At 45.1% G+C, this 144,179-nt stretch overlaps 1 protein-coding gene across 3 annotated transcripts; it reads right to left on the bottom strand.

Annotated features, from left to right (window-relative positions):
* Positions 1–40,049: 40,049 nt before the first annotated feature.
* ADD2 (adducin 2) lies at positions 40,050–85,875 on the bottom strand. Of its 3 annotated transcripts, none has more exons than XM_021699101.1 (14): positions 77,306–77,491; positions 75,410–75,548; positions 67,893–68,044; positions 67,392–67,472; positions 64,600–64,749; positions 63,214–63,357; positions 60,982–61,080; positions 56,474–56,650; positions 51,730–51,987; positions 50,519–50,638; positions 49,551–49,640; positions 47,463–47,610; positions 46,001–46,126; positions 40,050–40,357 (listed from the first exon to the last, which is right to left on the bottom strand). In XM_021699101.1, the coding sequence occupies exons 1-14, from the start codon at positions 77,489–77,491 to the stop codon at positions 40,050–40,052; spliced, it is 2,178 nt and encodes a 725-aa protein (XP_021554776.1). The 3 variants fall into 3 exon arrangements, with proteins under 3 accessions (XP_021554776.1, XP_021554777.1, XP_021554778.1); XM_021699102.1 differs by having other exon boundaries at positions 40,050–40,354; XM_021699103.1 differs by lacking the exons at positions 40,050–40,357; positions 46,001–46,126; positions 47,463–47,610 and adding an exon at positions 85,862–85,875 and having other exon boundaries at positions 49,464–49,640; positions 77,306–77,525.
* Between the last annotated feature and the right edge of the window lie 58,304 nt (positions 85,876–144,179).

Genomic DNA, 144,179 nt, shown 5'->3' with positions numbered 1-144,179 from the left:
ACATTATTCTGTATGTAGAAAATCCAAAAAGAATTGACAAAAAAACCCCTCCTGGAACTAAGTGATTATAGCAAGGTTGCAGGATACAAGTATATGTAACACAAAAATAATATAATAAAAAAGTCAATTACTTTCCTAGATATTAGCAATGAATATGTGGAATTAGAAATTTAAAACACAATGCCATTTACATTGGCACCCCCCCCCCATTAAATAGTTTGGTAGAAATCTAACAAAATACATACATGATCTATATGAGGAAAACTACAAAACTCTGATGAATGAAATCAAAGAATAACTAGATAAATGAAGAGATATTCCACATTTATAGATATGAAGAGTCAATATTGTTAAGAGGTTAGTTCTTCCAAAATTCATCTAAAGATTCAAGGCAATTCCAATCAAAATTCCAGCAAGTTATTTTGTGGATATTGAAAAACTGATTCTAAAGTTTTTATGGAGAGGCAAAAGACCCAGAATAGCCAATACAATATTGAAGAAGAACAAAGTTGGAGGACTGACACTATCCGACATTCAGCTACAGCAAACAAGACAGTGTGGTATTGGCAAAAGAAAAGGCAAATAGATAAGTAGAATAGAAGAGCCCAGAAATAGATCCCCATAAATATAGTCGACTGATCTTTAACAAAAAAGAAAAAGCAATACAATGGAGCAAAGATAGTGTCTTCAACAAATGGTGCTGGAACAACTGAACATCCATATGCAAAACAACAACAACAACAACAAAAAACCCTAGACACAGACCTTATACCCGTCACAAAAATTAACTCAAAATGGATCATAGGCCTAAACATAAAATGCAAAACTATAAAACTCTTAGAAGATGATGGAAGAAAACCTGGTTAACCTTGGGTATGGTGAGGACCTTCTGGATACAACACCAAAGGCCTGGTCCCTGAAATAAACAGCTGATAAGCAGGATTTTATTAAAATTAAAAACTTCTGTGCTGCTAAAGACAATGTCAAGAGAATGAGAAGATAAACCACAGACTTGGAGAAAGTATTTGCAAAAGATATATCTGATAAGGGAATGTTATCCAAAATATACAAAGAACTCTTAATACTTAACCATAAGAAAACAAACAACCCAATTGTAAAAAATGGGACAAAGACCTTAACAGACACCTCAAAGAAGATATACTGATGGCAGATAAGCATATGACAAGACGCCCCACATCCTGTGTCATCAGGGAAATGCAAATTAAAACAACAATGAGATACTAGTATACATCTTAGAATGACCAAAATCTGGAACATGGACAACCCCAAATGCTGACAATGATGTGGAGCAACAAGAACTCTCATATATTGCTGGTGAGAATGCAAAGAAGAACAGCCACTTTGAAAGACAGTTTGGCGGTATCTTATAAAACTAAACATACTCTTACCATATGATCCAGCAATCACACTCCTTGGTATTTACCCAGGGGTGTTGAAAACCTACATCCACACAAAAACCTGCCCACAGATGTTTATAGCAGCTTTATTCCTAATTGCCAAAACTTGGAAGCAACCAAGAAGCCCTTCAGTAGGTAAATGAACATACAGACAATAGAATATTCAGTGCTAAAAAATAATGAGCTATCAAGCCATGAAAAGACATAGAGAAAACTTAAATGCATATTACTAAATGAAAGAAACCAACTGGAAGAGGCTACATACTATATGATTCCAACTATACGAAATTCTAGAGAAGGCAAAACTATGGAGACAGTAAAAAGGTAAGTTGTCAGAAGTGGGGGAGGGGAGATGAGGGAGGGAAGAATAGATGGAGCACAGAAGATTTTCAAGGTAGTGAAAATCCTCTGTATGATGTTATAATGATGGGGTCACGTTATTATATATATTTGTCCAAACCCATAGAATGTACAACACCAAGAGTGAACCCCAAGGTGAACAATGGGCTTTAGGTGATCACAATGTGTCAATGTAGGGTCATCACTTGTAATGAATGTACACTATAGTGAGTGATGCTAATAATAGAGGGATGCTAGGCATGTATGGGGGTAGGATTATACAGGGAATCTCTGTGCCTTCCTCTCAATTTTACTGCAAACCTAAAACTTCTCTAAAAAATATAAAAAATCTTTAAAAAAAGAACAAATAGGTGCATATAAAGTTGATGTAAACTCAAATGTATTAATAATTATACTAAACATAAATCAATCAAATATGCTATGTAAAAACTAAGATTTTTAAACTGAAAATGAAATCAAAAGCCAGTTGGGAAAAAAAAAGCAGAGCCTGAGACCAAGGCTCATGTATGATTGTTCATCTGGGAGTGTAGACCTGGGATTGGGATAGGAGCAAGGGAAGGATAAGGAAATGAAACAGGGAAAGAAGGAGAGTCAAAACAAGGATGTGTTATCAAATTGACTTACTGCTCCAGGATGCTCCGTCCCAATGGACAGTCTGAACTTTATGACATGCAGCTCAGTGTCTTGCTCCTAGGAAAAGAAATGGGGAAGTATTTAACCACTTGCTCCCCTCAGCCTTGGTCGAGGATTGACCCAAAGGATATTAACTACTTCTTACTCTGGCTGATCAGGCAGGGTCCCAGTGGTATCCTACACTGAGAGAAGAACTAAGGTCTAGAGGATTCCAAGTAGTGCCCAAGAGTTGTCCAAGAGATCGTCCAAACATGGCACCTAGATGTTTTCTTCTATGATTTTAAAATTTCTTTAAGGATTAGTAGTGTAATCAGGCTTTCTACCTCCTATTTAGTCCGCTTTGGTAACTTACATATTCCTTTGAAAATCAGCCCATTTCATTAAGATCCTCAAGCCAGCTAGCATAGTTTTTTCTCTTTCTTTCTCTCTCCCTCTCTCTCTCTCTTTTTTTTTACTAACCTTTTAGGTGTTGTCTAATTTGTTTTTGTTTTAAAGAAACCAGATTAGATTGAATTACCAATGATACTTTACTGTTTTTCAATGAATTAATTTCTGCTTTCATTGTATTAATACTTTTTAATAGCTTTACATTTATTTATTAAAAAACACTTTCCTTCTTAGTCTAAAATAGTCAAACACATAGAAGCAGAGACTAGAATGGGGGCTAGGAGGAGAGGGAATTGGGGAGGTGATGATCAAAGGGTACAAAGCTTCAGTTATGCAAGATATTAGCAGAGCTATTGTTAATAGTGATAGATATGTTAATTAGCTTGATTGTGGTGATCATTTCACAACAGATACGTAAATCAAAGCATCAAGTTGCATATTCTGAATATATACAATTTTTATTTGTTAATTATACTTCAATAAAGTTGGGAAAAAAAGAATATACAGTGAAGGTTGTCAGATAGAGGTGGGTGAATAAAGAGATGAAACCACCCTCTCTAATTACACAGGAAACAAACAACAACAACAAAACTTTCCTTCTTGAGATGAATATTTAATTCATTATTTTCATTATTCCTTTTGAAAAATAATAACATTCTAGAATATGATTTTTTTTTTTTAGTATGGCTTTGTCGCAAGCCAGAAGTTTTGAAACCTGATGTTATTATTATGGTTATTTTCAAAACACTATTTAATTACATGTTTTATTTCCTTTATTACCCAAGGGCTATTTAGAAGAATATTGCTTAATTTCCTGGTATTTGGATTCTATTATTTAATATTTTTCTTAGTAATTCTTTGTTTTGCTGGATTATGGTCAAAGAGAGTTTACATCTAAGAATTTATTGGAATTTCTTTTATGACTTAATATATTACTTTACTTTATAAATGTCCAATGGCTATTTTATAGTAATATGAGTTAGGTTTTTGTAGACTATAAATGTTGAAAAGCTTGTTGATTATATTATTTAATTCCTTCATTTGTGGGTCCACTTGATTAATCAAAGTGCATAAAAGAAATGATAAATGTTACCATTTGGATTACAGTCCTATTAATTTCTTCTTGATTTCTAAGATTTTTACTTTTAATATTTAGATGCTATTTTATGCAGAACATAAATATTCATGAGCCTTATATCTTCTTTGTGACTTGCACCTTGTATTGATAAAATATTCTATATTATTCTTTGATATCAATATTGCCATCCTTACTTTAGTTTTTGCTTTGCTTTGTTTTCATATCTTTGTCATCCTTTTAGAGCAGAGCTTTATGGGTCACTTTATTTTAGGCCTGCCTTTTGTAAACAATATACATTACTCCGATTTCTGTGGAGGAAATAGAAACCATCTTCTGTCTTTCATGTGGAGAGGGAGTTAAGGCAGAAAGTTGGGTGCTTATTGCTTAAAGCACTTATTGCTTTAGGGGAACCTGGAGGAGTGAAGGTTGGTGGCCTCCACTGGGTTATGGAGTCCAACTTCCTACAAAGGGGTCAGGAAGCTGCCGCTGCTGCCACCCACAGCCCCAGGGCACCGGCCTCCCCGTCCTGACAGTCTTTCCTGGGGGTTAAATCCTGGTGGGACTTCCTATTAGCTGAATGTAGGCCACCCACCTGGGCTCTAGTCACCAGGTGTCTAGGGGGACAGTATTTGGCTTTTTAGCTCAGTTGAGAAAGACTGGCCTCACTTCCCTCTCCCTGAACCTAGGAAGATGTCAGAGGCTGGCATTTCCCACACTGAAGCGTCTATTGTACATGCCCCTCATGGTGAAAGATGAGAGACTTAGTCCATCTCCCTCTTTCTTCTCCTTAGTCTGATCACCAAGCATGCATTGACTGTCTTCTATGAATCAGAAGTTGTGGGCACAACATACAGATATCAAAGAGCCAATTTCTGCCTTCAAGAAATGTAGTCTAATGTGGAGAGTTAGGTCCTTAGGGGCCCTGTTTTAATACCATGAGACACATGCTAGAAACATGTGTCCAGGGGCACCTGGGTGGCTCAATTGGTTACGCATCTGCCTTCAGCTCAGGTCCTGATCCTGGGATCCTGGGATCAAGCCCCGCATTGGACTCTCTGCTCTGCGGGAAGCCTGCTTCTCCTTCTCCCACTCCCCCCGCTTGTGTTCCCTCTCTCGCTGTCTCTCTCTCTCTGTCAAATAAATAAATAAAATCTTAAAAAAAAAAAAGAAAGAAAGAAACATGTATGTCCACAGGGATCAAAGCAGTGGGAAGGAATGCTTAGCCCAGTCTGCATGGGAGAGGACTAAAGACTGACCTGATTTCAAGGGAGGAGTATTTTCTGGGGGGTGGGAGGCACAAGACCCTGAAATGTGGAACCCCACAGTGCAGGTGAAACAGAAACACTTTGCCGTAACCAGGACATGAAATGCAAGCTGGGGCCAGCACAGCTGAGGCTGGAAATGTCAACGGAGCACCTCATGCTAAAGAGGGGTGACCCAAGAGAATATGGATCATCCCCACCTCAACAACTTGGGGCCTAGTGACTCTCTCTTTCTGGGATTTGTTGAGTCTTTGGACCCACAGACCTTCTCACTCTGCTGGAGCCTGGAGACAGGGGTGGCGGGGAGATGGCAGAGCTGCTATAAGGGTGGCCACAGGACAGTTGCACCCCTGTCGTTGGGCTCAGCAAAAAAGGAGGGTTCCCCACAGTTCAGTAGACACCAGAGGAGGTGGCTAGGCTTGAGCAATCTTTTAGGTGAGAAAATCCCAGCGGCATTTTCTGAGGAACAACCACCCCAGTCAGGGAAATGCATGGGGGAGGTCTTATTGGCCCAAGAGAGGACAGCATTTGGGTGTCTGACCCTCAGAGACCACCAGGGGCTTGTCAGTGTTACCTAGAAAAAGTAACACCATCCACAGAGGGACCACTAGAGGGACCTCTTCCTTGTCTCCCCTCAGAGCTGAGGCTTGGGACCAGATGGGAGGCACCTGAGAGTTGACCCCCCCCTCCCCACCCCCCAACTCCAAGCTGCTGGGACCACAGCTGTAGCCTGGAGTTTTCAGTATTGGAGTGAGACTGTTTCAATAATTAAAAGTGGTAAAAAAGAAAAGAAAGAAAGAAGAAAGAGGAAAGAAAGAAAGAAAGAAAGAAAGAAAGAAAGAAAGAAAGAAAGAAAGAGAAAGAAAGAAAGAAAAGAAAAGAAAAACTAAGAAAAAGAAAGAAAGAAAGTTCTGGAGTCTTGACGAGCTGTCCATAGGGGAGCTGCTACCGAGTGGGAAAGGGCAGTGGGGCATAGTACACAGTTGGAGGCTAATTGAGGACGCGGAGGAGGGAGATGGTGGCTACACAGCGCGGAACACGGCAATAATTCCTAAAGTTCTCCCTGGAATCTGTTTCTCCTCCTCCTCCTCCACCACCCCCGAAATCTTTTTCCGCTCCGTGTTTTCTCACCCAAAGCAAATCTACCCCGGCCATCGGCTCCTCCCCACCCACCAAACCTGTCCTGTCAGGGCCTGACCTCAGCAGCTGAATCATCCCCGCCGCACCGCCCGGGCCAGGCCCGCGTCCCTCTTCCGGCCCCAACCCACCCGCAGCTCCGTCACCTTCCCTGAGGGGAGCTGCTTTCTCTTCCGCCTCCTGAATTGGACTCCCCCACAGCAAGAAATCAGGCTTCCTGAGGAAATCTCAGTTCACCCAGGAGCCTGACCATTAAGTGTTGCTCAGTTATCTGAGCCAGCCGGTCCTGCCTTTCCCCAGGGCGCTCGGCCGTGCCCTGGAAGGAACTGCGGCCTTCGGCCCTGGGCCCCCGACCACACGCCGCATTCCCAGCTTCCCTTCCCCGGACGCGGCCGCCAGGAGCTCATCTGAATTCTGGCACATCGCCGCTCTGACGTAGAGCCTTCTAGGGCTGGCAGGCGGTCTGCCACCTAGCTGGTCTCTGTGGCTTGGTGCCCACGGGTAATTATTAAGGCAGGGCCTCGCACACCCTCGCAACCTCCGGTGCTGCCTGCCTCCGGGAGCAGCGTCCGGCCACGGGCTGGCCGCATGTGGTACAGCAGGTGGTCTGCTTGATCCCTAGTCCCTCCATGACCTCCTGCCCTGCCGGGGCCAGACAGGGCCTCTGAACATGTCCAGGCATGTCTGCCACTGACCTCCTCATCCAGGAAAGATCCCAGGATCCGCAGAAATTGTGTATTTATATACTAATTCCCAGCCTGTGCCTTCTGACAGACTTTCTTAGGCCCTCTCAGCCTTGCTTACATAAAGCCACACTTCTCCACTTCACCCATCGGGGCCCTAAAAATCCATGCCCTCCCCTCATGGTTCTAATTCTGATTTCAGAATTTCCCTCTTCTTGAAGGACTTAACCAAGGTTTGCACAACCCCCGTCGGGCCAACCTCCGCTCTGCACCATGAGCATAACAACTGGATGGTCATCGTGAAAGCTCATTCTGGTCAGAGTTCTAGGGGGGTAAAAAACCCACACAAACCACCAAATATGACCTGAACATTCTAGGCTGCCTTGCAGACCATTGCTATGGTGTCATATCCAAATAAACACAAATCCCACCAAAAAAAAGGTAAGTAACGCAGGCATTTACTAAAGTTTTCTTCTAGATCCGGAAGAGAGGATTATTTAGCATACCATACAAAATATCCTCTGAAATCTTTCTAAAAATTCTTCTCCTGCCCAAACTTTGAGTTCTCTTCAGTTTCTTATGGCAAGTGCTCCAGATCTAAATCTCTCTGGTTTTTCCTCCGTTTCTCTGTCCCTTCATCCCTGTCTTTCTGCCTTGCTCCCTCTTTTCCAATCTCCCTCTGTCCTGTGTTTCATCACATCCACTTGCGTGGCCAACAAGATGAAACCGTCCTCCCTGACGTGGCAAATCCTAGTGCGATTTTACAACCATGATATCATCATCGATTCGGTCAAGATACATTTCCAGCACCGCCGGGATCCTTCCTGTTCACCTTTCAGAGCCACGCCCATTCCCTCCCAGACCCCTCTTAAGCTCCCAGCCACCACTGATCTGTCCTCCATTTCTGTGTCACTTCCAGACCGTTAAAAAATGGAATTATACAGTATGTAACTTTTGGGGATTGGTTTCTTTCACTTCGCATAATTCTCTGGAGATTCAACCAGGTTGGTGCATGTATGTGTGATGAAGTTTTAGAATATAAGTGAGGTCCGGAGCCGACAACCAAGGAAGAATTCTTGAGACGTCTTTGGTGCAAAATGGTGGTTTATTAAAGCACGGGGACAGGACCTGTGGGCAGAAAGAGCTGCTCTCCCGGGGTTGTGAGGGGTGGCTGATTATATACCATGGGCTTGGGGGTGGTAAGGAAAAAGAGAGGTTTGCAAAAGAACTTTCATACGCTAAAGAAGACTCACAGGTTATCGGAGGCCTTGCCATTGTCAAGTTAAGGTTGTTTACCCCCCTAGTAAGGCATTAACATTAAGGTAGTTGGGAACTTCCTGGAAGAAAGTCACACATGTCCCACCCAGGAGTGGGGCGTCGGGGGAGGTTGCAGGGTGTCAGCTTATGCATTGTCTTCAGCCAGCCTTCTGTTCCCTCATCATCTGTATTAATAATTCGTTTTCATTATTGAGTAGTTGTCTCAGTCTGTTTGGGCCGCTATCATAAAATACCACAGACTGTTCAGCTTAGAAACAACAGAAACTTACTTCTCCACAGTTCTGGGGGCTGGAAGTCCAGGACCGAGTGCCAGCAATGGTCTTGTTCCCATGAGGGTCCACTTCGTGGTTATAGCCACAGTGCTTTCGGGCTGTGTTCTCACACAGTGGAAGGGGCTAAGCATCTCTCTGGAGCCTCTTTTATGAAACTAATCACCCTCCTGACTTGAGCACCCCCCCCCAAAGACCCCACCTACTTACTAATCCTTATCTCTTTGGGAGTTAGGACTTTATGAATCTGGGGGGGACACCACCATTCATACCAGAGCGGTAATATCCCATGGTAAGGACACGCTGCAATTTACCTGTTCAACACTTGAAACACATCTGGGTTGTTTCCAGTTTGGGGCTATTACAAATAAAGCAGCTATAAATATTTGTGTGTCAGTTTTTGTATGAACAGAAGTCATCGTTTCTCTGGGATAAATACCCCGGAGTGCAATTGTTGGGTCATATGGTAGTTGCATGTTTAATTTTTAAAGAAACTGCCAAACATTTTCCCAGAGTGTGGCCATATCATTTTCCATTCCCATCAGCAGTGTGTCCAGTTTCTCAGCATCCTCGCCAGCATTTGGTGGTGTTACCATTTTTAAAAAGATTTTCACCATGTGATAGGTATGTAGTGATATCTCATTGTGGTTTGAATTTGCATTTCCGGGATGGCTAACGATACTGAGCATCTTTTTGTGTGCTTATTTACCTTTTGTACATCCTCTTCAATGAAATGTTTCTCCATGTCTTTTGACCATTTTCTAACTGAATTTTTGCTTTTTTTTACTGTTCGGTTTTGAGAGTTCTTTATTTTAGATACTTGTCTTTTGTCAGATATGTGGTTTAAAAATATTTTCTCCCACCCTGTAGCTTGTCTTTTCATCCATTTGACAGAGTGTTTCATAGAGGAAGCATTTTTAATTTTGGTAAAGTCAAATTTATCAACTTTTCCTTTTAAGGGTTGTGTTTTTGGGGTCAAATCTAAGAATTTGCCTTGGCCTAGATCTCAAAGATTTTCTCCTGTGTTTTTTTTTTTTTTCCTAAAAGCTTTACAGTTTTAGATTTTAGATTTAAGCTCATGATCCAGTTTTGAGTTAATTTTTATGCAAGAGGTGAGATTTAGATAAAGGTTCTTTTTGTTTTTCTTATATCCAATTATTCCAGCATCATTTGTTAAAAAGGCAATTCTTGAATTGCTTTTTTCTCTTTGTCAGAAATGAACTGGGCAAATTCATGTGGATCTATTTCTGTGTCCTCTGTTCTGTTTCATTGATCTATGTGTCTAGCCCTTCATCAGTACCAATACTGTCTTGGTTACTGTAACTACGGAAGTCTCAAAATTGGGTAGACAAATTCCTCCCACTTTCTCCTTTTGTTTTCCCCAAAATTGCTTGAGCTATTCTAGTTCCTTTGCCTTTCCATACAAATTTTAGAGTAATCTTGTCTATATTTTTTAAACTCCTGCTGAGATTTTGATAGGAATCATGTTAAGCTAGTATATCAATTTGGAAAGAATCGACATCTTTACTATGTTGAGTGTTTTAATCCATAAACACATTATGTCCCTCCTACTATTTTAGATCTTCTTTCATTTCTTTCATCAGTATGGTGTACTGTTCAGCACAGAAGTCTTGCGCAGGTTTTGTTTGATTTATATCTAAGTATTTCTTTTCTTTTTAGTGATTCTCAATGGTAGTGCATTTTTAATTTCAGTGTCCATGTGTTCATTGCTGGTATATAGAAATAAAATCTTTATATGTTTTTCTTATACCCTATGATCTTGCTGGATTCACTTATTAGTTCCAGAAAGGTTTAACAATTTTTTTTTTTTAATATTCCTTGAGATTTTCTATGTGGACAATCATGTCATCTGCAAACAGGGTCACATTTATTTTCTCTTTTCCAATTTGTATGCTTTTATTATTCCTTTTTAAATTCTGTTGCACCAGCTAGAACTTTGAGAACATGTTAACCAATAGTGTAACAGACAGACATCCTTGCCCTGTTCCCAATTTTTGTGGGAAGACATTTGGTCTTTAGTTAGGATGTGTGTTGGTCTGGATTTCTTTGGGCTTATCCTGTTTGGGATTCACTTAGTTTCTTGAATCTATAGGTTTATGTGTCACCAAATTTGGGGACTTTTCAGCCTTTATTTCTTCAACTGCTTTTTCAGTCCTGCCATCTTCCTTCTCTGCTTCCAAGATTCTAATAATATGGATGTTACACCTTTTGTTATAGTTCCACAGGTCCCTGAGGTTCTGCTCATTTTTTTTCAATTCATTTTCTCTCTTTTATTCACATTTGCCGATTTCTATTGTTTTATGTTCCAGATCACTGATTCTTTCCTCTGTCCTTCCATTCTGCTATTAGGACCATCCACTGGGGATTTTATTTCAGTTATTGTATTTTCAGTTCTACAATTTCCACCTGACTCTTTGTATCTTCTATTTCTTTGCTATGTCTTTGTCTTTTTTCATATGTTTGAAGCATATTCATAATTGCTTATTGGGACATTTTTTTTTATTGTGGGGGCTTTAAAATCTTTGTCAAATAATCCCACCATCTCTGAAGTCTTGATGTTGACATAGGTTGATTTTTAAAAAAAATCAATTTGAGATCTTCTTCCTGGTTCTTAAAAAATCAGATGAGTGATTCTCAATTAAAACCTTTTTTATACTGTGTTTTTTATATTTTTATATATATTTTATATTTTTATATTGTGTTTTTTTTATATTGTGTTTTGAAACTCTGGGTCTTTTTTAGATCTTCTGTTTTAGCTGATTTTTCTCTGACATCACTGTGGAGGTTCCTTGGGTTCAAGGTTCCCAGCTTGTCTACCTTCTTCTCTATACCTTTCAGAGTCTTTTTTACATTGGTTTTCCATATAATATTCAGGGTTTCTAGTTGTACTTAGCAGGAGGAATATGGAAAAGTGCATCTACTCTATCTTCCCAGAAGCAGAAGTCAGGCAGGAATTTTAAAACTTTAAATGTAATTTATCTGTTCCTGTCATACATGGAAGCAAAACAGTAAGATATTTCTTTTATGCAAACTGTTCTAGAGGCTATGTGGCAGGGGGATTTGAACATGACCCCAAATGGAATCTAATAAATTGAAAAGTTATTGAAAAGAGATAATAGTTGGATGGGTGGAGAGAAAGAACAAATTCTAGGAATATTTAGGAGATAACACTGACATAGGTGATTATTGGAAAGTGGGGAATGAAAGAAAGGAAGGAGTTTAGACTGTTGGGTTTAGAGCTTGGGATTTTTTTTTTTTTTTTTTGAGAGCGAGAGAGAGAGCACGTGCACAAGATGGGGAAAGGCAGAGAGAGATGGAAAGAGAGAATCTTAAGCAGACCCCATTCCCAACAGGGAGCCTGCAATGGGGCTGGATGCAGGGCTCCATCTCATGACCCTGCGATCATGACCTAGGCCGAAATCAAGAGTCGGATGCTTAACAGACTGAGTCACCCAGGCATTCTTATAGCTTGGGATTTTAAAAAGTGAATATATTATAAGATTGGCAACACAGGAGGAGGGGCAGGTCTGGGGAAGGGGAAAAGGAAGATGGATTTTAGATGTATTGGGTTTGAGAGGCTTACAGATCCTCCAAGTGGAGATACCTATCAATCAGTTATACCCACCAGTGTGAGGAAGTCCACAGAGAAGCCAAGCCTGGTGCTATTTGTTTGAGGGGCCTCAGCACAACACGGTAGTAAAATGATGGGAGAGGGAGATCATGTGGTGAGAAGGGAGAGGGAAGTGCAACATGCCAAGAAGGGGACCCTGAAGAGGAGCAATTAGAGGCAGGAGGAGAGAGGAGCGTTGTCTTGGAAACAAGAAGGAAACTTTGAAGACAGAAGTGATCAGTGCATCAAATTCTGCAGGAAAGGGCACAATGGGAGAAGGACAGAGCTTCTTGATTTAGCCTTCCAGAAGGCTAGTCACCTTTTCCAGAGCAGCTGCAGCAAGGTGCGTGGCAGGAGCCTGAATACAGAGGAGTAAGTGGAGAAAGCGAGGGAGGAGGGACAGCAAGTGTAGACTCCCTTCTCAAAGGGAAGGAGAAGCTAGGAAAGGAGCTAGCTGGTGGCGTCTTGTACTCATTTTTTAAGGTAGTAAAGACTTCAGCATTTTTATAGGATGAAGGGAAAGAGCCAGTAGAGAGGAGGGCCTGAACATGTGGGAAAGGGAGGAGCAGGCTAGTGGACCAAGGTCCCAAAGGCAAGGAGCAAACAACAAATCAGGAATGTAGCAGAAAGGTTGGCTTTGGGCCCAAGTCCAGACACCTGGTGCTCTGAGTCTGGAGGGATGGAGGTAGAGGTGGTGGGTGGGTTGGGGGGGGGTGGTATTTGAATAAATTTGTAGGTAGGAAAAAATAAAAGGAAGTTGTTTACTGGTGCCCCCCCCCCAATTATCCTGATAAAGTGGGTGGTAGGTCCTCTGCCGGCATAATAGTGAGGGGGTGGATGGAACAGGGAGCTGGGAGACAGTTCTGAGGACTTGGAAAGAGAGAAGATGCTGACCGTGGACACAATAAAGGGTCATCAGCTAGGTCTGAAGACTCAGCTCAGGATGGACACATGGAAAAAGAAAGAAATGAGTAAGACATTTTAGTGATGGTCTCTCAATGCAGAAAAAAAATGTGAATGTGAAAGTTGGTCTGTAGGACATCTATTTGCAAATACCACTGGTGGCAGGCTTGTATAGCTTGTGCTGTGTAATTATTGCAAAAGAAAGAAAGGAATTCCATGAATTGCATGTATTTCGCTGTTTGGGCATAGAACCAACTGAGGTCAGGTAATAATAAGCAGTCCTGCTACCAGCCTTATTCATCTCACCATCTCTTCTGCCGCCCAGACAATGCTCCTCTTTATGCTACATGGAGACCCAGCCGCTGTGACTGTAGGAACCCCCGCCAACTCAGCACTTGGCTTGGTGACCCGAGGGTTTGCAGGCCACAGCATCAGAGACCGCTGGTGCCACGGACACATCCGCTGTCTTGCTCCCCACACGATAGCCATTGAAAACCCCAGGGTGGGGACGCAGTGCAGAACCCCTATTCAGTCTGTGCAGAGCCCCCAGGAGAACGGGACTGACGTCAGCTCAGGAGGTGAAAGGCCCAGAGAAGGCAGGCTGTGTTCCGGGACATGACCACTTCTGGGTAGAGAAGATGTATGGCCCTCTTTCTGCTGCAGCATGGCTAAGGCTGGTGGGGCCATGAAGATAAGCTTTCTGAGGAGGTCATGCATTATTCAGGAGGTTGCCAGGAAAGCCCGAGATGACAGAGGGAGAGGGAAACAAATGGTATATTTTCAAGCTGGAGGCTCTGCTGTGTGACCAAATCCTATTTAGAGGAAGCCCTGAGACTGGTCATCCAAATAAACCCAGGAATGAAAGGAGCCCAGGGTGGTCTGCCTTTCCCCAGGCAGCGCGCAGTGTCCTCTATTGATCCTAAATTGGCTTGTCTCATTGCTTCCTTCCACTAACGAAGGAACAAGAACAGGCATTTATTTAACACCTGCTGTGGACATGTTCTTGAACAGGCCTTCCTTAATCTGCACGACACCCGTGAAGCAGATGCAAGCTTCCCTTCCACCGGGGGGCGAGTGGGGAGTCTGGCGGGCTAGGGAGATTACCTGTAGCCACACACATCTGAGGGGTGAGGCTGTGATTCCAACAGGCTTTGTGACACGGAATCCCAGGAACACTCTTCCCATTATACACAAAGAAATCCATAAAGTAATGTGTTTGGTGTTTCCTTCTGCTCCGAGTGCCTATTTAGACATCATAAAGATTTGCAGCTCAAGACTGAATGACCTCAGAGAACAAGCCGGTGTTTGCCCAGTGGCCTGGGGAGTGGGAGAGATGTTTTCCATTTTGGCAGGTTTGGGACTGGGCACAGCTCATTGTCTTTGAACAATGAGATTGTTTGAACTTTATGGTGGTGCTCACCGCCTATAGCACCCCCTTTTACACTTGTTCCTGCCCTGAGTCCGGTCGGACCTAGCAGAAGGGGCCTCAGTCACTACTCAGTCATGTATACAGGCGGGAGGGGAAGGGGTGGTCTTTCCTGAATCAGGAAGTCAGGACGCATGGACTGACCAGGCCTGTTTCTAACTTACACATATGCACGAATCAAAGGAATAACAACTAAGGACAACCTGCTCGTGTGCACATTTAATCGATGACTTTTATGGAAGGATTCACAATTCTGGGACATCTGACTGGATGCACAGCACTGAGAATAAGGGTGCACTCGAGACATGTGGCCGGGAGGAAGCAGTTTTCTCTGAGCCGTGTAATGAAAACCCCGGCACATGGGGAGGCCCCCGCCGGCTTTTCAGATGGACTTCCTGCGCCTGCCGCAGTTGGGAGATGGAAGTCTAAAATCACTTTCTATTAATGACCATGAGTGGATGGCGCGTTCGAAGTTTCTCTTCAGAAATGGTGCTCATTTTCTCAAAGAGTGAGTCTCTGTGAAGCCCCTGGATCTCCTTCCCTCACCTCCAGGGCTGCGTGCTGGTCCCTCGGGCACCTGGTCTCCAGAGGCCACTGTGGGGCCCCGGAGTCACCGTGCCCTGCAGCCTGTGACCCCCACCAAGGCTCCGGGCTGCTGGATGCTGCTTGGGACCCCCCACGGCCTGGATGTTCCTCAACCAGCCTCCTCCCCGCCAGCGAAGACTTTCACACCTGCACCTGTCATGGTGCTTTGCTTTCTTCCCTGCTTCTTTCCTCCTTGGGTAAAGTCCTTCCCAACCCTTTCCAGTGATGGGAATAATCCCTTAGCCTAGTCATCCATTGTAAATCGCTGCTCCGAATGCCCATGTCTTCAGGCTCTGCACAGAGCCTTTTTTCCACTTCCTACCTTGAATAGCTCACTCTCTGGGAAAGCTGGGGCCTGGTGTCTCGCCCCCCACCCCCACCCCGTGTAGCCTGGGAGGTTGAAAATCCCATCTCCAACATGACACCTGAGAAGTGCTAGGTTCATGGCTCATGCGGCATCTTGGTGGGTGGACCTGAGAACAGTTTCCCAGGGGCATGTGCCCCCAATGTGGTCCAGGGAGGTGGGCAGGAGCGTTCGCTGACCCAAAGAGGCCCAGGCCTTGGGACAAGGAGGGTAAAGGTCATATGACCCTGACAATCGATAGCCTCACTTCAGTAGCAGGTACAGCTGGGGAGCAGGGGCATGTCAAGGCCTCATGGACAAGCTGCCCCGCAGCAGAAGCCAGTGAGGCTAGAGGACGGCCAAGGACCATTCCCACACTTCCCCTTCAAGGTCACAACCATGTCATCTGCAAATAGAGTCTTACTTCTTCCTGTCCAAGCTGGATGCATTTTATTGATTTTTTTTTTTCTTGTCTTATTGCCCTTGCTAGAGCTTCCAGGACACTCTCGAATAGAAATGGGGAGAACAGACATCCTTGCCTTCTTCCTGATCTCAGTGGGAAAGCTTTCAGTCTTTCTTCATTAAATATGTTGTTAGCTGTGGAATTTTCGAAGATGCTCTTTACCAGATTGAGGAAGTTCCTGTCTGTTCCTAGATTGTTGAATGTTTTTATCATGAAGAGTGTTGGATTTTGTCAAATGCTTTGTCTGCATCTATTGAGACAATCATGTGGGTTCCCCCCTTTATTCTATTAATCTGGTGTATTACATTGATTGGTTTGTTGAACTTACCTTTCATTCCTGGAATAAATCCACTTTATACGCTGCCTGGCTCCCGTGCAGCTGAAATCCCTTATCCCAGTTAGGCCGCCCTTGCTGAGCATCAGCTGGAGGTCAAGATGCCCACGAAACTCCCCCTTCCTTAGTTAACTAAAAGGAGAGGATCCTCCTGCGGGAGGAGCCAGGTGTGAGCAATACATGGCTGGCCACATTCTGAGTTCATCCTCCTCTTCTGGCATGAAACTTCTTTGGGGACTATTCTAGTAACTCAGGCTGACATCACTTCCGGGAGCCAGGCGGTAAAGCTCGGGCTGTGCTGCAGCCTCCAGGTTTGCCACTGAAGCACATGTCCGGGGAGACAGATGGAGTGCTGAGCCCGATACTCTGCAGGGCTCACTCCCAACAGCCAGCCTGGCCTCTGGGCATGGGACGGGGTTCCACCGTCTTCTCTCTGAAACTGGCCCAGCCTGCCTGTGAGCCACTGCCCCCCTCCAGACAGGGCAGAGCATAAATAGTTTGCCTTGGGCTCACCAACATGGAATGCCTGGGGGGGGGTTGGTCCTTGCTTTGGGCCCCCCTGTGCTACTTGTTCTCAGAGAATAGAAGGCCCAGGGAAGGAGCCCTTCCCTCCTCACAGAGCTTGAGCGTTTCCCAGGTTTGAGTCTACCAAATCCTGTGGTCCCAAACCTGGGTCCCGAACCACCATGATAAAAAGACAACCCCCCCCCCCCTTTTCAGACATTGGCTGTGGGGAATGGACTTACAGCTCAGGAGTTACCATGAAACGTCCATTTTGCCCATCCATCAAATGGTGTGAACCACTCCCTTGAATATCACATTTTCTAGAACAGAAGTTAGAAGACAGGGAGGAGACAGGTTTGTCTGCTGAGAAGTGATAACTTGCCAGAGAGTTCCAGGGAAATGGGTACAGAGAGTCCTGGAACCGTTTACAGAATTCTAAATCCAGCTCCAGTGTGGTGCTTACCTTAGGTAAGTCATAGATTGGCTTAGGGCATCTGTTTTTTACATTTTGGAAAAGGGCTTGATGATACCTACTCCTTGGATGTGCACCGAAGTATTTAATTAATGTTTGCAAATCACTTTGAGATGCAGTTGTAGGGCCCAGAGCCAAAGACAAAGCCGGCTTGTTTAGATTGGCAGTAAAAAAGTTAAGCACTCTTTACTAATTAACACCCTATTAGTATAACAGCAATATCCATGTAGAGTTACTCAAGATTATGTTTATTTTCATCACTTCGCTTAGGTTGGTTTCCAAGCTAAGTAAACTGGAACTTACCTGATGGTGTGAAGTAATGAATTTACTGAAACCTCCCTTCAAGCCAAACTCAACCGACCAAGAAATATGCTAAGATGGGTTGGTGCCAGGAAATGCCAGTCAAACAGGTGCCTGTTGGGGAACTGTGATAACCAGAAACCCTGGGCAAATGTTTCCCAAACCAAAGCTCCCCTGGACTCCCGCGTACACTTCCTGGAAAGTGTGGGCACTGTGAGAGTGCCCTCTGCTGGCATCAAGAAGTATTTTCAGCGATTTGCATGCCAACTTGCAGGAGTCTCCGGGAGGAGGATTGGAGAAACTTTGAAAAGTTCAAGGAACCTTATTAGGCCCGCCTCCATTTTTATAATGGCAATAAAATCCCACATAACCATTTTGACAAAGTCAAACACACAAATGCAGGCCCTGTTATAGAGTATACCTGGAGAAGTTTAGAAGGGCTGTTGGAGGCCGAGGGGAAGTTGATGAGGAGGGAGGGAGGGGGCCGTGCAGGGGTGATACCTGCAGCAGATGAGAGAGGATGGGACCTGGTCCACAGGTGAGGGGGTGGTTCTCCGCTGGGATCATGGGCTGTTCACCCTGTAACAGGAGGGGGGCAGAGTGTAGAGCTGGGTAGGTGGCGGGTGTCACAGCTGGAGTCGGTGGAAGGTTTCTTTTGAATTTATCAGGGAAATGGGAAGCAAATTCACCAGCTGAGAGTGAGTTTTCAGGAGGAAGAGGGAAGAGTATGAAACAGTCATCTAGGAGAAGGACAAAATGATCACACCAGGGGTGGGGGGGGGCCACAGTAGGACTGTCCAGCTGCAGTAAAGGAAATGCTATCATGAATTTCAAGTGCAATCCGTGGAGAGGCCACTTCTGCTTAGGACGTAAAAAGCGACAGTTGTCACCCATCCTAACCTACTGCACAATCACAGTTTTTCTAGAAACCATCAGAGAGCTGAGATCACAAGGCAGCAAACTTTTCAGCCCTTTTGCCAAGAGGTCAATTGTAGGAAGCCTAGCATTTTCCCTCAGGCGCCAAACTATAGGCCTCTTCTCTAAATATATTGAACTTACTTCCAGGGGCCAAATAGGACTCCAGGCAGGATCCCAGTGCCAGTGAGTAAAGCCCAACAAATAAATAATGAAAGTGAATCTAGGGGCGCCTGGGTGGCTCAGTCGGTTGAGCATCTGACTCTTGATTTTGGTTCAGGTCATGATCTTAGGGTTGTGGGATCAGGCTCTATGTCGGGCTCCGCACTGAGCGTGAGGCCTGCTTAAGATTCTCTCTCTCTGCCCCGCCCCACCCTCTCCCTCTCTCTAAAACAAATAAAATAAAATAAAATAAAAAAGGAGTCTAGAGGAAATGGAATGAATGCAAGTTAGAAGAAAACTTCTTTTTTAAAGCTATCATTAATACTCCTGGAGAACAGGGGAGATGACATCAATGAAGCAAGAATTATCTGTCAAAAACCCCTGAATAATAGCAACCAAAAAAACTCTTGAAAATTAAAATAGGAGGGGGTCGCCTGGGTGGCTCAGTCGTTAAGCATCTGCCTTCAGCTCAGGTCATGATCCCTGAGTCCTGGGATCGAGCCCTGCGTCGGGCTCCCTAGTCGGCGGGAAGCCTGCTTCTCCCTCTCCCACTCCCCCTGCTTGTGTTCCCTCTCTCGCTGTGTCTCTCTCTGTCAAATAAATAAATAAAATATTAAAAAAAAAAAAGAAAATTAAAATAGGAGGGCAAAAACGATACACTCAGTAGAAGAACCAGAAGCTAAGTGGGAAGAAATTTCCTGGAAAATGGAGCAAAAGGAACAAAGAAATAGAAATTAAGAGAAGTGACATAAGAAATTAGAGGTTAAGTATAAAAGATCCAAAATCTGACCAAGAAGAATGTCAAAAGAGAACAGAGGAGGCTAAGGGGACTAGGTCATCAAAAATAGTTTAAGAATATTCCCCAGAACTGAAGAACATGACTTTCCAGATTCAAAGGGCCCAGTGAGAGCCTGCAAATGGATTAAAAATAAATCTACGTGAAGGGGCATCATTGTGAAATTTCAGAACAAAGACAAGATCCTATATGCTTCCAGACAGGAAAACTAGATCCCATATAAAAGAATTCAAATGGCTTTGTACTTCTCAGTAGCAACACTGGCAATGAGAGGCCAGTGGAGAAATGCCCCCCCGACTTATAAAAAAAATTCCAGCCTAAAAAATCATTTCCGACTTAGAATTCTAGAGTCACTTAACTGTTATGGAACTGGGATTGGATCACCCGACGGAAGAACCAAGTGGCACTCGGAGATCTTGGAGGATGGGAGGTTTATTTAACACTGGCGGGCTCAGAGTATGATCTCCAAAGGTCTGAGCCCCAAGCACAAGCAAAGGGGGGTAATTTATACACTTCTACTTCCACATACTTGGCACTTCTGGCACGCGTGGGAAACGTTTTGGCATGCGCGGGAAGCGGAGCAGGGAGAAGAACCTGGAAGAGCCCCCAGGGCAGGGACTAGGACTCCCTTGCTGGCTCGGTTGGCCATCTTAGGACACAGATTTTTCCTCTTCAAACAATCAAGGAAATGTGGGGACAGACATAATAAAGACATCTTTGGGTTCAAAAACTACCTCCCGTGTACCCCCTTCTCAGGAGGCCATTGGAAGTAAAGCAAGAAAGAGAAGAACGTGGGATAAAGAGGATTAATTTCAACGCAGAGAAGAAATCACTAGAAATAGGTGAAGGGGGATGCCAAAGTGACAGCTGTAGATCAGGTGATAGGGCAGGTTTATTGTCCAGACTGGAGCAGGCTCACTCAAAAAAGGGCAGGCGTGATGAGCATGGCCATACCCTCGACCGTCTTTTTAACCTGATCAGGCTTCTGGAGCATGTATTCCATTCCAACAAGTTATTAAACTAAAAAGAGGAAGACATGAAGGAAACAGAAAATTCAACCCAAAAAGAAAGGCAAAAATAAGTTCAGGGATGACAGCAAAAAGAAGTCAGTCCCAGGAAGACAGCTAGGCAGCAGCCTACAGACCAAAAACCGGCCCTGATGGGAGAAAACAGGTCTTCATGAGGGGTGGTTCCAAGAGCAAAAGAAAAAAAAAAAAAAAGAAGAAAGAAAGAAACAATTGAATTGCTTGATGGTTGTTGACCTTGTAGAAAAATGTTCTGAGAGACTTTTGGGAGTTGTAGGGTGAATTGACAATCAAGTACAAAAAATTCAGTAAATTAAAAAAGCAAGGCAATTATGAACTACAGATAAAACAAGAATTAAGAAAGGAAATGTAATCGGAGTGCACTACAATGCTCTGAGGTGAATAATATTTGTCTTAGGCAGACAATGTAAACAGTGACTATTGATCTAAAAACTGTAATCTACAAGGGGAGGAGGAGGAACAGGAAACAGAGGGATGCGGATGGAGGTGTCAGAGAACGAGATCCTCATCTACCATAAGAGGAAGTCAGTGGACTGCATCTAGAATTGATAAAGTAAAAGACAACTCTGTATACTTGTTATTTAGAAACATGGGGATGAGTAAACCCGGGGAAGCAGCAGTTGATAGCAGTGGCCTCCAGGAGGGGACCGTGTGCGGAGTGCGGAGAGCTGGAACAGGGAATCCTATTTTGTTCTAAATATGTTAGTTCTGGAGCGCCTGGGTGGCTCAGTCAGTTAAGCGTCTGCCTTCAGCTCAGGTTATGATTTCAGGGTCCTGGGATCGAGTCCCCACGTTGGGCTTCCTGCTCAGCAGGGAGTCTGCTTCTCCCTCTGCCTCTGTGCTTACACACACACTCTCTCTCTCTCTCAAATAAACAGAATCTTGAAAAAAAAAATGTTAGTTCAGTTTGCCATTTGAAACTGTGCACTGCTAAATAATTAGTTTTTAAATGGATTAATTTCTCCAAGCACCTTTGCTTGCCAGTCTCATGGCGGCCTCCGAACAGTTCTTTCTAACAGGCTCACCTTCCCTTTGAAAGACAAGGACACCCCCTCCCTTAGAGCAGTGTCCTGCTCCCCACCCTGAGCCTGGCACGGAATCTACTCAGAGATAATTAACGGAGTGAATGAACTGCTCTCCTAACCTCAGAACAATCCTTAAAGCGCCGTGGGAGCTGAAGGGGTCCTCGTGTGTCTGGCCCCATCACCTCCCGGTGCAGAATCCCTGACAGGAGCCCGCATTTGCTCTCCCGTCACGTGGTCAGTTCGCTACTCAGGGAGGAGCGTATAGTCAGTTCCGAGGGCTGCAGTCACAAAGGACCCCAAGCTGGGTGGCATTAAACAACAGAAATGTATTCTCTCACAGTTCTGGAGGCCAGAAGTACGACATCGAGGTGTGGGCAGGGCCATGCTCCTTCCAAGGGCCTGAGGGGAGGGTCCTTCCCCAGCTCTTCCGGCTTCCGGTCGCCCCAGGAGTTCCCTGGCTTGTGAGAGCCTGGCTCCCATCTCTGCCTGTGCTCACGTGGCCGGCTTCCGTCTGTGCTGGGGGTCTTCACGTGGCTTCTCCCCTCATAGCTTCACATCTGTTTTATAAAAACACAGTTATATTGCATAAAAGGCCCAACCCTACTCCAATACGACTTCATCTTAACTAACTGCATCCGCAACAACCCTATTTCCAAATGAGGTCGGACTCTGAGGCGGTTAAGACTTGAACGTACGTTTGGGGAGGAGACACAGTACAACTCATAACAGCGTGGAAAACAGAATTTCTATTTTCTAAAGCTGGCGGGGCACGTTTACCGCCAGGCTGCCTGGTTGCGCCTCTGCCGGAGCTGACGGCCCGGCTCCACCCAGCTGCCACCCCAGAAAGACAGTTCTTCCAGCTTGCTGAGGGGAAATCTTTTAATATTATTTCAGTGTGAGTTTGCATTTTAAGAGAGGCCCTTAAAAACCAAAGATTCCTTTGAGAGCTAAATAAATGGAATAACTGATTAAATGAGAGACAGATTTTCAAACTTGGTGAAAGGCAGTGGGGCAGATATTTGAGAAAGTGTCCTTCCGGGAACCCCGCCATCACACTTTGTGAGTTTCTACCCTCCACTCATGAGCGCAGACGTGAGGGCAGGCATTTGGGGACGGAAAGGCTCGCCCTCATCTGAGAAGGTAGAACTTCCCTTCTGCTTCCCCACACCCTGGGGCTCCAATAGTGCCTGGGTGGGGGGGTGGGGGGTCGGGGAGAGCAGGTGGCAACAGAACGCTCCCCTGAGGTTCACCTTTTCCTGTCGTTTGTGGCCTGTTCCTCTCCAGCTGCTGCACTGACCCAACCAGGCCCCTAACAACATGAAGATGAAGACAGGAGCCCAGGGTCACAGGTCTCTTTCTCGCCATGGAAGAGCAAGAGTGCTGGTCACAGCCTTCAGGATGACACAATCTTTTGGGCTGGAACGTGCTGTCTCTTCTTTTTTAAACTGAGACCAAAGCCTCTGTGGGGATGGACAGGCTGTCAGGTCATGCTAGCCCTGTGGTGTTTATTTTAAAAGCCACAAGAATAAATCTGATTCATGTCTTTAATGATTCAGTCTTCCTCGTAATTGTGAGGGAGGAGAAGTTTTTCTCCACTTCCCCCTCCTCGCTCCCCTTCTCGCCTTGAGCTGTCCTAAGTTGCGCCAGTCCTCCTAAAAGCAACAGCCCACGCCTGTGTGTTAACCGTGTCACCCTAGTTTGCACTATTAGAGAGCAAAGCAGAAAGAGGGACACAGAAGCACCAAGCCTTTTGTACAAAGAAGGCGATTCTGGGGGGTGGGAGGGCTTCCAGTTAGCCCACCACTCACTCTGCTCAGAACTGATGTGGACAGTGGGCTTTCGTGTCAGGAGCCCCATCTGCTAGCTGGGAGGAGGATCTAGAGGTGGAGGCCCAGGAACCGTGGTGAGCCCAGGGCCCGGGGGCTGGCCACATGGACCAGACGGAGGGAAACCATTATGTTCTTCCACCAAAACAAATTTCAAAGGCAGTGATAAGACAAAAATGCTGGGTAATGACATGCCTGAGCTTTCTTTCATCTAAGCATCTGGAATCTCTTGAAAGCATTAATTACATCTTCCTCCCTTCGGATAGAGGAGGAACCATGGGGTTGTCACCGTGGTAGGACATCTCAGCTCACTGGGAAAGCTGAGAGCCCTGGATGGAAGCCTCCAGGAGATGGGGTTCCAGCCTCGGCCCTGTCTACATGCGATTCTCAGGCAAATTCCTTGACTGGAGTCTTGGTTTCATTATGTGACAAATGGGAGAAACAGTAATGATCATAATAATCATAATAACCTCTGGTGTGAAACCCTTTTGTGAAGCACTTGCTGGTGCCCGATACTGCGTGAGAGCTATACCTGCTTATCTCAGGAGGCTGGTACCACCATGGAGCCCATTTTGTGGATGAGAACATCAAGGCCTGAAGAGAATGACTGGCTTTGGAAGTAAGTAGAGATGTGGGTGTGGGAATGCAGGTCAGCTGACTGCAAAGCCAGGGCTGATAGGAGAATAAGAAAGTCTAATGAGACAGTATGTGGCAGAGTGTTCAGGCAAGTTCCACTCTGCACGGAAGTGAAAGGAGTTTCGGGACCAGAGTTCCAGGCCGGGCCTGCCATCCCGCCTCCCACCGCAGGCCACGGGCTATTGTATCACTGGGTTCTTTCCTGGGGTTGGTACTTGTGCAAGACTTAGTCAGATCTCCAGTGGCTTGATTATGTAGGAGGAACAGCATAGAATGTCCTAGATTAAAATGTTATTTTGTTCCTTTCAAAACCCCACAGGGCTTCTGAATCCTTTGGTCCAGAAAAGCCAAAGCGTTCTAGCCTTAATTAGTTCTGCAAAAGCAATCGTCAAAGAGAAGATAATTGAAAATAGCATTCTGGGTGTTGCTTTGTACCCCTTCCCAAAGCTTGAGAAACATTGTTGGATGGAGGGAAAAAAAATTGGGGTGGGATGTGAAGTGTCTCTTCTCCTTTCCGTAATGAAAAGATGGGCTGATTTTGTAGTTAATGACGGTGCACTCCAGATCAGTGACATCAGATTCCACAGCACCAGGGCTCCGATTCGATTCTCGCCTGAGTGCCTGTGAATAACCAGGCCGGAGAAAACTCCCCAGGACCAGCCACGCCCCCCAAGGGCCTGTTCTGCATCGTTCCTCCCCCCGACACAAGCTCACTGGGCACGGTGCCGGGCGCTGCAGTTCCGCGGGGCGCAGGATGGGGAGACCCCCGTGCAGGTGGCGAGCCCCAGGGGTCCGCACTTGGCGCCAGTAGGCAGACAGCCCGGGTGGAGAGTAGGCGAGGCAGGCAGAGGAGCGAACACGGGACGGCTGGGACACAGGATGGTGTCCGAGAGGCCAGCAGGCGAGGCTGGCGGCGCGCTTAGGGCCAGATCCAAAAGGTCTCCTGCTAAGTCGCGTGAAGTAAGTGGTGTGGCCCACGGGGACCCGGCGGCCTTGAAGATCTGAAGCAAGGATGTGAACAAGGGATGGAATCGTGTGTGGGCGGGCGCCCCCTGGAGGCCGCGAGGCAGTGCAGCGAGCCGGAGGAGTGGGGGGGGCCCCTTCCCCCCAACGCCGGGGGACAGACCTCAACCAACTCACTGGAGACAAGACACATGTGTTATTTTTAACCTTGGTCCAACTTTCTGCAAAAGAAACTGCTGCCTGTTGAATCAAGTGTGTCGTTACTGAGAATTTAAGGCACGAAGCAAGATTTCCTCAAAAGCAAGTCGTTTCATGATTGCTGTAAGGGTCCCCGCACACACTTGGAAAGACGAAATCAAACATTCATCAAGGATTGTTCATTCCTTTTAAAAAATATTGTTGCTGCTGCCGTACTTCACTTAGGGGTTCACTTGGTGACAGTCATGACCACAGCGAACACTTCCAGAACATTTGCTCCATGTCTTGCTGTGCTCATGTTTGCAAGGACCCAGTATCTCCAGCTTACTGGTCAGGACGCTCAGTAACCACGCAGCTAGTAGGTGGCGGAGCTGGGACCTGAACTGCAGCAGCCTGGCTCCGGAGCCCTCTCTCGGCCACTGATCTGTCATCTCATCACTCGACATGCCCAACAGAGGCCAGCATTCAGTGGCACGGCCCACGGAGCTGCAGGGGCTCCTTTGGCTGGGGGATGCATGCAAGGTTTTGTGTTTATGGGTACTTTTCTGGAGAGAGGGTCTTTGCTTTTGGCACTTGCTGGGTCTCAGTCACGGAGCAGCAGTGTGGCTTGGGGTAAGCCGCATCACCTCTGTCTCTGTTCCCTCATCTGTAGGGTGACGAGACGGCCGGAAACCCTGGGACCTCCATGACTTCCTCCAGCTCTGATATCTGTTGCTCTGACTTAGTTTGAGAAATATCTGAGCCCCTACCATAATGCATGATCCGGCTGCTTTGCTGGGCCTGGGGCTCCGGGGAAAGGTAAGACCAGCCCATGCCTCCAAGAAGCTTGTGTCCCCCCACGGGCAAACAGCCATTAGATCCAGTCTCCCGTGCTGACAGGTGGGGGCCGGGGGAGGAAAATCAGAGGGGCTAGCACCCTGGTCGAACATGAAGGCAGAGCCCCCTCTTGGAACGCTGGTGGCCACGGAGCCTGAGAGTGCTGGAGATCTCTGCCCCAGGCTGCCGTGAGTGGAGTCCCGCGTGTGAGGCCAGTGGGCTCCCGACTGGGCCCTCGGGACAAAGATCCTGCCATCCCTGCCTGACTCCCAGTGATCTGCCCCTGAGCACTGGCTCACTTCCTCCTGTCAGCTTTTCAGTCTTAGTTCTTTCTCCAAAATCTCATTTTGGGATCCTCTCATCCATCAGCCTGAGCCATGCACCCTCAGGGTCACACCCGGGCTCATCAGGACCCCTGGTCCAGACTCTGCCCTTTGGTGCTCATCCATCAGCCTCCACCAGCCCTTCCTCACCCTCGCAGAGGCCCTCCGCTTCCCTCCCTGTCCTGTCCCTCTGCCCTTCACCTCCCTGGGCTCTCTTGACAACAAACGAGATGCCTTTGACCCCCTGGTCGGTTCAGTTCCCTGCCAGGCCAACCACCACGGCAGCTCCCCTGACCGTATGGGTCCCAGCAGCTGTGAGCCAGGAGCAAGGGCGCCGCCCAGGACGGGTCTGCAGGGCGGTCACTCAATGCCCACAGCCGCCTGCCGGGCGGGGGTGGGGTCTGCCTAGGGAGCACGCTCCCCCACTTACCCTCAATGGTCTCTGCTCTCCGCACACATCTAGCCTCCCCTCTGGCTGCCCCCTGACTCCCAGCAGATCACCTTGCCTCCTGCTTCAGAAGGAACGAGTAACTGTCACCCCAAAGAAACTCGCTCACCCATCTGCACTCACCCTGCATGTGTCCCTCCTCGGCAGGGGCTCCTGTGGTAGTTTTTCTCAATACGTTTATTTTACGTATATCTATAACTTGATTAAAAAGATGGCATGCTGTAGGTGTTCTCCTGGAGCTTACTTTTTTCACTTAATAGGCATTGCTAAGACGCATCCATGTTGTTGCACGGACCTGCAGTTCATTCGTTTTAACTGCTCTGAAATGTTCCATGTGTGAAAATGCCACACAGGCATGATAAAACAGGATTCAGGATGGTGCTTACTTTCAGTGGGGCGAGGCCAAGGGCAGGATGGGGAAGGACTACGTTGTAAGCTATTGTCAGTAGGCTAGTTCTTACGTTGGGTGATAGTTTCACAATTGTTTCTTATAATATTAATTTTAATAAATAAATATCTCCAATATATATGTACCTAAGATGAGAATGTGCTATGAACTAAGACATACAATTAATAATATTACATAATTACTGTGACATAATCTTTTATAAGTATATTAACTATAATCCTTGTATATGCTATTATGTATATGTATGTATACATAATATGTAATATATAATATGTAACATGTATGCTATATGCTTATAAATAAAACATGTTCTATATACCATTGTTATGTATTATACAATAAATAACATACTATATTATTTTATAGGACATAGTTAATCTTTAGTAACATAAAAACTATATTATCATAAATAATGATAATAAATTAAAGCACCCCCCACCCCTGTGATGCTGCCCCAGCTGTCACCGTTCTTCCTTTCCTTTTCAGAATCAAAGGTCTGCACAGCGTTGCCATCCTCCCTATCTGCATTTCCCTATCTGGAACCTTCCTCCTCATTCCATCCCATTCTGGCTTCTGATCATCCCTCTGAAGCAGGTCTTGCCAAGGTCACCAATGGCCTCCATGTCACTGAATTCAATGGCACATTCAGGCCTGCCTGTCACCAGCTTCTGTCACTGCTAACGACTCCCACTTTCTCAGCATGTTCTTCCCCTGGAGCCCACGGGCCACACTCTTTTGCTTCCCTCCTACCACACCAGCTGCTCCTTCTCAGCCTCCTTTACCAGGTCACCCTTCTCCGCCATGGCTTGGGGCCTCCTCAAAACCTCATCTAAGGCTCTTTTCTTACTCTCTCTCTTCATCCATTTCCTTGTCCTCATCTGTCCCCCAAGCTGGGTCATTGGTCATTGGTGATATCTCCAGCCAGACGTCTCCTTTGAGCTCTAGATTCAAACATCTGGCAGCTCTACTTGGCTATCTTAGCACTCTGCAACACAGCATGCCAACACAAAGCTCATGCCGTCCTCCAGCCCGATCCTTCTCCAGTTCTCCCTGTCTCAGCATGGGCAAATGACCCAGCTGGGCCAGTGATGGCCACCCCCAGCTCTAGAAAGTGGCCCCAGAATGGGCACCTCAGCATGGGCTGAGTGGGACCAGACCAATCAGAGCCCTTCCCCAGGATTTTTCTGTGCATCTCAAGGAGCATACTCCCTTGGATTATGAAACTGATGGGATATGAGATGGTGGGTCCTGGAGAAAACCTGTCTGCAGCAGAGATAATGATGAGTCTAGGCAAAAGTTGAGTCCCAGGGTTTTAAGGGCTGGGTCCAGTCCCCACGGCTCCTGCCCCTATTCCTGCACTACTTCCTTTGGTTTGTTGAGCACCTCTCTATCTATCCAGTAAACCAAACTTTTTGTTTATGCTAGTTCTGTTAAGATCGAGGGGGCACTTACAGAATGAAGAGGCCAAGACCTTATAAGTTCTCCCTGCGTCTTGATCATTAAGGTAGACTAACCCTTTTAACCTAGGTCTATTGGCTGGCAAGAATGAGCAGACTTCTAAGGGAGTGTGGCTGGTGTCCTGGGCCCAGCAAAGCCCTAGGAGCTGGTGGGGGCTGAGGCTGGATGCTCCACTGGACCCAGTTCCCCCAGCCTCTGTTCCCTTTTGGGAACAAGTGGCTGCCTCAAAGCTTGATCCCTGCGGGGATTGGGCCAATGTTGGAGAACCACTCATCTGTAGACAAGCATCCCTCAGACCATGTGGGATCCATTTCCACAGCCATGCAAGCCTTGGTGACAGTCACAATGGCAGAAATGGGTTCATGTTACTCTCTGGTTATCTTCCTAGTATTTGAATGCCACACTTCAGACCCAATCCCCCAAGCCTGGGTGTTAGGACAATTCTAGAGGCAGCTGGGGGAGGCCTCAAGAGGGGAATGCTGGTCTCTCTGTCAAAATGGTCCCATGTAGACTGAACGATGAATGGGAAGAAATTAGGAGACATGATGACATGTCTCCTAGGCTGAGCTGTGGGTCATGGGTGATGTTTATAGATGACACAGGGAGGCTGCAGGCCCAAGCTGGTGGCCAGGTCAGCAGATGCCACTCCTGCTGGGGGCACCAATGAGCATGGAGAGGCAGAGGCCGGGGTTAGCGGCCGCCAGTGTTCTCCCAGAAGGAGCCTGTGTTTGCGAGATGCCTGAAGGATAAGATGAAGGTGCCTCCCTACGCGTCACCAGGAAGTAATCACCCGAAAATGCAATCTGTGGAAAATAAGCTATAATCCTGAGCCGGATCACCTCTGGGTGATCTGATAAAGTCAGGTTTCTGGCCCTACAAAGGGGAGAGGCAGATGGGTAGTGAACTCACCAACAATCCAGTGCTGTTTCCTGTCTGTATTCACCACGTTTCAGTAGCCGAGAGCGAGAGGGAGGCAATGGGAGTGCTTTCGACGCCAGGAGAGGGTTCCTGTCTCACTGCATTTGGGAGTCACCGGAAGGAGCTCATGCAGTGTTTAGATCCAGGCAAGGCTAAAGACAGCTTGGTTTCTTTCAGCCCTCATTAGCCTGGTAAACCAAGCAGCCACCTTAGGCCAGATCTTGTCAAGTATTCTTTGTCTTCCCTTGTTAAAACACTTCTCACCCAAGCCCGTGGTGAGTATTCATTTTACGGTTAATGGGAATATGGATATTGTATTGCCTTCCTGGCCCTTCCCTAGGACTCTGGGCAGCGATACTGGCCTTAGATCTGAGCAAGAGGGGCCCGGGCCCCGAGTCCGGCACTACAGAGGGTCCTGCCCTGACACTTTGTCTAGCCGCACCCTCCGTGGGGGTGGAGCCAGCAGGGCCAAGGCGACGAGCCCGCCTGGTGCTACCCCATGCTCTTGCTATCCAGGACCCCAGAATGCCCTGCCCTAGTGTCTGCACACGTTCTTTACAGAGTTCATATCCCCCAAGGACTCACAGTGTGGCCAGAGGGCATCTGTTTGCTTGGGGGGTTATGGACAGAGCCTGGACATGAGGTCCAGGTGTCCACACGTGTGTCTACAAGGCCACCTTGTGGCAAGGGATGGATCCAGCTTTGGAAAAGAAGGGTAACAGGCCTCAGGCTAATAGAGACTGGGGGAGTAGCTCACTACCATTTTCCTCTGCAGAATTCCAATTCTGAGAGTTCTAAATTTGAACCTGGCCTTCGACCTCATTATGAGTGTATATTTGTAAAGGTAGGAGAATAGAACATATTTAACTTAAAATGTTTAGCTTGATTTAAAACTTTCCAGTGTTTATAGTAGGAGAGCTTCCACGTATACTCTGGGCCTGCACTTCCTAAAGGCCAGAGTGCTTATGTTGGTCAGGGGTGACCTTTGTGATGGGCTGAGGCGGTAGAGGCAAAGATCCACCTCGAGAGAGGAGAGACTCCTGCTGGCTAAGGCAGGATCTTTTGAGCAGATAAAACAATGGAAGCTGAGATAATCAATTTTAAATTCATTTAGAACGAAGCCAAGGGTGAGTAAGAGAGAGAGAGGGAGAGTCTGTGCATGTGTTTGTGTGCATGTGCATGCATTAATTATAAGAATAGTAGAAGCTGACCTTTAGAATCCCGAAGGAGTGAAAATTTTATGGTATCCTTCACTGTACAATCAAAAATTAAAACAATTTTAACTCACCCAAAACTAGTCCCCCCAATTCTGATTTTCCATACTGATTATTTCCTCATTTTGCAGAAGAGGGAACAGAAGTTTAGAGATGTTAAGGGGCTTATCCAAGGGCACAGGATCAGGATTCAGCCCAAGCACTATCGTTCGTGGCCTCTAGGTCACGAGAAAACAGACCTCAGTGAGCTGGGGTCAGTGGGCAGGCTCCCCAAAAGATGGGCACTCTGGGAACCAGGCAGAGTACTGGATGTTAGGAAAGTGTTAAGGGCTGCTCAGAAATCAGGTTCTTAAGTCTTAGATAAGTCAGGAGGCTCACTGCTCATCCTTGACCCTTTTGCTGGTGACAAAGAGGCCGAGTTCTATGACAGAACTGCTAGGGTCTATCTGCCAGAAAATGGGAGTACCGCTGGGCAGGTTGCTGCAAAGTGGAAGCAGAGAAAGGAAATGTCGCCTCCTGGTGGTCATCTTTAGTAGCGGCAGTAAGAGGTATTTGTCTTAGCTTTGGGGTGGGTGGTTAAGACGAGGAAGCTTTCTTGTGCCCTCCTGGATGATCATTTTCAGGTGTCTTAAACGTCATTCTTTCATGTATTTTACCCATTTTGGGGGTGCTTTAGGCAGGATGGTAAATATGGTCTCTGTTACTCCATCTTAGCTGGATTCCTATTGATTTTTTTATTGTTATTTTTCTGTTCAGTGATTTGGAAGCTATGTCTTAATGAAAATTATCTTTACATTTTTATAAATCATCTCTATGTTTACAACTTTATATGTAAGTGAACCATTATTCCTATAGTAACAATTTGAAAAATGAACTGATCTATTACATCCCTCTCATCAGTTATGGTAAGTGTAGCATCGTCTACCTCTCTGCTGACCCAAATGTGTGTGTGTATACCAGTAACTACTTCTTAAACAATTGCCTTAGGTTTGTTGAATTAATAATGAAAAACTATAGACCTAGCTGTAAATTTATGTGCTTTAGTTGCTCACTACCATTTTTTAATTCTCCATTCTTGAGTTATTTACTTATATTGATTTCCCAATCAACCAGATACTTGATTGGCTAATTTTTTTCAAGTGGTGGGCTTGGGATTCTTACATATCTAAACATATCTTTATGTTCTCCCCATTCATCAACAATATGGAACCTGCCATTGACTGTCTATGCCTCATTTTAAAATATGGCATTGTTTTTCATCACCAGTAAATGTTTTCTTGATTTGAAGTACTCCCTTTTCATGACTGGCTGGTGTTTTCTGATAAATGGATATTAACAGAGATTTTCTTAACCTCCCTGCTGCTTCTTGCAGTAACTCTGCTCCATTGAGGAGCAGGTCTTCCAACCTCTCAGACGGGTCTCCTGCTTTTGAACTATTAAATCTTTACCACATTATTTTTCTCCGTGCTTATTCTTGACAGAGTGAGCTCTCAGATTAAATGTGGTTCCTGTCAGAGATGTGTGGATCCATGTCCAAAGTCCCAAAGGAAGAGAAGAGGAAAGATTTCTATTTCCAATGGTTACGTTTTGTTCGATTAGAGAGTAGTCGTGTGGTGGCAGCAGCATCCCCAAGGACTTGGCTGAAAGTCCCCATCGGCATATTAGGATAGCCAGCGCGAAGCATCCCCCTCCCTGCCTCCTGACTTAGAGCTTGCGAGCCCGGTTCCACAGCGTGAACCCCGGCACCTCGCCAACGCTCTCAGGTCGGGCCTGGAGCCCACCGGCCTCCCCCCATGTCCCGGCCCCGCCTCACTGCCGCCCCAGCCTTTCTGCTTCCTGGCCAGGCGGTGCTCCTTCCATGCGCAGGGAACTGCGGGTCGCGGGGCCCTAGGCCTTCTCTCCCACGAAGCATACTCTGAAGAAAGCCCTCAGCAGTTCTGGAAGGTAGAGGGCGTTCTGCTCCCGTGTTTGTGGGACCCGGTTCTGCAGTGGGCCTTTCGGAGGTGTGGAGGAAGAGCTCCCCTTGAGGGTTTGCACCGCCACCTTCCACAGCAGCAAGCTCTGTGGGGTGGTGTCAGCACGCTGACCGTGCTCCTTGGCGGGAGCCAAGCTCACCGCAGAGACATTAGAGCTGTCGTGGTGTGGGGGGGGGGGGCGGGGGTGTCCCCGTGGTGATCTCAGGAGAGAAGACACTGACGGCCTTGGGGCAGGGCTGGCCTGGGTCCGCAGGAGCCCGTGGGAGCCTCTGGGTACCTGGGTGTAGAGGCAGCACTGGGGACACAGGCCCCCCAGGAAGCAGCAGGCCCAGAAGTAATGATGGAGACTGTTTTGGGGGGATTTGCTCAGGACAAAAGCAAATTGGGAAGAGCAAGGCCTTGCTTAGCTAGAAGACCTCAGTTTGAATTTGGGCTTCAGCACATACTAACCTGTGGCCCATGAAAACCTCATTTCAGAGCCGGTTTCCTCATCTATAAAGTGGGTAATAATAGGACCTCCCTTTGGGTTTTATGGGGTTCAAATGAGGTGCTATGTGTGAGACACAATGCCTGACCTATGTGTGCAGATGCTCAACGACTCCTGGGCTCCTTATTTGAGTAAAGAGGAGCAATGGGCTTTTTCCTCTTCTTTTTCTTCCCTACTATCTTCATTCCCCTTTCACGCTCTGGCGGGACCTCTTAGCTCTCCCCAGCCTGCTGATTCTGGCCTGACACCTCCTTCCAGTCCAGCCGGTGAATCTGCTTCCCCGTGGGGACCATCCACATTTGTTTTTACAATCCCCCTCCCCTCCCCCAACCCATCTAAACTGCTCTCCCTCCATGAGCTGTTTGCAAATCCACAGGGCTTTTCCCTTCTCAGAGGTCTACAGCATTCTGTCACCTCCCTCCCCATCAGAACTCAATTAGTCATATGTTAGCTTTCCATGTGTGAGGAATGGTTTCAAAGGTAAGAGTTTCCTGTGTGGTTGGAGGTTTCCATACAAGGACCCCCCTCTCTGGCTTCTGCTCCCCTGGGAGCAGGGAGAGCTGGGTGGCCGACAGAGATGGGTCACACACCAGGAAGCCAAGCACGGTAGATTTACTAGGGTAATATCCGTAGGGGAGATAACAGCACATACATACAGAAATCCACGGGCAGAGATACCACCCGGCACCACAAACACCAAAGCAGCAGGGGAGTGGGGGGCCTCAGGAAGTGGCTTTGGAAAGTTCTCTTGAAAATCCAAGGGCAGCTTTGGTGCTCAGAGATTCAAACAGAAAACTATACAAAACCAACCCATAAATATATATATATATTATATATGTGTGTGTGTATATATATATATATATAAATTTGCAAAATAAAAGCCCAAGAAACTAATCATCAATCTGCACATCAGTGGCTCAAAAAGTGTTAGCGTAGAGAAAGGCAAAACCGTTTGTGGGGATGATGCATGATCCAGGGGGCTGGCATTTCCGTAGCAGAAAGAGTATTTACATGGAACCCCTATTTGAGACTTCACAATACTAGGAAAAGCTATACACAGACAATGCATGTACAGGGAAGACGATTGTCAGACACAGACATTTCACTGAAACCATCCACAGCTTTAGAGGACACGGCACTCTCTATCTAGACCCCTGCATACCCAGCCAGGTGAGCCCAGGCCTCGGACCCTCTCCCCACGCGAGTCTTCCTGGGAGAGGGAGGAACACAGCGCCAGACTCGGCAGCTGGAGCATGGATGGCAGGAATTTAAAGGTGGACTAGACCATGGAGATCAAGCTGTCACCCAGAAGGCAGGCCCAATAGGCACAAGGTGGGCCTGAAGTGTGGGGGCAGGGATCCCCAAAATATAGTCTCATTTTATAAGAGCTTTGATGTATTTAAATTGGCCCCTCCGTCCTTGGCCAACGGTCTTCCTCCTTCTGATTCATTTAAAAAGGGAAGATCTAAAAGTTGTATGAGATGATCTGTTGGAGGGGAGAAGAGTTTGGGAGTTTTCTACAGTTCTTCTCCCACCACCCCAAACCCCCACGTTTTCTCTAAGCTACTTAGAGGTTGGGGACTTGCCACATTGCAGATGGCCTCATCCTGCTCCTCGGGAACAGTGGGTGGGAAGAGAGCTGAGGAGCCACCACACCAGGAAAGCTAGGGAGGCTCGGCCTCTGGCCACACCTGCATCCCCTGTGTCAGTGACTATAACCATTTCTCCTCCATCTTCAGGCCCAATTCCTCATAGCGATGACCCAACTTTTGGGGTCATCTTGAAGGCAAATGGCACCAAACACCGATTTGGCAAAACCCAAGTACAAACCAATACAAACCATCACTTCTGTATTTTTAAGAAAACCCTCAACTGGAGATTCTAATTGTTCCTAAAAAGAGAAGCCTATCTACATAAAATGAGGAAAGAAGATTTCTCCACTAAAGAAGGACACCGCACCTGAAATGCCCACATTGATTCCTGGGTGAGGGTGGCTTCTCACGGCGAGACGCTCAAGAGGGTTGAGTGTGCCCTGGTTATGGGGCTCCACGTGTGCTCTTTTATTTCTGGCAAAAAGTAAGCCACATCCAAGTGGGTAGGTTGGCTAGACAGGGCATTGGGAAGTCATCACTCTACCGTGTCTGCATTCTCATACTGAGACACAAGTGAAACTGCAACAGATAAATAACTGATGAGCGTATTTCTTCAGAGTCTCTTCAGGCCTCTGGCTTTTCATATTCAATTGTCCCTTTTGGAACAGATGGGGAACAACTGTGGGGTGCCTTGTCCTTTCTGTGGGAATTGGAGAGCATGGGTTTACCTCCTCCCTAATTTCTTCTCAGACCCTCTCAACGTTATTGTCTTTGAGTTTGCTTAGACTCAAGTGGTAAGAGAAGATATAAGAACTGTTGCCTCTACGCTCAGAGAGTCAACAGCAGCTCTAGCAACCACTTCAAGGGCTTCTGCTGACCTGCGTAAGGAAAAGGAGTAAGGACTTGAGCAAAAGATGGCCTCCACAGGCTGATGGTAGGCTATGTGTCTATCTACCCCTATGCATATGTCCCTCGAAAAATCCAAACTTCTTTTTGATCTTTTCGGCTTTCAGAAGGGAATCATGCTGTTGGGGGAATGGTTCTTTCAAATCCATGGTAATCAGAGAAGTGGCCTGTTAAGGACAGCGGTAGCCCTGTTATGACGGTGCTAAATGACATCTGAATGACTGCCTTGCCACATTCAGTGCATCAGACGCTGGGAGAAGATTCAAGGCAGTATACATAAATTCATAGTATGAGAGCAATGCTTTCCAGTGGGGTTCTTATAGACCAGGGTCCTCATCCAAATCCCTGCAAGTCCCTTAAGAAGAACTTTTCTATCTGCAGAGGAAGAACCCCATTTTCATTACAGGACTGCTGAGGGAAACTATCTTTTTAAAAGATTTATTTATTTGAGAGAGAGAGAGAGCACAAGTGGGAGGGGCAGAGGGAGAGGAAGAGAGAATCTCAAGCCAACTCTGCGCTGAGCGTGGAACCCAATCCAGAACCCTGAGATCATGACGTGAGCCGAAACCAAGAGTCAGATGCTTAACCGACTGCGCCACCCAGGCGCCCCTTGGGGGAGGTTATTTTTATGTGTGTAACCTAGCCGAAGTTGGACAGTTACTTGGGTCACTACAGGCCAGGAAGCTCTCATGGAGCACAGATCTGTGCTAGAGGCTTGCCCTTGACAAAGGTTTTTGCAAAGTTTGAGAAAGGTCACATGGTGTGGACGGTTCTCCCACATCACTTCTGGGTGCCAGCCACTAGTGCACGGAAAGTCACTGGAACCAAGTTGTCCCTCTGTAACTGTCTCTCCTTCTGCCTCCCATCCCGCCCCATGGAAAGAGCCTCCAAATGGCCCCCCTGCCCAGCTCAGCCATCCGTCACACTGCAGACTGGCTCACATGTTCTCATCCCTTTCTGCGGCATATCCAAGTACAGCGGCTTCACTAGAAATGACCCTCCAACCTACCACTCTGAGCTCTCCATAGAGACATCTTCTCCAGACAGACACTGGTCAAAATTCTCAGCCAACTTTTATCCAGATCCAAAGAAAACGCCCCATCCTCTCCCTAAAAGCCTATGGCTTTTTTGGACAGCACGTCTCTTGCAACAGCATCCAGTGCACCACCTTGAACCTGGTGCTAAGCGTACCACTGCCGACAGGTACGGGAGAGCAAGAAATGGGCAGAGGGCCTCACAGCTCCCGCAGCGGTTCTGCAGCGAGACGAAACAGACCTGGAAACGGCACCAAGCATTAGCTCTTTGAATGCTTCCCTCTCCTTGTTGAAAATCTTTCCTAAGATGCCTTATCCAAAGACCGTTAGGGAAGCCAAATTCTGTGCCGGAAGCATGCTATTTGCTCTAAGGAAAACGTGGTGTAAGGCAGGCCACCAGGCATGTTTCAGTGCTGACATTTCAGAAGGGCCTCATTAGATCTCCTGGGCTTTCACCGTACTCCTCTCCAGGTCATTCTCCAGCCACCAAACGGATTTTTGTAAAATTCAAGCTTGATCGTGACACCCTGATGTAAGCCATCAGCAGGTCCAAACCCCCTTCAGGATAAAATCTAGTTGCACACTTCTATAGGTTTCTCTCTGACCCAGCCCTGCTCACCTATGAAACAAAGCCCCTGCCCCCCTTACACGTTATGTTCTGGCGTTTCTGCATGACTCAGTGGGCCTGTTGTGGAGTTTTGTGCTTCCGTGCCTTTGCACACGCTCTTCCCTCAGCACGAATATCCCACCGACACTTGTCTTCCTGGAGAATTCCTCTTTGTCTGAAAACCTAACTCAATCATCACATCTTTCAGGAAAGTTTCTCTGGTCCAGAAGACAATAAATCATTACTTCCTTATGTCCCCTCTGCCCCCTTGCCCTTTCCGTAACTCGTCTACAAGCCTCCTATACTTAAAAACTTCTGTGGGCAGGGACTATGTTCTGCCTTCAGACTTGACCCATGACCCAAGCTCATGGGGTTTTTTGTTGTGGTTGTTTTGTTCGAATGCATGAGGATGAACAAATGGATAAATATAAGGTGGACCCATGGCATAAATCCCAAGGATGATCCTCCAGCAAGACTCTGGCATTTTCACCTAAATGAGGCCTCACTGTTGTAAAGGGAATAAAGAGAGTTTGTTGAATGCGAAGAGTCAATCAACATCATCTCTGAGCTACAACCACTCAAGCATAAAAAGCTGCGTCAATGGTAATCCACTCCACTCTTCTCTTAACATTGCTGGCTGTTGATGATCCTAGCCACAATGAGTGGTTTCTTTTAATGACGACATAATGCCTGGTGCTTTGTGGGTGCTTAACAAATATTGTGAGGGATGAAGGAATGAATGTGAAATCTATTTTTTCAAAGAAGGCATCAAAGGATTGGCTCTTAAAGGCATTTCCCACAACATGGACTTTTTGTGAGGCATTGGATGCCCCTGACCATTGGGTTGCCCATCACAAGGCCCATCAGAAAGTAGAGCAGAGTGGGGGCTGGGGTAGCAGTTAGGAATCTGCTCTAGAGAGATGCAGTACTGGGTTCTCTTTAGTCATGTGTCAGCTTCTTTTCTTCTCAAGAAATAGCCCCACCCCCCAAATACTGTGGCCTAACCAGAAGGCTCCTGCCTCTCCTTTGTCAGAGGTCCACATTGGCCTCGCCACAATCCACATTTATCAGGAGCTTAACGTGCACTCATGAGGGAGAACACAGGTAGTTTCCTGCCTTCATTTCAAATGCTGACATTACACAGTGGAGACCAATCACAGAAATGGGTCCTGGACTAAATTAGCCCCCGGCCTTGGGGATTTCAAGTTTTCTAATCATCGTAACTGTTAAGAACAAAGGCTCTGGACTCTGACTCAGGGGTCAAATCCAGGCTCTGGATCTTTCTAGCCAAGTCATCTGGAGCAAGTCGATTGTCCTTTTGGGGCTCAGTTTTCTTACCGATAAAATGGGAATATCTTACCCACATCACAAGATTATCATGACAGTCAAAGGGTGTAACACATGGAAAGCCTGCACAGTGTCTATATATAGAAAGTAAGTGCTCAAAAGTGGAAAACTGTGATTAAGAACTTTCAAAAGTACTTTCACAATAATCAGGACAAAAAGGAAAAATACTCTTTGAAGACACTGTGCTATAAAGAGAATGGATTGTCTATTTTTTAGGAGCCAACAATGCTCATTATTTGATGTCCCGTGGAAGAATATGAAAAGATAGTGCTGGCATTTACAACAGCAGCTGTGGCTCTTACTAGGCCCCAAGGTGGACAGATAGTGGCGGGGCAAGGACACTCAAGTTGATTTTTCTGATAGCTGATCCAAGGAATGAATCTCAAGGGCTCATCTCATTCTCCTCTGCTGGACCCAGAGTGACTGAGTCAGAATCCAAAGGAGCCAAAGTCAAGGTGCCAAGAATAAGATGCCAGTTCCAGTCTGTGAGCCAGTGCTTCCAGGTTTGAAGGAAGGTCAGGGGACACCTGACCACCACATAGGAGTGAAATGGGTACAGCCACATTGCTCCATGTATCATGCAAAGCTAGAAAGGCATAGCATTTCCTGTGTTGTTTTGATCCTCCTTGTACAACCCAAAGCCAACAGAGGATCTAAATTTCCCCAAATTTCTGCCCTGAGCATGAGACAACTTTTCTCTAAGCTAAATTTGGTTTGTTTTGAAGCGCCTGAGATGCACAATTCAAATGGGCCAAGTTCCTGGCTTCTTGTATTGATTAAATGATTCCCAATCCTGTGGCTGACTGGGCTTGCCCTTATGTCTGCCCGCTCTTACAATTCTTCATCCATCCGTCATTCAGGAGGTTCCATGAAGAAAGCTCAGGGTTAGTGGTTGGGGAAGCACAAGCTAAGCCATCAGACCTTGGGAACAAAGATAAACTTCTGGTGTAGGGGACAGGGCAATTTATCTGGTTACTGAGAGCAGCAGGGCGGGGACCCTATGGAAAAGAGAGATTTCTAAACTGTGACAGCTCCATTAGCAGGAGATTGGATTCCTGCAAGGAAAAGGACCTTGCTCAGGGGAAGTCTGAACCTGTCTGATTTGATCTGAGATTGTGAGGGCTTGCAGCCCACTCAGGCCTTCTGCCCTGGGCTCAGATCGGTGGACAGCATCCTCACAAAGGTGGCCCACAACTAGGCAGTGTTATGTAGTGGAAAGAGCACTGGACTGGGGGCCAGGAGACCCCAATTCTAGTGCAGGCTCTGCCACTAACTAGCTGTGTGACCTTGGGAAAGTCACCTGATTTCTCTGGGGCAATTGTAAAATGAGGGGTTGGTTGGGTAATCTCTAAGTTCCCCCTCAGAGTGTGATCCAGGGTCCTATTCTATCCCTCTTTGGCCCTGTGCTTCCAGGGACAGAGATGGGAGAAGGGAAGGGGTGGAGGGAGAGGGTGCAGATGGGAGCCCAAGGGTGCTACCAATCAGGACTCCACTTTCTCCTTCTTTTTGCTCTTTTTCAGGAAGGATGGGGTTCGGAATTTCTTCTTCTTTTTGGAGGGAGACTTGGAAGGTGAGCCCTCTGGGGACATGGGGCCGCTGGTGACCGACTCGGTTTTGTCCTTAGAGGTATCAACATCCGTGTCGGCATTGGTGGTCATCTGGCTTAAGCCTTTGCTGAGAATTTCCTCTGTGGTCTGCTCGTCCTCCCTCCCGTTGACCACCACTCCTTCTGGCTGTGTTGTTTCAGGCTCTGTGGTGGCTTTGCTTGTTTCTGTCTTCTTAGCACCTTCTAGAAAAAGATCAAGAGATATGACCCTTAAGATTTCCATCAGGTGAAAGTTTCCATATGGGGTTAACAGAACCATTTCTAGGCAATTCTATAAAAGAAACCTAGAGCAACAGGAGGGACAGACTGACATCGTAGGGGGAAAGGGTTAGGCAGGGTTCTCACCCAAACCCTGTACCCCCTTCCACACAGCCTGCTTTGGGAACAGGCCCTTGGCAAGTCTGTTACTCTGGGGTCTTGTCTACAAATGTAAACAGGTAATGATGTCCAAACGTGGCAGGGGGCCCAGCTAGGGCCCAGTTGAGAGCTTTTGTAGGACTAAATGAGGGGACAGACCCAGGTGAGGAGAGAGGCTATAGGAAGGAGGAGACCAGTAACACATACAACTCAGTGGAAGAATCTAAGAACTGTTGTAACCAGTTCAGTTTCACCAGTAAAAATATGGAAATTAAAGTTTTTTAAAGCTTTTATTTAAACTCCAGTTAGTTAACATGGAAATTACATGTTTTTATACCCATTTCATTTCCTATACCAGAGAGGAACTTTTGGAAAAATGGGGAATATCTCCCCAGTAGGCAGAGAGGGGAAGACAGAGGGAGAATGGAATTCCTTGAGTGATATGGACCCCATGTTTCCAAGATAAAAGGATTAACCAAAGGGGAAGATGGCTGGTTGGCCCGTTCTAGTGGTCACCTGAAGGGAACGTGTTTGGACTGCTGCCATATTCAAAGCCACAGCTGCTCAGACCAGAAACTAAGCTCCCCTACTGCCCTTTTTCCTCCTTCCCACTCTCTCCCCACCTCGCTTCCACTCAAGCTTTGAAATGCCTGGATGGGGAGGGAGGAGGGGAAATTATAAAACCACAGACTCTGAAAAGTAGAAAGGAATTTACAGATCATCTAGCTCAGCTCCTCCCCATTTTACAGAAATGAAAACTAAGTAGTGAAAGTGAGCAGATCTCAATCTCCTGACATCCAGTTTTTTGTTCTTTTCACTATGTGAAACAGAGAGGAGTGTGTGAATGTATGAGAACATGTTTGTATGTGTGAATTTGTAAGTGTGTGAATGTGGAGTGAGCTGTGTGAATAAGCATGGGAGTGTGGTGTATGAGTGTGTGGGTGGAGTGTATGAGTTGTGTTGAGTTTGTGTGTGGCCATATGAGTTTGTGAATTAGTGTGTGGGTGTGGTATGTGAGTGTTGGTGTGTGTGAGTGAGTTGTGTGAGTTGTGTGAGATCTCACACCACAAGAAGGCACTGGGCATGCTCCCCTCTATAGGAATGTGAGTAATGGGTGAAGTATGACTGGTCTGACTTACAGATGGAATGGGCAGGGAAAGAAGTTTTAGGAAAAAACTAGGGTTCTTGACAGGGGTAAAGACTGGAGAAATGTATGGTTACATGGAACATGGGACAGAGGGGTGTAAATTTGGGGAGAGTTAGAATGGGCTAGTTTGACTATGGGCAAACTCTGGTCTTTCCTAACTTCTGAAATTCTCTGGGCAAGTCAATGTCCTCTTCCAGACGACTCTTGAGGACTGTCTCTCTTTTAGTACCCAACACCTTGACCCCAGCTCCCATCCTTCTACTGCTTGGCCCATGTCCTATCATCATCCAGCTACTAAGTTCTCTAATGCCCTTTACTCCAATGGCCCACACTCCCCTCCCCTCCCACCATGTGTCCCCATGGTCATCACCTGGCAATAGTCTTGAAATCAATACACTCGTCTAAACACAACCTTCTTTCTGTCCATTCTCCTCTCCTCACATCACCTGCTAGTTGGCCTCATCAACACTCTGGTATGGCTCAAGCCTCTCCTGACATTTGACAATGATCTTGCCCTTCTCTAAATCTATTGCCAATATATCCATTTTACACTTTCATGTGTCATTTACCTTTTTTTTAAGAGGACATAGTTGGGTGTGGTCCCCTCCCACAATGAATCTGGTCTGGCTCCGTGGTTCATAGTAACCAACAGAATGATGAGAAACTGCCACCGAGCCAGCCTTAGGCTGAAGACTTAAGAAGGCCTAGAAGTTCCTGCTTTCAAAGTTTGGGGAGCCCTGAGCCACTATGTAATGAAGTCTGACTACCTTGATGGAAACATACATGGAGAGGCCCTACAACCACATAGACAGAGACAGAGAGACAGAGACCCAGCCATCCCAGTGTCCCAGCTGACCCCAGCCTTCCAGCTGTCCCTGCCAAGGCACCTGACATAAGAGCGCCATCTTGGAAGTTCCAGTTTAGTCAAGCTCCCAGATGACTGCAGCTGCAGCTGACTTGAATGGAACAGAACCATCCAGCTGAGGCTAGTCAACCCACAGAAAAACTAATTTCCATAAAACCAGCTCTTATTATACACCATGATTTAATAATTATCTACTGCTGCATAACAACCTCCACCCCCAAGTTTAGTGGCTTAAAACAGCAAGCCTGTATTCTCTCTCACAATCCCAAGAACATAGTACATAACGAGAACTAATAGATGGAAGCACAAGGCCCTTTTGTATTCATTTGCTCATTTTATCCCAATAACAATGCTATGACTTAGGATAGGGCAAGGATTCATGTTAGGCAGCCCCCCATTCTGCAGGGTTTTTAAGTGACTTATTTGAGATGGCGAAATCAGTAAGTGACAGCGATGATCTTCTGATGCTGAATGCAGGGCTATTTCTTGGCAGGCACGGCCAGTGCTCCTGAGAGGTTACTGGCGGATGGAGTCAGCAGGGGCAGGGATCAGGAGCTTGTCAAAGAGAAGGCGATGACAGAGATGACCAGATGTGGAGGAAGAGGGTTTGAAAGTGTCTCCTTCAGGGAGGCTGATGGGGTAGGAGACAGATGAGGAGGGACATGGAGGTGACCCCACACCAGAGCATTTGAACTTTTTTTTTTTTAAAGATTTTTTATTTATTTATTTGAGAGAGAGAATGAGAGAGAGAGCATGAGAGGGGGGAGGGTCAGAGGGAGAAGCAGACTCCCCGCCGAGCAGGGAGCCCGATGCGGGACTCGATCCCGGGACTCCAGGATCATGACCTGAGCCGAAGGCAGTCGCTTAACCAACTGAGCCACCCAGGCGCCCACACCAGAGCATTTGAGAGCATGGTGACACACAGTGAAAAGCCAGCCCTGATTCAGCGGGTGAGCTACATGTGAAAATGCACACGTTGATGGGCGTGGGAGGGTCAGCTCTGTCTGCCCTGAGGAGCTGGGAAAGCCATCAGGTAGCATGGCCATGGCCACCCTGCCCTGCTCCACACTGGTCACCCAAGGCAGCTACAACTCTGGCCTCATCATGCAGGCTCAGCTCTGTCTAAACTACAAGAAGAGTCTTCAGGGAGGATCTTGATTTTTCTAATAATTCAACCAGGTGTGCTCCTCCATGAGGGCACAGATTTGGACCAGATTGGGCAGAAATCATGCTACCAGTGGCAATGATGTCAGGGGTGGGTAAGCAGTTATCCTACCTGTCATACACCCCTCCTTCCACTCTCTGTCCCTCTGAACAGCAGAGGTTGCTCCAAGGGCTCCCAGGAGCTGAAATGCAATTACTACCCCTTGTCCCACTGCTGCCATAAGCTGCCTCTCCAGCTTGGATTTCTCTCCTGTGGCTGGTGTGCATGCCCTGAGGGATGCTGAAGACATGGTCAGGTCAGGTGCTCTAGGCATCTCTATAAGGCAGTTGATCCTAGGGCCATTCAAGCTCTGGGCCCCAGCCCTAGAAGAGGTCATGGGCTCCTTGAAGGGGCCATTAGGAATAGAGGTGCAGATGTGCTAGTGAGGGCCATAAGCATTCCCCCACAGGGAGTGCCCAGGAGCTGGCCCCACTGTCCTTTCACTGTGCGGACTTGCTGCTTCTGGGTGGTATGCCCCATGTGAGGATGAGTGTGTGTGTGTGTGTGTGCATGAGTCCATCCTATGTGTGTATATCCTAGAGGGAAGCCTAGCCCATGCATAGCACATGTGGAGTTGGTCATGAACTTTATAGCCAGGAATCCTCCCCAAGTCAGGGTTGCCAAAGAAAAAGCTGGGGAGAAACACATTTCTTTTTGAAGAAGTCCTCCCTCCCCCATTGCAAGTGTTGGAGGGAGTTAGTAAACAGCCTCTCTATACTTACTACAGAGACAAGTATTCAGAATCGGAGGAAACTCCTTTGATGAAGGCACAAATGGGAAGAGAAAGGAAGACATTGTGGAGACAGGTTGATAACACCAGGATGAGACACAATGAACACAAACAGTTAGGGGACATCCACTTGGAGCTCTGGCCACAAGCAGATGGGTTTCCTCTGGCAACACTGGGACTGCACACAAGGCAGCAATTTGCCTACGGAGGGAGCTCAGAGGATGGAGGATTCTAGCAGCATCCACACATGTGGTCATTCTTTCCAGAACAGGGAAAATCTCAGGGCCCCAGGGGAGGAGTGTTCATGCCCTAGGGTGATTCCAGGAGCTCAATAAAGACACTTTTATGATGTAGGTGGTATAGACCATAATAGCAGTATTATCCACCATATGTATATTATTAATTATAATCACAAACAGATCTTACATTTATTTTTTTTTAAAAGATGTTATTTATTTATTCATGACAGACAGAGAGAGAGAGAGAGAGAGGCAGAGGGAGAAGCAGGCTCCCAAGGAGTAGGGAGCCTGATGCGGGACTCGATCCCAGAATCAGGGATCATGACCTGAGCTGAAGGCAGACGCTTAACCATCTGAGCCACCCAGGTGCCCCAGATCTTACATTTAAATGTTTTTATTCTTTCTTTTATTTCTTTCATGTTTTGTATTTCATTCTTTATGTTCTCATCTACAGCTTCCCTTCTATGTGTAAGAACCTTAAAAGGGGAAAATATTGGTAGTCCCATTTGACAGACAAGGAAACTGAGGCACAAAGATGATCTGATTTTCTAAAATTAGCAGTTGAGTTATTATTAGTTAGCAGTTGAATTGGGCCTAGACCTTAGTTCTCTAAACTAGTATCTAATGAAGTGGTTCTCAGCCTGGGCTACACATTAGATTTACCTGGAGAGATCTTAAAACTCCACTGTACTCTTCTCTACCCGATCCCAGAGCATTTAACTGAGAACCACTGGGGATGCTGTGGTGGGACCCAGGCCAGTGTTAGGATTTTTAAAGCTCCCCAGGTAATTCCAATGTATTGAGATTCCAAAGGTTGAGAATAACGTCATCAGCCTTACCTGAGAGCTTGTTGGAAATATACAGTCTCAGGTCCCGCCCCAGACCTACTGCATCAGAATCTTCATTTTAACAAGATCCCAGCGATCTCTACACATATTAAAGTCTGAGCACTGGGCTGGTGCATCTAGAAAGACCCATCAGCCAACCTAGTCTGAATGAGAGGTGAGAAGGCTGTGCGTCAATCATTAACTTATTCATTATTGCTTAGACAGGGACTTAAATTGTAAGATGTGTTGTCACAGCTTGTGGATGAAATAAGCTTAAATTTGCAAACCCCTATTTCAGATTCCCTAGAAATGGCAGAACAGAAAGCTTTTTGGGTAGCAGGCAAGATCTGCTGAAAGGCAGGGTCCCTGGAGTTTGCACATGTGCCCTGCCTTCCATGCAGACCCCTTTCTAAGCTGTGGAGGACCTCCTCCCTTCCAGCTGCTCAGTTCCACTCACCGTCTAAAGACTTGGAGGGAGAGACCGCGGGGCTCTTTGTCTCTGACTTCGCTGGACTCTGTGCTGGAGAAGCTGGTGCAGACCTTACAGGTGAGCCAGGCTCCTCTGCAGTGGTTTCTTTCTCTCCTGAAAATACAGAAAACCACCTCAGGATAGGGGTCAAACAGAGGAAAGGTGGGCAGAGAGAGAACATTAAAAAAAAAAAAATGCTTTCTTCCAGCTGGTCCTCGTTTCTCCTAGCTGAAGTTAGCTGCTCCCCTGAAACTTTTTTAAATTTCTGCTACATCCGGGGGGAGGCAAATGGGAGGAGTCAGAGTCATATTCTGTTTCCTACATCCAGGCACATCTGCCAGTGGAATGTTAGCCCTGATGTGGAGCCCAAGACTGCAGGCATCCCACCCATGATTTGTTTGCATGTAGCTAATTTATTGTTTATCTAATTTTCATGTTCAGCCCAAATATCTCTAGGGATATAAAGCACCACATTCTCTATCTACTTTTTCAACTGTCCCATTAGAACTGCAAGCAAGCTAGCAAGGGTTCTTCTAGGGCCTGCTTGTGCCCAGGAAGATGGCTGACTCTGGGTGGGGGGGAGGGGTGTCATGGACGATATCGACTCTGCCCTGAGGGAATGAAAGCCTAGCCCAGTGGACAAAACCAGGAGCTGAATTCTTCAGTGTCTCAGACCCCAAGTGCTCTTGAAACAAAGAGAAGGGCCAGCTCAAAGTGGGGAGGGGGGGTGGAGAGGGACAGAGAGGGCTTTTTTAGCTGGAAGGGGGGCTTGAGATGGAAGTTCTCGGATCAGGCTAGCCTAGAAGGGAAACCGTGCCAGGAAGGGACAAAGGCATGAATGAGAGCATACAAGCTATCATGAATATGCATATCTGGGAGTCAACATGGAGAGATGGGCTTGACTGAAGATTTTGAAATAAAAAAGGAATAAGGAAAAGACCAGAGGTAGCTGGTGGGAGTTTTCGTTGCCAGGCTAAAAGGTTTATACTGGATCTGATAGATTAATAGTAATTATCACTATTATAATTCTCTTGTCACAGCTAATGTTCATCTGACCTAAGCCATACTTACAGGCCCTATTCTAAGCACTCTATACAGATTAACTCTTTTAAACCCAGGTGAGAGGCTCAGACAAGGTCATGGCAGCACGGCATCACCATTAGGCACTGAGCCATGAGGACCATTACGTAAGTAATAGCATTATGCTGGTAAGAATGTGACTTGGTTGATGGGGCAGGAAGGGCAAACTGAGAATATGACAGAGGAGAGAGAGAAGTGAAGGCTGAACATGAAGGTGAGGCAAGGCTAGACAGAGCCCTGAGGGCCCTGCCAGGTGGGGGGGGGCGTGGGTCCCAGGGCCACTGGCGGGAGTGAGTCTTGCTGGTTGCTCTGCTGCCCCTCTGGGTGCCCCCAGCTCTCCCTTCACCCTGGGCGACCCGGGGTTATTTACCGTCAAGTTCTAGTTTCTTCCTCTCCACCTCCTTCTTGTATTCCTCCAGCTCCTGGTCAGTGAGTTGGCTGAAGGGGTTGGGCACGGTCTCCTCTGAGTCGTCTTTGGTATCTGCATCGCCCTTGGACATCAGCTGGCTCTCTGTAGACTGAAAGTTAACCACAGAGTGTGTGTTGCTCTCTGAATGCCGCAGCTGGGGCCCAGGCCCGAGCTTCCTTTCAGACTCATGTGGCTGCCAGTGGTCTTGCTAGGGACAGCATGGCATGCAGCTCCTTGGAAACAGCTCAGGGCCTTGGGGTAGGGGTTGTTCATTCCTTCCCATGGCTACCTCACCCCCAGACCTGGGTTCTTTGCAACTGCCTGGATAAATGCAGGGAGTCCACCCTCTGCCCCAGAAATAAAATCGAAGGATGCTCCCAAGCAGAAGGAAGACACACGTTTATTGCAACCCCTCCTGTGGATGCTTGCAAGCCATCACTACGTAAATACAGTCAACAGCCCAAAGTCAGTTAGCCAAAAGCCAGCAAGCAAAGCATTGGCTCAAGCCCGCTTTATGCCAGCCATTCCCCACCATGCCCTCCTCCCACCCCCAACAGTTGCACAAGCCACAGCACACAGCAGGAAGTCAAATGCAAAACACACAATGGCTTCAGTGTTCTCAGTCCAAACTGTTAGTCCTGTTTTGCACATAGTCATAAATTACAAGGGGCCAAGGTCCTGAATCTCGGCTCTTCAACCTGCCTGTACTGCAGGTTCCTGGGGGACATTGGCAAAAATCCCTGGGAGAATTTGTGGAGCCCCTGGCTCTGGGGAGCTCACCACCTGGACCTTGTGTGAGCTTCAGAAATCCTTTGACCCCTCTAGCCCATGACAGAGTCTAAAATTCAGACCCCATAGCCCTTTTTCCTAATTTGGCATCCTCATCTTGACCTTTGAGAATGCACTGCTCTGAAGCTGAGGAGGAGACAAAGAGCATGAAACTCAGGGGAGGTGAGCCCAGAGCAGTTGGCCCACACCACGCACTCTAGGCCGCCTTTCCTGGCCCCCCAGATCCTCTGATGATGGGCCCATGGGCATCTTCTGAAAGAGAAGCAGCATTGGCCTATCTTAAGGAATCAGTGTTCAAAAGAGAATCCAAGACCAGGATCCCAAGAAGAGGGACTCCAAGGAGAACACTTGGTATAAATGGCAGAGTTTTTAACAGTTTTGCTCACTGTACTGAACTTCTGCCACCCCCACCCCAGGATCATGGGGTATTTCTGTTCTTGGCCCTGTGGCACTTTCGGTGTTCCTCATCCTGGCTATTGGCGGTGGGTGACAATGTGGTACAGTGACATAACCTTCATACTTCCCTGCATGGGCACCCACCTTGTGGGCTGCAGCCTGATCTAAATGATCTTAGTTCACTCTGCAGAGAGGAACAGTTCCTGTATCTCGCCCCTTCTTACCGCTAAGGAATATGCCATGCCCGTTGCTACTTGCCATAAGTAGCAGTGATTTTCAACACAAGCCAGAATTCTGATTTTTACCCCTTTTGCTAAGCACTAGACAAACACTGTCCTATCTCAAGCATGGAAACAACTTTATACTTTGTAACTCTATGTGGGTTTGTGTGGGCAACTAATGGCCCGAATGGAGCACCAGTCCTTATATACATGCCTCCCCTCTGCGAGCCCATGAGCATCTTCCCAGAGCTACGGCCTGGTGATGCCATATCCACACACAGAGGCCAGAAGTGCTCAGAGCAGGCAGGCCTGGAGCAGCTGGGAGCTGCCTGCCGCACTCCTGTGATGCCCACTTTTCAGGATAGCAATAGAGGGCAGAGTGGAGTTCCATGGGTGAAGCATGGAAGTCAGCATCACTCCTGGGGCAGGCTGGGCTGCTGCACCCCCGCCCGGTACCCACAGGGGGCAATTGCACACTGTCCCTGGTCCTCACAGCATCCGTCCTGCAGCAAGAGCACCAGTGCCCAAGATCACAGGGGACGGTGGGCACGAGGACTCAGGGGTCCTGCTGCCTAGCCCCAGGCACTGAAGACCCAGAAGGCAAACACGTTTCCCCTCCAGACAGGGGCAGCTTCTGCTGTACCGGGCTTCGACTCTTCTCAGCGATGACACTCGCCAGGAGCTGGGACTGAGGCCCTGCCGACTTCACGTCTTGTCGGTTTTGTTCTCGAATCTGTGTGGCAAGGGAAGGGGAGAGTGAGCTAGCTGTTGAGCATCAGGGTATGGAGTTTGGGAGGGGGCACTTGGAGGGCATCCTGATGTCTCGTGTGCCCTGTGACTAGGGTCTACAAAGGTCCTCCAGTGGGGCGGGGGCCTGCCTCCCCTATTTCTAACACAGTGTGTCCTCTAAGAGACAGTCTCCATGTGTGCTTCAGGGTGAATTAGTTTATGTAAAATACTGGATTCTCATTAACTCTGAGGAGGTAACTAAGAGGTGAAGAGTGAAACGAGGCACAGTAGATCCTTGAGGGAGGGCCTCACATTTTACTGAAGCCCCTGAGAAATTTCTTGACTATCAGATTTTTGGGGCCACCCCACAGCCATTGAATCTGAGTCTCTCCTTGGGGAGGAACAAGGGATTTGACCTGGGCATCTGCATTTTAAATCAGCACTGCAGAAGGTCCTTGAACCATACATTAAATCACTGTTCTGTGAGTATACTTGACCTTTTGGAGGTGGTCTACTACAACCTAAGTTTTTAAAGTAACATGAGAAATGTGAGTGAACTATAAAGCAAATGTTGAGAGAGAAATATAAAGGATTTTGAAATTTTGAAAATGAGCTGAAAGGAAAATAGCATAAAATTCATAAAAACTCAATTTACGGGCAGGTTTCTTAGACATATCTAACGTCACAAGCAAGCACTTCTTTATGTACGAGGGTTATTTAGGACCACGTAAGTATAGCGTTAGCACAGTGCTAGAGAATGGCCCGTATATGGTAGTTTCTTTCCCCTAAGAGGAATCTGGGTTTTTGATAAGACAGGTACATCCTGGGAACTCAGCTCATATTTGTGGGAAGAGATGGCAAGAGAAGCAGCTCCCACCTTACCTTGTTCCGCATGTCCAGCACTTCTTGGGGGTCGGTATAGAGAGGCACAAATTGGTTTGGGTTTTCAATCCGTATCGGCATGCCACTGCTGGATTTCTCCACCTCGTCAGCCTTCATCCACTGAACACACACAAGGTCAGGTGGGTAAGGCAAAGGAATAAAGTCACCATGTCCTCCCCTATGGTCCACCCCTGAGATCTGGGCCAACCGGTCCATGTGCAAGGTCAGCAAGCCTATAGAGAGATGTTCTCTCTTCTAGGGCCTCCTTGAGGTCTGTCTCCCAGAACAGAGATGGGGAACAAATGACCTGCTTGCCAAAGAAGGCCCCAGGTCAACAGTCAGCTGTAAAGAGCGCTGGAGAGTAGGGCTCATAACCTTGACAACCAATTTGACAAACAGGCAGCCACTTGGCCTTTAGCATCAGATGACTTACTGATTTTCAATTTTATTTATTTAGAGGGAGAAAGAAAGAGAGAGCCGGGGGAGGGGGAGAGAGAGACTCTCAAGCCGACTCCACACCGAGCATGTATAGCCCAACACAGAGCTCAATCTCACAACCCTGAGATCATGACCTGAGCCGAAATCAAGAGTCTGATGTTTAACCAACTGAGCCACCCAAGTGCCCTGACTTATTGATTTTAATTTGCAGGGCTTCATCGTTTTTTGTTTTTTTGTTTTTAATGAAGAGCTATTCTACTTGCCTTCACCTACTTTAATGTTAATGAAAAATCAATTAAGAGTTGTGTGTGTATGCACACTGGTGTGTGTGTGTGTGAGAGAGAGAGAAAACGAGAAGAGGTGTGGGGAGGGAGAAGACAACTTAATCGAAATTCATATCCCACCCATCTTCTGGGTTTGCATCAGATGAACAATCCAAATGTTGGATGCCCATGAACTTCCCAGCCCTGTATATGGGGGAGAAGAAGCAAAAACCAATTGTTCCTAGATTTTGTGCTGCTGGGAGTGAGGTCCAGCCACCCCCTGGAGAAATCTGCTCTTTGGGCCCCAAACCTCAGTGCAGAGGTGCAAGAAACAGGTGATCAGAGGTTCTGTGGGCACGAGCAGCTGCTCCTAGATGCCCAATAGGAAGTCTAAAGGGAAACTGTAATATCCCAGCCCATGGGATATTTGTTCTGTTCCCCTTTTAAATTAAGCTGCTTAACCCACAGATACAGCCATGCACCCTCCCCCTACCCCAATCTCCTCCTTACTGTGGTCTTGGGCCGGGGGCTGCCCATGCTCCTCTGAACCTCATCAGCCACATTGACCCGCAGGTAGGTGTTGGGCGTGTTGAGCCAACGGGTCTTCTCCTTCTGCTGCTTCTGGGCATGCTGCCGCAGGGCGGGCACCGGGGCGCCGTCCTCCTCAAACACGAAGGCTGTGACGGTGGCTGGGATCTCCACCTCACTTTTGTGTTTGGTTTTCTCTTGAACAAAGGGGTAGCGGTACGTGTAGCCTGTTCTGTAACCCTAAAAAAGACAGAAACAGAACCACTTACTGTGGGAAACATGGCCTCCATGCACATATCTCACACACCCTTTGCCCTCTTCTTTATGAAGGACTTAGTTTAACCCAAAATCTCCATAACACAATGCTGCTCCTTTGATGTGTTTCAGAATTGTTCCCTTCTCCTGGTCCCCCAACGCCCTCTTTCCTTCACCCCAACAAGCCCTCTGATCAGAGCTGAGAAAAGCCCTAGAACATTGTGGACCAGACAGACAGGTCTCCTTACCCTAACAGTGTTCCAGTTTTCCATCTACGCCAGGGGTTCTCAGCCCTGGCTGCATGCTGGGATCCCTTGGGGGCTTTAAAAATGCTGGTACTTGTGCCCACCCCAGAGCTGCTGATTTCAGTGGACAATGTCTGGGCTGCAGGATTTTTAAAAGCTTGCCAGCTGATTCTAACAGTCAACCCTCATTTTCTTGACTCCAAGGCTTCTAAGCCATTTCTTTCTTGGAACTCTGAAATCTGACTCACGAACATCCCTGTCTCCTAAGCAGGACCATGTCCCACAGAGGTAGAAATGGCTCCTGCTTGGTGAGAACATTCAGTCATCTTGAGAGCTCCTCATGTGATTCCTTCTTGGCTTTGCCTATCTTCTTCTTATTTTTTTTAAATTAAAGAGGCATTAAAATATTTTTCCGATTATAAAGAAAATACAGACCTATCTAGAAAAATCAGGCAATATGGAAAAACATAAGAAAGAAGTGGGTTTTATTAAAAAATCTCATCCCCAGAGATAACCACTAAAAATCTTTCTGGTCATCTCTGTAAGCATATATATATGTGCATGTATGTAACTATATACATAATATATAACTATAGAATATATATGTTATATATATGTGTTCCATAACTATATATATAAAACAGTATATAAATGGGACCATACTGCATAAGCAACTTTACAAGCTGCTTTTCTAGTTTATTGATGTGATTTAGAGATTTTTTTTCACATTATTGAACCTATAAACACACAGAAACCTTTATTTTTTTATGATTTAGTAAAAAGTAATTGATAGCACTGACACTTTGTCATTTTTAAAATATTATAAACAACTGTGAAATAAGTATATTTATACAGTTTTCTTTAGGCAATTAAAGATTCTCTCCTAGAATAAAAATTACTGGGTCAAGGGGTATACATTAAAAGTTTTCATGTATTTATTATCTTCCCAAAATGTTGAGCCAATTTATACTTCTACCAGTTGTGCTGGAGTTCCCAGTTCTCACATCCCTCCCATCTGCTGAATATTGCTGAGGTTTAAAAAAAAAAAAACAAAAACTTTGGCAATCAGAAGGGTTAAAAGTAAAATCCTCCAACTTTTAAAATTCTTTTTTTTATTACTAGTAAAACTAGATATTTTTAATGGCCACTTGAATCTCTTTGTAAACTGCTTGTGTTCTTGGTTTGTTTTTCTATTGAGATGTTTATTGTTTTCACATTGATTCATAATACCGCTTTCTACATTAAGGATATTAATTTTTTGAATGTCACAGATGTTGCAATATTTTCCTCCATAGTTTGTCTTTCAGCTTTGTTTATGATGGGAGAGATAGTTTATAAAAATATACATTTTCAATTTTAATATAATCATATCTGTCAATATTTGTTAGACTTTCTCACCATACTTGACAAGTTCTTTCCCAACACAAGAGCATCAAAAATATAAATCTGTTTTTTAATATCTATATGAATTTACTTTTTATGTTCAAATTTTTGATAAATCAGGAATTAATCTTGTTTTTTTTTTAAGATTTTATTTATTTATTTGAGATAGAGAGTGAGAGAACACAAGCAGGGGGAAGGGAGGAGGGAGAGGGAGAACCAGGCTCCCTGCTAAGCAGGGAGCCCGATGCGGGGCTCGATCCCAGGACTCTGAGATCATGACCTGAGCTGAAGGCAGACGCTTAACTGACTGAGCCACCCAGGAGCCCTGTGGAATTCATCTTGCTGAAAGGAATGATCCACCTTATTTATTTCCCAAAGGGCTAGCACTCAATCTTTCTCCCACTGCTTTATAAGATGCCTAGTTGCCCTGTGTTAAGTTCTCATACATTTAGGGTCTATTTCTGGATTCTCTAAGCTGTCCTACTGATTCACCTGTTCATTCTGCACTAGTGCTCCTCTGTTTAGTTGCTGAAGATTTTTCATGCTTTACCATGTGATGGGACAAGTATCTCTAATTACTCTTCTTTTTATAGGATTTTCCTAGCCATTCTGAATTTCACTTGGAAAAACATTTTTGCTAAGTCCTTCTGTGCTCCCCTATTATTGAAGGAATTACTCTGAGTTTATTAATTTGGAAGAGCAACCTCTTAACCCTATGGGATTTTCTAACCAAGAGGAAATTGTGGCTCTTAAGTTCAGGTTTTCTCTGACGTCTATTGATAAACAATTATGGTTTTCTTTAAATCAGTTCTGCTTAATGTTTTATGTTCTTTCTGCATTTGCAAATAGGGCTATTTTCTCCCATTACTGTATTTTCAAATATATTATTATATGTTAAGATGCAAAAAAAGCTACTAATTTTTAAATATATTTTCATAACTGACTACTTTAAAATGCACTCATTATTTCTAATATTTTTTCTTAGTTGGCTCTTTGGGATTTTATAGGCATGTAACCATACTGTTTATATAGAATAGTAATTTTGTTTCCTTTTCAATATTTATTTTTATGCCTCACCACCTTAGATTGAGTTCCAGTATTATTCCAGAACAATATTAAAAGTGCTGACAGAAAGAATCATTGTTCTGTTTCAAAATTTAATGGAAATACTTCTAGTGTTACCAGTATATTGGCTCTTGTTTTGAGAAAAAAATTACTTTAATCATGTTAAATAAGTGTCCTCCTATCTTAACAGCTATTATTTTTATAAACTGATACTATATTTTTGTCAAATGACTTTGGTATTTATTAAAATGGCCAAAAGGTTTTTAATCCTTTGACTCACTAATATCATGAAATATATTTAAAAGATTTATAATAGGGGTGCCTGAGTGGCTCAGTCAGTTAAGCATCTGCCTTTGGCTCAGGTCATGATCCCAGGGTTCTGGGATTGAGCCCCACATCGGGTTCCCTGTTCATTGGGGAGACTGCTTCGCCCTCTCCCTCTGCCTGCCACTCCCCCTGCTTGTGCTCTCTCTCTCTAATAAATAAATAAAATCTTAAAAAAAAAGATTTATAATATTAAACCATCCTTGAATACTAGGAGTGAGCCTTCGCTTGTTATTATGTATTATTATTCTAATGTTATGCTGGATACTACCTGCTAGTTTTCATGTAGCATTTTTCATCAACTCAAAGCAAGATTGGTCTGAATGTGTTATAACTGTTACAGTTTCATGTTCCACTTTCACTCTCTGAAAGTTTAAATGGCAGAAGAATTGTCTGTTTCTTGGGGCAACTTGGGGCTCAGTCAGTTAAGCATCTGCCTTCAGGTCATGATCCCGGGGTCCTGGGATATTGGGGTCCTAGGATCAAGCCCTACATCAGGCTCCTTGCTCAGCGGAGAGTCTGCTTCTCCCTCTCCCTCTACTTGCCTCACACCCTGCTTGTGCCCTCTCTCTGTCTCTCTCAAATAAATAAATAAAATCTTAAAAAAAAAAGAATTGTGTATTTCTTAAAGATTTGAAAGAATTCCTGTATGAAACTGTCTGGCTCTGGTGCTTTATTTAGGCATGGATTACTCAGCACATGAATGTTAACAGGAATTGTATTTTCAAGGTGGATTGTGTTTTTCATCATTATAAAGTGACCCTCACAGTCAGCCTGGTAATAAGGATGGTTTGGAGGGACTGGAGGCAAGGAGAAAAAGATTAATTATTGCAGTGATCTGGACACAATAAAGAGGGTCCAAGGGAGTAGCAGTCAGGAGGGGAACATGAATCAGATATAGAAACGGTCCAAAGATAGGTTTCATCTTTCACTTCTCCGAGCAATCAAAGAAGTTATGTTCTCTTCCTGCAACTAGCTCTTCATCGCGCACACTTTGCTCTTGTTCTCCAACTGTCTCCTATTTATATGTCCTATCATCAACTAGATTGTTAGATTTTGTATCCTTTAAAGCCCACCCCTAGACACATACCCGTTAACTCCTTACAGGATTGATTCATTCAATCATTATGACAGGATATTGTTAGAATGTTGCTCAGCAGAATAAGGAAATTAGAGTATTACATGGTTTCTACATTAAAGTCACGAGATACCAAGGCAGAACTAACTAGAAAAGAGTGAACTGAGCCACAATATAAGATGGCATTGACAGCCTTTAGAACGGGGTGGTAAAGGCCATCATTTAAGAAAACTCAACTACGATTAGAATGACCACAAATTCTGAGTCAGTTGCCAATCAATGAGGCTTTAACAGCTTCATGATGCTGCGATTCTCATGTCCACCTACTGCATCCCCCCCTTACTGGTTACAGGGGGCTGAGCCTCAACCAACTCACTAGGTTGTCCAGCATCCTCATGAGGGCCTCAAACTCGTGCTCCCCCAGCCGGCTCTTCTGCATAGGCCCGAAGGTGCTCCCTGCCCACTGCACGGAGCCCACTTCGTGGGGTCGGTGCTTCTCCTGCTCCAGGAGGATGAGGTTCTCCGCTCCCCCGGCGCCGGACAGGGCAGAGACCTGCAGCAAAGAGCAGAAAGACCTCAGTGTGTGTGCATGTATGTGTGTGTGTACACATGTCTAGAAATGTGAGCTGTATTTGGCTTTTTCCCTCCCAGAGGAAAAGCTGCTCCAAAGTTACTGGGCACGTACCCACTTCCAGGGAAAGAGGTCTTAGCAGTTTCTTTCTTAATGCTAATTCTTAGAGACTATAGAAGAGGAGGAAGCAGCAAGTGTTAAACCTCAAGAATAAAGCAATGCAGAGGACTGAAAAGTTACCTGGATACAGACCAACCTCAATTTGTGACTATTTCTGGGGAAGGTGGGGGTTAAGGTCAGGAAGGGCTCCAAAGGGGACTTCAGTTCTTGTCTATAATATTTTATTTCTTCAAGAGGAAAAGATCTGAAGTAAAAAGGGTTTTACTTTTTAAATCTGAGTGGTGAGTAGTGGGTGTATATTATTCTTCTGCATCTTTCTGTGTGTTTGAAATCTCTCTCCCTGCCTTTTTTTTTTTAAGCAAAAAGTCACTTGAAAGAAATAGGCTGGCTCCTCAGCCAATAAAACAGGAGAGTAGCCTGATGGCCTGAATGAACAGGTCTAAAGGAAGAACTCATCTTCTGCAGTGGTATTAGTCAGTCGAGGAAACACAGAAGATGGAGACACCTGAAGGGCTGGTAATACACAGCCGGGCCCTGTAAAGGGAGATGCAGCTTCCCCAGTGCACTTGGAGTATTTGCCCCACTGTCCAGGCTCCATGGCAAGGGGACAGAACAAGTGGCTACAGGCAATGGACTCTGAGTATTAGGGCAAGAGGTGTGTGTATACAGCAGGCGATTTTAGAATGATCCTAGAAGACATTTATTAATCTAACCAATCTCCTTATTTTCTAATTCCATATCCATATAATGGTACCTTCTGTCTACTCCCTGAATCCAGCACTCAGATATAATTGGTTATGATTTGGCTTCCAGGGTGAGACCAGCAACAGTGAGAGAAGATGGTTTCCCAGTCGTCTCAGTGGGAAGCCAGGTGTTCTGTGCTGCAATCTGATTAATATTTGATATCTCCTGTAAGCCTACTTATTACAGGAGAATGATCCGATTACATAAACTTCCAGTGTTCCAGTTTTTATTGAAAAGGAAAGGATGCAATTTAGCTTGCTGGCCAACATGAGTCCGTGAACCTGTGAGGATCCGGCACACACCCTGGAGTGTGTTGGATTCACCAGTGTAACAAATGCCTCCTATGGGACTTCCTGGAGGTCAGCCAGGCCACCTTTGCAAGGGTGAAGAGGAGGAAGCAAGAATACTCATTTTCCATACCCTCTTCATCCGAGGCATGCGTCCAGTTGAAGGCTCCATTTTTATCTGGCAAAGATGGAGACTTTAATAGTCGTTTATTAAATGACTTAGCCAGCAAGCTAAATTGCATCCACCAAAGCTAAGGGTCCTTGTCCAATATCCCTGGAGATAGTCAGCTCCGTGCCTAGGGAGGCAGCCTACTATACTGTGGTCCAAATGTTAGAAGGGTTACAGTGAGTTGGCGTAGATTACACGAAGGGCAAATCCACCTTTTTGTTATGCTCATTCACCAGTTCCGGTTCTGGCCTCTGTTGCCATATTTTCTAATGCTGAAGTCCCTCACATGTACACAGGCTGAGCGTGTGGGCATGCACTCTCAAAGGCAGTGAATCCCAGCCAGTAGATCAATTACCTCGTTCATCCCAGACCCCCATCTGGCCAAGGCAGGGCTCCAGCCCTTGTGACCCTGGAACCCTGACTTGGAGTGCTGACTGTCAGCTGATCTTTCCCACCGACCTTCATTTCCCCCGGAGGCAGTGCAACGTAGTGTTTAAGGACATGGACGCGGACACAGGCTGCCTGGGTTTGAATCCTGGCTTTGCCACTTACTTGCTGTGTAATTTGGGGCAGCTATTTACCCTCTCTGTGCCTGTTTTCTCATCTGTAAAATGAAAAAAATAGTAGTATCTACCTCGTGAGCATTATTGAAGGTAATACTTGTAAAGCACCTAGAATAGTACCTGGGGCATAGAGTGCCACATCAATGTTTATGATCAAAAAATTCCGAGGTTTTACTATGAAAGAAACAATGTGCCTAGTCATTCATGGAGGAAAGAACTGCCCGTATCCTTACAAGAACTGTGCCTCCTCCCACCTCCCCCTTCCCCCATTAGTTTCCATGGCGATGGGTAGCAGATGGAGAAGAACTGCCTGAGCTTCTTCCCATCTGCCTGTAAGCAGAGCAGGGAGCTGCCTCTCTCAGCTGGGGATGACCCAGTTTCCTAGAACCCCAAACCGATGGAGAGCACTGTCCCCAGAAGAGTGGATTAGGCTTTTAGCCTTGAACCACTAAAATGACCACAGCCACATTCGTTTGCCAAGGTCACTGAGGGAGAAAAGTTAGCCCACAATGAAAATAGAACCTCAGTGCTGGCTCTTCAAGCAGAAATGAGCTGCCCAGGGGCTACCATCCCAACAGCATCTGCAGACCACTGGCCCATGGGGTCGCGCATGCCCTAAACCACCCACACCTCTGGTCTAATCTGGCCTGTTCTGCTTCCACACCCTCTAGCTTCCTTTCTCTCTCTAGAAGCCTCCCTGCTCCACGAGCTGAAAAAAAAGCCACTGGAGGTTTTCTGGAGGTTATTTGCTTCTATCGCCTGATGCACTTTAACAAGGTCACATGGCAGTCCTGACGGAAAAGAAAGTGACAGCAGATAGGGCCGAGAGAAGCCTCTGGGGCTGTCGGGGCCAGTGGCTGGCAGCTCTGTGCTTTCATCTCCCCAGCTGCTAGACGGCCGTCCTGCCTTTGGTTAAACTGTACAGAGGCCATTTTTCAGCGTATAGCCTGGGACAGGTCTTTACCACATGATGGGGGACACATGGGCATCTCTCTCCATTCATTTCCAGGCCATGCTGTCTTTGCAAAATGGTACAAACTATTCTCTCATGGAAACCTCTTCTTCAGAAGGAAGATGGGGAACTCGTTAGAGCACAGATATGGGGAAAAGAAAGTGGGCATATCAGAGGCTCTGCCAGGTTCTAACATCAGTCAGGAGTCAGAGCTCAGGGCCAGCATCTCTGGTTGGGGCTGCATCAGGAAGGAACTGCCTTGACCCTGGTTCTACCTTCTCCACCTTCTGTTATGACCACCGCTGTCTGGGGGGATGAGGCAGTCTCATACCACTTCTAACACCTCTTCATCATTGTCTTAACAACTGTCCTCTCAACATATTCATTTAAAAACCCTTGAGAAAGGTGCCATTTACAGAACCTCCACTAGCAATGCCTCTGGGATTATCCCATTCTTTCCCCTGTCCCCCAGCTGCCAAGACAAAGGCAGGCATTCCGCCTGGGGTGCTGCTCTGCCCAGACCAGCCAGGAGAGGGCAGACAGGACACCAAAGGACCTTGCGAAGAGCTGACTCATCCTGGAGCAGTTAGTCTTCCCTTCTGTCAACTGAGTCCTAAAAATACCATCAGCAACACCTCTCCTTATCTGAAAGGCCCCATCCTCACAAGGATCCCATAGGCCCCCCCTTGTCCAGATGAGGAAAGCAAGTCCCTGACCCAAAGACACATATCCCAGAGCTGGAAAGGATGGAGTCCATTCAGTTTGCAAGGCCCCCTTACTCACCCCTGACAGCTTGCCATACTGAAAGGAGCATGTGTTTGGCTTATGTAACACCACCTTGTTATCTGGCAAAACTATAGGATTTGTGTTTTCCTATTGCTTTTCCACCAATTCCTTTAGGGGTCTCATGATTACTGACAATCCCCACCCACCCTCCACCCCATCCCCTACTAGTCAGGAGAACTTTACGATGGGCTCCCTGGACATTACGTTGGGGGTTCCCTGGTGTTCAGGCTTGCCATGTCTAACTTCACCCCTTTCTGGGCTGGATCATGTTCATGGTCTTTGCAAACTACACCTTCCAGACAAAAAGAGAAAAGACCCACCTACGAGGTGGTGTCTATTTGCCATAGCTAGATGTAACAGTTATACCCCAGGTAATACGTGAGCATGGTAAGAACTTCTATATCCCCTATTATGGTTTCTCCCACTTTCCGATTGATGGGCCTAGGCAGCTCCCTGTCCTGGGCACTGACCCCCAAGAGGTAGATACTGGTTGTTAGGCAACAGTGATAAATATTTTAAAGCTACAAAACTGATTCTAAGTGCGAAACTTTAGAAGGATAAGGTGGTGCCAAGGCAGACAAGAAATAGGGCAAGGCTTTTAGATGGCTGGCTCCCAGGACTCCTTAAATCACGGCCAGTGCGGACTCTGTCAGAGCCACGCAAGGGCCCACTCCCCAGAGGAACTTGCTCACCTGTATCTCACATGCAGCCTGCAGGTGGAAGACCTTATAAAACGCCTCCTCCACGGTGTCACCTAGAGCAACCACTCCATGATTTCTTAGCACCAGGATCTGCATAGGAGCAAACAGCCAATTAAAACTTCAAGCCTTTTAAACTTCAGTGAAGAAGGAGAGATTTTTCATTTACTCCAGATCAGTTTCCATATCCAGTCCCAAAGCATGCCCCCAACTCCTTGTTCATTCTCCCCATGCAAACACCCCAATGCTACCCCGGATGTGATTTTAACCCTAAGCATCCTCCCTAAAAAATAGAAAATGCTTTTTAAAATGGAGACTAGAGAGCTTGGTGGATTTCTTTGGGCAATACCTGGATTTTTAGGCCTCGGAGGGCTTTGAAGTCTGAAAAACTGGTGTCTGTGTTAAAGTGAATGAAATTACTTTATGTCCAATAGGAGGGTCTAACCTCAAAAGCAATCTCTTGCTCCTGTGACTTAGTTGACTTGGAAATCAAAACCCAAGGGGGTGGCTCTCTGAGGGGTGGCTCTGCAGAAACAGGTGCGTCATGTCACCTCTCTGGACCTCAAGTCTCTTCTTCATGAACTCAGCGATGCCCTGGTAGCTCTAAGACCCTCCACTTCTGTGAAGGAGGCCATAGTGACCTTCTACTCTTAACTCTCTGGTTTTGCAGAAGAGGAAACAGAAGCCTAAAGAAAGTGAAAGCCTCCCAGCTAATCAAGGGCAGAATCGGAACTAGAACCCAGGTGTTCTCACCGTTGGTGCAACGTTTGTGACTCAGCCAGGGGCAGGCAGACAAAAGGGGGTGGGGGAAAGAAACAGAAATGAACTTATACAGAGCCTGACTCCCTAGAGTTCAGATGCAGAAACTGTTTCTTGGTTGGTTTTTTCCTCATGAACTCTCTGAAACCAGACGATGCCCACCTAGCAGCAGGGACATAGATCCATATGTTGGATGTGTCCTTGCAGACGTGGGCTGAGGCCTAGTGGTCTAATCATCACATCCTCTCTTGCTGAAAACAGCTGGAGGTTTTTCTTCTCAAGCGCCAGAGAAATAGAAAGAGATGATGACTCTGGCCTAAAAAGATTTTGTAGATAGCAAATCTCTGAAATTCTTGTAGCATTTTGTAGATGTGAACATCTCCTCCCTCTCCTGGCACTGCTAATGAGGCTTTAGAGAATGTTGGGAGAGAGTGGCAGGGATTTCTCCTCTGTGTCAGGAATGGGAAGGCAGAGACTCTCCGACTGGAAATGATTTAGGCAGTGAGTGCCTTTCAAGGACGGGAACAAGCATCTATCAACGTAGGCTCAGCTCCAGAACTTCCTGTACTAAGCTGGCGACCCCTAATGATGTACTGTTAAAAAATAAGTCTTTAGATTTAAGCCAAACAATAGCGAGATTCTGTTTTTCTCTATCAAGTTAGCAAAAGAAAAAAAAAAAGGAGTAATACTCAAGTTTGGGGAGAGTGCAGGGAAGTAGCATTCTCATATACTAGACTCTGGGGGAGGAAAGGGCAATGCTCCTGAATGAAGTAAGAGTTCTAAAATGTGTGTCCCTGGGAATTTATCCTAAGGAAATGATCTCAAGCATATACAGAGATTTAGCTAAAAGGATTTTCATCATGTGTTGTTTATATCAAGGAAAAATTCAGGGTGGGTGGAGGGGGGGAGCTTCCGGTGTCCAGTTTGTTAAGGTAAATGGTGGCACAGCCATTTACACAATGAGGTATAATCTAATAATTTTAAAATAGTGATTTAGAGGGGCACCTCGGTGGCTCAGTCGGTTAAGCGTCTGCCTTCAGGTCAGGTCATGATCCCGGGGTCCTGGGATCGAGCCCCGCATCGGGGTTCCCTGCTCAACGGGAAGCCTGCTTCTCCCTCTCCCACTGGCTGCCACCCTGCCTGCTTGTGCTCTCTATCTATTAAATAAAAACATTTAAAAAAAATAAAATAGTGATTTAGAAAATATTTAATAATATACAAAGGTGTTTACTGGATATTACTAAAGGAAAAAAGAGGATATATTTTATGATCTACGTTTTCTAAATATATGTGAATATATTTGTGGAGCATGCACCAAAACCTCAGGATAGTGGGATAAAGAGAATTTTATTTCACTTTTTTGTTTAAGTGCAACTTCTAAACATTGTCCACTGAACACATGTCACTCATGATGTAGGTTTTGGACAATCCCACCCCAGAGTGTCTTTCTGAAACAGCTGAGCAAACCTTGCAGGTGGGTCCAAGGCACTTCTGCAGGCTGATTCGATCCGCTTCCTGCTCCATCCCACCATTGAAGTCATAATAGGCCATGTCCCCCACCAGCAGGGCATTGTGGGAGACAGGCAGGAGGCCACACTTCATGGCTGACACCTTTAGTGAGACAGTGGAATGGTTAGCACCTGCAGCTCCCCCACCCCGGTCTGTGCCCTTTCCTCAGAGTGGCACAGCCAGGCTCTACTCTGAGGACTAGTGCGGGAGAGAGCAAGCCCCCAAGAAAGGCACTGCCCTTTGACTCTGCTGTACCCGGCTGGGCTCTGGCTTGCCAGCTGCTTCCTCTGACTTCTTTCCACCATCATTTTGACAGCAGCCATGTCAATATACCTCTCTCTAAAATTGCTACAAAGAATGCCTTTGAGAAAGCTAGTGCTCCTGCCCACCCCCTTGCTCTCCTCTAGTCCTAGGACTCTGGGAAAAGGTAGGGGGGTAGCAGAGTTGGCACCAGGCTGGAGTGAAGCAGGGTCCAGCGTCCTCTGGGGTGAGCTGGTGGAAATCCTTAGCCTTGAGGTCAGGGCAGAAACAGGGAGGCCCACTGAGAGGCCCCTTTCACTAGTGATAAGGCAATAAGAGTGCCAGGGAATAGGGTTAAAATCCATGCCTCAAATCCTGCCTTTTATTAAAAGCAAGGAGCATGGAGAGGTTTAGGAGAGCCTCCCGCCTTTGTTCCCTCATTCTGTCCCATATTCTGGAAAATCTGAGTGCTCATAACTGGTGTGCTTCACAGAAAAAACCCAGGCCAATGACAAGTCCGCTCTGCTCCTGTAGGTGTAAGGTCTGGAAGTCAGTAAGATGGGTTGAAGGTTGAGGGGACACCCAGACCTGCTTGGTTGTGGTCTTTCCAAGTGACACTTGGAACCCTGGGTTATAAAAAGTGGACAAGTCCAGGTTCCCACCATCTTATTTTTTATCACGATCTCTCCTCACCAGAGCCTGGGCTGGGGGTGGGGGTTGGGGCAGGCACCAGCCTTCAGTCCGAGAGGAGTGACCTGAGTGGAAACTCAAGAGGTGCCGTCACTTGGGTAAATGGTGCTTATGTGTGTGTGTAGCAGGGTGGGGGACGCAGCAGAGCAAACACTTCATATCTTTGCCTCATGTCCCCAAACCAAGATTTCTGTGCTTGGAAAAATGGAGAGGATTAGGGTTACCACATGGGGTGTTCCTTCTCCTCACCTTGGCTTGAGTTCAGGAAATGTTTCCAGAACTGTTTTAAATAACGAGACTGCCACTAGCTTGGGGGGCTTACTTCTTTCGTCAGGGAGCACCTCAGAGAAGGGGGCAGCAGGGGTTTGCTGCCAGCCTCAGGGACGAAATGCTGCCCTTAGAGCGGACACTCACGGCTGCCGTGGCCGGCGTGTGCAGGTGGATGATGCAGCGCACATCAGGTCTGGCAGCGTAGATCGCCGAGTGTAGACAGAAGCCTGTGGTATCCACTGGGAAGCAGCTGCTGCCCTTCTCCACCACCTCTCCCAGGATGTTCACCTTGATCTGGGCCAGGGAAGAGAACCTTATGGCCACAAGGCAGGTGGCGGCCCTCAGGACCCTCCCGCAGGTGGGCCACACCCACCGCCTCCAGGCATTCCCGCACCCCAGGAGCAAGGGCTGTGCTTGGTGTCGGGAGAAGAAGAGACCTGGTTCCTGCTTTTGGTGAGGACACAGGCTACCAGGAGACATGACTGATTATGATTCAGCAGGGAAAATGCTAGAGCAGAGTTTCTCAAACTTGACCGGGCATAAGAATCCTCTGGAGATCCTGTCAAAATAGATTCTCTGCAAACTGGGGCAGCCACTCTGGAGAACAGTATGGAGGTTCCTCAGAAAGTTAAAACTAGAGCTACCCTATGATCCAGCAATTGCACTGCTAGGAGTTTACCCAAAGGATACAAAAATACAGATTTGAAGGGGCAACAACAGCCAAACTATGGAGAGAGCCCAAATGTCCATCGACTGATGAATGGATAAAGGAGATGTGGCATACACACACACACACACACACACACACAATGGAATAGTACTCAGCCATCAAAAAGAATGAAATCTTGCCATTTGCAATGACATGGATAGAGCTAGAGTATATTATGCTAAATGAAATAAGTCAGTCAGAGAAAGACAAATACCATATGATCTCACTCATATGTGGAATTTAAGAAAGAAAACAGATGAACATATGGGAAGAGGGAGAAAAAAGGGGAGAGGGATTCTTAACAATAGAGAATAAACTGCAGGTTGATGGAAGTAGGTGGGTGGGGGAGGGGGTATATGGATGATGGGTATTAGAAAGGCACTTGTTGTGATGAGCACTGGGTGTTGTATGTAAGTGATGAATCACTGAATTCTACTCCTAAAACCAATACTGCACTGTATGTTAACTAGCTAAAATTTAAAATAAAAAAAATGCAGATTCTGATTCAGGAGGCCCAGAATGGGACCCGAGAGTCTGCATTTCTGACAAGTTCCCAAGAGATACCCATGCTGCTGGTCCACAGACCACACCTTGGGTAGGGAAGCTAGAAGAGAGTCAGTCACAGAATTCTCTAGAAGCAGATGGGAGGAGTCTTTGATCCCAGTAAAACAGGGGGATCAGAGAAGCCTTCCCAGAGGAAGTAACATCTAACCTGAGCCTTTTTCTTGTTTTTTTTACTCTTTATTTTGAATTTTTAAGCAAAATACACAAAGGTAAAGATAATAGTAAAATAAACACCCATTTACCAATCACCCAAAAGCTAGATCTTAAAGGACAGGTAGAAACTAGTTACTGGTCTTATAATCTGCTTTTGATGCCGAGGAGCTAGCAGGTGTCATGGCTAACAATCACACACTGTGTGTGTGTGTGTGTGTGAATGTGTGTGTGTGACTGTATCACTCACCTGCTTACAATGCTTCAGCGGCTCTGCATGTCCAGCAGAGTAAAGCCAAAGCACCATAACCACGCTTTTGGTGCCATTTTTCATCTTGTCCCTATCCCCTCCCCAGCCTCACTTCCAGACACTGAATACGTGAGCCAGATGTGGCCCCTCACTGTCCTCCCAAATGCACCAGGATGTGGCATGTGCCTGGCTTTGTGTGAACTGTCCTTCTCCTGCTGAGGACAGAGTTCTCTCTGCCCAGTCTCTCCCTCCTGGTCTGGTCTAAATCTGCTTATGCTGTGGGCTCCCGGGGGCTAAGCTCCTTCACCATCAGGTTAACCCACATGCTCTTCCCTTGCCCCTCCTGCTGGGCCCAAGCACCTTTTCTGGGCTCCCCAAGTTTCCTGCTGTATGGGAGCCTTCTTCACTCTGAGTTGAATCATTGCTTGTCTTGCCCGCTCCCCAACTCGCCACAAATGCCTTAAAGGCAGAGCCGGTGCCTCCTTGTGTCTTTGACCCTAATCTGACTTGGCCATGACGTCCTTAGGTGGCCCTGTGCAAGCCACTTACCTCCCTGGGCTCCAGTGTCCTCTCCTGCCTATAAAGTGGCCTTGGCAGCCCTCAAGGTCTACCTTGCCCACCTATTCTGTGACTTTGTCAGCTGGCTCTTTTAACTGCATACATGGACTCAACATGTGAGTGTGTGTCAAGCCTGGCAGAGGCCCTGAGTTGGTACCCTCTGCCCTCAGGCGTACAGCACAGCAGCCCACACATCTGGGAACCATGGGGCCTCTTCTGCTTGTAAGACAGTCCTTTCTACTTCTCTCGTCCTCCTACCCAGGAATCTTTCCTTATCAAGACCAAGTTCTGGAAGTACACCTAAAAGGAGCGAGAGAACCAAAGGGGGTTCCAGAAAGTTAATGCTTATGACACCAGCACTACGCCAGGCTTGCGCTGCTTTGAGACAAAGCACTGGCTGTTATTCTAACTTATTCCCCAATCTGGGAAGGCCTCCCCATTCCCAGACTTCAGGGTCCAATCCCAGGCCTAGAGGACCTCAGGCCCAGCTCCTCCCCCTCCTACCTCCTACTGCACTTGCTGCCTTCACCTCATATTTGGTCTCATGGTTGGGTTGTGCTTTGGAGCCATGTGTCTTCTCTGCCCCACTAGACGGCAAGCTCCATGAGGGATAGGACGGCAGTGGCTAATCTGAACATGACCTGTCACTGTAGGCTGCTGTCGTTTCAATAAGCAATGGGCAATGAGATGCCCAGCTATACTTACCAGGCTGGATGCGGTGACTTCATTGCAAGAAACTCCCTTAGGGCTAATCAGGAAGTGATCCTGCTCCTTGCTGACTCTCAGCTGGAGGGAAGACACATGTTCTCAATGGCAAGGAGACAGAAGGGTTATTTCCAAGAACACTCTGCTTGAATCCCCACTTCCCCTGAATCCACTGCACCTAAAACTCACACCCAAAAACCCTTATCTCCCCCCCAGCACATGAAAGATGAAGAAGACCTGGCCTTTATTTGGAACTGGGGCAATGGACCTACAAGAGGAATCTCCCAATGATCAAGGGTAGCCCTAGAAATAGGATCCAGGAGTTCCTAGCTCCTTATGCAGGAGGTGGTCAAAGGGAAGGTTGTCTATTTCAGGTGACCACAGTGGTTAGAAATGTTGGAAGGGCTCAGTGCATGGCCATGCCGATGGGCAGGAGCTCTCTCTTGGGATTTTGTCAGGGCCACATGCAGTACCCACCCCACTCCAAGATGCTCTGCTCACCGTGACGTAGGTGTCACTCAGCTGGGCCCAGCCATAGAGGTCTAGGAGACGGTAGACGCTGCTGATCTTGCACCGCATGAGCCGCTCCCCCTTGGCCAGGTTCAAGGAGTCAGCTGTGTGGAGGTCATTGATGGGCGTCATCATGGAGAAGTCTGCAGGGAAACAGGGTGGGGACAGGGCAGCTCTCAGGGTCAGGGCTGCTGTCTGCCCCCCTTCCTTCCTCGCCCTAGTCCTCTCTAAATTCTCACTGACACTACAACTGCACAAGAGACTTCCACAGGCAGGGAATTAAGTATTCTTTGGCCCTCATCCAGGGGGAGAAAATCCATAGAATGGATAGTCGTGCCCAAGAAAGTCTTCTGCTTATTCAGATAAAAATGGCATTGCTTTTGGTAAAAAATCATGGCAAGATTCAAACCACAGAATGAAGGGTTCTCGGGATGTCAAGCTCAAAATAAATCCTTAAGATGGACATTGAATAAAAGCAAGAATAAGTTTCTGAGTGGAAATATATTTTATCAGTTAGTTTTGATGAAGAAGATACTAATCATTAGACTTGCTATTGTTTATTGTTTTAAACTATACCATGTAATATAACTTTTCCTCTGCTTTGGAAACAGAGCAAATCAGAAAGCCAAGTCAGCCAGGAAGTAAATTCCTCAACTTCTTCTGACAAGTCATAAACTTCCAGAAGTCAGTGTGGTTAGCTGAAGGGCTTCAGGCTTCAGGCAGGCCATATCTGCTCCCCTCTGGATGTGCAGTCCCTTGGTTAGTTATGATTCTTTCAGGGAATTTGGGGAGATATGGAAGGGATCTGGAAATGGGCCTAGAGGGCTTGATGGTCTTATCTTCAAGGCACATAAGGGGTCTAGGAGGTGGTGTCCAGTCTATCCCATTAAAAATGATGACTGCTCCCTGTGTGCCTCCAGAAGGCATAAGAAGGCATCTGAGCCCCAGCACTTCCAATTAGTCAGTGTCTAGAAACCAATAAAAGAATCAATAGGAAAGGGTTCTGGCTTAAAATGACGTCTGGCTGGGAGCCTCCTGATGCTGCCTCTCCCAGCATCCCACTAAAAACTTTAATGGATTAAATGCCTTTTAGAAGCTTCCACCATCTCAATAAACTTGCTATTACGCACTGTGATATCTGTCCTGCATCAGGTTTGCCATTAGCTGAAATGATGAGATGGTCTACAAAGGCGAAGGTGGACCTACAAAGGTGCTGTTGGGCCTACATAAAGCAAGCAGAGCAAACCTCGAAACACCCATGTCAGGAATATAAACCCAAAAAGCTTGTGCCCACCAGAGGAGGGATACCTCCAGGGCATGTGTCCAGGAACTATAGTTGACAGAGGAAGAAGTGGTCCAAAGGCTCAGTGGAACTGGCAGAAAGAACAACGACGAAATTCCAAAGTCAACAATTTCTCATTGGAATTGGCCATTCTGGTATCCCTTCCTCCTCTCTGTTCATTCCCCAGACAAGCAATTACCTCTTTACTTCATCCCTAGCAGCAAGAAGGCAGGCATATCAAAAGCATAAGCCCACCAGACAAAGCCGGGCAGGGGGAGATATTGTTGGGAGAGGGTCTTCAGACCCAGATTTAATTCCTTCTCTTACAAATAACTAGGGAATCCCAGGGATGGCAAGGAGGTCAGAATAGGTCTAAAAACATGCCATCCCACCCTTTGTGTCCTGTATCAGTGTCCCCCTCCCCCACTCTGTGGAGCTTTGCTGTAAGGATTACCCCACCAGCAGATCCCAGGGTGGGAGAAGAGATCAGAAGGCTCCACGAGCACCCCAGAGCCTCTGCTCTCAGGGTTTTAGGAGAAAGAATGCTTATAAGTTAAGATGACTGAACGCCAGGTTTATGACTCAGATCTAACCAAGCCATTTACTCAAGGGACCTAAGAAAACACAGAAAAAGATGAAAACTCCCCAACCGCCCCCAGGAAAGCTAAGACTGAAGGACACATGATTGCAAAAAAAGAAACTAAAATAAAAACACAAAACAACCACAAAATTCTACGGCAAATGGAGCTGGACAAAGAACAACCTATCTGCACTTGAACTCATGACTCTTGGAACTTCCCCTCTCCACATTCCCTGACTCAGATACCCTGGACATGCCCTAATCAGATTTTCAGACATCCAACTGTCTTCCTGACAGACGCTGGTCGGTGAGGCAGTGGGAATGCTGGTCAGCTCTATATCTCTTTCAAAAGAAAAAGTATAAGGACAGAGACATGAAAACGATAAGAAAGAATAGGATAGCTAAGGGAGATAAAGACCAGAGAGCTGGCATATAAATAATCAGCACTCACATAACAGAAAACATTTCTGAACTGAGAAACAGACCTGTGTAAATAAATTATAAGAATTTACTACATTCCACAGGAAAAAGTCCATAAAGAGAAAAAGCCTACAATTATATGCTTCCTGGCACATTTCTGAAATACAAGGATAAGGGGGAAAATGCACAAACATCTACCAAAAAAAATGTTGGTTACCTACAAAGGAATGAAAAAAACCCCGGCTGTTTCAGATTTCTCTGCTATAGCAAGAGATGCCAGGAGACAATGCTATAGGAAGGTTACCAACAAACAACACTAAAATAAAGTGACATGAAGCAGGTAAAAAGAGAAGAATCATCAGAAGTATGCCCAGCAAATATAAAGAAAAAAATAAACAGAGGTCATAATATCATCAAAGTAGAAATCAGGGAAAGCCATATTCCCTTGGAATATTCATCCCTGGCAGCAAGGAGGGAGGCAGAGCAAAAGCATACGCCCCCCTAGACAAAGCCAGGCAGCAGGGGCCATGGTTGGGAGGGGCCACTGTGGAGGTCATTTTACATGAATTAAACATATAATCCAACATGAAGCTATAGCTATAAAGAACATTTACGCTTTGAATAACATTTCATCAAGATACAAAGCAAAAGCTACCAGAAATACGAAGAGAAATGAACACTAATTAAATATCCAGTGGAAGACAACACGACTCTCATTTTTTACAAAATAAAATAAATAAATGAAGATACAGATGAAATACTATGCACTGGAGATAGAGTCTCTGCCTAAATATCATTCAAAAATGATATTATTAGGCCACAGAGAAAATCTCAATAAATCCTCAACATAGACATTAAATAGGTCACATTTTCCAAACACAATGCAATCAAACTAGATGTTATCAACAAACCCTTAAAACATTACAAATTCAATCACTTGGAAATGAGAAAACACACTTCCAGATAGTTCTTAGAATAAAAATAAAATCAAAACAGCAACTGCAAACTATCTAGAAATTAACCATAAAGGATATAGTGTGTCAAAATGCATGGAATAAGATGAAACTTACACTCAGAGGGAAAAAAAATCATAGTCTAAAATGTCTTTGTTATTCAATTAAATATGAAAATAAAGCATCCATTTTATTCTACTCTAGAAAACATAAAAATAACAAAATAAACCAAAGGAAAGTTATGGAAAAGAATTAGTGAATAGAAAAACAAGATCAATGAATCAGGAAACTAGAAAATTAGTAGAACTAATATAGAAATCCAAGAATTGGCTTATGTGAGAAGATCTATGAATAAACCAACATCTGGATTGGCATAAAAGAAAACGGGAATAATCAAAAACTAATGATGTAATGTATGGCGATTAACAGCACATAATAAAAAAAAAATATTGCCAGAAAAGAAAACGGGAAGGTACAACACCAGGAATGAGAATGGGATGTCTACTCATTCACAGCAGAAAGTTTAAATGATAGAAATAATACTGTAAATCACTAATAATTTTGAAAATCTCCATGAAATGTATTATTTATTTAAAACATATGATCAAAATTTACTCAAGAAGCAGCAAAATAAATTTTTTAAAAACCCTAGATGAAACTGAGAAAAATAATGTTATAAAAAATGTTCCAGATCTGGATGGCTTTACAAGTGAGCAATAAACCTCCAAGGAAGAGAGACTTCCTATCTTATTTAAATTCTATCAGGACAAAGAGAAGGATGGGGATCATCTTGATTTATCTTATGAAATTATAGCCTTAAAACCAATACTAAATGAAGACTGCCCAAAAAGTGAATTTCTGACCAATCTCATGTATGTATATGCAAATCCTGAATAAAAGTCTAGCAAATCAAATCTAGAAGAGTATTTTCAAAAGGATGCATCAAGAGCAGGAATGACTGATTTCACGAATGAAAAAAGAGTTCAATGTTCAGAAATCTATTAATATAATTCATCAAAGCAATAGTTCAAAGAAAGAGAAATCAATAAATGACCCAAATGCATTTTATAAAATTCAACATCCATTTCTGAGAAGAACCCATATTGAACTAGAATAAAAAGATACTTCCTCAACATGATACGAACTCAAACTCTTGTGGTAAAGGATTTCTATTAAAGTCAGAAACAAGACAAGGATGATTACTCTCTATTATTAAACATTTTTTCTGAGGGTTCTAATGGATGCAGTGAGAAAACTGGAAAAAGAAACCAAAGGGTAAATGTTGGAATGAAGGATTCAAAATGACCATTATTTGCAGGTTATGTGATTTTTCTATATACAAAACCCAAGAGAATTAACTGAGAAGCTATTAGAATTTAAGAGTTCAATAAGAAGCTACTTTCCCTGGATGACAGCTATAATCAGAAAGAAAATTGAATAGAGGAAAAAATCATTTAAAATAACAAAGTTAGGGGTGCCTGGATGGCTCAGTCATTAAGCATCTGCCTTCGGCTCAGGTCATGGTCCCAGGGTCCTGGGATCAAGCCCCACATAGGGCTCCCTGCGGGAAGCCTGCTTCTCCCTCTCCCACTCCCCCTGCTTGTGTTCCCTCTCTCGCTGTGTCTCTCTGTGTCAAATAAATAAATAAAATCTTTAAAAAAATAAAAAATAAAATGAAATAACAAAGTTATATAAAATTTCCAGGATAAACTTAACAAGAAATTAGTAGGGACTATAAGAAAATAACTACTAACCTTCTCTAATGGACATTTTTTTTAAAAAAGCAAATAAAGCAAATAAATAAAAGACATACATAATTTCTGAACAGACTTAAAATTCATTTGTGTGAATATTTTTAAAACACCTATACTGTGCCAGCTACTTTTCTTTTTTTTTTTTTTTCCACCCAGGTGTCCCATAGTGACTGCTTTTTTTTTTTTTGAGATTTTCATTTTCTTTTTTTTTCTATTTTTAAAAATTTTTTTATTATGTTAATCACCATACATTACATCATTAGTTTTTGATGTAGTGTTCCATGATTCATTACACCCAGTGCTCCATGCAGAACATGCCCTCTTTAATACCCATCACCAGGCTAACCCATCCTCCCACCCCCCTCGCCTCTAGAACCCAGCTACTTTTCTAAGTCCAAGACACTATTCTAGGATACAGCAGTGAACAAAACGTACAAATATCTTTTCCCCCATGAAGCTTATATTCTAATATAAAATTGTAAATTTATAAATTCTCCACCAAATTAATCTATTTATTTAATATAATCCCAATCAAAATCCCAAAAGGGAATTTTTGAGGTATGGGTGGGGGAACTTGACAAAATAATTCTTATTTTTAAAAATAATTAAGGGTATTTGTCCCATGGGATGATAAAACATGGGGAAGGTATTTCTGAGTGTGCAATCAAAAGAGGAACACACAAAGGAAAGTAACAATGGATTCAGTTGCATGGAAATTAAAGAGTTCTACAAGATAAAAACATCATGAACAAAAAAGGCAAAGGAAAAACTGGAAAAAATTACAATATATTTGATAGATAAGAGGGAAATAGCCCCATTTTATAAAGATTTGAAAATTTTTTTTTAAAGATTTTATTTATTTATTTGAGAGAGAGAGAATGAAAGAGAGCACATGAGAGGGGGGAGGGTCAGAGGGAGAAGCAGACTCCCTGCCGAGCAGGGAGCCCGATGCGGGACTCGATCCCGGGACTCCAGGATCATGACCTGAGCCGAAGGCAGTCGCTTAACCAACTGAGCCACCCAGGCACCCAAGATTTGAAAATTTTTAAGAAAAGGATATGTGAGTAGGAAAATTGGCAAGGAATGTGATAGGCAATTTACTACAAAAAAAAAAAAAAATCATCCCAACGTGTATATGAAAATACATTCAAAGTCATTAGTGATCAAACAAATGCACATTAAAACACAAATAAAGTACTATTTATCACCTATCAAATCAGGAGGATGAAATGAATGGTATAATACATACTACAGATCAAGGTGGAGGAAAAGGGCACTTTTTGCATTGCTGGTGGGAATGTAAATTGGTTCCATCTTTCTCCATGGTAATTTGGCATTATGCATTAATGTCTTTAAAACATGCAAATACTTTAATGTAGCAATTTTATTTCCAGTAATTTGGCTTTAGAAAATAGTCATAGAATAAATGAAAGGATTGATGGCACTGTTGTTCATAAGAGCAAAAAGCTGTAAACAACTTAAAAGTCTAAAAATAAATTATGGCATATTCAGTCATGCCATAGAATAGCACACTTTCACCAAACATCATATTACAGAATCATGTTTTATTATGTGAAAAATTAGTCAAGATATGTTAAAGCTATCAAACTTGCATGTATAATATGATTCCATTTTTGTTTTCCTAATTTATATATGTTAAGAGAAAAAGGCTGGAAGGATATATACCAAAATATTGAAAATAGTCATTTCTTAGTTGTAAGAACACAGTACATTAATTTTAATTTCCTTTTCTTGATTATTTCCCTAATTTTTCATCATAATCCTGTATTTATGTTGTTGAGGGAAAGTATTTTTTGATGTTTATTTCTTCAAGGTTGTGGGCAGAACTTCAGAACCCAGGAAGAGGGTTTCATGCCCAGGCCTGGCTGCTTGTGGTCCTTGTCTATGGAGTCAGGTTGGCCTGTCCGGTGGGGCACGAAGATACTGGATTCAATGGCCTCCTCCCCTCCCTACCACTCCAGCTGCAAGGGAGAGGCTCCACGGGGTTGAGCAAAGAGCAGCCTGAGTCAGGGGCTGCTGCTAGCCCACGAGGATTTTCCTTCAGTTCTGTATCCACAGCTAGGGTAACAGGGAGCGGAATCCGCATTCTCCACTCCTGGGTTCTCAAGCAGAGGCCATGTAAGAGACTTGGAGTTGCAAAGCTCCTCCCTTCATGCTAACCCACTTATGAAGGGGGATGGAGGAGTAACATAGAGGTTGCCCTGCCTCTCAGAACACTGACACCCTGTCATCCCGTCCCTTCCCCCAACAGAGCCAGAAAGAGGTTTTCCCGTAGGTCACCATCCCCCTTCTATTTCTGGGCACCAGGAGTAATTCTCCTGCGGATCTTTAAATCCAGCAGCCTCAGAAGCAGAGCCAGGTACCTCTTTGGCTGCCACCCCGGGTCGGGTCGGCTAACTCAGCTGCACTGCTCACTCTGTAGCCTGGCAACCCACCCTCTCTTCCCCACCTCACTTCCTCCACCTCTGCTCCTGGCAGCTCCCCAGCTCCGAACGTACTCATGGAAGATGCTGGGAAGACTGCGTGGGAGGTGCTGGCCATGAAGTCCGCGATCTGCCGCAGGGCCCAGATGTTGGAGGAGTTGTTCCCCTTCTTCATCTGCTCCTGGATGAGGCCTTCCAGTTCCTCCCTGAAAGACTGAAGCAGGCCCCAAGGTGCTGGTCCCCCCCGTGGGCCTCATAGGGGGGACTGAGGACCCCTCTTCCAATAGCCCACCCCAATCCCCTGGGTCAGCTAGGCCAGGGCCACACATGGGAACCCTGGGCCTCAGAGGACATTGGGAATTCTAGTGAGACCTCAGGAGCCTCCCCAAACTACTGTTTGAGAAGCAAAAAGATGTCTGCTGTTGTGTCCCCTTTGTCCAGGTCCTTCCTGGGTCTAAGTGATAGTCAAGACGTCCCTCCCACTTCCAACCCCCCTCAACGCCCCCCACCCCCACCCCTGGGCCATCAGACAGGACAGGGCTTCACTTTAGTAATTAAGAGACCTTTTAAAAAGCAAAACTGGGCGAAAATGTGTGCCATCCTCCCTGTCCATCAGCCATGCCTATGGCCCTTCTGGACCTCAGTTTCCTCGGGTACTGAAGGATTTGCTGTCCTCCCTATCACTTCCACTTCTAATGCCCTCCTAAACCTGGCTTTTCAGACCATAAATAAGGCAGGACTGTCCACCAGGTGGCAGCAGGGAACACTCAGGAGGAAACAGGGAGCCCCTCGTGTGTTGGTCAATCTATAAAAGGACAGAAGAAACATGAACTCCTTTTGTCCCATTTCTTGCCTGCGAATAAAGTTCTATCCATTCAGGCCCCGAAACTTGGGTTGGTACTAACTCTGCCACTTCTATCACACCTGTCATCTCTCCTAGTCCCACACTGGAGTTTTCCCATCATCCCAAAGCTTTTAGTCCCTGCCATATTCCTCCAGGCTTCCTCCACAGCATCACCTGTCACCAAGACCTCAGGCCCATTACCTCAGTGCTCCTCTGTGAAGCCTGAGCATTCACGGTGTGCACTCAGCCAGGGTCACACACAGCCCACCCATGTGTCCTGTCTCTCCAAAGCCCAGTGGGGACTGAGGCAGAGCCCCTCCTGGCAGGCACCTGGAGATGCCAGCTCCAGCCTGAGCTTCCCAGCCCCTGGGATCATGCACTGTTTCCTGAGGACCCCCAGCTCTACCGCCCTCAAATTCCTTCCACAGCGCTCTTCCTCTCCTCACCCAGGGCCTCCATCACCCTCCTACTTCCGTGGTCCATTAGGCCCATGCTTTGTTCTTCTCAATGCACCACTTGCTGCAAGGATGAGCTCTGTGTCCATGCCACGCAGGTACCAACTGACCTCAAGTCTGGGGCCATGGTAGGGTGATCATGACTTGCCCTTCCTGCCCTGGCCCATACTCCTCTGTATCCTTTACTCTGGCCACCTTCTGGGGCTCCAGACCCTCTTCACCTCTACCCCATGCCTGTCAACCTTATTGTCCCGACAGGGAGTTCTTTGTGGTGCTCAAAAATGGGGGCCCCAAGCCTTCCACGTGGCGTTCCCAGCTGGCCTCCTGTTTACAGGAATATCCCTGTTAGTTCATTGTTACAACTTTTGGGGAAGCCTGGAAACTGAGGCAGGGCTCCTGTCTCTCAGACCCACCCCCTCCCCGTACCAAGCCAAACCGCCTGCACATAAACCAGGTTTTTGCCCTCTACCAGTGACCAGGGAGAGAATGAAATACCCACAGGGCCAGGCCGGTTTGCTCAGCGGGCTTAAAATTGCTACAACACTGAGCAAATGAAAGAGGAGTTATTTATCTTTCAGGTTCAGCCAGATGAATGGGCGGTGCCGCCTGCTCCGCTCCCTTCCCCTCCTCCTCCTCCTCCTCTCCCGCCCGCCTGGGGCGGACCCCACTCACGGGGCTCTCCAGGATCATGGTGACGCGCTTCTTCTGCTCCATCAGGTTGAAGTCCTGCCGCAGGTCCGCCGCGCGGCTGCGGAGGCGCAGGTACTCAGGGTCGTCCTCAGAAAAGCGGTCCAGATACTGCTGCCCTTGCGGGGGCGGCGGCGGCGAGGCAGCCTCGGGGACAGTCTCTTCACTCATTGTCCTGGTGGGCTTATAATCCGCTTCTGGAAGCCTACAGAGAAGGGAAGAGGGAGCTCCCAGTCCGAGTACAGTTTCCTACAGCAGAGGGGCTGGATTCGTTGGATTCACGCGGGAGGCGGCTATTCCCCGGAGGGTGTAAGCCAAGCCGCGGTTTGGAGGGCAGGGTGCCGGCAGCTGCCCATCGATAGGGGGCGCTAATACATCATCGGACCTAGCAAAAATCTGGCACACGCCCAGGGGTCCACCACCCTTCCCTGACTAACCAGCTACACTTAAACTGCCACACCGGGGTGGAAGTGGACAGTTCCTCCGGTGCAAGCATGATCTGCATACGTTTTGGAGCATTTTTGTGATGCATACCTACGTAGTGTAAAGCCACGTATTGGGAATTAGTACTTACTAATGTACTATATCTAGACCTGACCCCTGGAATGAGGACTAGGGCAGCCTTTGGAGAGTTGGGCTGGGACCCCTATTTTTTCTACTCAAGCATGCTTTTTTTCCCCCCACCGCCTGATGGTAAACGAAGGAATGAATGTCTTCTCTTACTATACTGGAACCTTACTGAAGAAGTAGGCTGCAGCTCCAGCCTCCACCTCCCAGCTATGGGGCTTTGACCACACCAGTCTCCCTTTGTGTGTCAGTATCACTAGGCCTTCAAATCTGGGTTATGCCCCTTCAATACCCAGGGCAGCCTTACAGAGCCCTAGCCTTCTCCCTGCTGTGTGATCCCTTTCTCAGCAAAGGAAGGCAAGTGCCTTGACGAACAAGAATTAGCTTTTGAACACCAGTAGAGAGATGCCAACAAAAGAGCATTACAGGGGATCGGGATACCTGGCTTTCCTCTTTAATCTGCCCTCCCTCACTTTACCTCCATGAGCTCACATTTGCATTCCACGAGGAGGTGGAAGGCTCTCTTGTTCTCTTAGAGCACTCCTGCCTCCTTGTCCTCATCTCTTCTTCCCCCTTGGCCCATTCTGTTAGCCCAAACCTTGACTGTCCTTACAGCCAGCAGTTCATTATGCAAGAGGCCTTGCTGACAGCCAGTAAAGTATAGTCTTGTTGTCGGTGAGCTGTCTGCAACATCTTCTTCCATCTTCTGTCGAGATTCTACCCTCCACCTTATAGTTCCTCTGAGTGGGGCAGGTGGGTGAAGCACTAGGTAATGGGAGAAGTGGGAATCTACCCCATCAGGTCAGAACACTCAGGTGATCTTTCTTCCTTTCCCTCTTCTTTCATTTTTCCTTCCTACCTACCTACCTACCTACCTACCTACCTTCTTTCCTTCCTTCCTCCCCTCCCTTCCCTGCCCCTCCCTTCCCTTCCCTGTCCTTCCCTTCTCTTCTTCCCTCCCTCCCTCCCTCCCTTCCTTCCTTCCTTATTTTTCCCCTTTTGGGAAAGAGCAAATAGCAAATTCAAGGGAGGGCACATGTACTACTTCCCTCAGCTGACAGCCTGAACCCTTGGCCTAGAGTAGTGGTTCTTAAACTTGGGTGCATATTGGAATCCACTGGGGAACTTTAAAAAATACTGCTATCAGGGATTTTAATGTTATTAGTCTGGGGTGTGATCTGAACATCAGGATTTTTATGTGTTTCTTTTTTTTTTTCTTTTGTTATGTAGTCACCATACAGTACATCATTACTTTTTGATGTAGTGTTCCAATGATTCATTGTTTGCGTATAACACACTGTGCTGCATGCAATATGTGCCCTCTTTAATACCCATCACTGGGCTAGCCCATCCCCCCACACCCCTGCCCTCTAAAACCCTCAGTTTGTTTCTTGGAGTCCATAGTCTCTCATGATTCATCTCCCCCTCTGATTCCCCCCCTTCATTTTTCCCTTCCTTCTCCTAACGTCCTCCATGCTATTCCTTATGTTCCACAAATAAGTGAAACCATATGATAATTGACTTTCTCTGCTTGACTTATTTCACTTAGCATAATCTCTTCCAGTCCTATCCATGTTGATGTAAAAGTTGGGTATTCATCCTTTCTGATGGCTGAGTAACATTCCATTGTATATATGGACCACATCTTCATCCATTCGTCTGTCGAAGGGCATCTTGGCTCTTTCCACAGTTTGGCTATTGCGGACATTGCTGCTATGAACATTGGGGTGCATATGGCCCTTCTTTTCACTACATTTGTATCTTTGTGGTAAATACCCAGTAGTGTAATTCCTGGGTCATAGGGTAGCTCTATTTTTAACTTTTTGAGGAACCTCCACACTGTTTTCCAAAGTGGCTGTACCAACTTGCATTCCCACCAACAGTGTAAGAGGGTTCCCCTTTCTCCACAACCTCTCCAACTTTTGTTGTTTCTTGCCTTGTCAATTTTTACCATTCTAACTGGTGTAAGGTGGTATCTCACTGTGGTTTTGATTTGAATTTCCCTGATGCCTAATGATGATGAACATTTTTTCATGTCTGTTAGCCATTTGTATGTCTTCCTTTGAGAAGTGTCTTTTCATATCTTCTGCCCATTTTTTGACTTGATTATTTGTTTTTTGGGTGTTGAGTTTGAGAAGTTCTTTATAGATCTTGGAAATCAGCTATGGACATCAGGATTTTTAAACACTCCCCGGGTGATTCCAATAGGCAGCCAGAGTTGAAATACCACTGGCTAGATGTTAATAGTTGTACCACATAATAGAAGGCATCCATTCTAGATGTCGGCCATTTAGCAAGCCAGCCAAAATGGCACAAACCTCATCATCTAACACCATTGCCAGGTGTCATTTCCCATGGCTGTCCAAGCCCCATCCTCCAACTCCAGTCACCAACTGCCACCATACATCTGACCTGGGACAGCAGGAGGCTCCAAATGCCACCATTACTGCTTTTGCAAGTTTGCCAAACCACGACATCTCATCTTGATTCTTTCACTAATAATTATTTCCTTATGAGTGCCCTCACCAGATCTCCCCCAACCAGCACCATGCCTGCTGGGCCTGTAGATGAAATATTTGCCTGTGAGTGACAGAGTATGGAGGAGGCATCTTCTGGAAGTGGCAGCCAAAAAAAAAAAAAACCCCAAAAGCAAAAAAAAATTCTCTAAAGAAAGATCTGAAACAGATTTGGCAGATTGCTAGAATGGTTGAAGTTGTACTTAGTAGCATTCAAGCCAGATTCTTCATCTAAGCGGAGAAAGAGTTATTGAGTCCATCAGGGATGTTTCCAGTGGAATTAGCTCTGGACTAGAGTCAGAGTCTACAGTATCACCCTCACTCTGTCATTCTTTAGCTTCATGGGCTTGGCCAAGTAGTAATTTCCCTCTTTGGGTCTCATTTTGTCCATCTCTAAATGAGGGAGTGAACAGAATAAACTCTGGGCCCCCTTCCAGCTCTACACTATATGGAGTGAGACAGATTCGTGTAGAAAATGAAGGATAGAGGACCTGAGTTTCCTGGAGCAAGAGACCTTCTTCCTGCATCCTTGTCTCCCCACCCCTGGGGCCTCTCCCTCAAGCCAAATACCAAATGGGCAACTGCAAAGAACACACATGACCTACTGACATTTGCCTTGTAGGTTCAAGTCAATCCCACGTGCGTGGAGCGAGTTAAAAATACCTCACCTCCACCATGTTCTCAGACAGCCTCACCCCTGCAGTAATAAGCAGTAATAAGGTATTGCAAGGACAAAGACAATGGGAGTGCATCAGAGCTATGCAGACATGAAGTCACCACCCAGACTCTCCTGGGCAGACAGCAAAGACAGACATTTTTCCAGAGGCATTGCCCCTCCTGTTTTAATTCTCTTTAGAACTTTGGAAGCCCCAATCTTTGATGTTATTTTAAAAATGAAACAAGCAACCTCCCAATGGGTACCATGGATATGCACATGGAGATGAGCTCCCTGTGTTCCTTATGACTCCAGGTCCCACCAGCTCCAGAGCCACCTGAACCCTCAGCTTCTCTGGGATTAGGATCACTTTGGTCAGCACAGCCCAGTACTGAACCTTCCTAGCCTAAATCCTTTCTATTTAGGTGGAAAAGGCTGACCCTCTTTCCTTCCTCTTGGAATGGCTGCCCTCCCAGGAATGGGTCTGTGAAGGCTTGAAGTAGCATTTCCCTCCCTGAAGCACGAGGAACAAAAAAGCTCAGGTCGGGCGCCTGGGTGGTTCAGTTGGTTTAGCGACTGCCTTCGGCTCAGGTCATGATCCTGGAGTCCCTGGATCGAGTCCCACATCGGGCACCCTGCTCAGCAAGGAGCTTGCTTCTCTCTCTGACCCTCCCCCCTCTCATGTGCTCTCTCTCTCTCATTTTCTCTGTCTCAAATAAATAAATAAAAATCTTTAAAAAAAAAAAAAAAAAAAGCTCAGGTCCTGCTGGGCAGGAGCCCAACTACCATGCCCCCCAGGCCTGCATTCACTTCTCAGAGCTCATCCCCAGGTTACTCCAGAGAAGCTCTGTTGGGAATGGAGTAGAAAATGGAAGCCCTGACTCTCTCACTGTGACAATGGGGGCCAGAGAAAACCACCCTTTGACTTTGTGAACAAGAGGCATCCTTTTGTGCTCCTTCTTTTCCTTCCAAAATGTTGCACAGGTGACCAAAGTTATGTGCAGTGTGGCTTAGTGGTTAAAAGCATGGACTCTGGAACAAGAAGATGATGAGTTCCAGTCTTAACTACGCCACTTATTAGCTGTGTGATCTTGTAGGGCAAGTTACTTAACCTCTCTGTGCCCCAGTTTCCCCATGTATAAAATGGGGATCAAACCATTTACCTCTTTAGGCTGTTGTGAGGATTTAGATGAGTTAATGTATGTGAAGCATTTAAAACAGTGCCTGGCGTATATCAAGTGCTATTAAGCACTTGCTCTTATTATGTGTCATTTAGGGGCTAGAATCATTATAGCATTAGGAGCTCGAGTAATGAGAGGCTCATGGTTCAATTGTAAACAGGTGCATACTCAATAACTGTAATCATATGTTGTAGTCCAAAGAACTAATTCAATCTTGAGCTATATTAACAAAAAGAACATCCAGAAAAAGACTGACAAGAATGACCAGTTCTCTGACCGATACTGGGAACATGTCAACTTGGAGATCACAACAAAGAGGATAAGCAGGGTGGTGACCATCAGAGGTCACTGCTTGATGGGCCAGGTGTGACAAAATAAAGAATATATCTGGCCTTTTCCCCCCATTCCCGGCACAGAACTTCAAAAAGCCTCGGGATTTCTAAAATATCCAAAAAACATTAGGAGGGTCTTTTGTTATTCATGATGAGCTCATTTCATCAAACCTGAATTTATGCTAATGAAGTGATTTATGATGGGCCCTTAGATGTTTCAAGGGAAGGACTGGCCACCAAGAAAGACCAAGCACATGATTAGAGGGTTGGAACTTCAGCCCCACCCCCAACCATGGAGGACAGGAGGGAGGAGGGCTGGAGACTGAGTTCAGTCAAGTGGCAGATGATTTAAACCATTATGCCTAATAGTAATAAAGCCCCCCATTAAAAATCTCGGGACATCAAGGCTTGGAGGAGCTTCCTAATTGGTATGCTGGGATGGTGATGCACCCAGGTTCTATAAGGAGGGGCACAGAAGCTCTGCACCAATCCCCACCCTCCCCACACCCTGCCCTATGCATTGCTTCCATTTGGCTGTTCCTGAGTTAAATCCTTTGTAATAAAACTGTAGTCACAATTACAGCACCTTCATTGAGTTCTGTGAGTTGTTATAGTGAATTAGGGATTAAAGGGCAGCATGGGAACCCTCAAATTTATAGCTAAGTGAGTCAGAAGTGTGGTGGCCTGGGGGTGGCTTGTGGCTTCTGAACTGGGGGCAGTTTATTGGTGACCTTGCCCTTTAACTTATGGTAGTTAACCTGTGTGTCCTTTAACTCAGCATAGTGTCAGAACTGAGCTGACCTGTAGGACACCCAGTTTGCCAGTTTGCGTCAGAGAATTGGTGACGGAACAGTACTGGGCAACTTCTATTCATGATTTATTTTCATTCCCAGGACCACTCCATAGGGGCAGATGTTAATGTCACTATTTTACAGATCAACTGAATCGCAGAGAGGTTAGCTAACTTGCCCACGATCACACAGATAACAGTGGAGTCAGGATCTCAACCAGGGCTATCTCTGGCTCCAGATCTGCACTCCTCCACTCCACTCCACTCCCCCAATCCTGCTGGTGACTGGAAGCTCATCCTGGTGAGACGGACCCAACCAAAAAGTGTGCCTCACCCCCTGTCACCACCAAAAACTGCCAACAAATTACCAGGAGCCTGGACCAGGCTTGTCCCAGGCTGCTGCTTCTCAGTGCTCGACCCGTGCACCCTGCTTCGCTCTCAGGGACGCCGACCTCATCTACAGGATTTCAAACATCTGGATGAAAGCTGAAAAACACAAGCAACAAACATCAGGGTCTTGTCTGCACCACCAGGACTCCTTACCCTGTTTTTGCAGTACCATTAGGTGCTGATTTATTGTAAGGACTGTGGAGAAATTCTTAAAAATGAACTAGAAATGAAATTTTATTTTAAAAGCAAATTATGTCTATAAAAAGGTAAAGAAAGCTTCATTATCTTTATGAGTGGGACCAAAATTTTTTTCAAAGAGAGGAATTGGAAAATCTCTTCACCGAGTGCTGACTGTGAGGACCAGAGGAGAGAAGCTGCTCTGCACAGTGGAGGGAGCAGGATGTGGAACTCCTGCGTGAGCCTGGAGGGGTCCTGGCTGCCAGGCTAGAAGGCACTGTGACCCCTTCCTGATACCACCCCCCAATACTTCACTAATAGCTACTCAACTCACAGACACTGGTATGAAAGAATTTCAGATGCCGTCAAAGAAGCAGAAGAAGCCTGAAGAACATCATGCCCCAGGACAGTGGAAGGGTTTGGGAGGTACACAGGCCATGAATTGGATTCAGGACAATTTCACCAAGCATTAGTATCTTACAAACAAGGATGAGTTACTACTCTAAAAATCCTGGGGATCAAGGTCTTCAAAGGGTTAATCATCACAATGTTTAAACAAACAAAACCCACAGTGATGGTTTCCCATTTTCACTTGGGCACTCTGTTGCTCAGAGTAAGGATGCTTGTCTCGCCCAGGGCTGGCAGCATCCCCAACACCAACTCCTATTCCCCACATGGCTCTGGGGCCAGTCCCTGCCTGTCCTTCCTCATGGGCCAGTTCAGCTCCATCCCTGACCCAGCGCTGGCTACAGCGGGGCATCTGGAAAGACTTAACTTACCATTGAGGGGCAGAGAGAATCCATCTTGGTAGGTATGGTGTGGCTGAAGGAGGCCAGGACACTGCATGCCCACTAAAGCACAGCTTCCTTCTCAGCCCAGCCAGGGTACTCTGGGCTCAGCATTTCAGTGCTGTGATGGCCCCTGAGCCCAATCCTGATGCTCATGGCTCTAGTTAGGGACCTGGCAGTTGCTTCCATAACCTAGTCTTGATGCTCTGCATGTCCAGCTGTCAGCTGGGGTCCTCCTCCCATTAGTCTTATTTTTAGCTAGAACAGGGTCACAGGCACCACCTTATGCTGCTTATGTCCAATGCCCACCAACATGAAAGGGAGCCCTCCCTTCCAGGGCTGGCTAGCTCTAGCACAGGGTTTACTGACATATCCCTGGATGCTGTTCTTCTGAGGGGTGGCCACTGATGTCCCCTAAGGACTAATCCGCAGCCTTATAAGTTGTCTTACCTGAAGCATAAGCTTCTCCCCTTCCCCAGCAGCCCATGCCACAGAGGTATGAGGTTGTCTTGTGGTCATAACCTGCTAAGGTTTGGATTTTCAGAGTCTGAGCTATTTCTTGTTTCCACCGAAAGAACTAATTTTTTGCCTGTGCCACTCACGTAAGACGACAGGCATCTGTCCCCCAGATAAGTACACACTGAACGCAATAATTCCTATCCCAATCTCTGTTGGTGTTGAAATTCCACTATTAGAGGCTCATTCCTTGGGTTATAGTATTATCCCGATTAAAATGAAAATACGTCTGAGAGGTATCATAGGCAAATGTTGTAAAACATTCCCCTGTGGTACCAAAACTATCAGATCTCTGATTGCACAGTCAGGCAGAGCAGGGCCAGGCAGGCACCAGATGAGCAAGTCTTAATGAGAATGAGGCATGATGCCAGGGGCACTCAGGAGGATCTAGCAACTGGGGCAGGGTTGCCACCCTGGATGGACCTCAGGGGACCCTGGTGTGACAACTCTCTGAGCCTGGGCCTGCTGCAGTGTTGAGGCCAGCATCACCATCCGTTTGGCCTTTGGTTTCCCCAGCATGTGTTTTGAGAGCCTGCCTTCCAACCATTCACACCCTGGGGCAAAGCTGAGAAGCAAGGGGTACTCCATATCATAAGAACACCAGCACCCACCCCCAGGGTGCTTGACACCTCCTCAGAGGCATGACATCTCAGAGCCACCTGTTCCTTGTCTCCATGTCCAGTCAAGTTGGGCTGCAAGGTGGGAAGAGTTAGGACACTGGATCCCAGCCCTAGATAGTCACCCACTAGAGTATGAATGTGGACAAGTCACAAGAAGCTCAAGGACCTTTGTTCATTCAGATGTCCCACAGTCGCTTTAAAACTAACTTGTCAGAACCAAGCAACACTGAACCAACCACCAGAGCCTCCCTCCCCCAGCCAGCCCCTCCTCCCTGACCCCAACCTAGCCAGCCACCCCACAAGGGTTGCAGAACGTAGCCCCGACTCCTCCTTTTCTCACCCTGTGCACCTTCTCTGTCACCAAGTTCTCCGGTTTTCTGTCCACTAAATATCTCCCTACCCAGGGCACAAGGCCCTGAGTCATGCCACCATCTCTCTATCCCTTTCATAGTCTATGCACAGTCTTTCCTCTCTCATACCCACCACCCAATCAGTGGCCAGAGTCACTTTCTAAAAGTGCAAATCTGACCCATGTCTGTCACCTCCCTGCTAAAACCCACCTGTGGCTCCCATCACCTGGGGCAGTATTCCTGCACTTTTTTTCCTAATTCCTGCTCCTCTAGCCAAAATTCAAGTCAAATTTAGATTATGACAGGTATCCTTCTTACATTTATCAAATACAAAGTTTTAATTCTGAATTTGCTTTTTCAAACCAAACACATGCTCCATGCTGGAAATTCAAACCCATCCATCCCCAGTCAGAGAACCGGGGGTGCCTTGCTTTTCTCTTTACCCACCTCCTTCCCCTTGAGGACTGCCACCCAGGTGAATGAGAGCCAGGCTCTTAGCTGGCACACAAAGCCCTGAGAGTATCTCAGTGCCTGCCCCCACCTTCCCTGCCCCTCATGGGTGTTCCGGGGCTATTCCCAGGACCTGGAAGGCACCAGGCTGGTTCCTACCTCTGTGCCTTTGTCCATGCTGATCTCTGCCTGGAGAACTTTCCTCTTTTCCTTCTCCCTTTCGTTCAGGTTGTCCTCTCCTGGAAGCCTCCCACCCACACCCCTGTCCCTTTGGCTGTCACACCACCTTCACTCACCTCTTTGCTCAGGGGAGCCCTGTGGCTCCCTCTCAGTAGCTCCAGTTTGCATCCTCACACCCTTGACCCCTACTCAGGAAATACTCTAGCTGGGATTCACCCTCCTGGGAGAGCAGCTGGGGATTGCAAATCGTAAAAGATGCACTCGGTCACAAGTCATTTTCCTCCCCGTCCCACTGAAGACCAGGTATATGTAATCACTGGAGCATAAAATCGTATTTCTATGGGTCATTCCTAGCAGCTATAAAAAGAACAGAAGGCCTAGAAGGAGAGTAACAGATGCCCATGTTGTGTCACTTTTTGTTAGAAGCTGTTTAAGCTCCATGTGCACCTAAGACAGGTGCCTATCTCCTGCTCCTTCAGTGGGAGGTGTCCAAACAGGAACAGACAGTCTGAGCACCCTGAGTACCCAAAATGGAAAGATGTTGCAAATGGTTGCTCCTGGCTACTCCCACCACCGCCATGGGCATGGCCTCCCCCCGGGGTAGTGCCAGCTTTGGAAAGCCCCAGGCCCCCAGCCCCTCAGCACAGCATCTGCTCCAAGCCTTAGACTTGAAGTCGGAACCCAAGCTCACCGATCCCTGAGACTTCCAGAAGGGAGGGAGGAGACAGTCATGGGCTTGCGGCTGTTACTTTGCAAAGTAAATGGAGACTGCTGAACAAGGGGTTGGACCACACCCTGCCTGGTGTATTCAGATAAAGAGAAAGCTCGAGCCTCTGCAGCGTGGGATTATGGGTGAAGCCTATCATCAGCTTCTTCACACGTTTCTGAATTTCCCAAGTTCTACATTAGGTATCAACTGCTGTGACCATTTTAGGACAAAAATAGTTTAAAAGAAGAAAGGGAGAAGGAGGAAGGAGGGAAATGGTAAAGTCTCTCTCTGTCCATCTCTGGAACCCCGTAGGCAGGAAGAACCCTTTAACCCCCTGACTCCTGCAGGTCTAAGAAGTGCTCATTTCTGAGCATCCCTGATGCATCCTTTCCTAGAAAAGTCCAGTGAATTTTAAAAGCCTTCTACTAAAGGGCCCCAGACCTAATGGTTGGTAGGTACTTTTTTCCCATTCTTTTATTATCCGGAAATTGCACTGCTATGGAATGAATGGACCCAGCATTTTTTCTCACCACTTAAGATCAGTCCCATTCCCTCTCACTGGACAAGCACAATTATTTGTTAAGTATCTATTGATACCCAAGAGTAAGCAAGAACTGGAATTGGGTATGAGAGGAAAGATTTCCAAAAGAAATGAGGTTTGGTTCCTGCCTGCTAGAGGCCCACAGTCATATTAAGGTGAAAAATATGAATACAAATAAAACTCTGTGTGTGTGTGTATAACAAGCACTGAACACATTCATTTCAGACCACCTCTGAAATGATGGTGTATATCTGTATCTCTCTCTTGCTCACTCTCTCTCTCTCTCTCTCTATATATATATATACAAACACACACACATTTATTTTGTTTCTTGTATATATATATATATTGAATACATACATTTATTTTCAGTTTCCTACATGTATTCAATGTTTTTGGAACAGGAGACTGGAAACCCTGGGTCCACATTTTTTTTAATTTAAATTTAATTACCTAACATATAGCAAATCATTAGTTTCAGATGTAGAGTTCAGTTAATCATCAGTTGCATATAACACCCAGTGCTCATCACATCATGTGCCCTCCTTAATGCCCATCACCCAGTTACCCCATCCCCCCACCTACGGTCCACATTTATGAGGACAAAGTTCTGAGTTAGATCTTGAAGGAAGACATTCAATCAACAAAATTCGGGCTGTTAAACCCAAATAGGTAGGGCTGTGCTGGGCCCTTCTCATCAGCGCTGTGGTGCAGGGCTCACCACGCTGGCTTTCAGGTGTAGAACTTGAGGCTCCAGGAAATGGAGTGACCTGGTTGGGGCTACAGAGCTATTCAAAGGCAGAGCCTAGTTTGAACCCATCTGGTTCCAGAGCCTGTTCTCGCTTTTCAGTTCACCATGCGTTCCTCCCCTCCATCACATGAAGGTGAGCAGATGCAAGGGGCCTGGTAGGAAGGCGAGGAATGGAAATCAGCAAATAGCTAAAGCCTGAGGCCCAGGTTTCATATCCTTCGAAGAGGCCTCAAGGATTAAGCCAGCCACTTAAAGGATAATTCTGGTTCCTATTTCTGGCATGGGGATGCCAAAGGATCTAATTCACAATCCCTGCTCTCAAAAGGCCCACGATGGAGCTGGGGCAGGGGGTGGCTCATAGAGAGATCACTACAGTACTGGGGGCACAGTGCTCTAGTAGAGCCTCATGAACCACGGGGTTCCAGGGAGGCCCCAACCTTGAGTCTCCAGCATTAAGCTTTAATCCACTTGTCAGATATCTCTGCCACCAATCACAAAGCCATGCCTTCAATGAAGGGGAAAGAAAGGGGGATCCAGGCAGCCCCGGTGATGCAGAGACAATGCTGAGCTAGCAGGAAGGCTGGGTTCAGCCTTCAAATACTCAGTCCCTTCAATGAAAAGGTCAGCCAAACTTGCACACTCTGTGGATAAAAGCTCATCTAAAAGACTGTCTAATTGAACTGACATGTCCTCTGATTCACTGTTCCACACCTCAGGCTGGCCTAGAATCCAGTCACAGATACTTTTAAGCAGTCATCCTGTCTACCTTTTACTTCTGGCAAGACTGTACCTAAGACCAATGGACCTATATTTTGAAAAGCTTCACCTTGGTCAAGTTCAAACATAAAATAGTTGGTTCTGCTTTTTGACCTAATCTGAGAGCATTTGTTCTTTAGTAGGAAAGTGAACTGTAGCCCATTGAATCACGTGGCAGGACTATCCTTGCTCACCATTCCACTTCCAGCCAAGAAATCCAGGAAACAGCTACTGGATATCATGTCCTTCCATGTCTAATAGAATAAAGTGCATCCTAGACCACAGAGGTGAAAACAAATGCTCTTTTAGCACATTCAGGTCAGAACTGTTTTGTTGGCTTTTTCATTGGTTTTGTTGGGAGGGTTTTCCTTACTAACTGGGCAAAAGAGAAAATTATAAGAACATCTTGCATCTAGGACTAAAAGGGGATCTGACACCATCCTTCCCCTCTCCAGACTAAAGAAGCTATAAAAATTCACAACCCCAGTGACACTCGGGCCGTGCTGAGTTAGGGTGTGGGGGAGAAGGCCCCTTCATAGGCCCAGGAAGAAGGGATGGTAAGGAAATGTGTTAAAGGGTGGGAGGGTCTAAAGGCTTACATAGGAAACTCTGCTGGCCCCTTTGGGGATATCCATGCAGAGATATCCCCAAAGCCTGAGAAGGGAGGTTCAGGCTGTCACAGAGTGTCAGGACAAAGATGGAAAAAATAGGAGGCATGCTGTTTGACCTTCTCCTCCTCTCTGTGATCCTCCCTGTGATTCTATATGGCTTGGATTTTATTGTGAATGTATTAAGGGAGGAAGTATTTCAACTTCTCTATATATCTGTTTGTGTGTTTGCATCAGGGACAATGCCATGTGCTCATCAAACCCACTGCTCTTCTTTCTGGGTGCCCAATATCCCAGCCCCTGCCTTCCTTCTAGCAAGGGCCATATGGAATGTAAATCAATGGGTGATAAGCAGAAGTGATGTGCGTCACCTATAACCCAGGCGATTAGGAGCAGAAGTGCTTTCTCCACACTCTTTCTCTTTTCTTGCCTCTCTGCTAGATGCAGAGGATCCAGTAGCAATTCTGGGGCCCTTGGGGATAATGTAGCCCCCAAATGGAAGGAACCATGGTGTCCCTGAAGGCAGCCCACTGAGCATCTGATTGGAGATGCTGAGGTTGCTGTTACAGCAGACAGTCTACCCTGAATAACATAGTCACACTGTTTTTTTTAAACTCAAGATAGTCTTCTATTAACTTAATCCTGATGTCTCCTTCAGGAACACCAGTTATCCATATGCTGAATCTCTGTTCTCTAATTTTTCATTTTTCCTCTCATTAGTTTTATTATTGACACTTTCCTTGCATTCTGACAGTTTGTCATTATTTCCCACTTCACCGATGTTAATTCAGCAAACTAGTATGCTTTTCATGATAGCATGGAACATATTATCTGTGGCATACTTTCCTTTACCTCTTCACGCTAGGCTGTTCTCTACTGTGGTTGTCCTCTCTTATTTCTTAGAAGCCATATCTTTTTGTACTATATTGAGGAAACCAAGTCACGTTCTGACATTTTTCTTGTGATTCCTATAGCAGATTATTACAAGAAGCACATGCTTCTTTTGAGTCTTCCAGATAACCTATCTTCCTCTGAAGTGTCTTTTCTCAAGACACTTCTAATTGCTTTTTCCCTCCCTTTATTCTCAAATAAGAGGAAATCGAATCCCCTAAGATATAATACATAGGGAAATTAGTTTCCAGCAAAAGGTGATCAGGAAACCACATGTTTTCTGGAAATAGATGCGGTGTACACACAATTAACAGTGACTTTTAAGACCATACGGCAATTTTCTGTACTAGCTGACTATAGCAATTACCTTAATAATCAGTCCACATAAAATCAAAGCTTAAAAGGATGATTATTGGGGCGCCTGGGTGGCTCAGTTGGTTAAGCGACTGCCTTCGGCTCAGGTCATGATCCTGGAGTCCCTGGATCGAGTCCCGCATCGGGCTCCCTGCTCGGCAGGGAGTCTGCTTCTCCCTCTGACCCTCCCCCCTCTCATGTGCTCTCTCTCATTCTCTCTCTCTCAAATAAATAAATAAAATCTTTAAAAAAAAAAAAAGGATGATTATCAAGGAAAACAGCCCAATCCTGCATCCAGGTTATAAAATGGGTACTCCTTCAATCAAACTCATTTCTAGGCGATTGGTCTATTAACATCAGACTTGAGGACATAAATACTCAGGTGAATCGACAAATCTTAAAATAGGACCTCCCACTTCATAATTTCCTGAGATCCCATAGAACTACGGATAAGATTTAGGAAGAAGGGAATGAAAGATAAGCATCAACAATTTGAGGGCTATCAGATACTAGAGACTCAGCTTCACTTCCAGGACATCTCCCGCTTGAAGAAATGACATGGGAGGCTAGTCCCGTAGGCGAGCACAAGGAAGACTTTAGATTCAGGCCTCAGAAGTGAAGGCAGAAAGATAAAAGCCCAGGTATTGATTTGATAGTGAGGGGTAAAAATAAACATTGGCATCATGGCATTTCTTCAAATCAGAGACATCACTGATTGACACGCTATTATTTTAAGGACTACTAGAAAAGGAAAACCACTGCCAGTTATAATTGTAAGTCATCATTAATTGGAAGACACATCCTGATTTCAGAGATGTTGACATGTGGGGAAAATGGGTATCTTAGCATTGATGAAGTATGGAAACCCAACTTAGAAGTTAGGTCACCAACTTTGGGATTGCTCTTCACATGTGGGTGGCAGGTCATCCACCAGGTCAGGAAGCCAAGCTATGAGACAGGAGAAAGAGGCCATGAGGCTTTAGGAGAGGCTCATGAACTCTGACTCGGGGTTTATCGGCAGATGAGGTTTATTGGCTGCCCGTCCTGCTTCCACCAGGCAGTGACCCAGTATCGGCAACAGCAAAGCAGACTGATGTGCCCAACTGCCAAACATGTTTCACTCCGTGCACATCCATGTCCTTCTGAGGAAGCATCTTCCTCCTTGGCGAAACAGGAGGATCATGTCCTAAGGTTAGACCAGACTAGGATTAGAAGGCCAAAGCTTAAAAGATAAGATGAGACAAAAATGGAGATGGACACACTACCTGGATTTCTGATTTGCTGAGTGGATGAAAACCACCCTGGCTGGAAGTGTTCTCCAGAGGGCCTAGAACATAGTAGGTGCTCAACAAATGCTAGTTCCCATCTCCTATATCCTCTCTTTCAGAACTCTCCCAGATCTGCCCTGCATTTTCTCAATATTGGGAGTAGACAGATTTGAGGCAAACAGAGGGAAAATTAACAACTATTGAGGGTGGTGGAGCGGTAAAAAACTCAGTAGAAGCCCAAAGGTGTCTCACTACACCCAGGGAGTTGGCTCCACCATACAGCCTTATGGCTAAGAACCCAGGCTCTGGAAAGCATTAAGGGCCCAGGATCAAATCCGAGCTCTGCATCTGTCTAGCTGTGTGTACTTGGGCAAATTAATTAATTTTTCTAAACCTCAGTTTTTTTTTTAAGATTTTATTTATTTATCTGAGAGAGAGAGAGAGAGAATGAGAGAGAGAACACAAGAGGAGGAAGGGTCAGAGGCAGAAGCAGACTCCCTGCTGAGCAGGGAGCCCGATGCGGGACTGGATTCTGAGACTCCAGGATCATCACCTGAGCCGAAGGCAGTTCCTCAACCAACTGAGCCACCCAGGTGCCCTAAACCTCAGTTTCTTGATCTGTACAATGGAGAGAGGAATAGAATCTCCTCAGAGGATTATATGAAATAAAATATGAAAGCACAGGGCCTAGTAAATAATATGGGTTCAATAAATGCTAGGTGCTACTATTAAATCATTCTTCCTGTGGTCTATTGACATTGTAACAATTGAATTTTTAAACTTGCAGTCTAGATTCCATCTTGCCAGCAAGCATACATCTGGGCTCACTGCCCCATCAAATGTTCTCAAGGGAATGTCAGTGCATCTGTGAAACTCAGCTTAATAAAATTAGGCAGATTATATTTGCTACCAAATTTCTATACTAAAGACACAGGTAGAGTTTTGGATGATAGGCAGTTTTAAATGATGGCTTCCACTTCTCCATCTGAGCAGGTAAATCTAGAGATTCCAGTGTTGTTACAACGCTCCTTGCATCACTGATGAGGATGCCTGGACTGGTTACAGGTTTTTCCAGCTAATTCTCTGACCCCCTTGACCTGGCTATTTATTAGAGGCGCAGAAAGCTGTGCCCAGCCATCTGACATGCCTTGTGCCTTGGGAAGGAAGGACTTCTGGCCATTCCTGGCAGTCAAGCTTAGAATTCAAAAGAGAGGGGCGAGGTTTTCAGTCTAGAAAAAATAAAAGGGGCAAAGGATTGCAAACCAAGGCAGAAAATCAGGAGGGCATAAAGAGAGCAAATACAGGGGGAGAGCCCACTCCTCACCACTCAAAATAAAGGCATTTAAAGCAAATTAAATAAAGTTTCACATATGGTTAGTAAGCAAATGGAATGTGTGAGCCCAAGACATAATACATATTGGAAGTGTATGAGGCCATACTAAACATCCACCTAAAGACCTCTTTGATAATAAACACCCATAAGGCATTTAGCCAGGACAAGCTGTCTCATGGGAAAGTGCACCTATACAATATTAAATGAAAAAGGCTTTGGGGCGGAATAAATAATAGCTAGGGATCCCCCAATCTCCATACACTATAGGGTGGGGGCAGGACAACTGCCCACACTCCATCTTTGCCTTCTTTGTGCCCAGCCTCTCTGGGAAGTGGGACAAAGGGCCCTGATGCCATCTCTCTCCTACACCTTTGAACCCTCTATAATTTCAGAAACATATAATTTCAGAAGCATTATTATATGGCAAAGCATGCAGATTCTGGCAAAGACTGCCTGATTTGTATCCTGGGTTCACCTCTACTAGCTGTGAGATTTTAGACGAGTTACTGAACCACACCATGCCTCAGTTTCCTCATCTGTAAAGTGGGAGTGGTAATTATGATAGCAACCCCAAAGGCTTGTTGCAGTCAAATGGATTCATCCATGAAAAACACATAGGACGATATCTGTCACGGAAGATGCATTCAGTAATGCTGCTATTATTTGGCAGCTGTCAGCAATATGCGTGAATCCGAACACCAAGCTGGACCAGCTGAGGAGGATAAGCACTGGCACGAAGCTTGGAAGCACGGGAATGTTCCGAGGCGGTCTGTAGTAGGTTGAACAGTGGCACCTCAAAAAATATGTCCACATCCTAATTCCCAGAACCTGAGAATGTGACCTTATTTGGAAAATGGATCTTATACGATGAAATTAATTTAAGAATCTCAAGATGAAATCATCCTAAATTATCCAGGTGGACCCCAAATCCCATCACTTATCCCTTATAAGACACACAGATGAGATGGCCATGTGAAAACAGGCAGATATGGGAGTGATGCAGCCAAAAATCAAGGAATGCCAAAAGCCACCAGAAGCTGGAAGAAGCAAGGAAGTATTCTCCCTTAGAGCCTTTGGAGGGAGCACAGCCCTGCTGACACCTTGATTTTGCACTTCTGGCCTCCAGAACTGTCTTAGGGCTACTCCATCCTTAATATACATACTAATTGCCTGAGAATCTTGCTAATTTACAGGTTCTGATTCAGCAGGTGTGGGGTGAAGCCTGAGATTCTGCATTTCTCAAAAGTTCCTAAGTGATTCCATTGCTGATGGTCCACAGACCACGCCTTGAGTAGTGAGGTTTTAAGAGCATATTGTCACGAGCAGCACCATGACAAAGGGGATGCCTAGAACAAAGGGACAGAAGTTGTAGATCCAATCAGCCACCACATTTGGCCACTGTGACAGTAAAGAAGCCCCCCTTTCAGCTGGAGGATAAAGAGCAGAAGCAAGTCACCGAGCTCTGGTGGCACGTCTCCCTAGGCTCGGTCAATGCTTCTGAATTGAACAGCAGCTCAGTGGGGCAGTACTAATGGGTTCTGACGGCTCCTGTTCATCACTATCTAACAGGGTCAACCAAGAAGTGGTCTCATCCTTTTGGATGAAAAAAACAAAAAACAAAAAAACGGAAACAAAATAAGATTTCCTTATCCCTGGCTTATGGAGGGCCCAGAATAATTCCTAGGAGAATGGAAACTTTGGTGATAGAATCCCAGTTTCCTAATTTCAGTGAACTTGATGGAGACTTATCAGTACTTTTGCCCTATTTTTTTTTTAAGATTTTGTTCATTTATTTATTTGAGAGAGAGAGAGAGTGGGGGGGAGCAGAGAGAGAGGGACAAGCAGACTCCATGCTGAGCACGAAGCCCAACACAGGGCTCAATCCATGACCCTGAGATCCTGACCTGAGACGAAATCAAGAGTCAGATGCTTAAATGACTGAGCCACCCAGGCACCCCTGCCCTATTGTTTTTATGGAGTGAAAAATGCTTGGTCTGAAAAGGGGATGAGAACTTGCCTCCAATGTAGCCTGGGCTCATGTGTGAGTAGATTTAAGAAGCTCAGGTTGGTCAACAAGAGAGGAGAAGCCACTGGTATGTCCCAGGATGAGGGTGGGAGTGGAGTTGCTTATCCACTCAAATAGTCTGGGTTAAAAAAAAAAAAAAGCTGGTCCGCCAAGTCCAATATAGGAACGGGCAGAAGCTACAGATGTCCCTTGGGCTTGTGTTTTTCTTTTTAACAAGGTTTCTTGCCTTGTTAAAAAGAAAAACACAAGCCCAATGGAGTCACTTATGCTAGGCCAACTCACCAAACCAGGGCTTACTACCTAACCAAATTGCATTTTCAACCTCCCCCCAGAAATGTTATCTTAACTGGCCAGTCAGGAATTTTCTGGTCAGCACCAGTGATGTAATCTGTCACATGGACCCTCTCCTAGTCCCAAAGGAAGATGAGGTCATCCACCTAATAAGACCCCCTGCTCCGTCCCCTAAGGGAATGTGACCTTGCCTGAAACAATCCTTTCTATTCTTTTGCTAATTGTCCCACCCCTGCACTGCCTATAAAACCCTTCCATTTTGTACAGCTCCTCCAAACTCCTTTTTATTTGCTAAATGGGATGTTGCTTGATTTCATGAATCACTGAATAAAGCCAATTTGATCTTTAAATTTACTCAGATGAATTTTGTTGTTAACAGCCTGAATTCTCTACTTTCATTTCCCACTGATCTCTTTCTCCAGCGCCCCTCCTGCAATCCAAACTACATATACAGTTTTATCTCTAAAAATGCTTCACAAAACCACCCAAGACTCCCCCATTGTCTATGGCCAAGATAGCCACGAGACTTTAGATCACGAACTAACTCCAAAGGATCGGTGGCACTGACTTAAGAGAGCTTGAGTCCTCCTCTGCATTCAGTCTGAAAGAAGATCGATTTCCAGGGTCAGCCATAGGCTCAGGGCAAGGGGACTGGCACTATGCCATTTCTTCCCGAACAACAGGATAAAGCCAAAAAATCTTGGCTCTCAAGCTCCTCAAGCTAGCACTTCCCCCAGTCTTCCTCTTCATGAAATGCCCACCCCAGACAGAAATGCCCACCCCAGACAGGACACCCCTGTGTGCCTACCCCACATCAGCCCCCAGCTCTCCTCTTCCCCCGGTCAAGGTCTTTCCATTCTCCAGCGCCTAATTCTCTCCCTCTTCTTAGCTCTGGTACCTCTCATTTGCCACCAAACTGGCATCTTTTCCTGCTATTACTCATCCCTGTATATGAGTCAGGACAAAAATGATTAATGCATGAGTGTTCCCAGCTTCTCCCCTCCCCACAGCCTGTCCTCTCTATACTCAAAGAAGAGCTCACCGTGCCTCATATTTTGGGGGCTTCATGAAGTAGAATCAACAGGGAAGGGAGCTGGGAGAAAATAAAAGGAGGGACCTTCAAGGAAGCAGGTGGGTTTTTAAGGTCTTGTGTTGAGAGAGGAGCAGCAACATGAGGTGTGAGGGCAGCGGACAGCAGAGAAAAGTGGATTTATAGGAGTTGCTGTGGTCTACACACTCCCCATTTCACAGTCAAGAAATGCAAAACGATGAGTTATCACAAAGGGCTTCTGATTATTTAAATCTGTCCTTGAGGTCACAGTGGCGCACTCAGTCTGAACCTCATGGGACATGGCTGCGTAAGTATCCCATTTATGCCTCCCTGTGCTCTTTTCCCGTATGGCTCAAGGGGCCATTCCTGCGCCTGTCTGCCGGGGTCCGGGGCAGATCCCAGAGTGGCAGAGCCAGGCAGGCCCTGAACGCTCACCCAACATCCTCACTTCACAGATACAGAGCCTGAAGCCCAAAGAAGGGGGTCTGTAGCCCCTCAAATTCCACTGCAGCTAAAAGGCCTGTGTAAGAGGTATGTCCTGAGCTGACAGCACAGTGTGACTGCCAATACCCTTTCCCTTCCTTCCTCCTTCAGGAGGAGGTACCTTAGGTGAGGGGATATCAAACCAATCCAGTTTGACAGGTATTGATTAAAGACACGCCATGGAAAAGTGCTTTGTAGGAAAATACATCAAACATTCTAGAAAAGCCTGCTATGGACACTGTTGTGAATTATTTTATGATGGGAAGCATCATTTTGCACACAGTAATCATCCCTGATCATGGGTGAGACTCTGACCTCTTTGCCTTTGGGATCAGCTCTCCACTCACAAGTATGACCTCTCTCCTATCTCCTCTTTCTCATCCTCTCCTACACTTGTACCTTCCCCTCCCTCCCATCCTCCACAAACACCATCCCTGAAGGCTTGCCCCATCGTCCCTGCATAGAGGCAAGTCCAGTGCAGAACAAGCTGGGTGCACCTTGGGAATGTTAGTTTCTGATGGTGGAAGTAGGGGAGTCTCATTAAAGACCACTCTGGCCTTATTGGCCTGATGTGCCTATTGACAAACCCTCAAGGACACATTTAACATCTGGCTCTCATTGAATGTCAGAGTTACAGGGGACTTTGAAAGCAACCTGCCCTGGGTTGCTTGCAGTGAATAATTCCTCAGCCTTCCCTGCTGACCATGGCAGGCTCCATGCCAGCTGGCTTCCTGCTGGGCTGGGGGCAATAGGAGGCACTGACCCAAGATGGAGGGAAGATGCCAGGGCATTTCTTCCCTCCATCTCTGCTTCACACGGCATCTCCTCTGTGGCCCCAGTTCCCACCTGAAAGGTCCACCATGTTCTAGCTTCGAGAGTGAGTGACCCTGGCCCCAGGGCTGGGATAATACCACCCCTTCACATTTTCCTCCCAGCCTCCTTCCTGGTGGAAGTGACCTCCTGCTGGGGCTGATCTCTGGGCTACCTCCCTGGGATCTGTTTTACTTCCTCCATTACCTGTGTAAATGTCCTGCATTAAATGCCCTATGCTGAGATACTTAGAGAAGTTTCTATTTTCCTTATTAGAGCCTGACTGATACACAGCCCAACTCCCCACCTCCCTTCATCAAACCTGTGAGAAAACTGAGGCCAAGAGAGTGTGATTTGTCCAAAGAAAGACTCAGTGATACTTTGTGGTCAGTGCCTGGCCTGGGCTTCCTGGCTCTACCCTCCTCATCTCTGCAGAAAATGTCAGGGAATGCTTGATTTTTACTTTTAAGCTAAAAGAATTGCAAATCATTGAGATCAGCAAGTCTGTAATACGTGACCTCTAAGGGATAACCACAGTCCTTTCACATGTCCTCTGGACATGAGGAGCAATTCAAACCTTTGCTCTGAGAGATGGAGGCACATGAATTAGAGTAGCCCAGGCTATAACCACAGCCAGTCACCATGGGCTTCCGTGCCTCAGTTTCTACATCTAAGGAAACAAAGGTAACACAAAATTATCCTTTCCAGAAGCATTTAAACAGTTCTCTTAATATTTGCAGCAAAATTCAACTCCTCAGATTTTGGACCAGATGGATTCTCAACTCTGCAAAGTAGGTTTAATTTAATAGTTATTTAAATACGCCACATATTTTAAACACACAGTGCTTCTGCTAATTAACACTTCATAATTTCTCAAGAGTCCCATAGGCAATTGCTACTATTTGTAACTGGTGAAAGATTGTGTCAAGAAAATGAATCCTATTCTTTTCCTGAATTGCAGCCCTGGGATAGTATATGTGAAGGATCTTGTCTCTTCCACCTCATGTAAATGAAGTGGTAGGAGAAGACGAGGGTGACTTCCCTGGGGTTGGATGATGGGGACATGTGAGCAGAGCACCACCTTGGGCGCTTCAAGCACTGATGTTCTTCAAAAGGGCCAATAGCCAAGGTTGGTTACATAGACACACATAAGCTAAACAGTGACTAATAAGAAGACATGGACATATGCACACATACATACACACACACACACACACACACACAGCTCCTGTAAAGAAAAGCCAGTCAGTAGGGCAAGATGACCCCAGTCTGCATGAATCTGACAGGCAAGGCAAACGAAGCCACAGGTGTAGAGCGGGGGCTGGTGGTACCTGGCCCCCATATCTCACCAGGCTGCCTGAACATCCTCACCCACTCCTCTGTGTCTGCAGTTCAATCCTTTAGAGGTTTATTAGACTAATGTCTCCTGCCTTTAAAGGCCAGCACTCCTGGAAGAGTTGACCAAATATTTGTTAATCCCTTCCTACATCAGTGTGACCTAAAGAGACAGCTGTCCTCCTGGAGCTTTGCAGACATCAGGGGCTGATGGGTCAGGGAACCCGAAGGGAACATGCAGCACTTAGGGCGGTGCACTGCCTTACTTTATTGTAACAGGGACCCTGGCACCTGAGGAGTCAAGGAAAGGTGTTTTTAGAGGTTGATGGGGCACCAACAGGGGAGGGAGGAGAGAAAGTCTACTTACCCAGGGTTCTGCCTAGGACGACCCTACCTGCATCTGCACCCACTCTCCACACCCACTACAACCTCAGGATTGCTTCTTCTTTGGGGGAAGAAGGAGACATGAACAGAAGTTTGACAATGAGGCAGAAGAGACTGAGTATGACTGGGGAAAAGCTCATTGTGTAGAACTTATTTTCTGGAAGTTCTAAAAATAACAAAGAACTAGAATAGGCTTTCACTTATCACTGAACTGGAAGTTCTAAGAGGGAAGGGCCTTATCTGATTTTGTTCATCACTGTATCCCCAGCATCTGGGGAATAGTGCCTGAGAGATAGGAGGAGCTCATTAGGAACTGGTTGGATGAATGAGGCGGTACAGGCCAACATGCAATGAGGACACCTCCAGGCCCTTCCAGTGGCATTTCTGATGGCCCACTGACCATTGTGGCTGCACAGTCTCTTGCTGGAGTTATGGATGGGCCTCTGGGGGAAAGGGAAATCCCTCTGCAGTCCCCTATAGCTATGTATGCTGAGCTCTACATGCTTTCTGCTCTTCCCCCAGGTCACTGCCTTCATTAGGCAGCATCTGCTGAATGGCCAGCCCACATGTCACATCAAGCAACAGGGGCACCTTCCCTGCTGATGCCCATGACAGGAGGTAGATGCTGCACCAACCAACCCTAAACTTCTCTCAACCAAACCTTTCTGCCCTTCAATAGGCATCAGGCTCTGCACCCAAAGAGACTGAAGGGAGATGCTTTGGGGTATTTTCTGCCTTTCATTTTGGAGGCACCACAGGCAAAATGAAACTGCTGATATTCTATTGGACCCAATGGCCCAATGGTTTATGGCCATCTTTTCAGTCTTCCCTCCTCCTCCCCACCATGAGGTTCAGAGGATTAAGTGTTACAGGTAGCAGATAAAAATCTAGCCATGATTCTGTAGGAAGGTAGAACAAAGTAAGTAATTTCTAACCAAACCATGAAGTAGTACAAAAATATATAGTATGAGGCCTACAGATCTTCATAATTTGCAAAACCGTTTGTCAACCAACCAAAAACAGCACTGGGTTTAGCCGGTGGCACTCCTACCTAAAGCACATCTACAAAAATCCAGCTTCACAATGTCCACAATAGCCAAACTGTGGAAAGAGCCAAGATGTCCATCAACAGATGAATGGATAAAGAAGATGTAGTATATATATACAATGGAATATTATGCAGCCATCAAAAGGAACGAGATCTTGCCATTTGCAACGACGTGGATGGAACTGGAGGGTATTATGTTGAGTGAAATAAGTCAAACAGAGAAAGACATGTATCATATGATCTCACTGATATGAGGAATTCTTAATCTCAGGAAACAAACTGAGGGTTGCTGGAGTGGGGGGTGGGGTGGGAAGGATGGGGTGACTGGGTGATAGACACTGGGGAGGGTATGTGCTCTGGTAAGCGCTGTGAATTTTGCAAGACTGTTGAATCTCAGATCTGTACCTCTGAAACAAATAACGCAATATATGTTAAGAAAAAAAAAAAAAGAAGAAGAAGAAGGTAGCAGGAGGGGAAGAATGAAGCGGGGGAAATCGGAGGGGTAGACGAACCATGAGAGACGATGGACTCTGAAAAACAAACAGGGTTCTAGAGGGGAGGGGGGTGGGAGGATGGGTTAGCCTGGTGGTGGGTACTGAGGAGGGCACGTTCTGCATGGAGCACTGGGTGTTATGCACAAACAATGAATCATGGAACACTTCATCTAAAACTAATGATGTAATGTATGGGGATTAACATAAGAATAAAAAAAAAATTAAAAAAAAAAAAAAATCCAGCTTCACATGGACCCTCCTTGCACAATTCTAGGTTCACAGTAAGTCTTCAAATTCTATCTGATTGAGAAATATTTGAATGCAGTGTATGTCGGGACCAATTGAGGTCATATATATACAAAACAAAGCTTTCCTGATCCCTGGATAGACACTTGAACCATACACCATACTGAGAAACCACAGCCCTAAGTGGGCACTCCAGGAGCTGTGTCCTGGGGAAAGAACCCTGGACAGACTCAAGAACCAGAGGTCTGGTCCTAGATCTCTAACTTGCTCTGTGATCAAAGCAAGCCCCTCAACATCTCTGGGATTCTGGGCATCTGTAAAATAAAGTGGGAGATAAGGCAGCCCCTGAAGTTCCTTCCAATACAGAGATGCTCTTTTACTGAGAGTCTGTGATTTGACTGGCTCCACTCGTGTCTCTGCTTGTTCCATGTAGGGGAAAGGTTGAGGTGGGCTCTCCCTCTCCCTGCTCATCCGCAGTGGGCCCTCAGAGATGTAGGAAGTGGGGATGGAGAAGAGGATCTGTTGGCATCCACAGAGTAGCAAGGTCCCAGGGGCAGGGAGGTCGCCTCTAAACAAAGAACTCAGCCTAGGAATTCTCCTGCCAGGGAGCCTTTGCCTGGGGGAGTCAGGGTCTCTGCTGGGGGAGATGAAAGGAACAAAGGAATTTGTAGAGGGCTTTCGAATGCCACAGCTCATCCCTTGGTTACTGGGAGAGGGGGGCACGCAGGAGCTAAGTTTGAACCATAGCACTTTGAACTTCACAAGAGGAAAGAGTCACCAAAACATTTCATGGAAAAGGTATGAGGTTCTGGCCCCCAGCTGTCTGTTCATGCATCTGTCAGAATTGGCCTTCCTCTGCTAATTAATCCCCATCTCAACAGTCACTCTTGGCACATAAGTCCTGCTCACAATTTCCCACCTAAATTACCTAGCATTCAAGAATGTTGTGCACTGACAGACACACAAAAAGTAAGACAACAGATTTGAAAAAATTAGCTGCTTTTATAAGCTCAGGGTCCAAGGGCCATCTTTACCAAATCTACCACAGGCTACAATTTTGCAGATCTTTTTCCTGTGTTTTCTGGCAGCAGATGTTGCTTCTTGCAGGAGACGTGAAATCACTGCTGGCATGTCTTCTCCCCTGTGATCTGTAGGCTGCTTTTTAAGGAGGCTTTAATAATGCATAGGAAGGGAAGGGTAGTGCACGAATTCAACACCAAACTGCTACCAAGACATGCTGCCTTGAAATCAGGCCCGGTGGGCAAAGCAAATGGATCAGCTCTTTTGTTTTTTAATTTAAATTCATTAGCCAACATATAGTACATCATTAGTTTCAGATGTAGATTTCAGTAATTCCTCAGTTGCATAGAACACCCAGTGCTCATCATATCATGTGCCCTCCTTAATGCCCGTCACACAGTTACCCCATTCTCCCACCCACCACCCCTCCAGCAACCCTCAGTTTGTTTCCCAGAGTTCAGAGTCTCTTGTGGTTTGTCTCCTTCTCTGATTTCTTTCCATTCTGTTTTCCCTCCCTTCCCCTATGAGCCTCTTCCCTGTTTCTTATATTCCACATGAGTGAAACCGTATGATAATCATCTTTCTCTGATTGACTTATTTCGCTCAGCATAACATCCTCCAGTTCCATCCACGTCGATGTAAATGGTAAGATTTCATCCTTGCTGATGGCTGGGTAAATATTCAAATGGATCAGCTTTTAGCCTGAATCTTCTGGTTTGCATCAGAAAAAGTTTTGGATCCCAAAGCTTTTCCTGAGGGTGCCATATGACAAGTGCAGGTTTGAGCCAACATCAGCTTGTCTTGTGCTGATTTTCATTACCTCCCAGCTGCCTGGCCACACAAATCACTTCTAGCTAAAGAAGGAAAAAATGCTTTTCATTTAGCCATCAAGAGTGCTAGGGCTAAGTACATATTTGACTGACATCTTAAAACATGTTATCAAAAAGGTGTTTCAGGTCTGGTAAAATATGTCAAGAATCAGACGCAATGCAGTGGAAAGGAAGGGAAGATTCTATGTTTGGATTGCCAATGTGTAGATTACATAACTGATGTCACTGTTTCACCTGGAAAGTTTATATTTTTAAAATACAGTAAGAGTTGGCAGTTTTCAGAAATGGGCTGCTACACTGATAAAGAAAGGATCTCCTTCCTTGTCCCCAAGTCCCAGTGCTTTCCACAGACACACAGAGCCCACCCCCAGGAGCAGATGAGCAGACTTCATCTCTGTTGTCAAGGAAACCAGTCTGTTCTCAGCTCTAGAATTAGAAAGCCTGGGCCTGGCCTCAGCAGTGCCTTCTGCTCACTTCTCAACAGGGCCCGCCATCTCTTCCCCACTGGGGACACTGAAGACCATGTTACAAAATCACTAGCCCTGGCCGGTGGAGTGGGGGCTCCTTCCACAGCCCAAACCAACCCAGCAGACGGGTGCCCAGCCCACATGAACAAATCCATGGGGGGGAAATGAGTTCATCCACACAGAAAGGGAGAGGACAATTGACAAGGGACAAGCAATTGACCCATGTTACTGGGAATGGCTTAGAGAAGTAGGATTGACCATCCATCCAATGCCACCCAGCACTTTTCCCTCCAAAACATCCACCCCCACATTTCTCCAAACGGGAGACTCAGCCCACTGGCATCCACCAATGGTTCAAACCTGGTGCTCTACCTGAGGCAGGGAGTAGGACCCAGGGAAGCTTTTTGGGGTGAAGGGTCTGGGTAAATGTTCCCCTGGTTGGGAGGGGACATTGGAGAGTTGGGGTGGCACAGAGGTCTGGGGAGGAGAGAGGAGAACCCCAATATTATTACCACCAGGGAAGTGGGAGTCTGAGATGGAACAGAAACAGGGAAATACAGAGTGAACTGCTTGCTGGCAGGAGAGGAAAGATGATGACTGGTACCTTCAGGGATATGCTCTGTGAAAACCAAGCATGGGGAATAAATTAAAGGGGCCCTAAAGGGATGCATGTTAAGGACAGTCTTGCCTGGAAAACAACCCACATGCTTGATCCCCTGAACTCCCTGAGCCAACACTGTCAGTACCTATTTCAGAAGTGAGCATCCTTTACCTTGCATTATACCTATTTGGATACATGCTTTATCTGTCCGTTTAAACCAAGGGTCCTACAGATCCATTTCTGACCCATCTCTCTATCCTCCACAGTCCTGGAAGAACCACTTATACATACAAGGCCTAATGTGCATCTGCTGAGTTTTCATGAATGAATGAATTCTTATTCTAGACACTGTGAAATCACCTACAGAAAGTGCTCACAATTTTGAAGTGATTATGAGAAAGAATTTAGTTAGGTTTTCACTTCCTGCAGTGCTTTATCTGACTCTCCCAATTATTGCGACTGTCTTATTATAATTAGTAATACCACTAATGATGATGATGATGATGATCCTTGTCAGCACAGGGAAGCTACAGTAAGACATCTGAACAGAGAAATGGGGAATTAAGCGCACTCTCTGAATTAAACCCTAAGAGTGCTCACGGTGCTGGGGGCAGACGGACATAATGATTAACTGAAAGAGGAACGGAGTTCTTGTCCAGTAGGACTGGAGTTTAATCTGACAGTGTCATCGCATACCCACAACAGTCCTGGAGGGATGGCACGGTCCTGGGGGCGTGGTTCATGCAACACAAAGTTTAATATATCTCTAATCCTTTGCTTGGATTTCTCAAGCAGCAGGAAGAAGAGAGAGTCTCCAGCAGAACTTTTAAAAATCTCCTTTTTCCTCTCTGATTCATTACACTCACACACACAGCTACCACAGGCCTTTTCCTCCAAGTCTCAACCTCCCCACTGCCCAAAACTCTTCTTCTGCCCCAGCCAGCTCAACTCAGTCCTACTTCAGGCCCCCCTCCTTTCCCCTCACTCTTTCCCTGACAACCTCAACTTTATTATGCAAATTAAACCTCATTCAGTTTGTCTTTCTTTTCTCCTACCCTGCCCACCTCTCCTTCCAAGCCCTGTCTCTCTTCCCCTACTTTCCACTCCAGAAGCCAGGAGAACAGGCTTAATTAGGCAGTCATGCCTTTCCCCCTCAGGAGGGTCCAACAGTGCAAGGGAAGAAGCTGTATACACAAACCAGAGTCTTCTTCAACTGTCAAGGGAGCAGAGATGCTGAGAATAATCAGATAGATGGTAATGACTTCTGCCCTAAAGAAACACTGTGTCCAGAGGAGGGAGAACTGGACAGGCATGAAGGCATAACCCAGGGTCACAGAGCAGCAGTTGAATGCTGGATTAAAGGGTGGGCCAGCTGGGCAGGAGCCTGGAGCACTAATCATCAAGCGGCACTAAAATATCCTTGGCACAAGGTAACACTAGTTCATATAGAAATATAGTGTCAGTTAACTACTTTTTCATAGAAACAACACGCACTAGCTGAGGTTTCTATACCAGACTCCTCACATTATGGTGAAATTTAAACTGGTTCTGCTCCCACTGAGTAGACAGAAAACTTATGACAGCTCTTTGACTGTGCTGACCTACACTTTTCAAGTATTTTTGCAAAATGCCCCTCTAGGCTTCATGATATAAGCGTAACGGTCCCCTGAGGTCTGTCACCCCATTCAGCTGCAATTTCTAAACAAATAAGACAAGATAAAGTGCTATGTACTGAGATAAGTTATTTAGATTATATAAGGTCTAGAACTCTTCATATGCCTTTCAAGCTACCTAGTTCAGAAAATCTTATTAAGACTTTCTTTACTTTAGACATGTAAAGATCTATTTCTCCCCACTCTTGCTTTAAAAAAAGGAGTTGAATGAAATACTTAAATAATATCAGGGGCACCTGGGTGGCTCAGTCCCTTAAATGTCTGCCTTCGGCTCAGGTCATGATCCCAGGGTCCTGGGATGGAGCCCCACACGTCCTACGCTCTGATTCCATCTCCCTAAGAATTCTTCTGTGATTCAGCTTCTCACATCCATGTGAGGCCAACAGAGAGCTAGTTCTGGCAAACATAACATAGATTGCCTCCCATCTTCACTACCACTCTTTAGAGTGGAAATTATTATCCCCGTTTTACAGAAAAGGAAACTGAGGTCCAGAGCATTTAAGTTTCTCAGAAACACACAGCTAATAAGTGGCTGAGCTGAACACTAGCCCTGGGTTCATCTGCTTCCGAAGTCCAGGGTACCGAGAGGCATGCAATTATTTCTATAGCTTGTTTATTTAAAAAGAAAGTCAAACACTACTTGAGAGACTTATTTATAAATGAAAACAAAAACTTAGTCATGGATGAACAGAAATGCTTTAAATGCTCACAAACATTATAAGAAAGTCCAGTTGAGGATGGTGTCTACGTAGTGCTCCATTACTCACTCTCCCCCAACTTTTCACTAAAACCCCATGTTGACTCACACACTAAATCAGATCATAACTCATAAAGACTCCAGAAACAAAGACTGACAGTTAGACTAGAGCCAGAACAACAGATGAATGTTTACTCATCACAAGACCTGTGAGATTGAAAGGAGAGGCACAGACAGTGACTGACACAGGCACTTGTCTTTGTCATTTGGAGGAGAAAAAGCTCATCAGATAGAAGGTGACACCTTACTCCTCCCCCACTGCCTGCTTCCTGGCTCTGTGCTCTCGAGAAAATTTAGCAACCTTCCCACTGTGATATGGAAGTTGTTCCTTGAGTGGCCAGAGCCATTTTACATATATCACTGTGAGCATCTCTCATGCTACATCTGTCCCAGGACTGCAGTGTTGGGCAAGCAACGTGGCCAGGGACAGACATGGATTCCAATACTACGTTGCAGCCAGGGATTTGAGGACACAGATAAGAAGTGACTGTAAGAGGATATGTGTGGGAGTCAGACAAAATCCACCTCTAGGCTACTTATAAAAAGATATATGTATCTCATTCAACATGATTAAAAATTATTAGCTATCCAGGAAAAAATGTAAACAAACAATGGGTTACAATATTTATATCAAAGACAACAAAATTCAAGGTAAAAACCTCTAGATAAAGCAAAGATTATTTTTATATGTGAAGAGAGTAATTCCCACAATGAAATTATCATATTGAATGACTGAGGTTATGCATCAAATAACACAGTATTGGACTATATATATGTATTTTGATATATATGTAGATACATATATTTGTTATATAGACATATATATGTGTTATATATAGATATACATGTAAATATCAAAAAACAGTTGAGAATTGGTGAGAAAATAACAGGATCCAAATGATAATGGATGACATTAATATAATTCTCAGTTCATAACAAATTAAAGAGGTTAAAAAAGTGGGGGGGAGGGTACAAAAGCCTGAATAGATTGAACGATTAGACTTAAATGTATCCCTCAATACTCACATTCTCACAATACAAACTCAGGAACCAATAGGTTTGGGTGACAAGATGTATACTGAACATTAATATTATAGAAAGCAATTTCACTGCAAACATCAAGAGCAGGGCAAAATGCCTGTTAAAGCAAACAGTCCAGCAAAACATTTCTTCATTCTAGGAGAAGCATCATTATCCTGAGTGAGATAGTAGGGGTTTTATGGTTTCTTTTGTTTTTTGTGCATGTGTTTTGGGTTTAAGAACTTTTTTGATGGGCCTCTTAAAAAAATGAAAAGTGAGGGGTGTCTGGATGGCTCAGTTGGTTAAGTGTCTCCCTTCAGCTCAGGTAATGATCCCAGGGTCCTGGGATCAAGCCCCGCATCTGGCTCCCTGCTCTTCTCCTTCCCCTTCTGCAACTTACCCTGCTTGTGCTCGCTCCTCTCTCTCTCTCAAATAAATAAAATCTTAAAAAAAAATGAAAATTAAGTTCCTGCCTCCCTTGATGTGAAATAAGAAATATATATACTAGTCTCTGCCCCCAATTCCTGACACAGAGCTCTTAAAACCCTTGTAATCTCCTGAGAATTAGGGGCGTTAGGAGTATCTTTTGTTCTAATATTTGGTCTTTGACCCAGGTTTCTGACACACAGCTCCTAAAACCCTTGGAATTTTCTGAGTGATAGGGATGAAAGGCACATCTATACAGAGTTCTTAAATCCCTTGGAATATTCTGGATTATAGGAGCATCTTTTGTTCTAATGAAGTGACTCTTGGTGGGCTTCAAGATGGGGGTTAGTCACCAGAAAGACCAAGGTATGATTAGAAGCCTAGAACTTTCAGTCCTATCTCCCATCTTCCAGTGCAGGGAGAGGAGCTGGAAATTGAGCTAATAGTTGATTATGTTTATGTGATGAAGCTGCATAAAAATCCCTAATATACAGGATTTGGAGAGCTTCCAGGTTGGTGAACGAATCCATATGCTAGGAGGGTGGCCTACCCCAACTCCATAGGGACAGAAGCTTCTGTGCTTGAGACCCTTCAGACCTCATTCTATGTACCTCTTCATCTGACTGTTCATCTATATTCTTTCATTATATAATAAACCAGTGGATGTAAGTAATTCCCTAAATTCTGTGAGCTGTTCTAGCAAATTATTAAACCTAAAGAGGGGTGGGGAACTCCTGATTTATAGCCAATCAGTCGAAGTATGCAGAGGCCCAGGCTTGCAACTGGCATCTAAAGTGGGTGTAGTCTTGTGGGACTGAGCCCTTAACCTATTGTATCTGATGCTAATTCCAGGTAGGTAGTGTCAGAATTGAATTGAACTATTCTGATATTATGGAATTGGTCAGTATAAAAAAAACACCTACACATTTCATGTCAGAAACATTGTGGGTAAAGGAAACAAGTTCCTTTTACTTATCAGCCTTAATGTGGAAGAAGATGGGGAAACAAAGGGATAAACTGCCTTGCACAGAGAGTAACAAAAATATCAGAAGTGGGGGGCTCCTGGGTGGCTCAGTTGGTTAAACATCTGCCTTAGGCTCAGGTCATGATCCTGCGGTCCTGGGATTGAGCCCCGCGTCGGGCTCAGCTTCTCCCTCTGCCCCTCCTCCCCGCTCATGCTCTATCTCTAATAAATAAATAAAATCTAAAAAAAAAATCAGAAGTGGTGCACTAACAGCAAATGGGGAAAGATGGCAGATGCAAGAATAGGCAGGGGCACTGGGACAAGAACATGGCAAAGAGCAGGGGCCTACAGAAAGAAACAGACAATGAAAAATTCCCTGTGTTGGAGAACAGCCAATAAATCTCAAAAATCACTGATGCTGAATTGAATTGAAAAGTTGTTTCCAGCCCTATACTATAAATACCTTCTGTGTGCCTGATCCTTTGGTTAGAAGTCTGACATGCAGAAGAGCCTTGTATTAGTGGTGCTCTGGGAGAATAAAGGAGAAAGGACAGTGTTTAGTGAGGGCAAATGTATTAACAAAGAGGGCAGCTCCTCTGGGAGGCAAGCTGTCAAGTATGACGGACACTCCTGTTCACCAGTATTTGTTTCCTCTCTCCTTTCAGGGATAGAAGAGGATGATAATTTCCCACCCACTTCCAGCTCAGCACTGCCTATGTCTTCTTATGATCATTGAAATATGAACAGAAGCTCATCTGGGAAGAAGCATTTTAGAACCCGTCCTCCTGCAGCAGCCACCAGCAATTTCCAGATGGTGACAACTCCATCAGCTTAAGTCTCTAAGTAAGGGAGGCATAGGACAGTTTCCGCCCCCCCTCCCAAAAAAAACAAAGATGTGCAGCAGGAGCAAGAAATAAATCTCTGTTGTGTTCAGCCACTGAGGTCACAGAGGGGCTTGATACTGCAGCATTAACAGGTCTGTCAAAACAAACAGTCTGAATAAGGTCATGGTCAGCAGCACCAATAATATAAACTAAGAGGTGGACCAAGAAATGCACGTTCCTCGACCCAACACGTCTTGGGGAAGCTGTGAAATGCATGGACCTTCCCCCAGTTTGTGGAATAGGGGTTTGAGCCATTTTTATTACATATTAAAAGAAAGGTAAATTGCGTATCAAAAATGGGCTGGAGGTCTTAGAGACATTTGGATTACACATTGATGGAATATTTATAAAAATTTATTACAAATCAGGACACAAAGCAATCTCCAATAAACCCTAAAAATTGAGAAAGACATATTCTCTGACCACAAAACATTAAAACTAGGGGCGCCTGGGTGGCTCAGTCGTTAAGCGTCTGCCTTCGGCTCAGGTCATGATCCCAGGGTCCTGGGATCGAGCCCCGCATCGGGCTCCCTGCTCGGCGGGAAGCCTGCTTCTTCCTCTCCCACTCCCCCTGCTTGTGTTCCTGCTCTCGCTCTCTCTCTCTCTGTCAAATAAATAAATAAAATCTTTAAAAAAAAGAAACATTAAAACTAGGTAATACATTTTTAACAAAAGACCACCACCCAGAAATCTTAAAACTCTCCCCTAAATAATATTTGTTCACAAAGGAAATCTAAACTGCAATTGCATATTATTTAGAAAATGACAAAGAACACTATATGTCAACAATTAGTGGCTGAAGCCAGAGCCACATTTAGAAACAAACTTCTAGCCAAGAATGAGAATAAAATATCTAAGCGTTCAACTTTAAAAGTTAGAGAGACGGGAGCAAAGCCAGCCCAGCTGACGGGGCTGGGGGAGGTACTGAGGAGAGGGAGGAATATGTGATATTACTCAGCAATAACCTTGTTTAGGAAAATGGCTGCCTGTTTGTGTTCAGTGTTAGCATTTAATCTGGCAACTTCCAGGGAGAGTCATATTTTCAACAAGCTCCATTCTAACAAGCCTATAAGAAGCACAATTCTCAGGGCGCCTGGGTGGCTCAGTCGTTAAACGTCTGCCTTCAGCTCAGGTCATCATCCCAGGGTCCTGGGATCGAGCCCCGCATCGGGCTCCCTGCTTGGCAGGAAGCCTGCTTCTCCCTCTCCCGCTCCCCCTGCTTGTGTTCCCTCTCTCTCTGTGTCTCTCTGTCAAATAAATAAAATCTTAAAAAAAAAAAAGCACAATTCTCAACATAGAGAACAATCCAATTCTGCTCTGCAGTTGTTGGGAGGGAAGGAACAGATACATCTTCATGACTGGTTCATGGTGCATCACTGCATATTATCCTGCCCCGGATCTGGACTGTTGCCTCACCCTAGTACTGGCTCACAAAATACCGCTAGTTATTGGAGAGGTAGGAGGGAGCCACAGTCCACCAGGGGAACAACCTGCCCCCAAGATGTGGTGCAAGAGATTCTGCTAAAGTTCTCTAGGTGGTGATGTTCAAGGCCTTCCTTCTCCTTTCAGGGCCAGGTCAAGCCCCTCCTCCAGCTTGAGCGCTTTCTTAAAATCTAACTGGTAAGGATGGGCCCTAATGTAAACTATGGACTTTGGGTGATAATGTGTCAGTGTCGGTTCATCAATTATAACACACGCACCATTCTTGTAGGGGATGCTGACAGTGGGGGAGGCTAAGCAGGTGTGGGGACAGGGTGTCTATGGAAAACCTCTGTACCTTCAGCTCAGTTTTGCTGTGAACCTAAAAATGCTCTAAAAAAATTCTATTACAAAAATCTAACTATCATTTGCAGCTCTGACTAGGCAACCACCCCTTATTGCCCTCCTTTGGCATTTACTGGCTTTCTCTCTCTCTTTTCTTTTTCTCTTCCCCTTCTTCTCTTACTTCAGACCAGTCTGACTACCCTGGAGTCAGGATGCCAGGATCATAATCCCAGTTCCTCCACCACATGCAAACCCAGCTGTGGACTTGCAGGCAAATCAATTAACTAATTTTGACATCTCTCCAGTCAGCAGTAAAATGAGGATGCTGGTCTGTATTATAAGTTTTCGAACTATCCTGAGAACGCTCAAGGTTCTAAAGACATGCATCAGGCATTCTATAAGCATTTGATTCCATCTGTTCTATTTGAAAGACTGTAATAAGCCATGCCTTTAATATCCCTAATATAATTATGTCTGAGACTACCAATATCTCGTGCTAATTCTTCTTTTCCATAACTTCTTTTCCTTCTGCAGATTGGAGAACTGCCTAAAACATATCATGGGACAGGCAAGTTCTATTTCTGAGCTGGTAATTTTTTTTTTTTTTTAGAGTAAAGCCTTTTCCTGTCCGCTCACATGAAAATGTACCATCAAGTACATCACCAAAGAATATGTGCACTGGGCCCAACAAGACACCAAGAGCAGCTCAGCTCCACCTGTGCTTGGAGCCAGCTCTTGATGTGGCAAAACTAAGTTTTGGGTGTTCCTACCTAATTTTATTTATACACACAGTTTCATTTAGGGGAAGTGAAATAGTTAAACTGTTAAAAAGAGAAATGGAGGGCGCCTGGGTGGCTCAGTCATTAAACATCTGCCTTTGGCTCAGGTCATGGTCCTAGGGTCCTGGGATCGAGCCCCACATCAGGCTCCCTGCTTGGCCAGGAGCCTGCTTCTCCCTCTCCCGCTCCCCCTGCTTGTGTTCCCTCCCTCGCTGTCTTTCTCTCTGTCAAATAAATAAATAAAAATTAAAAAAAAAAAACGAGAGAGAAATGGACTGCTGGTTGAAGAGAGAGAATTTTATTTTATTTTTTTTAAAGATTTTATTTATTTATTTGACAGAGAGAGAGAGATAGCGAGAGCAGGAACACAAGCACGGGGAGTGGGAGAAGGAGAAGCAGGCTTCCTACTGCGCAGGGAGCCCAATGCGGGGCTCGATCCCAGGACCCTGGGATCATGACCTGAGCCGAAGGCAGACGCTTAATGACTGAGCCACCCAGGCACCCGGGAATTTTATTTTATAAGATTTTATTTATTTATTTGACCGAGAGAGAGAGAGAGAGAGAGCACAAGCAGGGGGAGCAGGAGAGGGAGAAGCAGGCTTCCCACTGAGTAGGGAGCCTGATGTGGGGCTCGATCCCAAGACCCTGGGATCATGACCCGAGCCAAAGGCAGATGCTTAACTGACTGAGCCACCCAGGTGCCCTAAGAGAGAGAATTTTAAAAGAAAGTATGATGATGACTGTGACCAAAGTGATCAAGTTCAAGGTGAAACATCAAGCCAGACTCAACTAGTACCTACTGATCCTTCAATTCTTTTTGGCTACAGAACAACAGTGAATGAGATAGGAGGAAGACCACAAAAACTCAAAGACAAGAAAATGCAGTAGCTATTATCTGTCTTCAGAGCTCACCTTTCAGGACAAGATCTATTCAAGTTCTTGATGTGCTTTGTAGCAAACTCTGACAAAATAGCTTTAGGGTCTCTGCCATAGAACATGCATCTAGTGAGCCTAAAAATGAGGCTCTTGGCTACATTCAGTATAAAACAAACATCTTAATGTGTTTTTTTTTTAAGTTATGTAATATTTAAGTTTGACAGTGCATGTTTAACATTGCCCATAAGGGAAAAACACATGCTCTCTTGTAAAAGCTTATTAAATCTTATGCTATGGACCCTGTTACATATGTGTTAAGTGAAAAGCCTACTTCAAAAATATAGTACTGTTGTCAGCACAATGCCCCCCATGAATCCAAGACTGTGCATTTAATGACTTCATTAAGTAGGTCAAAATTATCACCACAAAGTCACATCTTATGATGAATTAGTTTCCAAAGTCCATTAATCAGGCCAAAATTGCTTAAAGTCAAAATCATCCTTGAACATCTCAATGGCCAGGAAGAATAGAGCAATAGAGCATGGTTTTCTATGTGTCATCCCACACAGGAATGTGCATATAATATGTACATTTTAACGTCAGACTCACAAAAGAATACATGCAAAATAAAATCTGGTCACATATTTTACTTTTTCTCTGGGAGTTGGATTACTATGAGATACATGTGAGCATAAGGAACTTCTGCTCTACAGGAAATGTTCAGTTTCACTGATAGAAAGGCGGGAACTTGTGTTTCTCTTTATGCTGCTTCTTGGACATTACAATCACTCAGGTAATTTATAAGGGAGAATATATGCTTTGACACACTTAACATTGATACAAGAAGAGAAGAAAATGTTTTGTAAAATCCCAAATACATTTGTAAAATTTGGAAAGGCTGTCAGGTTTATTTTTAAATAAACCTGGTGTCTGAAATCTTGCCATTTGCAACGACGTGGATGGAACTAGAAGGTATTATGCTAAGCGAAATAAGTCAGTCGGAGAAAAACAACTATCACATGATTTCACTCATATGTGGAATATAAGAAACAAAACAGAAGAGCATTGAGGGAGGGAAAAATAAAACAAGATGAAATCAGAGGGAGACAAACCATAAGAGACTCTTAACCATAGGAAACAAACTGAGGGTTGCTGGGGCACAGGGGGGTGGGGGGATGTGGTAATTGGGTGATGGACATTAAGGAGGGCATGTGATGTAATGAGCACTGGGTATTATATAAGACTGATGAATCGCTGACCTCTACCTCTGAAACTAATAATATACTGTATGTTAATTAATTGAATTTAAATTTAAAAAATAAGATAAAAATAAAACCTGGTTTTATTTTAAGATTTAATTATTTATTTGAGAGAGAGAACGCCAGAGAGAGAATGAGTGGGAGGGGCAGAGGGAGAGGAAGAGAGTATCTCAAGCAGACTCTGCGCTCAGCGCAGAGCCCCACACAGGGTTCGATCTCTCGACCCTGAGATCACGACCTGAGCCAAAACCAAGAGTCTGACACATAACCGACTGCACTACCCAGGCACCCCTTAAATAGAGACCTTCCAAAAGCGTGGTTGTAGCTTATTTAAAGCCATTAAAGACAGCACAAGCTATTAAGAAGGAGGCACTACCTTCCAAATCAAGGTTTTAATGTGCTCAGCAAATTAAGACATTGTCTTTAAACACTCTCATCTCAGAATTCCTTGTAATATTTTGGAGATTGAATTCCAGAATATTAGCTTTTCATCACAAAGTTTACTGCCTGTTCCAAGGCAAGGTGCTGGTATAAATATTTTAAATGAAGCAAGAAATTATTCTGAGTTTATTTTTTTGACAAGAAACTTACTAGATACCTCTGAAACATAACAAGAAAAGCCTAGCTTGCATATCTTGTTGATATTTTTAATAAATGAAATGAACTTAATTTGGCAATTTAGGGTCACAATATTATCTGCTTATACATCATTCAGCATTGAAAAACGAAAGCATTTGGACTTAACATTCCAAACAACATGTATTTGACTATTTTAAAACTCTGAGTAAATATCTGATGGAATAGCTAAAGAAAAATTCAATAGCATTGTTGGACATTTTGTAGCATTAAAACCACACTGAGAAGAATTTTCTACCAAACACTAAAGATTTAAATTGGCTGAGTGGCCTGTTCAATCTACTCCATCCAAACTGAACACTTGGAGAAAAGAAATGAACACTGTTGTTAGATATTGTCAGTGATTCAACTGAGGAAAAAAGCATTCAGCATATGCTATGCAGAAGGTAGGCTGGTGAGCAAAAAACCAGGCAATATCCTAGCAAATATGGAAATTACAGTTTGTTGCAAGAAAGAGGTACTGACCAGTAACACAGAAACAATTGTATGTGTACCTGTGCTTACTTCTTTTTAGGAGAGACACAACCATGACAGGAATACCTATAGTTGGAGATTCAGCCCACCTAGTAAAGCAGATTTGAGACAGCTTGCCAGAGGAAACGACATTTGAGCTGATACTATAAGGAAGAATAAGAGTAAACAATGAAGCAAGAAGAACAGTGTGAACAACAGAGCCCAGGAGTGGGGCACAAGTGGGAATGGGGAGACCAGTTAGAGGTCACTGCAGATGTCCAGATGGGGTGATGGGGATGATGAGGCTTGGACTCAGGCCAAGGGGAGATGGTGAAAAGTGCATGGATTTGGGAATGTTTAGGAGACAAAAAAAAAAAAAAAATCAAACAGGACTCGGTGGTGACCTGGATGTGCCCTCTGGTCTTTTTCTTTTAAGTTTTGGATCCAGTTCATGGAACTGAACCTAAGGATTTCAAGGGGAACTATTAAAGTGCCCCTCCCCTCCCCTTGCTATAGGTTTGGGTTTTGTTTTGCTTCTTATTCCCACACCCCTTTTCCAGACAGTGCCACAAAGGACAGAACCAGAGACTGAGCAAATATATCCTGTGGGGAGAAGGTCTGCAGAATATGGAAAAGGTGCTTAGATGTAATGGGGGCTGGTCTCCTCCTGAGGCACAGGCCACATCCCTGAAAGTAGCACGGCATTTCTAACATCCCAGCACAAAGCAGGGAAATGCCACGTGCTGAGGGCCAGGTCCCCATCCACTGCCAGACTATGGCCTCAGAACACATCCCCCCAGGAAGAGCAGCTGTCTCTGCTGACTGGGAGATTGCCTGCCCCTCTCTCTTGAGAAAGCACAGCAGATGCTTTTTATATAATGTCCAATTACTCCAAGGAATGTCATCGTTTTTATGATTAATCAGTTGCACACACTCAGGGACATATGTGAGATGGATATTCAAGGACAACAAAAGACCCTGCAGAGAGGAGATAAATTGAGTCCAGCATCTGTAGCCAATAGAGAAACAAATTAACTGTATATATTGCATAAATCTCTCTCCATGTCAATTATTGCCAAAACAAGGACTAGTTTGATCTAAATTCGTTGCGAAGCAAATCTATTTTTTAAATCTACAGGTTATGCAAATGGTGGGGAAAAGTTGTAAGTAATAAATATCCCCTTGACAGAACTCAAATAATAATGAGCTAGGAGCCTGCAACTGCAATGATCACTTATAAAATAGCACCCAATAAATAGAGGTTTTGTGCTTTAAAGGATCTTTCAAGAAGGAATCTAATCAAGCGGGAGTATTCCAACTTGCTTTGTAAGGCCCAGCTCAAATGTCAGCCCTTCTGTGACGTTTTCTCTGATCTCCTGAGCAGAATTAACTGGCCTCTCCTCTGAGGCCTTACAGCACTTGTCAGCGGGTAGTGGAATTATTTATCATGGTAAGTCTCTCTGGTGGTTCTCTTCAATTTCAGTACCCAGCATACAACGCAGCTTTCTTCTTATTGTGGGGCCTTAAAGAAGATGCAAATATGAAAAGCACTGATAATAGTAGAGCTGGCGAGCTGGCAGATGCTAACACTAGGGAACAGTTCACAGGGCCAGGCACTAACCCCATGCAATCATTCCTTTCATCCTCACAATGACCCTAATGAAGTAGGTCCCATCAAGATGAGTAAACTGAGCAACAGAGGTGGAAAGAAGTGTCCTCAGTCACACAGCTAGTAAGTGAAGACAATCAGGTTTCTAATTCAGGCAATCCCACTCTTCCACCCTGCAGCCTGGGGTGAGGTGGGAAATCACTGACCTGGGAGTCCAAATACTTGGGGTCAAGGTCTTTATTTGGTATTTTACTAGCTATGTCATCCTAGGATACTCGCCAAGCTCCCTGGCCTTAAGATTTCCCTGCAAGCCCAGAGTTCCAGGTCTCATCCACACTCATCTCTAAGACAGCAACTGTCCCCTTAGGGGCTTGGCTTCCCACTACTAAGTACAGCCTGTAGCTACTAGATTAGCATCTGAGCCAAAAGTTTTTGCTGAGACAAATGTTTTTGGATGGATTTACCGGGGCATCCTTTCTTTCCTGTGTCCTTACTCATCTCACAGTTTTTGGGCTAAGTGCTGGGAGACAGCAAATGTTTAGCAAGTAGGCTCTGCCTGCAGAGGTGGCAGCCATCCCCTACTCGGCATCACAGTCACCCTCAGACTCTGCTGGAGCCCAAGATTGTTAAAAAGAGGACCAAGAAGTTCATCTGGCACCAGTCAGACCAATATGTCAAAATTAAGCTCAACTGGCAGAAATCGAGAGGCATGAAAATAGGGTGTACAGAAGATTCAAGAGCCAGATCTTGATGCCCAACATTGGTTATGGGAGCAACAAGAAAACAAAGCACAGGCTGCCCAGGGGCTTCTGGAAGTCCCTAGTCCACAATGTCAAGGAGCTTGAAGTGCTGATAATGTGCAACAAATCTCACTGTGCAGAGATTGCTGACAATGTCTCCTCCAAGAACCACAAAGCTACTGTGGAAAGAGCAGCCCAGCTGGCCATCAGAGTTGCCAATCCCAATGCCAGGCTGCACAGTGAAGAAAATGAATAGATAGCTATATGCACATCGTATTTATGTTAATAAAACCAGAAAACTACAAAAAGAAAAAAAAAAAAAAGGTTTAGCAAATGGTTCCTGCACTCCAGAACTAAGAGTCCAACAATGGATTCAAACAAGGAAGCCAAGTCTTGAGATACAATCCAGAGCCGCAGGGCACGTGCTCATCCACTATGCCCCAACACAGTCACTCAGGCAAGAGAAACTCATCCTGGTTTTTGCTACATTACCCTCCTCCTTATACCTTCTATACACATTTTGTATTCTGGAGACAGTATCTATGGGTCAGTAGCTTGGGAACCACTTAAAATTTTCAGAGTGACCTTTCTGAGACATTATTCTGTGATAAACAAATCATTTCTTTTGCACTCAGGGGGATTACAAATTGAATTTTTTTTTCTGAATAGTATGCCATCTACCAAAATAGTAGAAGGGCATTTGTTCCTTTAGCTGCTGCCTTTGGATATGAGGCCAGCATAACCTGTGTTTTTTTTTTGAAATGTATAATGGCATAGAGTTTTAATGGTTTTTAAGAAATCTTGATGTGTTTTTGCTGAAAGGAAAAACAGGTGTTTTGATATCCCAGGTTGGCTACCTGCACCCAGAATGAAGGAAAGAGCTTGTATATGTCGCAGAGAATGGAGAATGGCCCAATCTCCATGATTGTTTTCCCCAGGCCACTAGGCCCTCACTTGCAAAGAATATTCCTGTTCTCAGGTTTGATGACCTGATTGCATTACCCTGTGGGTCCTTTCCTCCTCCTCACCTATCTCCAGAGGTAAGATTAGAAACACCATATATTCAAACAGAGATCAAAAGGAAACCTTTTTTAGAATCTGTTGTATGTCTCTGTATCTTTCTCTTTGACATTATGGTCCGCTGTATTCTTCAGGCTAAGCTATGTTATGCTGCACTAACTAGCCTTCTTTCTCCTGGCCTGTGTGCTCTCCCTGACCACACAAAGTAAAAGGGGGAGAACCAAAAAGAGAAGGAGACCCATTTGGCTCCTCCTGCAATAGGCTTCACATTGCAGGTCCTACCTGGGAATGGAGGCATGCGCTTTGGAGCCCCTGGTGATTAGAATAAGTGACCACACAGTGATCACTGAGATCCCTGGCACTGACAAAGTCTCCTAAGTCACAAGGCAGCATCCATTGTGTCTGAGAAAGTGGAAGTTTGTCTTTTCACTGCTTTAAGTGTTGGACAGAAGAAATGGTGATGCTTCTACAATGCATTCCAAATGTATTACTTTAAACATGGCAGCTATATATTTAAGGGATTTGGGGTCATAGAGAGGGAAGCTCCAAATTCCATTAGAGCACATTAAAGAAAATGAAATTCGCTTAGGAGTGCAAGAACACATCAAGCCATTAAATAATTTAAAAGGCACTTAGGGTAGCATGGAGCCATATAAGTGCGGGCACTTCAAACTTCTTGAGTTGAACTGAACTAAAATGTTTGGTAGGATTAAACTTGAAGGCTGGTGCGAAACACCTAGCACTCTGTAGGAAACATTCTCTTATGAAGGACAATGTGGACACATCTTTAACAAGGGTGATCTCTTGGTCACTAATGTCATGGGAAATCATGTATGTGGCCGTCACAGCCAGCTACCGAGGCAACATCACCTCCCTTTCTTCCTTCCTAATGGAACCTCAATTTTGTCCAAAGTACAATGTACCCAACAAAAAACCCTACACTTCTCAGCCTTCCCTGAAGCTGGAAACAACTATAAAATACAATCCTAGTCAACAATGTGCAAGCAGAAATCTGCTGGGAATTTCTGGGAAAGTCGGGTTTCTTGATAGAAATGCTCCCCCTTCTCCCTCACCACTTCCTCCTCCTCTCTGACTAGAAGGTAGTTGGGAGATTAGAAATGGAGTACCTGGTTTGAAAACTTTCAAGGGAAAGAATACCATGTGCTGAGCATGGCACAGCAGAGAGATAGAAGGAGCCTGATATATTGGTACCATAATGAACCACTGTGTCAATCCCAGACTCTGACCTCTGAACTTTCTAGATGAGGGTAATAAATCCCTATTGGACTAAGCTACTGTGGATGGGTTTCTTTTTCATGAGGTGGAGGCAACCCTTAACCAATACAGAGACACAGACAAAACTGCTCCCTGTCCAATAAACTTTGGAATTGGGAGGGTATACGCAGGTCCTTGTTACAGGACCTTTCTCAAACTTTTATATCCTAGATACTTCATGATGCTTCAAGAGGAGGGCAGAATACAGTGTCTCCCGAAGTTTCTTGACAATTGAAATTTTTATTTCATGTTACCTTTCTTGAGAATAGTGTTCTAACAGATACACTTTGGAAAGCAATGCTTCGGGTGCATTTTCTCTCTCTCTCTGGACTAAGAAAAAACATGCCTTCTAGAGCATACAAATTCTTAGCAAAAGTTAAAACATAAAATCATTATAGCTTTGCATACTGGATTGAACGGTATCTCCCCAAAATTCATGTCTAACTGGAATCTGTGAATGTGACCTTATTTAGAAATAGGGTGTTTGTAGAAAATTAAGAAGTCATAGTGGATTAGGAAGGGCGCTAAATCCACTGATGGGGGTCCTTATAAGGAGAGGGTGATTTGGATATAAAGAGACACAGAGGACCCACAAGCACAGAGGAGAAGTCTGTGTGATGATGGAGGCAGTGATTGGAGTGATGTGGCTGCAAGCCAAGGATACCCGGAGGATTGCTGGTAATCACCAGAAGGCAGGAACAGGCAAGGAAGGATTCTTCCCTTACAGCTTCCAGAGGGAACATGACCCTGCCAATACCTTGATTCCAGAAGTCTACCCTCCAGAACTATGAACATATAAATCTGCTGTGTGAGCCATCCAGTTTATAGTATTTTGTTAAGCCAGCCCTAGGAAACTAATATACTTTGTGACATTGTAATAACGTTTAAATCACAGTAAATTTTTCTCCATGTCCATGATAAGGATTAAGGATCATCATGGATGGAGGCCTGGCTCAGCTCCGTCTCCTCTACCATATTTAGATTCTTGCAAGGAACTTATATTCTTCCTGTCTCTTTTCCTTGAAACCAAATAGCATCTTGAAAACTCTGACATTAAAAAAAGGGAGAAATTGACATTTAGAAAGAAATGTCCTGAAGAACAGCTTTTCAGGAACCCTGGATTTGCCAGTAATTATGGCCTCGTCTTGAAGGGTCAGTGTCTTGTCTTCTCTTGGCTTCGTCTGTCTGCTCTCTATAACTCCAGGAGTGGACTGGAAGGTCTGCATGGTCCCTTCTGCTTTGACATGCTGGAATTCTAGTGAACGTTTCATATATAGGACATCTGACACATGTTCTCCAGAAACATAAAGAATGGCAGGCCCTTGTTAATGGTGGGGGCTCCTTTTGAGCTTTCATTTATATGCAAGAATCTTACTTCCAAGGATATTTGAACTGAACTAGAGAAAGGACTGCAGTGTTATGTTTGGTGTACTGTCTGCCTTGGCATACTGGAAGTTCTAAAAGAGAGGAATGGTTCTTTAGAGAAAGGTATAATAGAAATCACTAGGATAATGATGAATGTGTGCCTCCCTCTCCCACCCTTCAGAGAAACTCACACTTATAAAGCCAGGTAAATGACTCACATTACAAAAGATGTCTTTATGGGGCGCCTGGGTGGTTCAGTCAGTTAAGCATCCGACTCTTGGTTTTGACTCAGGTCATGAACTTAGGGTGGTGGGATAGAGCCCCGTGTCGGGCTCCATACTCAGCAGGGAGTCTGCTTGAAGATTCTCTCCCTCTGCCCATCTCCCCACTCCCTCTCCCCCACATAAAAGAAATAAATCTTTAAAAGAGATATATCTTTAAGTATTTTACCAACAAGTTTATTAAATATTTCCTTTAAAAGGAACAGTATAACAAAGTAGTCGCTCCACCTGTTCTCCAATCTAAACAACCCCAAATCCTTGAGATTTTTCCTCATATGAACTACTTTCTCTCTACTAGATCATGTAGGTTGCTTTTTCCTGAACCCCAGCCACTTCCCATCATAGGTTGTAAGTGTGATAACCAACACAGAGCACCATGCTCTTGAAACCAGTCAACATAAATGAAGCTTAGCAAAGGAATCCATCTTGGAGCTTGAAGGTTGTGTTCTCAATGTATCTCATAGGTTACAGGAAATGCAGGAGTGAAAATAAAAGAATCCCTGCTTTGCACAAGGACACTACAAGACACAATGTCTTTGTAAGGTTGCATCACAATATTATAATTATCAGACATAAATATTTTTAACATTTTAAGTGTGTATAGCCCTTGCCAAAAATGATTTGAGAAACCCAAAGAGACTATAAATTCTGTAACACGCACACCCTTTGGACATTTGCCTATGGATATTTGCTGTGTAATTTGTACTTAGCAAGGACACAGAAACTTAAGATAGTGCCTCCCTAATTCTCTAAGTATATCAATAGCCCTGTTGACTCCTATGTACAACAAAGGAGACAATAAACCAAGAATGAATCGGGTTTTTAAAGTCATAAACTGTTCATTTATACAGCATTACCTAGAAACAAGTTTTCCTCATCTAAATAATGATATTAATAATACCATCCTCCTTATAGGGTTGTTGTGATCATTAGCTTTTTAATATATATAAATACAAATGTACAGTACTGTCTTAGTTCAAGCTGCCATAACAAAATATTATAGACTGGGTAGTTAATAAACAACAGAAATCTATTTCTCTCCGTTCTGGAGGCTGGGAAGTCCACGATCAAGGCACCAGTAGATTTGGTGTCTGGTGAGGGTGTGCTTTCCAGTTCATAGCTGTTTTCTCACTGTCCTTACATAGCAGAAGAGACAAGGGAGCTCTCTGAGGTCTCTTTTATAAGGTCATTAATCTCATTATTACAGAGCCCTCATGACCTAATCATCTCCAAAGTCCCCCACCTCCAAATACCATCGAATTAGGGATTAGGTTTCAATATATGAATTCTGGGGAGAGATAAACATTCTGTCTATAGCAAATCATTAACACAGCCTGATATGTAGAAAGTGCTCAATAAAAGTCAGCAAAAGTTATGACGGAGCCAAGTGAAATATTTGGGATATGTTTTAGAGGATTAAGCCAATAGAAGTGGCTGATAGATTGGATGGGAAAGTGAAGAAAAGAGAGAAAACCAAGGACAATTCCAAGATTTTTTGGTATGAGCAACTGGGAGGATGACGTAACACAGAGAAAAGCGGTTTGAGGAAAGAAATCAAGACTCTACTAGGGTCATGTTAGGCTTGGTCTGAGTTATCTGTAAGACATGCATGTAAAAATGTCAAGGAGACATCCCCAATGGAGGCATTGGGAATGGCACTTGGGAATACAAGTCTGCAGCCTCACTGCTCAACACTACTCAAAGTAAGATCCCAAGACTAGTAGCCTCAGCATCACCTAGGAGCTTGCTGGAAATGCAGAATCTTAGGCCCCACCTCTGAGCAATGGAATCAGAATGTGCATTTTACCAAGATCCCCAGGTGATCCATATGCACAATAAAGTTTGAGTAGCACTAAGCTAGAGTTCTGGGAAAAAAGGGACTAGACGCATCAACATATAAAGAGAGTCTAAAGCGAAGGCCTGGATGAGCTCCCCTGGGGGCAGTGTATAAAGGAGACTAGGTGGCCCAGGGTAGAACCATGGGACTCTCCCACATTCAGAGGTCTGGTAGAGGTGAATAGAATCTCCAGAGGAAGAAGAGGAACAGCCAGTGAGGCAAGGGAAAACCAGGAGAGTGAAGGGTCCCAGAAGGCCAGATAATAGAATGTTTTAAGAAGAGGTCCACTGTGTTGAAAGCTGCTGATGGGTCAGTAGGATAAGAACAGAGAAGAGTCCATTAGATTTATTATTTTTTTTAAATATTTTATTTATTTATTTGACAGAGAGAGACACAGTGAGAGAGGGAACACAAGCAGGGGGAGTGGGAGAGGGAGAAGCAGGCTTCCCTCTGAGGAGGGAGCCCAATGCGGGGCTCGATCCCAGGACCCTGGGATCATGACCTGAGCCGAAGGCAGACTCTTAACGACTGAGCCACCCAGACTCCCCAAGAGTCCATTAGCTTTAGCAACAAGAAGGTCATTAATGACCTTGACAAGAGCAGTCTCAGTAGCATAGAGAGGACAGAAGCCCACATATAGACAATGGGGAAGAGAAAGTAAGACAGTGAGCAAGGCAATTCTTGCAAGGAGTTTTGCTGAGAACATAAAGAGAGGAATGGGGTAGTAGCTGAGATGCTTACGTAGGAGATACTAGAGCATGCCTGAATGCCAATGGAAATGTTGCAGTAGAGAGACAGAGAGAGAGTGGGAGAGAGAAAGAGAGAAGCCGACGATGCAGAAGAGAGAATGACCAATTGCTGGAGTGGTGGTTTTGAGAAGGTGAGAGATCCCAGAGAAAGGATGGCTCCTGACAAAAGAAGGGCCACTCTGCTCATAGTTTCTGTCTCTCAATGAAATTGGAGGCACCCAGCAAGGTGGGTGGGAGTGGAAGGAAAGGAAATTAAAAAAAAAAAATACTTATTTTGGAGAGTGGGAAAGTAAATGCCTCAGGATTGCCACGTAGTGCAGAGTGTTTTTCTGAGATTTTTGGCCAGGCATTTAAGAAACCTCACCCTTCCCTGTAACATGCTTCATTCCTCCAAAAATGTCCTGTTCTAATGCATGAACATGAATTTTGAGAACGTGCAACTTCTCCGTCAATCCTTATTTTTCCTGTCGCAGTTTATTTTGTTAAAGGTCACCATCAGCAGAGCAAGGCTAGACAAGAGAGTCATCTCAGAGCCACAGCAAGATGGTGATATGGAAGGACAGAAACCTTCTGTCCTCTCCGTGAGATTTATGGCTGGAGGTAATGCATGAATTAATGACATGAAGTCACAAGATGCCTCAAGAGAGGAAGTTTTCCTTCTCTTCTCACAATGCACAAGAACTGCTAGGAGATCTCTCATGAGACTAGTACTTTCGTAAACAACACCAGATACTGCTAATTGCCTTTAATTGAGTTTTGAACAGCCCAAAGTCAGTAACGTCTCCTTGGTTACGCTCCTTTCTGCTTGGAAGCCACTCTCATGAACAATCCTATAACTCTTTGCAGGATTCCCTAAATCTGCTACATAAAGCCCATTTCTGTGATCCAAAAATAAAAAATCTAAAGCCTCACTCTCCCCTGAGCTCACTGTTCTCTCACAGCACACATCCCATATCCTCGGGGCCTTGGTACCATGTAGATAGTTTCTGTGTGCCTTACAGCCACTTACATCTACTGCCATTGCTTCAAAAACCCCATTGCCCTGGGAGTCCACAGCTCCCAACTAGATAGGCTTGCCATCAGCCCCCTTGTGGCTATCCCCCACCACTCTCCTGGTCATTCCCCTCACTCACTGATGACTTTACCATCTTCCCCTCCTTTCTCATTCCTGATGACTTCAACATTCACACCCATGCGGTGATCCACCCAACACCCAGCCTCACATTTTCTTGGCCTCCCATGCCAATCATCTCTCTTTCCACCCCAGCCTCAGCCACCCAACTCCCATAGTCATATACCCTAGACCTTGTCATCACCAATAAGATTACCACCTCCAACATCTGGATTTCACATCCTCCTCCTTGACAATCCCCTTCCAGCCTACCTACTCTGATTCTCCAATGTCTCCGAGACCTTCTACTTATTTTTTCACTATCTACCCCCAAAGTCCACTCTTCACATCCTTCCTTATCTAGGTTATATTAACTAGCCCAGCTGGGTAGTAATCCCCTTGCAAAGTACCTCTAACTCCTCTGTTCCTCTCTCCTTCACTGTTCTCACCTCAAAGAGCCCCACCTTTGGTCAAACACTACAAGACCTTGCTCCCAGTGTACATCTGAGTAGTTAACCCTTGCACACAGGTGTGCAAATTGGGCTTATTTCAAAATTCTCTCTACACCTTTCAAATGATTTCTAAACATTACCAAACAACCTTCTTTGGTGTAGACTCTTCAAGAGGATCATTACCCACCTTCTCACTCTCTCCTCAAATCCCCACATCCTCCTGTTCTCCTCACTAGAGTGTGATCTCCTGGTTCACCAAGGCATGCTCAGCACCTGGAAGAGTAGCTGCACATAGAGGGTGTTCAGTAAACACTTACTGAGAGACTGATATTCAAGTCAAACCATAACAAACTTACCTACCACTGTGATAAATAATTCATTGTTGCTAGCATACCTCAATCACATTGAACTTTATTTGCTGTAAAATGCACATAACATAATGTGTATCATCTTAACCAGTTTTAAGTGTACCATTCACAATGTTGTGCAACCATCACTTGCATCCATCTCCAGAACTCTTTACATCTTGTAAAACTGAAACACTATATCCATTAAACACTAAACCATTAAACAATTTTCCCCACCCCAAACCCTGGCCACCACCATGCTACTTTCTGTCGCTATGATTTTGATGACTCTAAGCACCTCGTATAAATAAAATCATACAGTATTTGTCTTTCTGTGACTGACTTATTTCACTTAGTGTATGTCCTCAAATTTCATCCATGTTGTACTGTATGTCAGAATTTTCTTCCTTTTTTTTTTTTTTTAAAGATTTTATTCATTTATTTGAGAGAGAGAACACAAGCAGCAGGGAGGGCCAGAGGGAGAGGGAGAAGCAGACTCTCCACTGAGCAGGGAGCCCGATGTGGGGCTCGATCCCAGGACCCTGAGATGATGACCTGAGCCCGAAGGCAGACACTTAACTGACTGGACCACCTAAGCACCCTGGAATTTTCTTCTTTGTTAAACCTGAATATTATTCCACTGTATGTATATACCACATTTTCCTTATCCTTCATCCATCAATGGACACCTGAGTTGCTTCTATGTTTTAGCTATTGTGAATAATGCTGCTATGAACATGAGTATTCAAATATCTCTTTGAGTCCCTACATCAATCAAATTTAAATATGCATTTTCTTGAATATTTTTTATGTAACTCTCCTTTCCCTTCTGCCCAAAATTAACAGAAGGGGTTATCTGGGCCAAACATCTATTTTAAAGAGATATTTACTGAACTAAGGATATAAAGACCAGAACTTGGAGTAAGCACATTAAAAAAAAAAAAATGGAATCAATATTATAGCTGTCTTCTTCCATCCCTCCCTTACTTCCTAAGGGAGTAGCTCCTCATAATACAAACCACAACATCCTCCAAAGAAGAGCTCCAGAAGCAGCCTGAGCAGGAGGGAAGGATGAGATACCCCAGCTCCTGACTTTACCCCCTTCACCCTTCGCATATTACCTTCCTCTTAGGCAACTCTCCCTACATCCCCCTATAGTGCTCCCCATACCCCCATTATGCTTCTGCTCCCTCTTTGAAACTGAGGAAATACCCCTTCCCGTTTGCCTCAGAATGGCAGAAACTTGCAGACATTTAAAAGAAACAACCAAAAAAGAGAAATAGCACCTCCTTTCACTCTAACAACTAGCAATACCAAGTTTAGAGCAACTAGAACTCTAATACATTGCTGGTGGGGATGCAAAATGGGGTACAGTCATTTTGGAAACAGTTTGGCAGTTTCTTGTAAAGTTAAGAATACACTTACAATACCACAATGCAACCCCACTCCTAGGTATTTATTTACCCAAGAGAACTAAAATACACAAAAATTTGTATGTCAATAGGTACAGTGGCTTTATTTATAATCATCAAAAACTGGGAACAACCTGAATGTCCTTTAATGGGTGGATAGCTAAACAAACTATAGTCATCCAAGTAAATATTGCTCAGCAATCAAAAGAAATGAACTACTGATATTTGTAGCAATGAGGATTAATCTCAAAAACATTATACAAAGTGAAAGAAGTTGGAAAAAAAGACTACACTGTATGATCCCATTTATAGGACATTCTGGAAAAGGCAAAACCAGATGGGTGGTTGTCAGGGGCTGTGGGTAGATGGGGGAGATTCACTACAAAGGGACACAAGGGAACCTTGTTCTATCTTGATTGTGGTGGTGATTACATGAATATATATATTTGTCAAAATTCATAGAACAATATACCTAAGAAAGATGAACTGTACTCTATGTATATTATATCTCAATAAGCTTGACTTTAAAAAGCACAAGCAAATAAATTAAAAGGTAACCTTCTTTTGCATAATACAGGGGACACAATAGTAAATTATACCAGTAACACAAATAGCATCAGAACAAATCACTTTTAGATCTACCCTATGACCCAGGAATTGTACTACTGGGTATTTACCCCAAAGATAAAAATGTAGTGATCCAAAGGGGCACGTGCACCCCAATGTTTATAGCAGCAATGTCCACAATAGCCAAACTATGGAAAGAGCCTAGATGTTCATCAACAGATGAATGGATGAAGAAGAGGTGGTATATATATACAATGGAATATTATGCAGCCATCAAAAAAATGAAATCTTGCTATTTGCAACAACGTGGATGGAACTAGAGGGTATTATGCTAAGTGAAATAAGTCAGTCAGAGAAAGACAATTATCATATGATCTCACTGATATGTAGAATTTGAGAAACAAGGCAGAGGATCATAGGGGAAGGGAGGGAAAAATGAAACAAGATGAAACCAGAGAAGGAGACAAACAATAAGAGACTCTTAATCATAGGAAACAAACTGAGGGTTGCTGGAGGGGAGAGGAGATAGGAGGAATGGGGTGGTTGGTGATGGACACTGGGGAGGGATATGTGCTATGGTGAGCGCTGTGTATTGTGTAAGACTGATGAATCACAGACCTGTACCCCTGAAACAAATAATACATTATATGTTAATAAAAAGAAAAAAAAAAGAACAAATCATTTTTAAAGAACTGATTCCTGATCCTATAGAAGCAGCACTCTAGCCTTGAAAGAGCCCACATATGATATAGTACCTTGCCTGGTACTCCCAGGCTCCTTTCAAGGTGCCATCTGGCAGCTGGGCATTCATTTCAACCCCTCTCTGAATAGGGCACTAAGAACCTCACTCCAAATCCACAACCACTTGGGCCCTCTGATTGGCAGAAACAAAATGACTGACATCCTGAAAGACAGAGACAGAGCCCACCCTTGCTGCCTCATCCACGTAGGTCAGCCATACCACCTCACATGCGCAGAAGCAAAATCTTCACTAAACCGTGGGATGACATACCATGGTAATTATAGAGCAAGAATGGAGACCTTCTTTCTCAAATTCTGACTAATTTTGAAAGACTATTTCAGCAGGTAAAAGGTAATGGAGAACCTCAAATAGGAGAGACATTAAGATAATTACAGATCAGCATGTGGACTTGCTCTGCAAATCGAAGCCCCACTTTCTTGGCTCTGCTCATTTCCCAGCAGACTTGACCTTTCTGAGGATGAAACCACCCATCCATAAAATCCTGATGAACCCAATTCATAGCAATAAAAACAAGGCCCTTTTGCATAACTAAAGCTAGAGATCTGCTTTATAACACTGTCGAATTAATTATTGTTTCCTGGGTGTCCCAATTACAGAATCTATGGACTTTTGTCCCATTATTGTAAATTAACTTGATAGATTTATCCTTTAACAATATTCTCTAGCTATTTTCATATTATGTTTAAAGTTGACTTATGTTTAACATCATGGTTAAGATTAAAGGCTCCAATTTTAACAAAACAGCAAAAAGTATAAAACAGTAGACATATTTAATTATGGGAAAATTTGCAAATATGCAAAATTAGAGAGCATACTACATAATGAACCCCAAGTACCCATCATCTAGCTTCAGAGTAGACTGCAATTTTCCTGAAAGGGTCTGGGTCATGTCTCTTGTTCCAATGTAATTACTAATAGCACCTCCTTTCACTCTAAAAAGTGCCAGTTTAGATATTATACTCAATCTCCGCAATTATCAGCTTGTAATCCATCTCCATTCACCTCAACCCCATTCATCCCCCAATAAAAAAATATTTTGAGACAAATCATAGACCTTGATCATTTCATCCATAAATATAATAGATTTTGAAAAGCAGATTTTAATCTTTGACATCCTTAAACCTGACACATCTTCAGTTCAGAATCAAGTATAACAAATACAGGCTTCAAAGCTGGCAAGAGTTTTTACAGCCTATAACTTTAACAGTTAAGGTCTATAAAGCAGGATCCCCAAACTGTCTTCTGTCTCAGTAATCATTGCTACGGCTGAAGAATGGAGCAATTATCTCCAAATTAGATGGAAACGTAGAGGGAACTGAAATTTCTTATGTGACATAACTCCAGATTTACTCTCTGAACAAAGCCTTTGGCACCCACAAATCCCTCCTTTTTATCCAGGTTAAAAAAAAAAAAAGCCAGCAGCCCCTCTCCCTCTGAGGACACACAGTGTTAGTTCCTTACTTTCTGCATCCAAATCAAGTACTGGCAACTCTGACAAATGACCTTCCATAGCAACTGGCCAATAACTGCAGCCCAGGTTACCTGGAGAAGTTTCTGTCTTCTCTTAACCCTCTTATCCGGGGCTCTTTCAGACTATTAGCCAAACTCTTCTAATTTGTCACTTGCACCTTGCTTAAGAGAAACAACTCAGCCTGTTAGAATTGTATGTAAGCTAAAAATCATTCATCTTAGTGTGGGATGGAAGAATGATTCAGTGTTTCTGCACTATACTAGATGGCAGAAGATGTTGGGACTGAGAGGTACCGTACATATTTGAAGGCATTTTCATAACAAAGAAGAACAAACTTCACTAGGGTTTAAATTTAAATCAGGGCATGCCAATAGCTTATTTTATTGCTATTATGCATGGCTTGATTGAAAACTAATGTCCCTGGCTTCTAATTCAAGATGGCAGGCCTAATCCCACCTATCCCTATGTTCCTCTCTCTCTCTCTCCTTGGACTGCATCAAATTGACCATAAGGGAATAAAAATGCATAATCCCATAATAACAAAGTGAAAGCAGGTTGTTATCAGAGGAGAGATTTCAGCAAGTTTCTGTAGGACAAAAAGCAGATGGGGAACTAGTGACTAATGTTTGAAGCAAAAGAGGGCTTGGCCCAAATTTTAGGCAGAAGATGCTGGAGCCAAGGAGGCAGATTATCTGTGGCAGAGCCCTGAAGATGTCCCAGACTCTGATAGGGCAGACAAGATACAGGGCAGGAAGAAAAAAGAGACTGGACACTGGAGCACAAATTACAGGTCTCTGTGGAGCAGCAGACCCCACTCACCCCTTCTCCTGTGCGCATTCACAGTGACCCCCCCCCCCGCCCCGAGCCAGGCACTCAGCTGTAGTTACCTCCGCATCTCAAAATAGTATGCAGACACCACTGTTTCTCAGTTCATCAACTTGATCACTGGAGGGGTCTCCTTAGAGAAACTGCAAATCCTTCAGGGGATGAACTAGGACAGCTGTGGTGGTGCTGGTGTCCCCAGGGTCATCCTGTGAGCATTTGCTATCTAGGGGCCCAAGGGTTGAGATATGGGAGCCCCTAAGAAGGATATGAAATCCTAGATTACTTGTGAACAATATCAACCCAGATAACGAACAGTTTAAAAATCTTCAGCTTTTAGGGGCGCCTGGGTGGCTCAGTCGTTAAGCGACTGCCTTCAGCTCAGGTCATGATCCCAGGGTCCTGGGATCGAGTCCCGCATCGGGCTCCCTGCTCGGCGGGAAGCCTGCTTCTCCCTCTCCCACACCCCCTACTTGTGTTCCCTCTCTCGCTGTGTCTCTCTCTGTCAAATAAATAAATAAAACCTTTAAAATAAATAAATAAATAAAAATCTTCAGCTTTTAGAATTACCATAATTACAGACAAATAATAGAAACTAACTATGGCCACGGAACAGAATGAATATTTTATCAACTTTGATAATGCAAAAGTAAAGGGAAGCTAGAGGGAAAGAGGAAGAAGGGCAAAGAGAGGTGGTGGTAGTAGACTTACCTTACACAGAGTAGAGTCCAGTGACCCAATTAACAGTCCATGGAATGAGAATTCTGGTTTTAATCAATGCATTGTCTGGAGCCGCAGAGATGACCTCAGAAAGAGAGTGAGGAGATGAATGTATGTATGATATAAACTACATCCTTGACTGTCATGGCATGAGGTCACTAGATGATGATCAAAGTTGATAAATTCAGAAGCAGCAATGTATACATATTATTTTGAGATACAGAGGTAACTACAACAGAATGGGAAACAGCTAAAAGCAGTTTGCCTGTCTGTGGATAAGGATTTGGACTGGGGCTGGGATTGTTGCTTTCTGTTCGAAGTCCTTCAGTCCTATTTGATTTATTAACTATGCACACGCATTGCCTTAAAAACAGTAAAAACGGGGGTGGGCGGCAGGAGAAAAAGAAAGAAAAATAATGATAGGTCTTCTGGAAATGCAAGAAAGCAAGTCTCATGCACAGTACAGCAGGAACAAGCATGGAATGGGTTAAGCTGGATACTGCATAACTATGGTAACAGATGTAGCTAATTTGGGACACAAATGAGGGTGTTGGAAGGATCTAAGAGAAATGTGCTAAGAGGGAAGAAGAATCAATTCTAAATAAAGTAATGTTGAGATAATCAGTATGGATGCTCTACCATCTGACACAGTAAAGGAGGAAGGAACTGAATGCACCCTCACTTTTTGACTATCTTTTCACCATCAATTCTTTTAAAGATTTTATTTATTTATTTTAGAGAGAGTGTGTGTGTGTGTGAGAGAGCATGAGTCAGGAGAGGGGCAGATGGAGAGGGGGAGAGAATCTCAAGCAGACTCTACGCTGAGCATGGAGCCCTGACTCAGGGCCTGAACTCAAGACCCCCGAGATCATGACCTGAACTGAAATCAAGAGTTGGATGCCCAACCGACTGAACCACCCAGATGCCCTTTTGCCAGCAATTTTTTTTATTTTTTTATTTTTTTTTAAAGATTTTATTTATTTATTTGAGAGAGAGAATGAGAGACAGAGAGCACGAGAGGGAAGAGGGTCAGAGGGAGAAGCAGACCCCCCGCTGAGCAGGGAGCCCAATGTGGGACTCAATCCCAGGAATCCAGGATCATGACCTGAGCCGAAGGCAATCACTTAACCAACTGAGCCACCCAGGCGCCCGCCAGCAATTTTTTTTTAAAGCAAAAGTCAACAGGATAGAAGGCAACCTCATCAACACAGGGACCAAGGTCTAGCTGGGCCTCATGGAAGCTACCAGAACTAGAATCATTTGGCCACCTCAGGAAAACCAAGTAGCTTCTTCTTTAAATTGGCTAGGGGATTTTTTTTTTAATCCTTTAAATTGGAGTAGGGGGATGACCTATCATCACCCTCTTGTCTTGTTTTTTTGTTTTGGGTGGGGTTTTTTTTGGGGGGGGGTTGTTTTTGTTTGTTTTGTCTCCTCACCCTGACTCCCTTCCCTGTTTGGCCTAACATGGCTACCAGCCCTGAGATCCTAAGTCTTCACAGGTCCATGCCTGGTTTAATCAGCCGTCTGTGTAGGGGGAGGGCAAAGGGTGGAGGGTGTCAATGGTCCTTAAAGCTGCCACTCACAGAAGTCAATTTGCTACTTGGCTTGCTAAGTTATTTTCAGCCACTTCAAGGCTGGGACCAGGGAAGACCTTTCCAGATATCATATGGAGCTCCCGATTTGCTTTCTGGCAACCACATCCTAAATTCCCTAGCCTCCAGGTCTTGCCCGGGTTGCTTGTGGAGTGAGGTCCTATGTCATACCAAGTACACTAGAGATATTTATGGCTGGGCCAAGTGACATTTATGTACTTATCTTTATTTTCAGCTGCAACTGTTGGGGGTGATCAGAACTGACCTGGTTTGAAGCTGGCTACGTTAAAGTCCCACGTTACTGGGGGCTCCCTCAGCACACATCAGGATTGGGGTCCAGTTACTCAAGGTGGAAGGTGCTGATAAATTTCCTAGAGCCTTGTGTTTAATACCTCACCTTCCCCCTGACCACACCATAGCCCATCCAGGCCTGGTGCATTGAGCCTGAGAATTATTCTAGGACTCACCTGGAAGAATATCCCTGCTTCTTCTGGGGAGGGCCCCTTGTTGAATCATGGGCTGGTTGATGTTGGTTGGCACCATCTTTACTATATCTTCTAGAGAGTCCTTGAAGAATCTGGGCCCATTGTTTGTTATCTCTCTCTTCTCTGCAACTAAAATAGATCTGTCTTCCTTTGCCTAGCATGTCCTGGTTTGGGCACTAAATGTCCCCCATCCCAAAAAAGCCATCAGTCCTTGGCAACCAGGGCCCTAAATAACACAGCATCAAATAAAACCTGTGTGTAATATAATATAAATGCATAGGTCTATGATATGTATATATCAAAAGGAAAGCTATCAAAAATTATAATGGGAGACTGGCATATTTCTTGTAATCTTTGACAGCTCAATTAAGTACAAAGGAAACTTAAAAACAGATTTGAACAATATAATCAATAAACTCATTTTAATCTATACAGTCGAACATTGTAGTCCACAGAGAAAAGACTTTCTTTTCACCTCATTCAGTAACATTGACAAACCTCTCATATGTGGTTTATCATGGAAGTTAGGCCAGGACGAATCTTTGCTGGAAGCTTGCCATTCCATAGGTGCTCTTTGAGTCTGGGGGACTTTGTTGTTGTTGTAAACAGAGGCAGTTTTTGGTATTACTGTCTTAAAATTCTTTCAAGCTAAAACTATGGTACTTATGGTATATAGAGTAAAATATTAGGGCTCCAATCTCTCTTCTACAGATTCGAAATTCTACTCCAAGCATCTTGGGTATGTCCTTGTACACAGTCCAAAAATGCTTAAACTACCCAAAAATCTCTTTTGAAGAAAAAAATTTCTCATGGACCCAGGCTGACCTAAGTCACTTTTATTAAAATGTAACTTAAATACATACACTCATAAAGACCAGTTATGGGGCGCCTGGGTGGCTCAGTCGTTAAGCGTCTGCCTTCAGCTCAGGTCATGATCCCAGGGTACTGGGATCGAGCCCCGCATCAGGCTCTCTGCTCAGTGGGAAGCCTGCTTCTCCCTCTCCCACTCCCCCTGCTTGTGTTCCCTCTCTTGCTATGTATCTGTCTGTCAAATAAATAAATAAAATCTTTAAAAAAAAAAACAAAACCAGTTATAAACATCCAGGCATTATAGCTTTTATATAACCAAAATGCCAAAATCAATTTACAAATAAATGTAACTATAAAACTTTAAAACGCCAAACTAACAAAATTAACTTCCTGCAACAGACAATATTGTTTTGCTGGAATTAAAACACCATTTTGGGTTTAACAACAGAAAGATATAGTCTCAGTCTAGTTGCTATGTGTTATCACTATCTGAATTTTGGCTTCAACAATACTAATGCAGACAACTTATAAAGCATGTGTGCAAAACAATATTAATAACCTCAAAAATGTGTTTGCTACATTGAAGATAGTCAGGTACCATAATTTAAAATTCTACTAAAACCCATCCTGAGATGCCTACATAAGTGGGTGCCATTTCATAATAATAAAAATCATAGTAATGACCAACATCTATTGAACTTTACTATATGCTCCAAGTCTTTCACATGTAGTAACTCGAATCCTTTTAATATCATGATGAAATCAATACCACACATTTATCTCCATATCATCAAAAGAAGAAACTGAGGATCAGAGAGATTGAGTAACTTGCCCAAGTTTCACAGGTAGTAAGTAAAAAAATGAATTTGAAGTCAGACAGTCTGGCTCCACTCAATCATTACACCAAATTACTCGTCTCATTGCTTTGGACATAAGGTAGTTATCGGGGGTTACCAAATCTGCATTAAATGTAGATCTAATCCAATTATTGCTGAAACCAGCAACAGCAACTCTGTCATTGTGTTTTCACTACATCACCTGCTGCTAATAAGTTGCTGCAACTTGTGCATATGAAGGTGCAACTAGCATGAGAGCATCATTCCTTGCCAATATAGTGCTGATCCCAGGAATTGTTCTTTTGAGTCTGATGAGCCTGTGCCCTGTGTGGACTCATCATTTTCTCCATGTACCTCTAACTAAACTCCTCTCTGCCTCATAACCTGAGCCACCAGGCCTGCCCTTGGCTCACATGGGAAGATACAGAGGCAAATACAGGCCCCACCATTGGCTTTGGAGTTGCCATCAAGATAATCCAGAACACATTTTTATTATTATTTAAGATTATCACTGAAGTAAAACTGCTAATTTTAGAGAAGACACAGATTCCTCAAAATGTATATATCCCCAGAACCCCAGTGGTCTGAGAGACCCATGAGTGATATAAGCTCACACTGAGGAACACTTTAAAAACAGCAGTATGAAACCCTCCTTGTGTCTGACAAGAACATGATTGAAGACATCATTCCAAATACTATCATATTTGTGAAGAGTTCCTTTCTGCTCTTAGAATCAAGAATTGTGCTTCACTTAAGAAGTTTTCAGTTTTTGTTTTATGTTCTGGACATGTGACATTTTGTGTTTTCATACCTTTTCTGCACGGCTCTTGGCACGATCTGTAATTATACATTCATTTACAGGGTTTCCTTGATGAATGTCAGTTCCTCACATTCATCTGTAACTGCTGTCAGGACAGAGACCATGTCTGTCTCTGCACCCTTCACAGAACCCAGCACATAGTAGGTCCTCACTGAGTGTTTGTTAAATGAACAAATGGGTGAATGAGTCAATGAATAAATAAAACATATGAGTCATGGGCTGGTCAGTTCTCCTTTTTCCATGAGATGCTGGAAAGTTTAGAGCTGGATTTGTTTACCTTCGTACCAAGTGTAGAGGGTCTTATGCTTGTATTTTTGTATTAGCTTCATTCTTAATACCATTTTATATCTCTTCCCTTAGTCTTCTCTTTTCTTTCTCATTTACTTCTAAGTTAGTCTCCCTTGCTATGTTTTATGAAGCCCGATAAACTGTCTTAAATTCCTTGTAGAACAAGGTAGGTGGTAAATATATTTATCAAAGTCTTTTAAACATACATTTAAAACCTTAACACTAAACTCTGTCCCAACAAACATATTTGATCACCTGTAAACTCTTAAAGAATAGCTGTGATTTGCTAATTCTAGCACCATCCTAACGCTTAAAGCCAATTCAACCCAAGCCCAGAAACCAAACCATAAGGTGCGTCATTTCAGGCAGTGTTATATATTTTGTATGTAACAAGCAAATTTCTAATAAGGCTAGGCAATTGGACAAGAAAGAATATATGGCTTCCCACAAAAATGTATGGATTTGGGATCAAAGAACGATTTATCTTTAGTGGTTCTCCAAAATATATTGAAATTACAATAATAATAAAAGGTTTGCTATTGGGGTTGGGGAGATGAAAAGTGGACGGGGGTGGGGGAAGAAGCAGGGCTGGGCAAGATCCTGGTCCATACACACTGACAAAAGTCTGATCGCTTTACAGAATGAAGGTAGAACACTATAAAGCAAAAATATTAAATGGTCTAAATCCCTCTGTTAAATCTCTAACATATACTATTCATATGCTAGTGGCCAGAGTGACTTGCAAGTCTGAAACTTCAGTTATCTGCTTTTATTAATTTAAAGCACTTTCACTTCAAATGTTGGCCAATTCTCTCTTAAAATGAAACCCAATGTTTAAATCCCTTTAAAGACACCACCCCTACTGTACAAGTTAAACATGCATCTCATGTACCTTAACTAGACCCACACACTAGATGTGAAAGGAGGTGGGTCTACCCTCTCCAATCACTTGCTCACGCCAGGATGTCATATCAACCCTTCCTTTGGGCTTAGTCAGAAAGAACAAAATGTCCATTTAGCAAACTGAGATTTGATTTCTATTATTAATAAGGCTCATTTCAGCCAGTTGAACCTTAGACAACAAACTGCAAGAGGGAAGAGTGGGTGTAAAGAAACAGATGGGTAATAATCATGTGTCACAGATAAATGACAAGTTTTAAAAGAATTTGATAGGGTGTGGGCTGGGTTTTTTTTCCCCCCTTTCCTTCTCTTTCTCTCTCTCGCTCTCTCTCTCCTGGGGCTTTCAGTCTTTCTTTCTCCCTCTCTTTGGCAAGGGGTGGAGATTACAGACGAAAAGGAAGGGGGAGAAAAAGCAAGACAATAGGCTAGACAGAGCGCCTGATCGGCATCCTAAAGCAGTCTGCCCCGCCCCCACTCCCCCTAACCTAACACCTTGTAGCTCAGTGGTGGTGATTTCAAAACTGGCAGACGCGGCCCACCCCCACCCCACCCGGCCTCCCAGACCAAGGGTGGCCTCCAACCCCGGGATGGGGGCGGGGGCGGGGAAAGAAGAGGCAGGAAAAGAGAGGGGAGGGGAGATGAAAGCTAAGAGAGGAACACACTGGCAGGACCTCTTGGGGACAGTGGCCTTTTTTCCCTCCAAAGTGGTGGAGTGGCATAAAAATCCAGATCCACTGGGACCCGCTCACGTGCCAGCTCCCCTGCTCCAAATGCAGGCGGCTGCCGATGCCGCACCTGAGGCCCCGCAGCTGCGGCAGAGCGCCCCGCCTCGAGCCTTGACGACGCCCCGGGGACGCGCCCAGCCCGCTGAGCACCCCACACCGCTCCCCTGGAGGGCGGCGGCCGAGCCGGAAGGGAAGGGAGGGGAGGGGCAGCCCCCGTGAGGCGACGCTTGCCACCCACCAGCCCTGACCAAGAAGAAAGCCCCACCTGTCAGGCGTGGCGCTCGGAGCGAGTACGCCCGACCATCCCCTCGCAGAGGCCAGGGCTACTCAGCCCCGCTTTCCGAAGAACCTCCAATGTTACATCGTCAAGAGAAACCTTTAGGCACAAAACACACAGCCGCGGGGAAGGGCTGCATCACAGACACACACACTAGCAGACGCTCGCCAATCGGGACCAACCAGCTCGCGCACAGTGGAGGGATGCTGTAGGGGTCTCAAATTCCATTAAAAGAAACAAAACCAAGGCAAGCCACGATGCCCATTCCCAAGACGGGCTTACCTCCGGCACAGCATCTTATCCATCCCTGGTCTTCCACTGTTGTTTTGCTTTGTTGTCTTTTCCTTTGGGTGTCTGCTTAATAAATGCACCCAGCTAATCTGCAGAGCAATGTTTTCTTCCCATCCTGCAGCCCCACACTTGTCAGAGCTGCCTGGAATTCCACCAGCAATGCAGCTTCTCCGCGTCAGTGGTAATTACAGACAACAGAGGCTGCTACTCCTTGACAAAAGGCTTTCGTTCCCGCTCGCCCCTTACAGCCCTGCCGTCGGAATTAAATCCATTTCCCACACGAGGCTGGGAGGAAATGAGAGCTCTCTTGGCCGTGCGCGCTGACAAAAGGACGCTTGGCGGCGCCCACAGCGCCCCCTCTAGCGGGCCGCTGCCCGGCTGCCCCAGGGCCGCGGTGCTGCAGTGCCCCCCCCACCCGCAGTCCCGCCGCCCGGCCTCTGCCCACGTCCACTCCGGCACTACCAACTGCCCGCAAGAGCCAAGAGCTAATATGAGGATTTTGTTACTAGGAAGAAAATCTGAAACGTGAGCTTCCTTAAACGCTATATCTTCCCTGGGATTAAAAAAAGAAAGAAGTCTTACAGATGGAATATTTATTGTCTGGGAAGGACATCTGCCTTTAGAAAATTAACTATTAGGGATTTTAATAGCAATTGTTGGCCATTTGAATTCTGAGTCAAAATTATCCTAATTCTGACTCCATCTTCAACTAGAGCAAAATTTTTGTTGTTGTGCTGCGGTCTGGGACTGTGAGCCCAGCTCCCTCCAATTCTCATTACTTCCTCCTCTCACCCCTCTCCTCATCCCAGAGGGAACAGGTGTTTAGTGAATAAGGGAACTGGGTGGAGAAGCAGAATCCTTGATTACAGTCTCAGACCTGCCATTAACTAGCTGTGTGACTTTGATGAAGTCACTTAAGCTTTCTGGGCATTATTGTCTTAGTCTGTAAAATGACAGTGTACTTAAAGCATCTTCCACTTGTACTTTCTGACAGTGTTTCTCAATATGCCCTCAGAGTAGGAATGTCAAGTGGTAGCTTGGACTTCAGACCCCCATAAGCTCCACCAGCTTCCCCAAATCAGCATCCACTCTACGTGCTTTTTTAAAATGTTGATTGCAGGGCAAGTATGGCTTCCAGAAAAGCCCCTGGTCACTTTCCCCAACCAGATCATGGCCCCTCTGCTCCTTTTAGATTCTGGGGCCATCACCACCTTTAGACGCTCCCATAAAAATCACCTGACTCCACCACAGTGCTGCTGCAGAATCAGAATCTCTGGAGGTGGGCCTAGGAAGTTTATTTTTTAACAAGTATCCCTGGTAATTCCTTTGCACACTGACATTTAAGAAATGCCACTCTATGTGAACTACTACTGATGTGGAAAAAGAGAAAATGCCCACCACAACCACCCTAGAACTGGCAAATATTCCATCTCAGATGCCAGAGGAAGTTGTGTCTTTCTGCTCTAGCTCTCCCAACCTCTCCATCCCCCAGTCTCTATCCCCTCCTTTCCTACCCAGAGCTCCTCATTCACTCCCATTTCACTTTCAGAATTGCTGAGTCCACAAGCCCTTTCCCCATTCTCCTGTCAAAACCTGCTAGAATTATAAGCAGCTGAGCCACCAGGACCCAAGGTCTGTCTGGCCAGAACCAGGAAGTCATGTGTTTATTGAGACACTTCAGGTGGCTATGCATTATTGGTGCTGAGTGATGATATCTAGGGAGTCAGGAACATCTTCTCCAGAACCCTGAAATCATAGTTATGGTGGGCCCTTTTCTGAAATAGAACCCAAAAAGGGAATAGAGAATTTTTGTTTAGTCCAGAAATAGCAGGCTTCATAAATCCCCTTAGTCATCTCCATCACTCAAAAATTTCTCTTCCTGATGTATTATTTAACTTTCTCAAACTAGTAATTGCAAACTCTTGTTGGCTCCTGCCACTGTTCTGAGGGCTTTACATGCATTTTTATTCATTTAATCCTCACAAGAACTCCATAAGGATAGTACTATTATTACCCCCATTTTACAGTTGAAGAGACTGACACACAGAGAGGTTAGGTAACCTGCCCAAGGTCACACAGCTAGTGGGTGGCTGGGCAAGGATTCAAACTCACACAATATGGCCCCAGAGCTTATAAGCCCTAACCACTACCCTGCACATGGCTTCCGGCAGGAGACAAAAAAAAAAAAAATTAAATTTAAAATGCAGAACTAGTACAAGACACTGATAAAGTTGATAAGGCTGATATATTCTTTTCCCAAAAAAATGATTTTTCCCCTCCAGTCATCAGTCTTTAAAAAAAAAAAAATCCTCCAGCTTCTCTTACATGCCATCTGAATGTGACAAGTGCTGGAAAGATTAGTGTCATCCTGTGGCTTTAGGAATTGTTCTGATATCAGATAGGAAGCAAAATTTCAATATATAAATTTCCATATTAATAGCCTATATGGAATTTTAGTTGAAGTTCCTGAAGTTCTCACTCAATTCCAAATTCACTTTGAAATCCTACAAAAGGAACAAGAACGGCAGTTGGCTCCACAGGAAGATCACGAGAATTCAGAGTCCCCATCACCAAAAACCCAAGATGCTTAGCCCTTAACTAGGGAAAGGAAAGCACAGAAGACTCCATGTCAGGCCCAGAAAATCACATCTGACTAGCCCCCAATGACCAGGTAGTTTAAAATTAGATTTTCTGATTTGCAATAAAATTATTTTTATTTTATTTTATTTATTTGACAGAGAGAGACACAGCAAGAGAGGGAACACAAACAGGGGGAGTGGGAGAGGGAGAAGCAGGCTTCCCGCTGAGCAGGGAGCCCGATGCAGGGCTCAATCCCAGGACCCTGGGATCATGACCTGAGCCAAAGGCAGACGCTTAACGACTGAGCCACCCAGGTGCCCCTGCAATAAAATTATTTCTGATCCCGATGTCTCTTGATAAAAGATGTTTCTGGTCAGCAATAACTTCTGAAGTTAGCAGATGGGAGTGTAACAGACACCCGCAGTGCGTCCACCTCCTGGTAGACATGTCCTTGTGTAATCCCCTCCCCTTAGGTGTGGCAGGACCTGTGACTTGCTCCTAACCAACAGAATACAGCAAAGGGAGGCGGGGCACCTGAGTGGCTCAATTGTTAAGCATCTGCCTTCTGCTCAGGTCATGATCTCACGGTCCTGGGACTGAGCCCGAGTCCTGGGATCGAGCCCCGCATCGAGCCCCGCATCGGGCTCCCTGCTCCACAGGAAGCCTGCATCTCCCTCTCCCACTCCCCCTGCTTGTGTTCCCTGTCAAATAAATAAAATCTTAAAAAAAAAAAAAGAATATAGCAAGGGGGATGGGATGTCACTTCTACGATTGCCTTACATAAGATTCTCCATCTTGCTGACTTTCTTGATTGCCTTCCTGGTTTGTATGCTTTGATTAATTAAGTAGCAATGCTAGGAAGACCTACATAGCAAGGAACTGAAGGTGACACCTGGCCAACACCCAGCTAGAAACTGAGGTCATCAGTCCAAAAGTTCTAGAGGAAATGAAGTTGGAAGCAGATCCTTCCCCAGTCAAGCCTTCAGCTGAGACCCCAGCCCAGACTAACACCTTGATTTCTGCCTTGAGAGTGAGCTTAAAGCAGAGGACCCAGCTAAGCCATGCCCAGGTGTGACTCCTGATCCACTGAAACGGTGAGATAATGAATGTGTTAAGTTGCTATGTTTGTGGTAATTTGTTACACAGCAATAGGTAACTAATACAGTGCCTTAGCACCCTCTAGGCACAGGCATACTTATCAGTGGCCTTCCCCAGGGCATGTCAGAGGTGCTGGAGGGATTGACACCCCAGAGGATCAGCTCTCAAACAATGACCATCGGGGTTGATGAACAACCTAGCTCCCTCATTCCTAAGTGTTGGAAGGACACCTCTGAAGCATGTTGTACATAGTCTCCCAGAGTGCCTCAGCAGGACTGAGCCCCAGTGGCCCACAGCAGTAACCTGCTCAGTCATG

This window comes from Neomonachus schauinslandi, chromosome 10 (assembly GCF_002201575.2).
Source record: "Neomonachus schauinslandi chromosome 10, ASM220157v2, whole genome shotgun sequence".
Taxonomy (NCBI): domain Eukaryota; kingdom Metazoa; phylum Chordata; class Mammalia; order Carnivora; family Phocidae; genus Neomonachus; species Neomonachus schauinslandi.
The sequence above is the reverse complement of the archived record's forward strand: the minus strand, read 5'-3'. Positions and strand labels throughout refer to the sequence as shown.

Excerpts from the sequence above, each read along its gene's own strand:
- ADD2 (XM_021699101.1), bottom strand. The coding sequence starts at position 77,491 with ATGAGTGAAGAGACTGTCCCCGAGGCTGCCTCGCCGCCGCCGCCCCCG. Across the intron at positions 67,473-67,892 it reads TGAGTGACACCTACGTCACG|CTGAGAGTCAGCAAGGAGCA; the intron begins GTGAGCAGAGCA and ends TCTTCCCTCCAG. Across the intron at positions 64,750-67,391 it reads AAGTCACCGCATCCAGCCTG|ATCAAGGTGAACATCCTGGG; the intron begins GTAAGTATAGCT and ends TCCCTGGCCCAG.